The 121,866-nt window shown below is 38.5% G+C and overlaps 2 protein-coding genes across 3 annotated transcripts; one reads left to right on the plus strand and one right to left on the minus strand.

The window, feature by feature from the left end:
- Positions 1-23,062: 23,062 nt before the first annotated feature.
- Positions 23,063-94,146, minus strand: mRpS14 (mitochondrial ribosomal protein S14). Its single transcript, XM_083129779.1, has 3 exons — positions 94,026-94,146; positions 85,715-85,855; positions 23,063-23,948 (listed from the first exon to the last, which is right to left on the minus strand). Exons 1-3 carry the CDS (start codon positions 94,107-94,109, stop codon positions 23,766-23,768), a joined length of 408 nt encoding a protein of 135 aa, XP_082985905.1. The 5' UTR covers positions 94,110-94,146; the 3' UTR covers positions 23,063-23,765.
- Positions 94,147-94,358: 212 nt separating this feature from the next.
- On the plus strand, positions 94,359-104,280 carry LOC145993889 (elongation factor 1-alpha). Of its 2 annotated transcripts, none has more exons than XM_083129778.1 (9): positions 94,359-94,440; positions 97,211-97,390; positions 97,646-97,825; positions 98,273-98,440; positions 99,675-99,935; positions 101,102-101,377; positions 101,611-101,731; positions 102,409-102,575; positions 103,777-104,280. In XM_083129778.1, the coding sequence occupies exons 2-9, from the start codon at positions 97,247-97,249 to the stop codon at positions 103,846-103,848; spliced, it is 1,389 nt and encodes a 462-aa protein (XP_082985904.1). In that variant the 5' UTR covers positions 94,359-94,440; positions 97,211-97,246; the 3' UTR covers positions 103,849-104,280. The 2 variants fall into 2 exon arrangements, with proteins under 2 accessions (XP_082985904.1, XP_082985903.1); XM_083129777.1 differs by having other exon boundaries at positions 94,415-94,512.
- Positions 104,281-121,866: the final 17,586 nt, after the last annotated feature.

A 121,866-nucleotide genomic window follows, 5' to 3' on the forward strand; every position in this document is an offset into this window, starting at 1 on the left:
TTCCGAAAGTCTCAAATATTTGTCTGGCAATACACGTTCGCTCTTAAATGAACGCATCTCCTGTGGTGATGAAATGACACGTTTTCTGTGAGTTCTTTCTGCATATTTTTTTCTCCAATGGTATAACGTTGTCACCTTATAATGAAGAGTTTCTGGCTTCTGCTGCCCCCTCACCATGGGCGTCCGCAGGATTTTTTCCAGGGAGGGGCAAGGAAGGTATTTTTTTCCAAGGGGGGCCAACATGGCATATTTTCCCCAATAATAGTGTTCATCCTTCAAAAAACATTGCTTAAATTTGAATTTATCATGTTCGTGCAATAATTAACACACATTATTGTGGCTGAAATTAAATTATATGTGTGAAATATGTAATTTTTGGTTGACTTTCGTTTTCCAGGGGGGGGGGCACGCCCCCCCCCCTTGCCCCCCCTTCCGGACGCCCATGCCCCTCACCTGGTGGAAGCACAATGCACACTGGGTCGGACTCCACTTTAAACTGTAGGTTTAGTCCCGCTTAGCCTATCTGAGCATAAAAGTGGATTTAAAAACAAACCAAGTTTTCTAATGGATACTTCGTGACACCTTTTTTTTTTTACTTCGTCTGCATCCACAGATTCTGTTGACCTTTTCGGCTGAACCTCTGATGCTTCTAAAGTTTAAACCATGTGATTGATTAGTTCTCTGACGCCCTCAAAACAAAGCTTTCCTACCAACCCCTTTCTTCTTATAATTCTATGTAAGTTAATTACAAGAAAAATTGCATGATTACATAACTGATAGCCTATTATCAATTCAATAATTCTGTAGTTTCTTCCAAACCCACATAACTGTTACATCAAAATTTATACACCTCGGTATTGTGGTGATTATTGTGATTACTTCTTATTAGTATTTATTAGTTCGGTTTGGTTTGATTTGGTGTTTTAAGTCCACTTTGTGCACAGTAAGGCTAATCGGGACTGGACCTACAGTTCATACTGGGATCCGAACCACTATGTCCCTCCACCGGGTATCGAGTCCGGAACCCCTTGATTACAAGGCAACGACGCTACCACTGCGCCATCGGGGAGGCCCTAGTATTTATTAGTAGGACGAATACAAAAGTTGTTGTTTGTATACCACGTAGATATTTGAAGACGACATGTATGTAAAAATTGTAATGAAATAAAGAAAGAGACAGTTCTGGAATTTCAATGTAGACCTAATTAAAAAGTCGAAATAATTTATTGTGTTGCTGGAGAATATTGTTTATTTAGAGATTACATGCGCAGGCCGGGATTTACAAAGATCCCACCCCAATCCCCTCCACAGTTTCAGTTATAACTTTTCGCTAAGCTACATGAGGTGTTTAGTTATACGTGTTTCTACATTTTTCATCACATCCGAAGTACCTCCTTTTTTTTCGTTATGCAGTACTTTTCAAAGCAGTTTTCCCCAGTGCAAACCCAGAGCTGCTGCTGTCAAGGTCACCCTAAATCCTGATCTCATCTTGACCATATCCTGCATAATTTTGCACCTCCTAAGCCTACTAGCTGCTTCTAATCATAGAAGTGTTCCATTTATGACAGTTTATTTTGTTACAAGTTCTCCAGTAATTATTTTTGGTTTCTAATGACAAAGTTAAGACAGCTTTTTATGGGATGATGATATGGAAACATTTCTAGTATAGATAATATTCATGAGTAAAATATACATGTAATGAATACCAGAATACAATTATTTATTGAAACATTCACATATCCCCAAGTATATGTACTTTGAGCTTTTGATTGGGTGGGCAATCGGGTGGGCACAGGATTTTTTGGGTGGGTAAGTACCCACCCGTGCCCACCCCTGTCGCCGACGTTCACTTAATGACATTATAACCTTCAAAACATGTTGACGTTTAAGAAGACTCCAACCTTCCTGTGTTTCAAGCACATTTTCTCGACAAGTCGTGTAAAATATATGTTTTTGAGAACTGTTCGATATTATGCAAGCTATTGTAAATAAAATGTCGCATAAACTCCTCACAAATTTGCTTCATTGTGCACAAACTTGATGGCAATTTCATCCAGGTGGAGAAAATCTCTATTCAGTGTTTCAAACCCACCAAATTTCAAGTCGAGCAAGCAGAATCGTAAATATCCTTCAAGGTTATTTTTCCAATTTATTATCTCTGTTTGATTGTATATTATAATAGCGGTTTATAGTTTCTAAGCTCATGGAAAGTGTTAAATTGAAAACCTATCACCGCAGCGTTTTTCGTCTAGTGGAAGGACCTACTCAAAGTTGGCTACTCTCACCTGGAGCTGAAGTGCAATGTTGCTAAGTTTACGATTTCGGGACTTAGAATTCTCTCGGGGCGGTCAAATAAGATGTTGCGAAGTGTACATAGCTTGTTTGTGCGTGCTTTCGGGGGTGAGAACTTCGTTCCTTGCGCTGTACGTTGCGTTCGACTTATCCAGTGTTGCCAGTTGTATTAGAATTATGCTACACCAATTCTGGCTAGATTGTTCTCTTTTAAAAGTATTACTTGTGCGTGTTGTTCTTCTCTTCACTGTCATATAAAGAAGCCTTTAAAAGCTGTGTTCTCTTGCATCATTACATGCATATTATGTGTGCTTGTCAACGGTGATATATGGACATTTAATGAAATTTTTAACGCCGCTGATACATGGACGTCTTCTGATTTTTTCCAGGAAGGGACAAGCAAGGTATTTTCCAAGGGAGGGGGGACGATGACAATGAGGCAGAATTTCCCCAAAATAGTATTACTCCCTTTAAGAAAAATTCTATAGGCCTCCCCGATGGCGCAGTGGTAGCGTCCTCGCCTTGTAATTAAGGGGTCCCGGGTTCGATACCCGGTGGAGGCACATAGTGGTTCGGATCCCACTTTAAGCTGTAGGTCCAGCCCCAATTAGCCTTACTGTGCATAAAGTGGACTTAAAACACCAATCCAAGAAAAATTCTATAGTTTGAAGTTATCATGTTCCTGCAACGCTCTTGCAATAATTAACATATATTACTGTGACTGAAATGAAATTATATGCGTGAAATATGTACTTCTTGATTGACTTTCATTTCCGGGTGGCGTGGCCCCCTCCCTTCCGGACGTCCATGCGAATGGAGAAATCATTCCAACCAGTCTCGGTTAATGGAATTATAAGGTGACTAGATTTGTTAAATCAATATACAAGAACAACAAAGAAAAATCCGTAATTGTTAATTCTATGCATCATAAGCCACGAGAACCATGGAAGATCTATACTGTAATAATGAATTGAAGGAAATCATGCCGAGTTTTTATTTATATCTAGTCTACCTGTTCAAGTAGGAATGGAAAGGTGCACAAAAAGAATTACAAAAAATGTATGTAAAAGAAAACCAAGTATTTCGATCAAGTTATTTCTATAATTCTAATCAACAATGACAAATTGTCCTTTCAACTAAGTATAAGTTTCAATTTGTCTTTTCCGGACTATTACCTTTGCATTGCCTTTCATCGTATATTTCTCATGATCCGTAATTTTAAACAAATCCTAGATAAGTCGGTAAAAATATAGGACACCGAAACTATGGAAAAGAAATGTACTGTGATAGAGAAACAAACACAAAGAAAATACCAATGACATTAACGCGGGTCAAACCAACACCATTTGTCGTTGAGAGCTGAACTCACATCCACGAACTCGCAGAAATATTCCCATGGAATTCGTTATTCGTCTGATATTGAATACCCAATGATGCTTTCTGTTATGTAATAGACACTTATGAAGCGAATACATTATTAGGACTTTGCCAGATTTCAGAAACACACACACACACACACACACACACACACACACACACACACACACACACACACACACACACACACACACACACACACACACACACACACACATATACGTAAAATATATAAATAAGAGGTTGTTCATTTGGAAATGAATTTCCAAGTTGTATTTTTATGCTCTTGTGAATAGATGTAAAGGAAAGTGAAGTGTCTTATTGTAAACAGAATTACAAATTTATATTTGCTTAAGGATTAATTTATCACAATATACATTGCAATTATACATTCAATACATGTTGAAACAATGTCTTTTGTTATGGACTTTTGGTGGATTTAAGACTCAACAATACGCTATCGAGAATAGACTTACAGTTTAAATCCTACCTAAAGTGGGATTCGAACCACTATGTCCCTCCACCTGGTATCGACCCCAGTGCCCCTTCATTACAAGGCGACGTTGTTACCACTATGTTATCGGAGCACAGCACTCTACTTTTTTTTCAGTACACATTTATTAATTCTCTCATTATCATCGTTGCGATTAGCCAAAATTCAAAACTAAGAAACAAAAATCAAATCAAATGCAATCAGTGAGGAAGGCACGTATTGCTCGCAGTCCTGTTTTTCAAAATGAAACCATAAAATTCAGGACATGCCCCTATCCAAGTAGGTAATATTACATTTTGTGTTTATCACGGTTATGAAGGTTTAGCTATACATCTTGTTTCGACTTATCTGCTGTTCATTACTGAAAACTTACTTTCAGTTTGCTGTGTACAACGTACTCAATACAAAAAAAATATTAATTTTATACGTATACGTTTTCTGGCTTTCTAGACTCAGAAAGTTAAATATAGCAACATTCCATTCGTCGTTTTTCCAAATTTTTGCAATTTTCTTATAACCACCATGCCTATTTCCAGGTTACTGCTTACAAACTTGAAATGTTAAGATATGGCAACCAGACATTTCTGTCTTTTATGAGTTCCCTATTTTGTAATTTTTGCACTAGTATACGTATGTAACCATTAAATACCTATTTTAACTTCCTGCCTTTAAAATTGGGGAAAATAATCGATATGACAACCCTGTATTTCATACTATTTAAATTCCCCTGTTCGGCTGTATACAAACAGCATTCCGATTTTCGGCTTTATACCTTCATAAAATTAAACCAAATGTGGCAACTTACATTTTTGGTTAAGCCGGTTTTCAACTTTCTAGTGTCGGGATTTAAAAAAAGTTAGATATGACAACTCTGTATTTCAAATTAAAACGTTTCCTAATTGGCCGTGTTTACGGTAATATTAATAAGCATGATTCCGATATTCAACTTCATACATTCAAAAATCCAAAAGTTAAAATTAGCAACCTGAATTTCCAATTACTTTAAACTTTCCTCTTTCGCGACATTCAAAGTATCATACATAACCAGCGTAAAAGAAAGTTAGATATGACAATCATGCACCAGCGAGTGTTTTGCATGAACACCTGTGTGCCTTTTATCTTCCTCCGTACACTTTGCTTCGCCTTTCCTCTGCACGCTTCTGGCTTTTAGAAGGTCGAATGGATTCTCTGAAGTAGTTTCGCCAGTGTTACTCGAACCAATATTCCGGAATAACTCACTTCTCCCGCGGCGTGGACTGTAACGTCGGGCCGATATGCCGAAGTGCTTAGCCCGAACCAGAAGTTGAACCGAAATGAGTTTCAGTCGCGATCCCTGGTGGCAGGAAATGAGAGTCGTTCCATTCTCTCAACTTACAAAACGACAGGTGGCCCACCTGCTATTGAAATATATTTATTGTCCCCAGAAGTAGTAGTAGAGTAGTAAAAGTGATACTGAAAATAGTAATAATAATAATAATAATATCGCTCTCTTCACGAAAACAGTCCAGTGAAGATCGAAGCTTCCCCTTGCCTCCTCCACACCCCCGGGCCCTCCAGGTTTGCCACACTTCTTCTACGCTTCACAGTTGACACATTGCGCGTTGTATGCAGTGATGTGCCGTAGACTATAAGTTTACGTCTACGTGCGTTGTCTACACGTAATCTACGCGTAGATTACATTGGGTTGTAGTTTATATAGACTACGTAGACAATCTAAAGTGCATTAAAATTAATTTTCAAGGGTTTCATGAAAAGAAAGTGACATTTTCAACTATATTGGTTCCTAACGAACTGAAAAGAATCCTATTTACAACAAAATTTCTCTTCTCTTCTATTACCAACTAAGGAAGAAGATAAAGAGTATGCAAGAAAAACAACAGATGGCAGTCGTGAGGCAAGAGTGGTCTTTTCCCCATAAAGCACTAGAATATTTCCTATATTAGGTTTCTTCCTAGGTGAGAAATTGTTCGAATTTGAAGCAAAGAGTATGAAAAGTTCTCCTCACACATCAGCAACTGATACGCAGTATAATTTTCTTTTAATTCCACGGCGCCCTTTGCTAAGTTATAACCTTTCGCCATGTTGTTTACATGTTGTTAGATTACGTCATTTACGTGTATAAAATAGTCTACGTGTAGAATGTAGACTATCGTTGTTTACGCGTAGACGCACATCACTGGTTGTATGTATGCGGTTGATTGTGCCTTCCCTGGTGTATTGTGTAAGGATTATTCCTTGCTTATTGGCAACACTGTAGGTGAGTGACGTGATCTTGACTGGACTGTTTCCGTGGCGTTAACTTTAGTAATAATCAATTTTATAACAACAATAACGGGCGATGTTCAAATGCCGTACAAATTCCACAAACAAAATTACTAATGTACTCGGAACCTTTGATCGTTAGTTTTCTGTATACACTCGTATTATCCAAACTCGGAGCGCTCCGGAGCGGAGTGGGTAAGTTCTTAGAATATCGGTCCTCGCTCCGGAGCGGAGCGAGAAATTTTCCGACTTTCTCTGCTCCGATCCGGAGCGGAGCGGGCTAAGACATCGTTCCGCTCCGGAGCGGAGCGAACCATTTCTTAGAATCTCGCTCCTCGCTCCGGAACGTGGGCAACAGCCGGAGCGTTGATCCGCTCCGCTCCGAAACCCTGGATAGCTGAAATGGCTCCAATCATCGCAGCCTTTATTTGCCAGCATACCCCCACCCTTGTCTGTCCCCAAACAGCTTACAACAAAAACAGAAAATCTTATCTTGAATTATGATGCGAATAGGGCCCTTTTGAATGACTGAATCAAATTCGGAACTGTTTAAAACTGACGGCCACTCATTTGGATCTAAAAGCAACAATCTGTCACCTGGCTCAGAAGATGAACATGAAGCTTACCCCTCCTACATTTGACACCTGGTTCACAGACGAGCTACATTTAAGGTCACCGCTGCTACTGGTACACACGACTTAGACAGCATCACGAACACCCTTTCGCCATAACACCACCATCAACACCCGATAATCGCCATTCTACACACCCGCACACACACACTACTGATGTCAAACACGAATGACTTGAAATTCGACACTTCGGTATCGGATGGTTGTAAAATCTGGAGACGTTCCTTCCAGTGGCGTAGCGTTATAGTACGCCCGTACGCCCGGCGTTCCCAGATTTAATATTTAAAAAATGCGTAAATGCTGTAAATATAAAGTAAATCTTGACTAATTTCATATATGTCTGACCTTCATGGCATTATAATAGCTATTTCTCGCGATCCGCTTGCAACGCTCCACTAACAACACTCGTTCTAGCATTTCTTTTAAATGCCTTTCCTGGCCAGACGCCGAACAGGTTCGGCGTACAGGACCCTATATTCCTTACTGCCGTTCTGGAGGGAAAGCTTGAATCTCTAAAGCACGCGCCCAGATGCTCTCTCTTACGCCCGCGTATGGAGCAGAGGGCTACGTGATTGGTTCACGTGACCCTTCCTGCCTTCTGAAGCAGACCACAGCGGTAGAATTTCTACCCGGTTCTTCGCGCTCGTGCCACTCGTGCTATGTGTTGCTACAATACGCAATATTGACTGACGTAACTTTACCAAACTGAAATATAGCACTCCTTAATGGCCACTGCATTGTATAATTTATCGCACGAACAGCGATGTGCATTAAAAACTAAAAGATCAACACAGTTTTTGTCAAATAAGTTGCTGAAGTCCTCGTGGTAGAAGTTCAGCCTGTGGCTGCTCTACCACTTAATAATAATAAAAAAATAATAGTTTTGCGGGTTATTATTTTTTAGTTATTATGTAACTGCTTAATATTGTGTCAATGGAAATGTTTAGCATTCATTTGAAAACTCTTAACATCGAATGGTCTCTGGACAAAATTATTTTAAAATGTTTATCAACATTCTCAAGACGTAATAAACAGTGGTCTGAATTACTAATCGGCACTGTTATGTTAGTAGAGTGTACGATAGTTGGATCATCCGCCCACCTCCGTGTCAGAGTGTTTTGCACAGCGCGCCAAGACGACAGAGGCCCGTGATTCGAATCCCGGGGTGAGCACGGGTGTTCTTTGTGAGTGTCCCTTCATCAATATCATCATCACTCATATTCATATTCGCGATTAACCAAAAGTGGTAGAAAAGCGAAGTAAAATAAACCAAATCAATCATTAGTTGGATCATTCACAACAATGACGTCTACTGTTGTCCAGAGGCTTGTGATTCAGGCAGGTTTTATAATGATTTGTGTCATGCCGAAAGGTATAAAACACCAGAGTTCAAAACATTTGTTGCATAGTGAGGCATCTAATTTTCTAGCTAAAAACTGCATGGATGATGATGCTTTATTGCAAACCCAGCTGACTTCAGGCAAATAAACAACACCTGTGGCGACTAATTCCATAAGTAAATTATTAACCAAAAAAGGGCCGACCTTTCCTTCGAACTTGGCGTTCCCACCCGAAATGCCCATGCTACGCCACTGGTTCCTTCTCTAGGAGGGTTTGAGAGGCAACAACAATAAAGTACTCACATCTCTAGATCTTTACTTCTATTTAATCTGCGGGGGCAATATGCCGACTCAAGGTCCTTTTGAATGGAGCTGTAAAGTTTGACGTCAGAGGGAGGGAAGGCCGCGGAAGAAAACACAGTACACCCCTGATTAGAAAGTGAAATAATCTTGTGTAATTTTGTTGTTGAATTCGTGTGTCTTATGATTTATTTTTGTAGGATTCTCATTTCATATATGTTTGAGACAAATTCTGTCAAGTACAGTAAAATGCAATATATAAAAAAAACTGATATTGTTTTACATGTTTCCTTCCGACGAGAAGTTGCGAAAAATTACTGAGAAGACAAATTTGACATGACAAATTTTAAATTTGACCTTCATTTTTTTTACGAGAGTGCTATACAAGCGTGTTTGGAATATCACTAAATAAGGACTAAAGATTGACTCCAATCCTGTGTTGCGAATTGCTTGCCTAAAATATCGGGAAATTACTATTGTCACGAACACTAGGCATACATGCAGAAAAGCTCAAATGGAAACACAATGAAAATAAATTCTTGTAAACTGAGGTTCGTTTAAATGTTTCGGTCACATTTCAGTGCATAAAAGTGACAGGCAAATTATTGATTGTGCCATCAATGGGACTGTTCTCAAACTATATTTATCCCGACTTCTCTTATTTTACGTAACTTTTCTGCCTCTTTAGTATAATCGTAACGATAAGCATGAATGACGCTTATATAAGATTGAAGAAGGGACACTCACAAAGGAACATCCAAGCCCACGTCAGGATTCGAGCGAGTGCATTTTTTGAGAATTAGATATTTGAATAGTATGAATTTTAAAAAATGGGATGATAGAAGTGAAGCAAAAGAATTGAACTTTTCTATAATTTCGAAATTCTTCACAGTAATGCCAGGCCTCCCGCACTGGTGCAAAAATCCGAACAAGGTTAATTTCGGAATTCATTTGTTCGTGCATGAATTAACCAGCTACCAGACGGCACCACCATCGATGTTAAATCCATTTTTTCTCATTAAAAATTTAGTTTATGTATCTATTAATCAATGCTGATCACTTGTACGTGATTTTGTATTTTATTAAATGCCTTTCCCTTCTTAAACATGTATAAGAAAAATCGTATTTTTAAAGTCAATACTTCTACATGACGTAACATCGTTCCATATGATCTGTCATGGACGTACACTAACTATTTTAATAAGGATGTAGAAGAAGAAAAAGAAAAGCAATGGCTTATTGTGCAGATTTTTATTATAAAAACTGTCAGAAGTGGAATCCAGAGCTGTCTTTTTTTCGTGTTTCGTCAAATCCTGAAAGGTTAGTTATTTATGAATTATGCTCGCTCTTTATGTAAAAATCATTTACATGAAGTTAGTTTCCACCTATGATTTCCACGGAGAATAATTCCTAGCATGTCTTCGTATTCTGTATTTTGCTTCATTTAAATAAAAGGCCATGTGTTAAAAAAAACGTCTGAAAGGGTAAAGGTTCGATTTTGTAACTTAATGCTATTTATAAGTTACATAGGATGATAGGAAGCCAACGAGAATAGTGGGAATAACTTGAAGTTTGTTTGAGGTTCAGAAAAGCTCATTTGTGAATGTTATAATGCAGAAAGTTGCAAGTTATCGCGCTCCTATTTGCTACTGCATGAAGTTTATTTCTTCTAGCATATCAAACTTTGTCAACATGTACAGGAGATAAAAAAAAGCGTGTAAATATTAAAGCGATGAAACCTAAGGTAACGGTTCCTATCGTTCTATGATTTTTTATAAAATTCTCTAAGCAGGAAGACTAATTATCGTAGAATTTTAGCAATCATTGTCACACGAAATTTGAACCTTTTATATATATTTAAAATACCTAAAATATTTTACCAACATTTACACATGTGTTACTGTAAAGAACAATCCTTTCTCACTGGTGCCACGGAAGAAAGATTTTGTGTTTCAAATCACATTTTAATCTATGGGCTTTAGTCCAACACTACAGAATTATGGATGTTACTCCTATTATTAATAATAATATATTTTGTTGATGGAATCATCTAATTATACCTGTAGTTAATCTTCTTCAGAAATATGTTGTGTCATAACATTTTTCTTGGAAACACTCCCGGGAGTAGATTCCATGATCCATTCCATGACAAAAATTGCATTGTTAGCCAGTTGTAGGTTAGGCAGAAAGCTTCAGTGACTCTTTCTAAAAAAATAATGTGGTAAAACTTTGCTTCATATGTTAGGAAGTTTAGTGCAATATCTATAATATTTTTTTATTTGCATTACCACACACTGTATGGTGCCATAAGAAGTAGTTACAATGAGAAATAATGTGAAAATTGAGTAAAAATAAATCAATTGAATGGTGACAAGCTCATAAGGTTTTGCGCAATTGTTGAAGGAGCTATCATAGAATGGACCCTTATACATTTGACACTACTTTATTCACTACAGATAGTGATCTAATGCATATTCATTTTCAGTATCTTTTCATTGTGTTGACACGCTTTGACCTTAGCTCACAAACAACTCTTGCATCATGGAATTTATCTTTCTTGAGTGACATAAAATGCAGAATGCTTGGTCTTGCATAGTTATATGTTTCTAAAATATTTTTTCATCTTTTATTTTTCTTGTAGAGCTGAGATATGGTTGGAGAAAATATGGCGAAAGGACTTGAGGCACAAAACATACAAAAGTTACAGAGTTTGTAGAGACATTTTTTCAGAGAAAATGTTTATGAATTCTAATAGAAATAAGTTAGTGCATGATGTATACCCAGATGTAGAACCAAGTAAGTATATTGCATTTCTTATGGAATAACATTGTCATCAGTTATGGCTCATGCATAAGAAATGGTATTTTCCCTTTTCTTGATTAAAAAAATATATCCTTTAGAGATAAATTTTGCTTAAAGTACATAACACCTAAGAACACAATACATTGCTTGAGGATGTTAGAAACAAATGTATTTAATGTTTCACTAAATATTCCAAGCAGGGTGGATGAAAAAAGATGATATGATTTTCAGCTAAACAGTCCTGTAAAATATTTGAACAGTTTGATTAAAGGAAATAAAATGCACACATTTTTCTGTTTGAGACTACATATGTGAACCTACTATGGAAATGTTTGTTGAGTGTGTTAATGATGCTTCAATAATTTCAGTAACTTTTATTCCAGTGAAAGTCTGTAGGACCTCAATGAGATCATCATACCTTATGCAAAATATATTAATTACTAGTGATTCAATAAATATATGTATACCTAAATAACAATGTTTGTTTATTTTCCCTTACATTTGTTATTAGCAATAGAATATAATGTTTTACATTTCCACAGTATGAGTATTAAATCATTAAGAGTAATGTACTTACTCTGAAACTGTTCTCTTCTTCTGGAGTATTTCAACATGTAAATTCATTCTTGGTGAAGTATAACATGTCACCATAGTGAGTGTCCGACCAAGAAACCTATCAGTATGACACAATGGTTTGTCTAATGGAATTTCATTAACAATATTACGATAATATTCAATACAGTGGAAATTATTTGATGTAGGGTTTTAAGGATTTCTTATAGTCTTTTACTTTATATTCCATATGTTTAATGCTAACAATATGATTTATATATATAATTGGAAATGGGGCCTCCCCGATGGCGCAGTGGTAGCGTCTTCGCCTTGTAATCAAGGTGTCCCGGGTTCGATACCCGGTGGAGGCACAAGTGGTTCGGATCCCACTTTAAACTGTAGGTCTAGTCCCGATTAGCCTTACTGTGCATAAAGTGGACTTAAAACCACAAATCAATCAATCAAATCAATTTGTAATTGGAAGTAAGATGCTTGAAATGAATTTTGGGACTTTTAGGCATATGTGACCATATTGAGCCATTCAAGGTATGTGAGGAAGAATCCTCTTATCTAATAACCTTACTTGAGTTTGAACTGTTCTTTTAGGTCTACTTTATGCACAGAAAGGCTAATTGGGTTGAACCTACAGTTTAAAGTGGGATCCGAAACACTATGGGTCTCCACCAGGTATCGAACTCATACCCGAGTTAAAAAATTGGTGTGAAGAGTCCCTTGAGAAAAGTTGAACGTTATAAAGACTTGCAAAGGACATACACAAAACTACGAACTTCCTCAGAGACAGTATAAGAGCCCCGCTCTTCTCAAAAAGGTAATTACATTTGTTAAAGTGCTGTCATTATCTCCCAACCTGGTCAATAATTGGTAAGATCAAAAGTTTGAGGAAAGTATAATCTACACATTAGGTAGGAATAAGCCAATCACTTAACATTTAGACATGGCACATTGGATGGTCTAGCCCTTACAGCAAATGATCATGAGTGAGACACCTATGTTCGATACGAAGCCAAGTTAAATTTACTTCTTGATGGAAGGGATGGTATGAGAAACATCATGCACCAATGATCGACCTGATAGTGTGAAGCTTGAAAGAATGATTATCACTTTCTTTTAGTCTGGCTAGAAACATGTGTGACATTATTTAGAAGCTGATAATGAGTAGCAGGGATTTTGTCAATATGTCATCAACTATGGGTGAAACTTCGCTGTTCATTGATTCATCTCCAAGTGACATATGTCACATGTCACTTTGGTGTGAAATCTCTCTAAATTGCAAAAAATACCGATGGTTTAATTGTCATCAGCTGGAAATTTGCAAATTTCTTTTGTTTTTCAGTTAACTTTAAAATTCATGTGTAATATTTATTCTGAATGCACGGATTGTATCATCTTCAGTACTGTATTAAGTATATGAATATATAAAATACATGTCTGTGCAGGATAAGATCTTTCAGTGGCGTATTTATAATTCCATTGTGTGTGTGTTTAGGAGTGGGGGACTGGGAGTGTGCTTATCTAGCTTGATCCTACATACTCCATGACTGCTTTGTTTTGTATTTTAAGACATTCATATTTCGAGTCCAGATTTTTGTGTAACTATGAAATATGTAATGCCATATGATGAAATTGTAGTCAATATGTAGAGTGGTTGTATCGCTTGTATGATATATTCCTACTCCCATTCTAGATTAAAAATTAGGGATATTTGACAAATACTAAATGAATAAGAATGCAGTGATTAGTTAATAATATATCTTACAAACATCCACACGTTTATAGAAATGGGTTGAAATTACTCTCATGCAAACCAGAAAAGTGAAATTTTATACAACTTCGATTGATTGATTGATTGATTTGGTGTTTTAAGTCCACTTTATTCACAGTAAGGCCTATCGGGACTGAACCTACAGTTTAAAGTAGGATCCGAACCACCATGCGTCTCCATATACAACTTCGAGATGAGGTGGTTGCTATATAGGCATTCTAGGTTAAGTTGTGTAAGGTGTGACTCTATTTTCCCAAAACTATTCATTATCATCATCATAGTAGTTTTTACAGAGAAATAGACTGATAGAATTAAAACAATTACAATTTTATTCCAGAAAATATTCTGTTTGATAACTTCCCCAATGAGCTGTGTCACTCATAGCTATTATTTTATTCTATTCTCTCATGGCAGATGGCACTCAACTAGTTTCTATGTTGTATTTTCTAAAATATTATTTCATCTACAGAACACTGAATGTAAGTTATGATAGAAATTAACTGTAGTGTAAAATATTTACTTTCATGTTCAGCATAACATACAGAATCGTTTCTCAAGCTATAGGGTGCGACCCACGACTGGGTCCTGAGGGGACATTTGGTGGGTCGGGAAGTTGGGCTCGAAACTTTGTTAACTGGGTCTTAAAAACCTATTACATTAACTTACTTAGATATATTGTTTTAACAATTTAAATTCAGGCCGTGTTGTTGTAAAAGAGAAAATATATGATTATAAACTGGGTGCACACCCCTACAAAGTAATTCCGCTGGTTCCCATCTTATGGGTCCCATGAAGGTGGGTCCCCGACTGGAAAAGGTTGAGATCCACTGCTCTACAGCCCTGGAAGGGCCTTGGCCTATCAACTGACTGCCAGTCTGCCTCCCATATAGTGTTGCCCACGGGACGAGACGGGACAGGCTTTTAAAAATTCGAGACGAGAAGATTGATCATGTGTCCCGAGACAAACGAATATTTTCGAGACGAGACAGCATTTCACAGCATTTCCACGAGACGAGACAGGCCAAAGTCTCGTCTCGTGGGCAACACTACTCCCACAACCCTACCTAGAGGTGTGGAGATCTTCAACCAGTAATGGGGTGACGTGGGTTCAGCACATCGAACCCTCAGCTTTTATAGGAGATTTCCCAGACTGGGTTACGCTACTCACTTGTAGGTCCCCAATTTTCTTAGGATGGTGGTTAAGTTTGGAAAACAAGTACTGACTATATGTATATATCTTTTATTCCAGTATTTCATACCTACAAGCTGCCAGCCGATTTGTAATGGTTTCGTTAGATGAATAGCGCTAATGTTCCATCAGTAGTTTTTAATATACGTTTTATGATTTATTCTTATTTCCTGAGACAAAACCTTCGAATCCTGTCTTTTGTATCCCTGGCATTTTCAGCATCAAATCTCCCCCCTCTCAGGGTACTCCACTGATATCAATTGCAGAGAAAGTGGATGCATTTGTCTTTCGTTTTATGAAAGATGACAGATGAATGGAATTTTCTACGTTGGTAAATCAGAAGTGTCTACATCTTGCGATTGAATATGGTAGGCCTACACAAGAGAGAAAATTACAGTGACGGCACCAGAAACAGTTGCTGATATTAAGTGTGCTGTATCCTGCAGATTGTCACCCACGTTAAACTGTGCAGCAATTGTTATGAAGAGAAAGAGACAATTTGGTAAATGTTGCAACATGGCTCGAGCGCCCTTTAGAACACTTTGGGTAGCGCAATGATCCGCTCACCCCACCCTTCCATTCCTGCTTTTATTTTCTGCTAATAATTCGGGACATATCTCGTAAGGTCGAATTAATTATTTTATTTAAGTGCACATAAATGTTCTACAAGGATAAATACCATTGTTCAGTTAATGCAGGGGTCCTGGGTTCGAATCCCTGTTAGAGCTTTCTTTGTGTCATCAATTTTTCATAGCATCGTCGCGATTAGCCTAAAATTGGAAAAATGCGACGCTAAATAAACAACGACGAGGGAGGGGTAAAACGCATTGATCTACGAACAAAGTAATCGCCGTAGATAAAATCGCGATTTTCCCAAAATGTCGGAAAAGTAACGCATAATAGGGAGAATACGAAATAAGAATACTTATTACCACAGATAATACACGGACCATTTTTCATGCACAACGGAATGATTTACGTGTTGGAATTTCAGGAACTTGAAATTATTTTCCTATGTTGTGCTTCTGGGCTACTAATTCTGTATATCTCGTAACTTAGATGTAGAAATCATGCATACATAATATGTATTAACTGAACAATGGTATTTATCCTTGTAGAACATTTTTATGCACTTAAATAAAATAATTAATTCGACCTTATGAGATATGTCCCGAATTATTAACAGAAAATAAAAGCAGGAATGGAAGGGTGGGGTGAGCGGATCATTGCGCTGAGACGCATTCAACTGTCACTGCCAAGAGTAAGATATGATTGGCGGAGAGGTTGCTATGACAACGCTTTACGTTTCGAAACATCCGTAGGGTGGCTCCACATGTCCGGTTTGCTATACGCACAGATTACAAAGGAGAGATAGGAAGTAAGCGATCTTATTAATCTGTGGTAATGCTGCTACAAGCAACTCCGTGGCGCAAGAGCCGTCCTAGGGACACGGCCTGCCAATTAACTTTTCCTTGGGTGACCCGTGGTAAGCGCATCGAATCCCATCGCCGCTATTTTCTGGCTTACGAGACTGGAGCCCGCTACTGCTTCTTTTCAAGTAGCGCCTTTTATTTGCCTACTTCATTCAGAGTATTTTGCTGACTACAAATCCGCACCCCTATTCATTATTCTCCAAAACAAGTGTGTTACGTGCTTTGAACTAATGGAGTATCAGACACTCGGTAGACGGTTTCATCTTGCGGTTACAAACACGAGGGGTTGTAGTAAAGAGCCCAGCGGTCCTTCAAGGCTTTGATGCCGACTTTTGTTTTCGTCTCTTCGCGGAGCGGCACACCCTCAAATTTGCTGTCTCTCAGTTTCCAGACAAATAACCATATATGATGCCTGATTGCCTGTCCTCGGTCGAACATTAGGCAGGAAATCAGGGAAAGTTGGAGTCACAAATGGGTCGTTGTTCCTTGTTGGCGCATTTTCACTGGTGGCTTGATAAGAAAGGACAGAGTTGTCCGTTACTAGAATACAACTTTGTTATGATGCAATTTTTCTTTTTACAACAATTATGTTTTTCTTCCTTCTATTCGAGTGCAATCGCTCTTGCACAAAAAAATGAGCAAATAACTGATTTGGAAGTGCAAGGCCTTGTGCGGTGGCACGCGTCGCACACCCCTGACGGCTGCCCTGGTTGCACCTTTCGGACAGGGCCTAAGACACGCAATAGTTTAATTAGGTTAATGTTAACATTTGTTTCATATTGCACAATACCAACATTTAAATTTGACACGAGAGGCACAAACACATAAAGTCCGCGCGTTTATTATGTCCCCATCGGCAACCCTTCCATGAAACTTAACACCGGCAACAATAGCCAAACCGCTCCCGATAAGCGCGTGCACTTAGACGTTGCCACATTTTCTTTACATTTCTTGTAGTTGCAAGGCGCCTCTTGTTATTTTTATTTTTGCGCCATAACCACGTGCGGGGTTGATTTTTTTTAACTACTTAGTTGTGTTGTGTTATTTCTTTGTTGTGTTATGGTTCTATTTTGTTGCTTTGTTAGAGTGTTATGCTTTTAGTTTTTTTTCTTAGACTTTGCATAATGTAAGTTATCAACTTATCACTCACGGCTGCTAGTGAAAATCCCAAGTATGAACACAAAACTGCAGGATATTATTTCCTTCATGGAGAGCAGAGGTGCCCATCCCCCTCAAAGCCAATGGCGCATTCCCCCCCCCAAATCATGTCATGCGTCCCCCCAAAAATCATGTCATGCGTTCCTCCCCCCCAAAAAAACATCATTCGCGCCCTCAAACCATATCCTAATCCCCACAAAGTATTTAATTACGACAGCGTGTCTACGAAAAGTAACTATTTTCTTAGCTTTACAGAACACTATACTTGATCTGTCCCTCCTCTCCAAACAGGGGTGCCCATCATTCAAGACCACCCATAAAATCGTTTATCATAATCCCCCGAAAATAGTTTGGATGAATGTGTAATAGTTGATGTCTATTTGAATGATATACCATGTTACATTGTCCATATTTTTTTGATTGATCGATTTTCGAAAAAGCTTAAAGCTAGCACATTGATTGGTTAAATGTAGTAAATTAAACTATGTAAATATACATATAAACAGTATTTTTGAGTGGTTTTATAAAACTGAATTTGAGTATTTAACACAAATTGTTACACAACTTAAGATAAAGATAGAATAATTCAACCTTGGCAAACCAAATAATATGCTCCAGCCGAGCAGATTCAATTTGTTTCAGGAGACATTACAGAACCCTAGCTAGAAATTCTTAACCTCAGGGCGATAATATAACAGGGTTTCTCTTTCAAAGAACTCACTCCCACCCCCCGTTTTTCTGGGGTAAATATAATTATTTTAGTAACAAATCATAATTCATAACAATAATTACTAGGATTTTATCTTCGGTGCAAATTTAAAATTTTCCTGTGACAAGTTAGAAATGCGGATTAGATATATTTTTGTCCCAAATGATGTACCTGCTTTAAATTAAGCAGTATGCCAACACTAAGCATTATATTTTAAGAAGTGATGTTATTAATGAATATCGATATATTGCTTATGTCTTGTAATGCAGCTATAGTATAAAACTTCACATTCACCTCAGTAAAGCGCCAAACACGCATTCTAGGGAACACATGATTGCGAGTGAAGCGAGCAAGAAAATGTTTACATCCATTTCTTTGCAGGCTTTCAAGAATATTAATTTAATGGGGTGTCAATACTTTCTTAAGATCCCGAGATATTTAGTCTTTTCCAACTTCTCTTTTGGCACGTTTGGGGTCGAAAATGTGTAGATACATTATCGCTAAATACAGTCTCCAAAAATTTATAATGTTCGAACTCTCTCTCTCCAGTACAGAAATCTCTCGACAATCTAAGATTTAACACTTTATCAAGAGCTTCCTATTTCCTCCTTTAAATGTAATACTCAATCCTACCACCAAAAGTTCCATGCTAATTTTAGACAGCATTGCCTCCTCCCAAAAAATGTATTTTCAGTCTCTACACCAGCATTTCTGCAACAGTCGTAAGACAATAGTAATACACAAGAATTAGATAATCCCCCCCCTCAATTTAATGTTCAATCCCTCTCTAACTAAAATACCAGCCATAATGTAAGACCTAGAGTTGGATACTGACCCCCCCCCCACGTTTACTTCAGAATCCCCCCAGAACCCTCGTGTCAATTAAGGCCTAATATGTAAGAGTTGGATATTTCTCTCCCCCCCTTTCGATAATACCCTTAAACACTTCCTTTTTAATCTTTATCTGTATTTCTTTTCTCTTTCCATATTCTTTAATTTTGTTTCTCTGTGTGATTTCAGTTTGTTTTTATATTCTTTTATATATTTTTCACACTTCTATTGTTTATGCTGCATGATGTTTCATTTATAAAATAATACTCTGTAAATAATATACATACATATAATAATAATCATAAATATTGCAGTTTCTTACGAAGTTACACTTAAGCAATTTACAAATTCGACTTGCGTAAAGGTTAACGGAATGCATTACTTACGTAACTCGGGGGGGGGGGGGGATCCAATGACCAATATCTGCCGACTGCTGCATTATGTAAAATTATTTACCTAGTTGCACAATCTGGCAATACAAACCTCTAAACTCTCAACAGAAACTGCAAGTGAAATAGGTTAGGTCTGAAGAAAAAAGGCATGTTTCCCCCCTTTTGCAACACTAGTGGCTGCCTAAATTGTGACCTTCCCAGACATAGTGCCTCTTCCATTTATCATCATTCACCTTATGTCAGGGATAACATTTGCTTTGTCTTCTTCTTCTTCTTTTTTTTTTTTAAAAAAAAAATCACATTGCAATAATTTTTAACCCCAGATCGGGTGGGTGAAAAAAAAAAACAATGTAAGCGGACAGGTTGGGTGTCTCCGACTCAAAGTGAAAATATCTACCCTTTTGTGGTTTTGTCTTTAGGAACAAAATATGAACACCTCTTACTTCTGGACACACAACTGCTATGATTATCTGTAATTGCAACATCATGTTGTTCGCTAGTAGAAGCTGTTTCACTTGTATTGGAAGTTTTCTGACCTGTTTCCTGAAGTTCAAAGTCGTATCTGCTCATTTCACTTTCAGTGCCCGGGATGGGCATCAGAATCATTGAAGTCACTCTCAAAGAGTTTATCAATTTCTTGTCAAGTGACGTGCCATTGTGGAGAAAACTGGTCTCGTAAACACGGATTACAGCACACAATGTTCACAAAATACCACTCACACGACATACGAAACATAAGGGCTGAGAACAATGTCAATTTCGCACAAAAAAATAAAAAGAAAGTAACCTTACGCGAGTGGGGTATGTTGAAAACGTTATCGGAGATTCAGAGAAATATTACCACCTGGGTCTCTCAGACCCAGCCTGTACTTTCTAGGGTTAATGTGCAGTACATGTATATATCCAGATTATCCTAAATTAGTGTTGTTCCATCACATTAAGATTAATGCGGTTTTAGTGTAATTTTATTTCAATTTCATGAATTGCATTAATTACATAATAGGGGTCTGAAATTTGGAGGTAAGGTGTCCCATGTATCTTTGGTGCGAGTGGTCTCAGATTCAATTTCCAAAGGGAGTCCCAAAATTTCAGCAATGACCTGGCATGCATTGTGAGGACAACTGGGGAGATATTTCTCAAAAGCCATATAACAGTGGTGATGGAACTTGTGCTGACCATGCGTCACCTAATGAAAAAGCAGTTTGGCATGTCCTGGCCCCCCGAGGGCTGCTATGCCACAGTGTGTGTGATTTTTTTTTTTTAAAAAAAACACATACTTACTTACCTCTACCTGAAAATATCTCTGTGGATAACCTGTTCCATTTTGCTATTCCTCATTAGAGTTGGAAGTGGTCGGAAAAAACTAGCTTTTTTGGGAAAAAATGTTTTTTTTTCCCGCAGCTTTTTGGTTGAGCTTTTTTCACAAAAGTATCCCAAATGAATGAAAATGCAGGAGTTGGCAGTATTTTTCCTGTTCCATGGTTTTCGTTTATCTCCCTACTGTAAAATAGACACTAATTTCTAAATACAAAATACAATTTACAATATGAAATTCGTAGCTAGACAAAAACAGTGTTTTCAAGAAAGCTGGCTTTTTTAAATGTTATCTTCATATTTCGGTAGGTTTATTAAATATATTTATGTTGTTTAAACATATTCAAATAACTAGAGTAGTTTTGTATATGTTTTTAATAGAACCTAATAGTATGATATGATTTTCAATGCTTGAATTTGTTATACAAACACGTACATGAAGCAAAAAAGAAAATACTGCTCTACCTTTTGAAAATCTGTATCCAATCTCTTTACATTTAATTTTGTGTTCGGTAATATATATTTGTATTCTGGCTTTCCAGTACATCATGTATAATTTGGTTAAATGGCTGCTAAACCTGGTCACGGAGCAACTACCGATGTATTTTCCCTGCTTGTTGCAGTGATTCTCGACCTTCGTGAGACCACAGCACAGTAAATTTATTTCTTACAAGTCGATGCCCTGATCCCAACAATTTCACTCATAAATACATTTCTGATCTTTAAAGTTTACATGGAAATTAATATGCAACCTTAATTAATATTAATATATCAAGTATAATCATAGTTCCAATATGTATAGACTTGCGGTCAAATATAAAATTAGTTTTAAATTTGTCAACCCCTGGGTGCAACGGAAATATTGCAGCCCGTTGGTTGAAAAACACTGGCACTAAAACTGAAGTAGAAGCAAATAAGACTGGCTGCAAATGGCAAAAACTATAAAAGAAATCTGGAGTGGACCTACAGTTTGAAATGAGATCCGGAGCACTCTGCCTCGGACCCCTTTACAGCATTACTTTATTCTACTCCACAGGCCCATTCATGATTATAAAAGGAACATTCTATCAAAAAGCAGGCCTTTTCGATCAACAGTATTTGCAATTTGTTCTCTGTGATTAACAGGCTAAATGAAATCTTAATCTCTGATGAAGTAGCTAACAATCTTGTTAATTATAGATAATATTCCGACCATAACAACACATGGCAGTGTGGGGGCGAGGGGGTCACATTGAAGTGACAAGTGACATGGGCACCTTCAGTCTGTAAGAAAGCATCCACCACGCATGCACAAACAAGACGGAGGCGACATGATGCATGCCATTGAAGGGCCTTTCAGACCGAAGTCACAGATGACAAGCGGCACAGGCTTCTTCAGTATAAAGCAAAACATTCACCATGCATGTAAGAAAAACAGACCGATGCAACCGTGCACGATGCATGTCATTGAGAATAGTGAGAGCAACATGCAAGTGACATGTTTAGCTCATTTTCACACTTCAGTTCAAAAGGTTGAATGGATTACTGCTTCCAAGTGACACATGTCACTTGTTGTTTCGGTATGAAAGTTCCCTGAGAAAACGGTACAGGTCATGTGACAAGCGACACTTTCAGCTAATGTTGCTTCAGTTCGAAAGGTTGCATTTACTTCTAAGGGTTGGTTCCCAAGAGCCACGTGTCGCTACCATTTCAAAGCTCTGTTAAACAGGATACATACACATTCACGTAATACGTATACTTCTGCATGTGTGTTGTGAACAGTAAAGATTTTTAATTGTCCTGAAACATCGAATATTTTGTTGTTTCATATTTTATGAGATCAACATTTTAATTGAGACACAAACATGTCAAAGCCTGTTTTAAGTCAATTTCATGGTCATTAGGACTTCACATTTAGTTTTAACCCTAGCTTGCCTGTGCCGTAGTAGACACTTACATACCAGGTGGCGACTCCCAGGCCACACTTTGTCTTATCACTAAATTTCAAGAAACCATTTTATAATTGAATCACCGCTTCCTTTGCTGATTATATATGTGCAGTTATTTATTAATTATAATAATTACAAATATTACTATCATTAATAAAAAAAATAATAACCAATTATTTCATGAGTCTCTCACATATATTTTATCAGAAAATCCATAATAATTTTTATTAATGATTTTTAGTTTGCAGAAGTGCAGTTGTTTATTAAATATGATAATTACAATAATTGCCATTATAACCAACCAATTGTACACTGTCACTGACTGGCATCAGTGTCTCAAATAAGACACATTCAAAGATGGCGCCTGATATGTTCCCAAAGTTCATTTTGCCTCTTAATTACATAACATTTATGTTTTTATAAACAAAAGTAATAGAGAAATATTGGGAACATCCTAGGAAACGAATGTAATTTATTTTCAAACAGTTGTAAAACATACATAATAGAGGTTTTGGGCCTGGAAGGCCCTACACGGTAAGCTAGGGTTAAAATTGTATCTGAACCACTATGCAATATGTGTCCACTGGGATTGGCCAATATCTGTCTCTTGACTGCTACATCATTTAAATTTATTTTAGCTAGTTGTAAAATACGTCACTACAAACCTGTAAACTCATAATAGTAACTTCAAGTGAAATAGGTTAACTGTAATTGGTAAAAAGCCAAAATTTCAGTTTTTTCCCCCAAAAAGTCAGCTTTTTATCGAAAAAAAAAACCGCCTCTTCAAAAAAGCCGGCTTTTTATTGGAAAAAACCGCCCCTTCAAAAAAGCCGGCTTTTTTGCAACTCTGTTCCTCATTTACATGGAAGATGAGAAATCGGCACACAAATGTACAAAGACATTACTTTATTGTTTCCTTTTCACTACTTAAATAATAAACAAGAAAAGGCACAGGTCCAACACTATCACATATGTATTTCACCACATAGCCCTTTGCACTCCTGCTAGTTTATTATAGTCTGCTAAATGCCTGAACACAATCCTACTGAGTCTCCATCTGTGAACAACACCACGTGGTCTAGACGTCAAAGCACATCTCTTTGTTAGCCTCGACATGCAGGAGTCACGAGGAAAAGCTGCAATTTCCTGATCTGCTATTTCCTGCAATGAAAAGTTTATGTATCAGTCAAGAAACTCACGTTTTCACTGTATTCAAACATATGGAAAACTATTATCATTACAAATTAATGATGGCTTTGAAAGTAATTCTAGAACGTTACTATGTTTTTGTGGTACACTTTCACTAGACATTTGTAAATTGGACAACTCGAAATAACAACTCTTTTTTCTTAAATATTTAATTTACAAAAATAGGAAGACAGACAATTAGAATAATAATTTTTAGCCTATGTATGATAAAAGTTGCTCGCCAACTGAAAGTACTAGGGAGTTCACCACAACACATACACAGAAGTGGTGTGATAACATTCCTGCCATTAGGGTTCTAGGGTTAACTTTCTCTTTTGAAAAAGAGGCGATGGAGGTTCTTTGGTAGTTTGTTCTTGAGTGAACAGTGCGTAGTCACAAAATTTTCACAGGGTTGTATGCTAAGTTTTGTGAAATGATAAGTGGAGGTCATGTTTTCATAAACTTTGAATTATGTTTGCAATAAAATGGATGAAACCAAGTAACTTTACAAAAAAGTCAGTCATGTTAGAATACTGATGATCTACCCACAAAAGAGGCACACTACATAAGAGTAGGCATTTTTAAAAGAGAAAAAGACGTGAAACATATATTTTAATGATTGCCTTTAAATGTAAATGCTACAGTACAGGATGTTATTGTATTTCATTTTCTTGAAATTGCATTTGTGAATTATCAGTTTGAAAACTTAATAATAATGCCAATTACACAAAAAAATTAAAACTTGAAATGAGCTTATGTTACTCAAGACCGGAATACAAGGTTATGTTAAAATTAACTGCACACTTTTACAAAATTATTGCAGCACCCAAATGGGGATAGAATGCTGACGTGCATAATTTATTCACACCCTCTCCCCTTCTCAATATCATGTTCCCTGACCATGAGAAACAAAAAATATTTACCGTAATAAGCTCACAGAGGTAATGGCCAAATTACATAAATAAATACACTAATTATAAGCTTAACAAGAGGGTAATAACCTACAGTCTTGGGGATGAATGATGATTACATGAAAATGAAGGTCACATGCAAAGGAATACCCATGAAGGAAACTATTCGTGAATAGATTTTGAGCTACGAGCTATCACTGAAGTAGTGCTATGGCATGTTCTTTCACTTCATCTCACCTTACAATGAATGGAAAAGTATCAGACATTCTTTTTAATCATCAGAATGCATAAATAACAATAGTTCTGATGAAATGTTTGGACTTTTCATTATTTTTGGGGTCGCCCAAATACAACACTGTCTTTCAAATGAAACCACTACAGTAACTGACGTTTACGTGGGTGGTGATGAAACTGGTCTACTATCCAACCCTTTCCTGGAAACTGACAGAGCTGATTTCAAGTTACAAAAAAGCTGAAAGCTCGTTATTTTTACTGTTAATAACAGAAATAAATTTCAGTTAATATTTCAATACAATAACCAAAATTAAAACTTGATTCAAAGCACTGAGTATAAAATACAGAAAGCAGGTTATGTTTTTTCATGTTCTGCCATTCAATCCAAAGAATAAATGGTTCCACAGTTTTCAAAATTCCAAAAATAAGAAACTTTTTATAAGCTTTTTCTTGAACAAAGTGTGTAAAAGTTAACAAGAACAGTGGCACAGGAATGTACCCCCTTTCGATAATTTGAGAGACGCAACTTACACATTAAGAATTTTCTTGAAAATAGAGATGGTAATGAGACAAAAAAAGTCCCTGTTTCCTCAAATTCCGAGACGAGACTGAAATAAATATCTACAACATCAAAGCGAGACGATTTCGTTTGAAACTCTGGTATCATATTTGAAGAAATTGCTTAAAATACATTTATATTACTATATGACTTATCCAGACATACCAAGCGTATATCTTATTGATTTTTCAAGTAAATCGTATACAGGGTGATTCTAAAGGTATAGTACAAACGAAAACCACAGATACCTCCCATGAAATAGAGACGAAATTTCCTCTTCCACTTTGCCGAGAGATGCCTCCGTGAGAAGCTAGACAACGCCGAAAACGTGTGAAAATGAACTTCACACCTCTGTACAGCCAGTACCAGTGAAGATAGAAAGGCGGAACAAACGAAGTCAAAAGGAACACCAAAGTCGCCCATCCGAAAAACACTAGGCGGCAGCTGCGCAACGCATGCGCATGGGGTTCCACAAAGGAAATAGGAGTGTCCCGCAAGACAAGTGAAGGGAAAGGGTAGCGATCGACAACGGTAGGGAGAAAAGAAGCTATGAAGCATGAAGTAACAATTGCACAGCGGGAAACAAACACCATGACTGAAGCAGTGCAGTCGAGAAAAGTAGTGCGGGATTGCAGAACCACGGGAGGAGGACGTAGGATGTAAAAACACACCGAGAATGCAAGCAAAGTGGTCCGTGACACTCGACAGGCAACAGACGCGTACATGGTTTGGTGCAGAAATGGCGGCGCTGGCGGTGCAGCGCAAGGGGAGTCCCCAAAACACAGTGGGGAGACACCACAGCAAGAACAAAGCACGGTGCAACAAAAGAGAAAGAGGACCGGACGGGGAATGGTACCTGCCAAGGAGACAACAAATGCGGGACGAGGGATTCCCCGTAGCAGCGCCGAGGGGATGTCACACAGAGGTCGTGCGCCAGAAGGACAAACACAGAAACTACGGGCACAGGAGGTTATTGCTAATGAAAGGTGCACGTACAGATAGGACCACGTACCCCGTACTGACGTTGTAACAAACGTCGTGATGGGGCCCAATCAGCCTCTTAGAAATGAAGCCGGAGGCACATCGCTGGGTGGGAGCGGGCGAAAGGCTGCTGGAGTGTCGTACGGACCCCACCACTCCGTACGGTGGACGACACTAATGGACGAGGTCGGAATGTTTCCATCCCGATCACCAGGTCCACCGTTCCCAGACCTGACGCGGCTGCTTGCTTCCGAGCGCAACCCCAGCCGAACAACTCGAGTCCCTCCTCGGCCGCAGCCTTCCGCTCCGAAACCAAGCGTGGCCTCACACCACCGCAGCCGCACACTGCCGCGTGGGTGTGAGACCGGGCCGAGCAAGGCTGGACAGATAAACTGCGTGGGACAATCGTGTAATGAAGCTACGTGGGGGTATGCACGTCTGTTCAACTGCTGGGTTACCCCACATTGGTGTACACAAACACCACACGCTCGTACGTAGTGCTCCCCGTCGGCTCGAGCAAAACGGACGAAGTACGTGTTGTGGGTGAATGGGGCAAGAATGAAGGACGCTACATGTGTTCCACGATGACAAGGCCCCAGAGTACATGGCCCCACCTGACGGCAGTGGTCAGGTAGTGAAGAGCACAGGCACGGGTGGCTCAGGAACGTCAGCTGATTGTACCACAGCGCCGTGCGGACGTGTGGGCTGATTGGAAGTGTAGCGTCAGGGAGCGTGTCAGTGAAAGAGCCGGTGCGGTGGTGGTGTGCTTGACGTACGACAATTGAGTACGTTGTTTCGAAGCCGTTGTGACCAGTGTGTGTGTGTGTGACACCTGTGCACTGCAGTACAGTATTCCATAATTGGCACTATCCTCACCGTACCATGGAACGCTACACATTTGTAGAACTGAGGGACATGCATTTTGTCTACGGCCTTGCAGATGGCAATGGCCGAGCAGCTGCACGCCTTTATCGCGGACGGTATCCGGAGAGGCGACAACCCGACAGCAGGTTGTTTTCGAACGTGCACCGTACCCTTGGTGAATCGGGTGTGTTACGTGCAGGCCATCATGTCGGTCACCCAAGACATGTGCGCACCGCGGCGGTCGAGGAGGACGTACTTGCTCGCGTGGACGACACACCGTCCACTAGCACCCGTAGCATTGCACGTGCAGTGGGAGTATCACAGTCGACAGTGTGGCGTGTCCTTCATGATGATCTGCTGCATCCCTATCATCCACAGCGAGTCCACGCGTTGCAGGCTGGGGATTACCCACGACGTGTGGAATTCTGTCAACGACTGTTGCAGTTTTGTACCGACGATCCCCGTTTTTTGCGCCATGTGCTTTTCACGGACGAGGCAACATTCACCCGTGAGGGCATCTTCAATTGCCGAAACAGCCATGTGTGGGATTATGAAAATCCACATGCAGCAGTCGAGGTGCACCATCAGACCCAGTTTGCAGTGAATATCAGGGCAGGTATCATCGATGAACAGATTATCGGTCCATACCTGCTGCCACCACGTTTAAATGGCCGCCTCTATCGCACCTTTCTTGCATCAGTCCTTCCAGAGCTGCTAGAAGATGTACCCCTCAACGTGCGACATCGTATGTGGTTTCAATTGGATGGAGCGCCTGCACATTTTGATGGCACAGTGCGAACCCTTTTGCACCGTACCTACCCACAGCGCTGGATCGGCAGAGAGGGCCCCGTCCCCTGGCCCGCCCGTTCGCCTGACCTAACACCAATGGATTTCTTCTTGTGGGGCCATGTGAAAACACTCGTCTACGAGACCCCGGTGCCTGACAAGGAAACATTGGTAGCGCGGATACTTGCAGCATCGGCCGAGGTGCGTACCATGCCAGGGATTTTTGATAGGGTTCGCCAGAATTTCCTGCGACGCTGCAATGCCTGCATTGAATGTGGTGGTCGTCAATTTGAGCAACTTTTGTAACAACGTCAGTCCGGGGTACGACTACGTACTACGTACTATTCCTATCTGTAAGTGCACCTTTGCGTGGCAATAAACCTCCTGTGCCCGTAGTTGCTGTGTTTGTCCTGCTGGCGCACGACCTCTGTGTGACATCCCCTCGGTGCTGCTACGGGGAATCCCTCGTCCCGTATTTGTTGTCTCCTTGGCAGGTACCATTCCCCGTCCGGTCCTCTTTCTCTTTTGTTGAACCGTGCTTTGTTCTTGCTGCGGTGTCTCCCCACTGTGTTTGGGGACTCCCCACGCGCTGCATGTGTTTGTTTCCCGCTGTGCAATTGTTACTTCATGCTTCACTGCTTCTTTTGTCCCTACCGTTGTCGATCGCTACCCTTTCCCTTCACTTGTCTTGCGGGACACTCCTATTTCCTTTGTGGAACCCCATGCGCATGCGTTGCGCAGCTGCCGCCTAGTGTTTTTCGGATGGGCGACTTTGGTGTTCCTTTTGACTTCGTTTGTTCCGCCTTTCTATCTTCACTGGTACTGGCTGTACAGAGGTGTGAAGTTCATTTTCACACGTTTTCGGCGTTGTCTAGCTTCTCACGGAGGCATCTCTCGGCAAAGTGGAAGGGGAACTTTCGTCTCTATTTCATGGGAGGTATCTGTGGTTTTCGTTTGTACTATACCTTTAGAATCACCCTGTATATTGTTTACCGTAATTGCAAAGTGAATCCATTTGTGACAATTGCGAGCCTGTGATGCCCGGTTTCATCTATTCAGGATAAAATTCCATATTTCGACTTTCCGCAGCGTCGAAACAAGTTGTAAAGCAGAGAAACGTTATTAAGAAAAGTCTTTCCTTCAATGACATATATTGATGAGGGAGACTGAGCAAACGTTAAAATCCATGCTAATACGTTGTAAAACGCTGAGTGGTGACAACAATGTACGTGTTGCTTATACTAAACATTTCGTGGGTCAGGACGAAATATTTCGCCTTGTAATCAAGGTGTTTCACATACACAGTGCTTTGGATTCCACTTTAAACTGTAAATTCAGTATCGATTAGCCTATCTGACTTAAAGTGAATCCAGAATAAGCTTTAACAACGTCTGAGTGGAAACCGAAACAAAAATAAACACAAACAAGAACGAGAAGGACCTCACCAACCACACACAAGACGAGATGAGAATGTGACAATTCTCGACTCGTCGCATCGCGATATCATTCCTACGTGAAATGAAATGTTTCCTAGACATAAAAACAGGGTGCAATTTGCGATTTTATCAGAGGAGGGAGGATTTATTTTTACCTTGTATTAGGTATACTTACAATTGGACATTAATTGCTAAAAATTTAATTTTGATATCGAATGTAACACAAAAGCCATTTTAAGTTAAACTCTAAAGTCAAACTGTAAGAAAATTACATTAGTCAGATAAATACACAAGATAAATGAGACACACTGCAGATTCGCCGGTTTGCCAGTTGGCTTGTCATGGGCACTGTGATACTTAGGTTTGATCCAATTTCTTGCAAATTTTTCTGCATGAAAGCAATGCACTGGGGGTCTAAGGAAAGGAAAAGTAGGTACAAAACTTCTAAAGGATTTCTCTAATGATTTAAGACGATGTTTATGGCATTGAACCCGTTTTCATATTCAGCTGTAGATACTGGTAAATTTTGGGATTGGAATCACAAGGTCTTTGAGTGAGATGGGAATGTTTGAGTGATTGGTTTGGTTTATTTTACTTCACATTTCTTCCACTAATCGCGAAGATGATGATGAGTGATGATATTATGAAATTGATGAAAGGACACTCACAAATAACACCTACTCCCAGGCCGGGATTCTAACCCGGGACTTCTGGCGTCGTAGCACGATATCGTATCGTACCCAAGGTATTGGGTGAGATGTATAAAGTCTTAGCATAGCAGGTAGCAGAGATAGGAATGCTGAATAAGTAATCAGACAAAGGTTGGGTGATTGACTTGGAAGGCGTATGTGGCATGAGTGTTGGAATTGTCAGGAGGTGTGATCAGTGGGCGAGAATACGAGAGAGAGTAAGGTCTGCGGATTGTGAGAGAGAAGAAAAGTGGAGAACGATTATTGGACGATGGTGTGTGATTGAATCGATGTCTGACAGGGAGGTCAGACAAGTGACATTTGAGAGGACAAGTGTAGGAACAATCATCATCTATTTGTACGGCAAGTAATATCCTTTTCTAAACCAATCCATATCGGTTCAGTCATGGAGAGTATAAAACCCATATCTAACCTAAGTTAATTTCTATCGCCATTCCTTTAAATGTAACCTCTTGCATTTATCACATTTAGGTCAAGCGAGTGATAGCCATCTGAGAGATGAATGAGAAATAACTACATCACCCAATTCAATCTAGAGGTTCTTGGTTCGATCCCAAACGCAGCATGGGAGTTGCGTTACGATATGCTAACTACTCCGCCACGGAGGCCGGCGAAATGGGAATGTGTTTTGGATTTTCTTTGTAGATGTGATAAAGACTATTTCATTATTATTATTATTTAACTGTCACGCGCACATGCTTTTGCTTACTTTAAAGTTCACATTTTCACATAAACGAGAAACTGACATGTCACCTTAAAACACACGCAAGTATTTGCTTTTAATACCGCTACATATGAAAAGAAACCTTGACCGACTCTTCATATTGTCCAGCAAAGATGGAAAAGAATAAAACAACTTTCGAGAGTATGATTTTCCTTGCTTACTCCGACATCTGAAGGATTTTGAATTTGTATTTGTAATGATCGTACTTTCAGTGCTTGAAGAGCGTCATTAGGTACAGGTAATTATATAACAAACAAATGCTTTATCAAATGTTTTACAAATGTTCCAAAGTTTGACCTCTAACAAGTAGATCGGGGACCATCTCAACCCAGTTTTTTTTTCAATACAACGCCCTCTAGATATGTGAGTAAATATCGAATATAAGGCTTCTAAAAGGCATTGGATGTGGTATGTAGTATGGGACTTTAAAATTAATGAACTGGACTGAAGTGGAATTCTAAGTATATAAATATGATATATTCAATAATATGGTATGTATATCCAGTGGGTGACATGATCCTTGTTGGGATGGCCCAAGATAGAGGAGGGTGGAATCCTCCTTACCCCCTTTAATCTCACACTGTCGAACTACTGATTTTCCGTTCCATTAAATTCAAGATGGGCACAGGAGGAGGTCCAGAGCTTCGGAATTGTTATCTGGTCTTAAAATCTGTTTTCTAAATAAAGCAAACAAATAAAAATCATTTATGCAAATTTTGCATTTATAAAAAGGAAATACGTGTGAGCTGTTCTAAAATGGAATATTTCCCATGGCTTCACATTATACCTAGGTATAGGTAGGTTCATGTGGAGTACATACACCGTGTGAGGCACCTAAAAGTACCACCTGAAATAGCGAAGAAACCAGAAACAGTAGCGATGTGAGGTTTGCGGGAAACAATAATATCAAATGGGGCTCGTAAATCGGAGGTATGGGGTGGGTCGAAAAATATCGACAAATGGGGCATCTGGAGCAAAGTCATATTTTTTTAAATGGAACGATATACAATAACATGCATAATATAAAAGAGCACACGCAGAGAAACACAACGCCGTTGGTCTCATGCACCTACTGCACATAGGAACGAAGATATGGCCATGTGAAAATATGTAAACAAACAAACAAGTGGCCCACTTGACCGTCAGTACCACGGCATGTACAAGTATGAGATATCGGAAGCCATTGGACAAGATGAAGACAGAACGTGTTAAAGGAAGAAAAAATACAGTAGACATCGTCAGCACCATGTATTAGACAGTGTTACAGCATAATGAAAATGACCATGACAGTATGTCGAAGAACCACTGCGTAAGAAGCGAAAACCTGTCAAAGTGGTGGCCGTCAGCTGCGATACAGGCAACGAGGCGCCCACGCAAAGATCGTTGCACAGAATGTCGCATCTCGTAGGGAATGTCCCTACAGGCCGCAGTAATGCGGTGTTGCATATCCTCTGGAGTTGTTGGCACATCCTGGTAGACAATGTCCTTCAGCTTTCCCCACAGGAAAAAGTCTAACGGTGCTAAATCTGGGGAACGAGCCGGCCATTTGACAGGCCCTCCACGTCCAATTCAACGATTTGGAAATGTATTTTCCACACATGCTGTAGTGCGTCTTGCACTGTGAGCTGGGCACCCGTCATGTTGGTACCACATGTCCCTCCTTGTCTGAAGTGGTATGTCCTCCAATAGTACAGGCAGTTCATGTTGTAAAAACTGTATGTATCGGTCAGCATTCAGTGTCCCTTGTATAAAAAAAGGGCCAATGAGATGTTCACCCACTATACCACACCACACGTTCACACTCCATGGGCGCTGGCGTTCCACTTGGCGAAGCCAATGTGGATTTGTCACCGACCAACAGTGCATGTTCCTTAGGTTGACATTTCCATGATTGGTAAAAGTTGCCTCGTCAGTGAAGAGGATACGTGACAAATCGGGTGTGTCGTGTCGTAACAACCATGTGGAAAACCGAACACGGTCCACAAAATCATTCCCGTGAAGTTCCTGATGGAGGGAGATATGATATGGGTGAAACTTGTGTGTGTGTGCAGAATGCGCAATACACTTCGCTGACTCATCCCAGCATCCCTGGCAATTTCACGGGAGCTAACGTGCGGATTCACAGCAACAGCGGCGAGAACATTTGTTGCACCTGCCTCACCTGTAGTTGGCTTGTTCCGCACACGTGCTCGTGGTGTTACACTTCCGGTGTCTCTTAATTTAATAAATAACTTACCAAACAGACGTCGAGATGACTGTCGTCTGTCCGGATATCTCTCTGCGTACACACGGTAGGCTTCTGAGGCATTCTTTCGGCATTCCCCATAAATCAGGATCATGTCCGCTTTTTCTATGTTTGTGAACACCATAATCTTCGCTCTTACCACTACGACTGCTTGCTATGAACTAACACGATCTCGTGGACCTGCTATCAAAACTTGCTCTGCGTAAAGGCAGTTCTGTCAGGCACCTGAGAAGTCTTACATGCCGTGGTACTGACGGTCAAGTGGGCCACTTGTTTGTTTGTTTACATATTTTCACATGGCCATATCTTCGTTCCTATGTGCAGTAGATGCATGAGACCAACGGCGTTGTGTTTCTCTGCGTGTGCTCTTTTATATTATGCATGTTATTGTATATCGTTCCATTTAAAAAAAATATGACTTTGCTCCAGATGCCCCATTTGTCGATATTTTTCGACCCACCCCATACCTCCGATTTACGAGCCCCATTTGATATTATTGTTTCCCGCAAACCTCACATCGCTACTGTTTCTGGTTTCTTCGCTATTTCAGGTGGTACTTTTAGGTGCCTCACGCGGTATATATATGGGAGGATGAATTTTGTACCCCCCAAATAAAATACGTTCCTGTGCCACTGAACAAGAAACTAGAATAACTGTATTTCAGTATGCAAACTATGTAAGATGTGAAAAGATAATGAAAAATAATTGTGCTGAATATTCATTCATTTGGTGGATCGAGTAAAATTCTCCCAGAGCGAGGGTATAATAATACATTTGGAATAAAATTGCTTTACTTTTTATTAACTTATAGTAGTGATTGAACAATAATAATAATAATAACCATGATAATCATTATTGCTATTATTTCTACTATTAAGTTTTATAAATTGGCTGACACCCTACAAAATGTTCTGGTGACGCCCATGGAAGTGTGCATCAACGCTCACTTATCTCCAGTCCTGGACTTGAAAGTGGCAACTTTGGTGACAAGATTGAAGCCGACCGCTTCACACTTGACAACCAAAGCGACACAAACATTAAGTTTCCTTGTGCATGATATAATTTTTGCAGGTGCATAGGTTTATTATAATGTACTGAAAAATAATGCTAATTTTGAATTTGAATTTGAATTTGAATTTAAAATTTTGGGAGCGTCAGCACTTAGGCTATTTTGCTCCCGTCACATTATACGGGGTCCAGCCCCTTACCATTACAAATTACAACTCAAACGTTGCATAACTAAAACTTTAAAACCTTAAAATGTTCTGACTTGTTAAAAGCTGAGGCTGTAAACGCGCACTCAGCACACACATGGACATAAAACAGGACAACACACACAAAATTATACTGGCCATAGCGCCAGTCGCCAGAGCCTCGTTAGTCTCTTGTCCAGGGTGCACTACATGGAAGTGAGGTTGACTTTTGGGTGCACTACGTGGAAGCAGCACCCCTTACACCCCAATGCTAATTTTAGATGGCCACATTAGTGGAAAAAAAGAACGTCTCCTTACATGCATGCAACCATGGCCAGATAATCGAGTACTCACTACCATTGACGGATGTAATACTACATAATACATTTGTTGTATTCCAACAAACAAAAAATGTTCGATCAACACAGGGTACTAACAGAATCCTTCAGTGGATCTGTACAATACCATTTTCCAAATGGCTAAAGAATAAAATAAAGTTTAACACAAATTAAGCTAATCGGAACTGGATTTGCTGGAAACTGGAATCTGCGGCGCCGGAAATTGAATATTGGACGTCTCGATTACAAAACAATCACATAATATTACGTCAATGTAGGATAAAGTATGGAGAGAGAGATTACACGCAAACTTTCTTTAATGAAGATAAATCAAAAATATCTAGGTCACACACATATACAAGTTTTTCCGAAGTTTGTGACAGTTTTGTTCTTGAAAATAAATTCTCTACATTTATTTCCTTTTCAAATCGTTGCTAATAATCTTACAAGCACTGTACGTAGAACTGCGTGCGCGTTGCAAAAACTGCAAACGCTATCGGCTAGGAATCAAGAAGCCCCAGGCTCGATTTCCAGTGGAGGTAGCCTCTCCGATGTTATTGATGTTGTAACGTCATCGCCTTGAAATATGCAAGTCCAGTCTCGATTAGCTTATCGCAAAGCGGACATAAAACAAAAGTGGCTGCATTTAATATGTAGAAAATCTACACATTATACAGGGTGAGTCAAAAGTCTGACAACGTCTGCCATCTTGGTGACTGCCATCTTGGATCCAACTTCATTTCTTTAAATGGGAAGGGGGGTATGTGTGGTATCGTTTTGGGCTAAAATATCACCAGGAATTAAGTGGTGAAGTCAGATTTATGAAAACTTTAATGATAAGGAAGTTATAGGCAAATTAAAGTTACACAATGTGTTCAATATGTTGTCCTTCTTGTGCTATGCACATGTTGAGACGGTTCTCCCATGCTCTGTGGACACGGAGCAATAGCTCAGGTGTGATATGTGCACAGGTATCCAGTATCCGTTGCTCCAAGTGACCCACATCCCGAATCTTTTCGGCATACACGATTGACTTCACATGACCCCACAGGTAAAAATCAAGTGGGGCAAATCTGGTGATAGGGGAGGCCATTCCACTGGCCCACGTCGACCAGGGAACTGGAGGTGCAGATAGTGACGAACCTGTCGCCCATAATAAGGGGGTGCCCCATCCTTCTGTAAATATGAGGGGAAGCTGCCATCCTCCGTCGAAACTGACGAAAAAATGTGTTCTTCTAACAATTGCAAGTAGCCCTCTGCATTTAAATTGTCATGAATGAAGAATGGGCCAATGATTAATGTCCCCCCAGATCCCGGCCCGCACCATAACCTTCCCAGCACCAACCATATTGCTCGGATCTCTCCACAACGTGTACTCGGAGGACCAATACAGCATGTTCTGTTTATTCACTTCCCCATTCACATAAAAATCTGCTTCATCAAAATTCAGAATATGCAGTGCAAAGTGTGGGTCCTGGCGAATTTGCTCTACAGCCCATTCACAAAACTGCACTCTCCTACCACTGTAACGTGCGACACTGGGTTCCGTTCGTTGAAATCACGAGTTACAGAACGGGCACTTCTGCCCCCCACCTTGCATATGCCCATAACTTCATTATCATTAAGTTTTCATAAATCTGACTTCACCACTGACTTCCTGGTGAAATTCTAGCCCAAAACGATACCCCGAATGCATCCTTTCCCATTTAAAGAAATGAAGTTGGATCCAAGATGGCAGACGTTGTCATGACATGCACCAAAAAAGTTTTCCCCCTAGGCCTAACATTTTACTACCATGACCAATTGCTGTAATCTACATCCCCTTTCATTTTATAAGGGGTGGTCAGGGACTTTTGACTCACGCTGTATTTCCAATGTTACGTCCTATGATATACTTATTCTGGACTCATGCATATTCTGTGGCCCTCCCAGAAAATAATTCTGGATCCGCCTATGCCCACTACAAATGGGTACTCTATACACACATGAGACGGCAAAATTGTTTTATTGTTACTTGTTTTATCGCAATTTTTTTAAAACAAGAATATTATATGACATTCACCTAACGTTTCCTGCTTTCGAATGAGAAATAGCAACTCGAAATTTTGGACACTTATCAATAAATAATAACAATGATGTGTTGCTTACTACTAGATACTCTGTTTTGGGAGTCTTGCAGCTACCTGGATGAGAATTTTAGTAAGTATTCCATATTTTCTTTTTTTACAACATGGAATGCATTTGATTTGACTTTCGTTATTAGCGTGGCTTTTCTGCCATTTTGGCTCATCGCGACGATGAAGATGAGTGACATGAAATAGATGAGAAAGAACACCCACGTCGGGATTGGAACCCAGCACCTTGGCGTCGTAGCGGACTATGCTAGCCACTCCGTCACAGAGGTCGGCAACACGGCAATACATAAATATGTTTTAATTTCTTTACAATGGAAAATAAGATGTCGTTTATCTTAACATGTAAATGCGTTCAACTTCAGACAAGGATCAAGGAAAATTTGAACTGTTTGGAATATAAGTTTTCACCGGCAAGAAATGTTAAATATATTTTAAAAATAATATTATGTGAAGCCGGTGAGGGGAAGTCAACTTGGAAAGGTGCAATTCTACAAATCAACAACTTCTTCAGAAATAAGGAAAAAAATATGAAAGGGGCGGCGACATTTGAAATTTTGCCCTGCATGCAATAAGTGTATTTATTTTCTTGAGGAAAATAACAAATTGTAATTCAGGTACTTTTTTTTAAAAAAAAGTAACTTCGCAGGGTGGCTACTTTCGGACCACGATAAAATTCAAACCGGTTTTCAAGGCGAACTTTCCAAAAATTCAAGGGCACAGGGTCAACGAAGTTAGTAATAAGTTGTGTTTTATACAGCGTACATTGAAACACTTGTAGATTGAAATATACCTTCTGCAAATATGATGTATAAAGAAACAAACTGCCGGAGTACTAATTGAGGCGAGTGTACAAGCAGATGTTTTATTTATTTCAATCTCATGTATTACCGCTTCTCACCCCCTCCACACACACATAAACAACATAAAGAGTTTTGTGTGGTTCCAATGTATCCAAAAATCTAATTAAATTACACGGTATATATACACGGTATACCGGGTGAATCACCTAAAACTTGCACCCCAAATATTTCAGAAATGGAAGGTGCTATTGATGTGCTGTTTTCACAGAAATGAAGTGTAACGAAGGGCTCATAATTGTAGCTCATACACAGATTTTTATAATTATTAGAACGTGTATTTATTTTAGAAAGTTACATTTTATAAAATGGAACAATGCCTATTGACAGTAACAAAATAAAACTAGCGTAAATTAGAATGTCAATGGTGTTTCTTTCAGGATTCTAGTACAAGTAGTTTTCGAGCTATCGTAGTTTGAAAATTGTACAGACCGGCACTTGTCTGCTTCATTCAACTGCTTAGTTACGAGGCTCTGATGTTCGTATGTTTGTTTTCTATTGACAGCAAGTAAATTAGAATGTCAATGGTACTTCTTTCAGGATTCTTTGTACAAGTAGTTTTCGAGCAGATGGTTCACTATTCCACACCACACATTTAAATTCCATGGACGCTGACGTTCAACCTGACGAAGCCAATGGGGATTGTTTACGGACCAATAGTGCATGTTTCGGAGGTTTACTTGGCCATGATTTGTAAATGTTGCTTCATCACTAAAAGAAGATACATGATACATCTGGTGTATCTTGTCTTAAAGCCCATGTACAAGAGACATGATACGGATGGAACTTATGACGGTGGAGAACGCGTACACTTGCCCGACTCATGCCACTTCCTCGTGCGATTGCACGGGAACTAACGTGCGGATGTACAGCAACAGCAGCGAGAACATTAATTTCACCCTCTTCTCCAGTCACTCGTTTGTTTCTGTTACGTTTACTAGGTGTTACAATTCCAGTTTCACGTAATTGGTTGAAGAGGTTCACAAATAATTGTCGCGATGGGTGACGTCTATTGGGATATTGTTCCGCGTACAGAGCACAAGCAATAACAGCATTCCTCCTACGTTCTCCATACACCATTAAAATGGCGCCTTTTTCAGCATTGGTAAACACAATCTTCCACCACGTCCGACTTCTTGCACTATCACCAAGTAACTGACAAGGAAGTCGCAATGCAATGAGTGGAATGTAAAGGAAACAAACATACGAACATCACAGCCTCGTAACTAAGTAGTTGAATGGAGCAGACAACTGCCGGTCTGTACAATTTTCAAACTACGATAGCTCGAAAAATAGTTGTACTAGTATCCTCAAAGAAACACCATTGACATTCTAATTTACTCTAGTTTTATTTTGTTACTGTCAATAGACATTGTTTCATTTGAAAAAAATGTAACTTTCTAAAATAAATACACATTCTAATAATTATAAAAATCTGTGTATGGGCTACAATTATGAGCCCTTGGTTACACATCATTTCTGTGAAAACAACACATCAATAGCACCTTTCATTTCTGAAATATTTGGGGTGCAAGTTTTAGGTGATTCACCCGGTATATTTAAAATATTTCACATCCTCAGGCTCTTGGGCCTCCACGATGGCGCAGTGGTAGCGCGTTGGCCTTGTAATCAAGGGGTCCTGGGTTCGATACCCGGTGGAGGCACATAATGGTTCGGATCCCACTTCAAACTGTAGGTCCAGTCCCGATTAGCCTTACTGTGCATAAAGTGGTCTTAAAAGAACAACTTAAACCAAACACACTCAGGCTCGAAATACATCTACAAAACACAAGTCACTAATCTACGAAAAAATGTTAATTGTATAAGAATTTCAAACTCAAATTTAACAAATCAACTTCAAGATATCTTGCAATAACCTTTCGTCTGTCAGATAGATTGTTCTGCAAAGGACACTAACAAAGTAAACAGACAGAGATTTATGTTCTATTTCCCACGCAGCATTCTTTTCCTTCCTCGATAAAAATAAAAGCTAAACTGTGAACAACTTTCCTCGGGGCATGTATGCATAATTATAGCACCGTGACACGAAGGCACATTTAGGAGATGTAGGGGTAGAACCCCACATATTCTCGACCTTGGCCATTTTGGAGGTGATGTGATCAGCACCACGCTGTAGCATATAAACCCCAGGGTTGCCATCAGGTACCCATTGATTTGAGGCCGGGTGAGCCCCAGAGCAGCATTACGGGGGGACAAGATTGGAAATGGAACACGTCTCCCGCGTTGCAGTAAGACGCTCCACCGACTAGACCACCGCGGCTCTCCGGGGTATTATAAATACGTATAAATTCATTGGGATTTTGATTAATAAAAGTTGCCCTCAACCGCAATTTTTCACGTATATGGCGAAAAATTCACGCATAATTCCCAGAGCCAATAATCCCCGAAATTTCCGGTGAGTAGCCACCCTGCTTCCTAAAGACAACTGCGTTTGATATTACACAGGTAGCAAATCTGAAACCACGTAATAATAAAAATTCTTCTCTTGTAGCCTCAGTGGCGGATTAACGACGTTCTTCGGGAGAGGGTGGTTGCTCTCCCCCAGAATATCCAAACCTGTCATTTGGATATGTGTCGTAAAATGCTAGAATGTTTGCTGGTACACCACTGATTCTTTGGTGACACATGGGGCAGCATTCATGCCACCAATGTCCTTTGGAGAAGGCGGTCGCTTCCTCACAGCGGTGACTGATGCCTCTGGAGTTAGGCCCGCTTTAGACGAAAGCATTTTCCTCAACATTAATGCCATGACAAAAAGCTACCGTGTAAAGTGAGAAATGTTATGGCATTTCAGATGTTGAATATGCTGTAAGTATGTTTATTTGGGGACCTCTCAATTCCTTCTTTTCTTAAAAAAACATTTCTTGCCACTTTTATTGTTGCATCCGAAAGCTGCGCCCAGAGGCATAGCTCCTTATTTATTATCTACTCGCAGTGTCACTGAAATGTACGGATAGTATGAACCATAAACGAACATTCCACGCTCAAATCTCTACTTTCACCACTGTATCAGTTGTAACTGTGACACATCCCAAGATGGCGGTTTTACATCACCCCCTTCCCCTCACGGCTTCATTCCCCTCGGCCAGAAAACACGCTTGCGCTCTCTCTATTCCCTTCTATACTCTAAGACTCCACATTTATGAATCACCCTTACCATTTCGTAACAAGCTCAATTAGCTTGGAATGGTAGGGTTGCCAGATGCATAGAAATGTACACTTAAAAGTGCACATGATCAATATTGGTAGCAAATGACAAATTGACATGGCATCAGTTATCAGACGTCTAATTATAACCGTTTGATAATTTCTTATATCTTTTTCTCTCAAAAATGCATTTCTAGAAAAATTTAACTCTACCTTCGGCCACTTATTAATTTATCTGATTTTATGTGCGGAGTAAACTGATAATGTTAAGCACTATATAATACGCACTCACTTCAACTCCTCTTCAGTCTCATAATGGCAACAAGCAGTGATATCACGGTTGTCAGGGCAACCAACATAACACACCTACCTTTGTGTGCATAGTAGTGTTGGGCGATATATCGTCACGATATTTTGACGATATATCGTGGAGACAATATATCGCGATATGAAATTTCCGATATCGTCCATCCCTAATGCAAAGATATCGCAGAGTTCTGCACTTGGGATAGATCGGTGCAGCAATAGCTGCTGACAAGGGCAACCGCCGCGTAACAGACTACAATGCACAATTACTTTTTCTCTCTTTAATACTACGTGATCTGTACAGCCCGAAAGTTTGGCAAAATGCCTTTTATTCTGCTGCATTTACTGATATATTCTGTAGCTAATGTTTCAGAAAGTTTTTCATTTTGCCTATTTGGAACCCTACTGCCTATGTTTAATTATAATGCATTTTTTTCAATTTTCAATGAGATTTTCGAATGTGTTTTTAGAAAGCCTTTGAAGAATCGGTGCAGCTGCTGATTGATGACATACCTACCAGGAGGCAGACAAGTGCAAACGTGGGCTCGGAAAAATTGAAAAATAGGTGATATTGTTAAAGGTCGAGTTTCTTTTCTTGACGATATGAATCCTGTTACAATAGCCTGCTTCAGTATGGTCTAATTACTCGTACATTTGTCGAAGTAGAGAGATTGTTTTCTGTTATGAAAAAGCATTCTTTCTGATAGATCTATGAATATCGAAAAAAAAAACTTGTATCATGTTTAATCAAGGCAACAAAGGATAAAAATGTTATTTCCATGTAGATATTAACTTTTTGAATAAAATTGCAGATGTAAGTGACTTGGAATTTGCTACTTTTCTCGGTTTATTTTGCCTTTTTAATGCCCTTTTTCAAAATTATAATATCCTTATTGTCTGCCCATTTTAACTAAAATAATTGCCAAAAGTTCTGGGCTCTAGTGATACGGATAACTTAATAAAAACATTGTGTACATTAAAATGTGGTGAACTTCCACTGCCCACTTAACCTGAATATGCGCCCCTGTTACCTGACCCCTTTAATCACGCCTTTTTCATCAAACTAGTAAGGTTAGTCCTTCACCTAACACCTAAATTTCCCCTCCGCCTTTCAGCGCCCGTGGCACGTGTTCCCTGCTTCCTTCATTACGACCTTGTCACCTTGTGTCGTAAAATGTCCCAATATTTTTTTTTTTCATGCCAACTGTCCATTATCGGAAACTAGCATCCTTGGAAGGGAGGGTGCGCTCACACCTCCGCCACCTATGTATGTGTATTAAAATCACGGTTGTTAAAGGTCCAGTAACCCATAAATTCTAATGGGTTCTGCAACAGGACCCGAACCTTTTTTCCTCTCGCATAATTTAAATTCGGTCCACGTTAAATACGGAAATGGACCCTATTTAAACCGTTTCGGAAAAAAAGGTTCCTGGGCTGTATTTAAAATAATTATTTAAATTCATCAGTATGAAAGGTTCCTGGACCGAATTGAAATACTTTACAGATAAAAAGGTTCTTTAAGCTCCAGAATCTATTTACGCTTGCTGTTTTTCTTCCCTGGACCGGAATTGAATTAATTTAAAATTCCTAGACCTTTAGCAACCCTGCTTAAACTGCCACAATGTGTGTTGTATTTCATTCGAACTGTCCAAATTACTTATCAATATATGACATAAAAAATAAAGTTCTCGGTGGAAGTCGATCACGACGCCACCTCAGCCCCTTGTGTGGCCCACACGGATAAATAAATGCTAACCCTAAACAAATAGCACATGGTGATTGTTATGCTTGGTGGACAATATGATGCAATTCTGAAACAAGCCAACTGTAGAGGGCGATTCGGTCCCTGCACTTTCACTTTCCTAGTCATTATTTTACATTCTCAACCCCCCCCCGCCAATTGTTTTATGGCATTAAGGCTCGGAGCCTCAAGGTCATATCTGCACGAATGTACCTAGTCCTTGCTTATTCCATCCAGTCGCATGATCTGAAAGCCTCGACAACAGAACAGGAACTAGCCTATTGTTGGCTTATATATAAATAGGGTATCCAGTATAACCGACGTGCAAAGCGTGTCCCCGAATAAATTAGCGGTCATCGATTTTTTTCTCCTGCTTGACCCCTTCTTCTTGACGCTACGACCCTCCGGAAAAGGAACTTTATCCAGGCCCTCAGCCCCCTCCTTCCCTGGCACTGCCATCAGCCACTTGATATTAGGTAAAACTATTTTACATAATTTGTATAAATTCACAGGACATGAACAGCAGCTCTTACATTCGTTCATCTTGATTATGAGGTGAAGTCTAAGTAGAGACAAGTATTTAGAAGATTCTCTAGACTTTAGAAAGTTCTTTTATAGAAGAGCCTCTTTATCTGTACATCCGCTGCCTCCCACTTAAGACAGAAATGTGTGATTTCCACGTCTGCGTCAAAGGTCAACACATCCCTAGTTTTGCAAGGAAGGGGAGTTTTATTGCTACGGCAAGGGGTGGAATGTAGGGACTACTCTTGAATATTGTGCATTTTTTCTTGCATGATACACGCAAATATCTGAATCATCAAAAGTAGTATGGCGTATGTAGTAAGGGAGTCAATAAACAATTTAAGAGATGTTTTAGAAGATACAGAGAAACACTGTAGAATTTGTGATATTTCTAAATTTTATATTAACTTAATGAGCCCCCCCCCAAAACAGACACATACATAATTTACATTCATTTAATAGTGTTAAACTTTTGAAAAAAGGACTAGGTTTACACCCCCCCCTCTGATAATCCGTGATCCCACTGGAGATCAATTCTAGCTACGGGCCTGACTTTATCCTGAACATGTGCTACAACAACGTAGCAAAAGGTTCACAACTGTCACTATTAAGTAGTGTACACAAAATATCTGGCTTACATATCCGCCTGGTGTGTCTGAATAACTCGCATAGAAAAGCATATCTGACAGTTATAATTAAAAAAAAAATAATATAAAAGTCTCCATCGCCTTTGCCTTGTAATCAATCAATGAATGGGTCCCGGGTTCGATCCTCGGTCGAGGTACATAGTGGTTCGTATTACTAGCATACGCAGGGGGAGCTGATGAAGCTACATCCCTTCCTGAGATTATGAGAAAATCAAAATTTTCAAATGAAAGCAGTAAAGAACCCAGGTAAAAACCAGAATGATAAATTGCCACCTTTACAAGTCCAACCGCCTCTGAATACATTCTGTGTACGCTAGTGCTTCGGATCCCACTTTAAACTGTTGATTCAGTCCCGATTAGCCTAATTATGCATAAAGTAGACTTAAAAACGCTATTAAAAACCTATTTATATTCTGTCCCGGGAATCTCTGGACCCTGGAGTGAGCGAACGAAAGCAAAGCAAGACTCTGCGCACTTGAGAAGGCTCGATCAATGAACAAGTGAGAGGGAACGGGATATCGTTGAAGGGAAATACGACTGCAGTTACCAGCATTTGCATCAGCGTGTACTGTTTCGCTCCGCCCACTGGCTTTCTTCCCTACCGTTACGCGTGGCCTTGCTCCAGAGATTCCCGGGATAGATTGTAAATATTTTAATTTTTGAAAAACCTGGGCAAGCTAGGTTTTCTAGGGAACTAGAAGTGGGACACTTACGAGGAGAGTCCAAGGCGAATTAGAATACCGTATAAGGCGACCATAGAGACATGACATATTGGGATAGAATAATGTTAACACCGTTACATATTTACTCATTCTTTTATACTCTGGTATCACATTCCAGGTGGTTAGTTGCTGTGACTTTGGAAAGTGAGCCACGCGACTAAATCATTGGCGGAAAGGCAACTGAAGTATCGAGCAGTGCTGGCGTTTGTCATGATGCAAGGCAGTGAGTGGTTCCCAAAGGCGCCGTAGTAGGCGTGCATGGGTGCCGCGAAATGTTCCAATATTTTCACTGAAATTCAATCAATGAGATGATTGTTCCAAATATTTGCTTATTTAGTACTTTTTACATGTTAAATATTTCTGAACTTAAAATATATGTTTAACTTAAGACAAGCAACCTAACCCCACTAACAGAGCGGGCCTCCCCGATAGCGCAGTGGTTGCGTCGTCGCCTTGTAATTAAGGACTCCCGGGTTCGGAGGAGGTCCGGATCCCACTTCAAACTATAGGTCCAATCCCGATTAGCCTTTCTGTGCATAAAGTGGACCTAAAACAATCACACTAATTGAGCGTTCCAAGTGTTAGATAGGCCTACATTCTAACTTGGGCGCTCCGGAAAAATTTTGAAACACTGAAGGCGCCGTGAAACGAAAAAGTTTGGGAACCCTTGCTGTAAGGGCTAGCACCCAAGGACACTAGTTTCGTGTATGATTCTTCACCTCCCCTTTCCACCGCATACAATGGACATTTCCGCTAATTTTTTTTTTTTACAATTTTTAAAACTACACCATACAAAAAATACCCCTATGCCTTCTCGAGTGTTCAATATAAGGCAAAGCGACATATTCAAAGTCACAAGGCGCAGTGGTAGCGTCCTCGCCTTGTAATCAAGGCGTCCCGGGTTCGATACCCGGTGGAGGTCCATAGTGGTTCGGATCCCACTTTAAACTGTAGGTCCAGTCCCGATTAGCCTTACTATGCAAAACACCAAATCAATCAATCAATCAAAGTTACAAGGCCATCGGTCCGCTCAAAACACGACCTGCCGTCACTTGTTTGTGGCGTATTTGTCGTCCACTTTCGAGCGTCCGGTTGGTTTATTATGGATAGAGATAACGTGGGCGGCAGATTTACTATCAGTACAGATTGAAATAATGAAAGAAGGAGCAAAGTACAGACGACATAGAAAGAAATACTCACTTGCGGCACATGATGTAATTTGGAGTCAGCTTTACAAAGGATACACAATCCAATTTAATATAATTCATCTTATGTAATAAATTGTACCTCTCGTTTCAATTTAAATTAACGAAACGAATCAAGCTGTAAACCTGATTCTTAAAAATGCACTTTAGTGTATCGAGAGATGGGTTTCTGGTGCAGTTTTCCCTGTATACATTTAAAAATAAACCGGATATTTTCTGACCACATCTATTTTGGGTGTTTCCCTAAATTTGCTCGTATCATGGGCGTCGCCAGAAATTTTTGCAGGGGGGATTAGACCACTGATAAAACTTGCATAGTATAAGTAGTAATAATATTTATTTAAGTGATGAGTACGATTTGACAACCAGGTACATCACTATGCCAAAATTGGTCATACAAAATTACAGAATTGAATACATAATTATAAAATATTACAGTGGATCATACAATCTTATACATAATCATAATTTCAAATTCTAGGTTTCAACAAGTTCAGCTACTAAACCTCTGGCCTTATTTAGACATGTAAGAATTGAGATATACATCTGGCAATTTTATAAGATATACATACTCGCGCACTTTCGACTTGGCCTTTGCGCTCGCCGACGTGGTTCGCTTATTTGAAAAGTTTGGAACGTAACATTACGTGTGTATGGGCTCTAATATGGTACAAATAATCGAAATATTATTATCTGTTTTCTTAATAATAAGCTGGGTAACCAATATCTGTTTCAAGATAGTTACTTGGATGTTTTATATAAACGGATTCATTAGCCACACTAAATTAAATTGGAAAAGCAATATTTACATCTTTTGTCATTTTCATATTTTTAAACGTAATTGAAAAATAATTTGGTTTCGGCCATTCCCATCAAATTCCTACCTCTCCTCTGTAATAAATCCTGATGCTCATCTTTTGAAATTTGAAAAGTCTAGCATAATACACTTACAATAGTTTTCGAGATGAAAATAAACTTTCTTTAAGTTCCCTAAGCCAAGCGTCAGGTTAACCTTGCAGCAGGTTTTCGCATATGTAGATCCAAACGTGCGCGCAAGAATATAGTTCCACTGAGACGGGTTCTATTCCGACACAACTGCATACTTGCAAGAAAACAGTTATTTAATTTGTAAAATACAGACAAAATAATACATCCATTAGCAGGTGTGGACTTGATCGGTTGCAATCACTGTGCAGACGAACTTGGATCCGCAGATTCGCCAACTGGAGTTTGTATTGAGCTGAGGAATCCCTGAAGCCCAAGTGCGAGTCGAGCAAGACTGAATACGTTGCAGAGCGCGTGGAATCCGTGATACCAGTGTTGCACATCCCACTATTTTAACCCTATGTTTATTGTGATTAATAATCGTGCTATACAGCGGCGAGAATGGCTGAATCAAGCAAGGTCTCCTGTTCAGCGAGTGTTATTGTGGGCTTCATCCGAAGGGAAAAGCTCTTCAAATCAAGCAAGTTGTTTAAAATGCATAATCCTCCTTACGGAAACAAGATCAAAGTAAAACAGGGCGTGAGGTGATTTGCCGTCAATGGGCGCACGAACTGTATCCCTGGTGTTGAATGATTTGCGGTTTGAGTTTAGGAAGAGGAAACGATTGTTTGTTGTTTGACTACAAAAGAATGTCCCCGGTATTAAAAGATATCCCCGTGAGAAGAAACATGTTTATTATTTGGAGCAGACGTGCTTTAACTCTGGGAGGGGCGTGGGCGTTATATTGATTTTATATATATATATATATATATATATATATATATATATATATATCACCATGCAAAACCACCGCCAGGGCTGAAGAAACCGACGAGAAAGGGAGAGGGGAAGGGGGAGGCTTATTGTTTCACCCACTGACGGCAATGACGTCTTTGTTGAAGGCGCATATATTTACTGTTCCGTGCAAGGAAAGGGATGGATGATTAGCAAGAAATGGACAGACCAAGATTTGAATCCTGGTTTAGTGAAGTGATTCATAAATTGTAACCAGAATAATAGCAGCAGACAATGCACCTGATTGTATATATCCACAATAAAAAATCATACTTTTTTTTTTGCTGGTATAACTTGAAGTGCGTGTGTCTTACAGTAACAAAGGTTTTCATAAACGTATTTTTTATAAACCAAAAACAATAATTTGTCATTAAATTCAAGAGGGCCTGTCGTTGTTTACTTATATCTTTGTTTATTTTTATTTTTGCGTGCTCGAAATATACACACATGCTCATGGGCGTCCGGAAGGGGGGGGGGCAAGGGGGCCGTTCCCTCCCTGGAAAATGAAAGTCAACCAAAAATTATGTATTTCACACATATAATTTCATTTTAGCCACAATAATATGTGTTAATTATTGCATTAACACAATAAATTCAAATTTAAGCAAAGTTATTAGGGAACTACACTCTTTTGGGGGAAATGTGACTTGTTTGCCCCCCTGGGAAAAATACTCTCATGTTTCGAAGATATTTCGCATTTATATTAAGTAATGACACATTTTTTTAAATAATTTATGCGCCGAAAGTACTTCTAAAATGTTATGTTTCAGGAGACAAAAAGAAACACAAATATATTCCGCTTGACATGCATGCGGGTTTTGATGTGTTGTGCGGTTGGCAATACTGTGGATTTTCTCAGTGTCTGCGATGTAAGCAGCTCGGCGGTTGAGGCAAGACTGGCACGGAAGATCCCTTGCTCAGTTCCCGCGCGGATTGATACATAAAACCTGCTGCAAACTTAGCCTGACGCGCGGCTTAATAACGTCCGTTTCCATGGACAACAACAAGCACGGCAAGCTCTAAAGAATTGTTCGTTATTATAACTCTGAACATTTAGTTAAAACAAGCACGATGTATAAATTTTCGCATTGAGTACACCAATATCTAATTGTATCTGGACTGAATCATCTCCTTATTATGTAGATGTCTCCCTTGTTTGAAGTCCCTTTTCTAACCAGGAGTTGATTCACCTGTGTTACTGATCTGCGAGAAATAATGTAGCTTGACCATTAAGAATTGAAGGAAACAATGTGCACTGCAAGAAATGTCCGTGGCAACTGGTTACTAAGGACATGAAAAAGGGCGATTTTTTTTGCCTCCGGGGCTTTCTTCATGGAGAACATTTATGTCACTGAGTGGTGGGATTGGGGCTATATATATATTGGATTATTAAAAAATATTAACTTCTCTACAAAATTTATCCTTTTCATTCTTCTTCTTTCTTCTAAGGTAAACATATTCAACTGTGTTAACCATTCAGAGTATTTTTTTTTAAACTTTGTGCATAGTATATATATATACAGGCGTGACTTGGCGGGGGCAAGGGGGGCACTTGCCCCCCAAAATTTGTAGGTTTATTCAAATTTACAAGTTAGGGGACATGAGGAGCAAAGTAATAAAGATTTCTGATTTTGCAAACATCACAGTTATGCAAATAATCCTGGACGCTGTTTTTATGGGATGAAAAACTTTTCGAGTCTCTTCCCCCAAATTAATGCCTCAGGTTTGATTCTACTACCTCAAAATTAGGCCCCAAGTCTGATTCTGCCCCCTCAAAATTATTCCCAATTTAAATTTTGCCCCTCAAAATTAGGCCCCAAGTCTGATTCTGCCCCCCCCCCCAAATTAGGCCCCAAGTCTTCTGATTCTGCCCCCTCAAAATTAGTCCCAACTTTGATTCTGCCCCTCAAAATTAGGCCCAAATTCTGATTATTCCTTCTCGAAATTAGGCCCAACTTTGATTCTGACCCCTCAAAATTAGGCCCCAAGTCTTATTCTGCCTTCTCAAAATGAGGCCCAACTTTGATTCTGCCCCCTCAAAATTAGGTCCCAAGTTACGCCCATGACCTGATATAAAGTTTTTGAACTGATATGTGCTCATCAAATATGAGAGAGGAAATAAATATTCCTAAGTCTTTATGGCTGTCGCACACTTGGATTTTATTTTGATAAATATAATAGTTGGAGACTATGTACTGAACTTTCTTAGTACATCTTAAAACTTTACTACACTTTTTCAAGTTAATTTCCATTTTATTAATCTTGCACCAATATGTCATTCTATCGAGATCAGCTTGAAGTTCAGCGACATCATTATTTGTTAAAATACTCTTACATTTTTAATATCATCTGCATATACTAAACATGTGCTAGATTTAAAACATAATGTGATATCATTGATAGAAACAGCAAATAGAATTGGGTCAAGTGGCGACCCTTGAGGTACTCCATAAAATATTTCTTTTGTAGAGGAAATTCTTTCATCAATCTTAACAGAGAAAGTTCAATTTACTAGAAAGTTGGAAAACCATTTCAGAAATCGTGGTGATAATCCCACTTGGTCAGTCGAGTTTATAAATTAATAGTAATAATAATAATAATTCACAACAAATTAAAAACTAATAAATATAAACAATTTTTAATTCAAATTATTATTATTATATCCTTGGGGACACTTTACACCAGATTAGTGAATATCTATCACAACTATTTTTCGATGTCTTTTTTACATTCCAAACTGTTCTGAAATGCATAGTTATTCGGTTTTGTTATTGACTTTTACATATCTCGTTCAAAAGCTTTAAAAGTTAGGGGAAATTTTTAGTTAAAGTTTATGCTTTGTGACCTCTCACATGAAAAACTAATTGGATTTTTTTTATTTTGTTTGGATTAAATGGTACAAAATAAAAAAATATAACCTATTCATGTATTTTACACTCATTTTTTTCGATTTACTGTTCAAATACTAAGTGAATACTTCTGTTATTACGAGTAAAAAAGGCTTTATTTTTTTTTGTAACTTCCAATGAACGAGGCCAATTTCCAAGAGGGGCGGGGGTAGATGGACTGGTTCGACTATCGCCCCTTCCCGACGCCCACTCATTGTATATATGGCTTAAGTATCTTGCTTACACTTATGGAGGTCAGTGAACACTCCATGTGGTGCGAGGTTCTGTGCATGGTGTGCCTCAAGGCCAGTAAGGAGTACACCATGAGTGGAGGAGTCACTTGTGCTGAGACGTCCTCCTTTTCAAAGAATCACCTCCTGTTCATTTGCCAAGATTACAATGCCACAACGCACTGTCACCCATGAATCAGTTGACAGGAGGTTTCTCACTGTGTGAACGCGACCGACGAAGCCTCCTGCCTCGTTTTCCGCCCTTCTTACAACGCTACAGTATCGCTACTCGCGCTGCAGTCTACACGGGCATACGAGAGCGCTCTTACACAAATACGGCTCCTTACCCAGGCATGTCATGCTCATGAGTGAATTAAGGAGCATGGTGGTCGATTCCTTGTAATGTCTACTGTATTTGGCTAATCGCTACGACGAACTTCAATGATAATTCGATACCAACACCAACGATGAAAGAGCACACAAAGAACGCTCAGGTCGGGGCTCGAACCCGGAACCTATGTGATGAGAGCGCGCTCAGCTCAGCACACTCGACTATTGAGGTGGCATAGCCAGAGACGTTTGAAACTAACAATAAGTTACTTAATTAAAATAAGAGTAAATAGTGATGCAAGTATCAACACCTAAAATAATAATAATATTAAAAAATGAATAAATAAAGCAACAGCTGGGCTTCCCCGATGGCGTAGTGGTAACATCGTCGCGTTGTAATCAAGGGAGCCGGGGCTCGATACCCGGTAGAGGCAGAGTGGTTCGGATCCCAATTTAAACTGTAGGCCCAGTCCCGATTAGTCTTTCTGTGCATAAAATGGACTTTCAAACAACAAATCAACCAATCAATCAATCGAACGCATTGTCAAACAAGCAGCTTCGGGAAAAGGATGCCATAACTGAGACCAATGACTGATTCACACTAATATTCATTCCATTTCCAAATTTTCATTGAGGCCTTATTTATTGCTGAAACCATCTTTGACCTACTTGAAAACAACCTTTATTCGACTGAAAAACCCTTGACGTAAATACTCCAATATCCTGTTTAGAATTTTATCAGATAGGTACTGTACTATCAAATTCATACACTCCGAGATGATTATCACCAAGACAATAGATTATCACGTGCTTCTGCATGTTCCAACTTTTCTTTTTACGATGACCAGCTTTGTTATTATTCTTTCTTAGCTGACCTTGATCATGCAGCCAATTTAAAGAGACGCTCATTTACAGGGGGTTAAAAACATAGACGTGCCCTAGACTAAAAGTCTAATCTCTACGATAATATTGGCTTAAAAATTACACAGTTTACGTACACAACGTAGACTACAGGGTGACTACAACTCACGATCCGATATTGACATATTATTATTGTGAAACAAAATGCAGTAATTCAGGCTGAACAAGATACATTAAAGATGAAACAGGAAAAAGAATGCCTGTAAGATTAATGTCAGTGTAGCTCTCAGTGGTCAAACTAATAGAATTTGTATTTCTAACCACAGTATTGACATTAACTGACCTCTATCGGAAAACACAGCGTATGTGAGGTGGATAAACATTCCTCTCAACGTACAACAACTCTTTACGTCAATTTCAAGAATAATATGATCTGGCGCCATAAATACTGTGCGAATTAAGTTTTTTGCTTTGGAAGGGGGACACTCTGTGGCGTGCTTGTGATTTCATTTTGGGAGGTAGGTGTTTTTGTAGTATGCAAATTTGTATATGTTACCAGTCAGTAAACTAAAGTACTGCCTTGCGCTTCTAAGTACCCTAGAACACTGCGTCTAACCTGGGTCATTAAATCTTATGATAACATTTACACGTAATTTAGAATCAGTCTATTTACATTCTAAGAAAATCCACATTGGCCGGCCACCGTGCCGGAGTGGTTATACATCGCGCTACGATCCATGGGTCCCGGGTTCGAATCCCAGCCTGGGAATGGATGTTTGTGAGTGTCCATTCATCAATTTCATCATGTCATCACTCATTCCCATATTCGCAAATTACCCAAAAGTGGCACAAAAAGCGAAGTAAAATAAAGCAAATGAATCAATCATACTCGTACACCAAAAGATTTATCGAACTAGTAACACCGAAAACTTCCACCAAATTTTTATTGCCGAGTTCAAACTTAAAGTCCATCTAACTTACCTACACGTTTCTTGCGAACACCAATATATGTAAAATATCAGCACCATGCCATTAAAACATTTAAGTGGAAAAGAGCCTGTTGTTGGCTCTGTGAGGTTGTGTCTTGAAGATTGATGTCCTTTAATCCACATAGTTTTTGGCAGGGAAAACTTGATGACTGGACACGAGTTATTTTTCAATTGTGCTTGTTACATATTTAAGAAATTATAATTATACTATATGCTTTCAATTCCATTCTCTCCGACGGGGATAAAAACACCCCTGGAAGGGATAAAAATAATTTTATTTTGCCGGGAATCAATTATTTTGTGTGTGTGTGGGGGGGAGGGAAGGATCCTCGGCACCCCCCCCGTTAATTCGCACACTGACCATAAATAGTATTCGATTGTGACTTTGGTCAACGGAGTGCATTCAAAATGAATTTACAACACTGTTAGGAAAGAAAAGTGCTATTTTCCAGCTGTATTGGTTCATATCCAGGAACGGGCGGCGCTAAGAGTGGGACACAGCCACACCAGGCTCCTGTCAAAACCCAATAGAAAATTACGCGATAAAAATTTAAAAAGATAACAAATAATGAGTGCGCACACACCCACACGCATACATATACACAGTGATCAGAATACTACATTTAAAAATAGGTTTTCTACAAATACAGCTAGCTTCGCTACAATACTCTTGTACTCTACTCTCTACTAATAAGGAGCCGGCCGGCTCCCTTGGCGGAGTGGTTAGCACATCGCGCTACGACGCTAGGGGTCCCGGGTTCGAAACCCGACCTGGGCATGGATGTTTGTGAGTGTCCACTTATCAATTTCATCATATCATCACTCATCCCCATCTTTGCAAATTAGCCACAAAAAGCGAAATAAAATAAAGCAAATCACTAATAAGGAATGGGTTGAAATCTATCTGACTGGCGTTGCATTGTCGACGTCATTTTCTAGCTACCCATGTTGATTATCCTGATAAAGAGAAATTGGGATTTCCAGAATCTTACATCACTTGCGATCTGGTAAATGCATCCTTCTCAGTTCGTCATAAACAAGACACGGCCTTCTACAACGCAGTGAAAGCCAAAGTTGGAAAGAAACAAAAGGGGGGCAGGACTAACAAAAAATACCATAATAGGCATTTATAGACGCTACATGAAACGAATTTAAAACATTAACACCTATGTTTTACCACACGGCAACAAAATAGGCAAATAGATAAAAATCCACCCCCAGTAACGAGGTCTACTGTAGTTCGATTGTTGCTTTCTAGAGACTGATGAAATCCTTGGCGCAATACGATACGAATATCTTATTAGATATAACTGATAATTACTTCCTTTAAAAGTCGGTTGCTTGAAATCAATCTTCGTAAAAGAAAAGACAGTCAACAAAAATGAAAACACAATAAATATCTTGTCACGTCACCGATTGGAGCAAAAGGACACATGCGAACTCTGTCACGTCCCCTTACATATCTAGGTAAATATTCAGCCAGACTTTGAGCATATCATGTTGTTGGTGCCTGGAGTTATTTGCAGAGGCGGAAGGAGGGGCTTCAAATCACAGAGCGTATCTCCCCATATATGTACGCATCTCTACAAGATGCGTTGGAAGTCGAAGCGGCTGTCGTCTGCTTCACTATTAATTTGCCTAGGTTTAGACAGACGCTGGTCGCTGGTTTTCCGCCTCTCGGAGTAAATCGCGACATTGACGACAGATGCTAATTACATGGAACTGATGACCAAACACAAACGACGCATTCAATTTAGCAGACGAAATATCCCCCACTGCGAAATTTGATTCACTTGCTATGATGAATGTTTCCGTTGCATGAATTGTTAATGACGTTATTAAGAGAAGGGAGAGAAAGAAGAAAATACGAGTGAGTGATAGAAAGAATCGAAAAAGATAAAGAAACATTTCCGTCATGAGGGATGGGGGATCAAACAGATCAGTCAAAATCGGAATCGTTCATTCTAAATTACAAAAATTAACAAGCTTGTTATTTCTATTGTTAATAACGGATACAGGGTGACTACAAACAAGCAGAAATTTACATTCTCCCCTTATAATTATAAACTAAGTAAAATAAATTACTACTGATATTCATCCTTGTTTTATTTACGCCCAATCGGTAGGATCTTGATTTTTTGTTATTTTTTCAAAATTGGTGCCTCCCCCATTCACATTTTCATTTTAGTGCATTTCTGGGGAATATACCTAAATTTATACTTTCATGGCGTTTTTAAAGTACTGTTTCAAATTTTAGGTCTCATGGGCCATGCCTCTTGGTGAGAGTTTGATACCAGGTGGTTATAATTAAAGTGACGGTGTTCAGAGTGGTACAGCACAGGCTGTAATGAGAGTAGCAGTCTGAAACTTCGTAGATATGCTAATGAATCAATGCGCTCGCGAATTATGCAAAAGTTCCAATTCTCGCCACCAGGGTAAAAAATGGCGCTGTAAGCAGTCAAAACGTGGAATTTTCCGTAACTCTGACGTCAAAGTCGGTGACATTGCCTAACCATTGTGTGAGCTCCCTGGTTGTGGTTGGTGACGCTTGTTGGTTTTTCCTTTAGTAATGTTCATGTAATTCGAATAGTGAAATTGTAGCGATATGTTATTACAAAGAGTATTGTTTTCTGCGATTTATAGTATTTTTCCTTTAACTATACCAAGTTTTGACTGCTTACAGCGCCATTTTTTACCCTGGTGGCGAGAATTGGAACTATTTTTTGCATAATTCGCGAGCGCATTGATTCATTAGCATATCTAGGAAGTTTCAGACTGCTACTCTCATTACAGCCCGTGCTGTACCACTCTGAACACCGTCACTTTAATTATAACCACCTGGTACCTTGGAAGTTATTTTGGGAAAGTCATTTTCCATACCCCTTTTTAATTTTAAAGTAAGGTTTTAGATAAGGGGATTTTTCCCGATATATACTGAAGGGTGCATAATGGCCATACTTGGCGGCGCACCCACAAATTCTACATCAATCAATCAATCTCACATGACAGATACCGATATATTATGGCACCAAAAATTGGCATCATGTTATTATTTTTTTTTTTTTTTTTACTTTTTAGTGTTATATTTTCAAAAATTCGTGTTTATATTTTAGAACATTTTCCTGCCAAATATACCAAAACGTACACTTCCATTGTGCTTTTAAACTATCATTTTCAATTGTAGGTCACATTGTCTACGTATTTTCGTGACAGTTTGATATGTTCGAACCAATTTTTAAGGAAGTTATTTTCCATCATTTCTCGCTCTACAAATGCCGATGTTACGACTCACCTGTGGCGGTAGGTGAGCATTCAATCCCTGCCAAAATCACACCACTTAGCTCGGTAATTCAAAATAGTTCTCGCGCCACAAATACAGATGATGCGGCTCCCGTGCGACGGTAGATACGCACTCGATCTCCTGTCAGAACCCTGCCACTTTGCTCTGTGGTGCAAATTGTTCTGATAGAAGTTAAAAAATCGTGGGAAATATGCGATTTAATGTGTATATCGGAACTTTTCCATGTACAACATGCATTATAGTTTTCTCTTAGATGAAATGTTGGAAAACTTGCATGTTCTATACACACAAATATGGCACATTTTGTTTCTATAAGCATAAAAAAAGACAAGAATGCTAGATTTGATTTGAAGGTATTTTTTCGTTGTTTAAGTACAGTTTTTATAAATTGGCGAAAAATGCCAACAATTCACATGTTATGTCATATTCACGTTATTTCACTATTTTGAACGGGTGAAAAATGTGTCCAGACATCTCTGCACATTCATAAACGCTACTTCGCAGCAATTAACATTTTACACTGTTATCACGTTTGCAAAAAATCAAGGTTCCTGCTGATAGGAACTTACTTTCTGGATGCCCCTCGTATAAATCAGTGAAAATTTACCAGGGCTGGCAGAGAAACGTCAATTACTGAAGAAAGTGATATGCTTTTAGGACTGAATGATTTGTGTAATTATAATACCGGGTTTTCGTAAATGATTGTCGGGGTTTCCTCATTGTTGTAATCGATCTGGGTGAATGACACGGTGAACACAAATTCACGATATTGTTGAGAAACTCAACAAGTTTTGTTCCTTATTTGTTTCATAGACCCCTGTTTCCCAATTCTGCCGCTAGGCGGCAGTTTTCCAAATTGGCGGATATCACTATAGGTCTTTTCAGTTCTTACGGCGGGCACTCTACAAGCTGGCAAGGGAAGTGGGGAGCGGGGAATACGCCGCAGACCAACAGATATTCGACGTGGCGGGAATAAGTACTACTTATAAACCTCATTCTACAGGCTGCTGCGTTTCTTATCTCGCTGGATTGGTCCCTTCCCCGCTCCCCACTTCCCTTGCCAGCTTGTAGAGTGCCCGCCGTAAGAACTGAAGAGATCTATAGTGAGACGGCGTTCTGTGTCCTTGAATATCACGCAACGAGGTCCGTTACAGTTGTGCAACGACATTTTCGTGCGCGATATCGGAAAGATGCACCGTCAGACAATTCGATTAGAAGGTGGTATGCACAGTTTAAAGAAAAAGGTTGCATTTGCAAAGCAAAAGCAGTGGTCGACCATCAGTGTCGGAACATGATGTGGAGCGAGTTCGTGAAACCTATCTACGAACCCAAAGAAATAGATTCCTGCTGGATCCAAGGAACTAAACATTCCGAAGACAACATTATGGACGGCTCAACATGAAACCATACCGCCTAAGTCTGCATCAACAGCTAACACGTAACGACCGTCGTGTACGGGAAACGTTCGCCAGCGATATGCAAAATCTCATGGCTGACGATGACAATTTCATCGAGAATTTCGTTTCCACTGACGAGGCGACATTCCACCTAAGTGGAAAAGTAAACACACACAATGTGCGCATATGGGGAACGCAAAATCCTCATCAGTTTGTTGAGTTGGTTCGGGACTCGCCAAAGTGAATGTTTTTTGTGCTGTGTCACGAGAAAAGGTGTACAGTCCATTCTTCTTCATGGATAAAACAGTTATTACGGAATTGACATTCCTGGATATGTTGAATGAGTGGCTATTTCCTCAAGTGGAAGAAGATTCTAACACCTTAACTGCAATATTGGATGGAGCCGCACCTCACTTCCACTGTGAAGTGCGATCATTGCTCAACAGAAAATTACCACAACGTTGGATTGGGCGCGGGAGTGATGAGGATGAAAACCTTTTATCATGGCCGCCTCGTTCCCCTGACCTTTCTCCTTGCGATACGTAAAATATACCGTTTACTATCCTCCATTACCCACTACCATTGAGGAACTGAAAACACGCATAACGAATTCCATCAACAGTGTTACACGTGATATACTATCCAGAGTGTGGCAGGAAATCGACTATCGCTTAGATATCTGCAGGATATCGTGAGGCGAGCACATGGAACATTTGTGACATTGTGATAAAAACTTGGCGAGTTTTCTAACATTTTGCAACAAAATTGCATGTATCTATCTTTATTACGTAAAATACAGTGCTTCTTTGTAACCCCAACAATCGTTTACGAAAACCCTGTATTAAAATATTTACATATTTATTATTAGTATTTTATTTCATAACATTGCACATTAACTTGACTCAGTGACAGATTAATATCCATCTCTCACGAGTTTAAACAGACAGGACAGAAAGGGGGGGGGGGTGTTAATTGCAATAGGAATGTTGCAGAAAACTTGAGGTTGGGAGCATGTACTTGTCAAATTTTTATAACGTTTACCAATGAAGATTTCTGTTTCACCTTTTTGTGATACTATTCAACATATATATTTTGATTTGTTGAATTCCTCTCGATATCAAAGAATAGTTCAATGTCGTTGTAAACGCATCGTAACTTGTGCAAAACCAGTATTAAGCCAAGGAGAAGAAAGAAAGCCTTTGTAGGGATTGCTTCATTAAATAAGGTTAAGTGAGCCAGAAGAGTAATAAAATTCCAGCATCATATTTGCAGTGGTGCAGCAAACTAAGGCTCCGTTCATGCATGTCATTTTTGTTGGATGTTCATATGTGGGGCCCTACCCTAAACGTGCCTAAATAGCAAGGTGCTATGTACACGAATTTAGGTAAAAATGGCAACAGTAGAAATCATTCACTTGATTATGATGCTGTGAAAATAGCCAAGTGTCCTAATTTTGGACGGTATAAAAGAACATTGCATACAATATACTTGAAGGTAAGGTGGCGTACGCAAGGGTGGGGTTACGGGGTTTAAACCCCACCCTTGAGCTTGTAAAATATTATGAAAAATGCTGTGGAAAAAAAATTAATTGACCAATTTATCACAGTCAAATATTTGGGACAATACTATTACTACTTCTACTACTACTAATAATAAGAATAATTTGAAAATGTCTCACCTTGTTGACTAGACAATTATTCAAACGACAATGAGCTTAACTATTGTAAAATGTTTTGTTGGTAAGAACAGCAAGACAATCCAGATGTGAATTATCGGGAACATTTATGCGGGGAAGAAGCCGGAAAAATTCCAACCAATTTCGGGAATCGAATCCGGATCTTCCGCGTGATTATCAGACGCTCCACCGACCAGACCACCGCAGCTCCTTGGATGAGTTCCATACTTTGATTATTTCAATTTATTTTAATATATTTTCTTGTTTTTATGGATTTTCTTCACCCTTAAAATGTCTCACCTCGTTGACTAGACAATTATTTCGTAACAAAGAAACAAAAAAATGCTCCCAGGATTTGATACAAATCGAATGACTAGAAAGTAATTTCGCTCTATTGTTTTCATAAATACTATATTTATGTAGATCTCTACTACTTAATAGTAGTAGTGGTATTAGTAGTATTATTAGTAGTAATTCAGCTAATTAATTAATTAGAAGTATTATTAATTTATTGTGATTATTATTATTTAATTAAAGTATAATAAAACAATGGTAATGTGCATTTGGAGAAAGTTTTAGAAATAACACCCTTCATTAAATTATAGAAATTTTGTAATTATATTTTTTTCTGAACTGTACTGAACCCTCCAAATACCAATGTATATGGTTTATATGGAGTAATGCAATTCAAATTCAAATATCCTACAGAGTAAAGACTGTAGGTTATATTGTGGAAGCTAATCAGGTGCATCCAGCAAGAAAATGCAGCAGTAAAAGCAATCATGAGAGAGGACGACTGCCAAAGAAGAAAACTTGCCATTTTCACTTTTGATTTGATTTGATTTGATTTAGTTTATTTTACTTCGCGTTTTGTGCCTCTTGGCTAATTTGCGAAGATGGGGATGAGTGATGAAAATATGAAATTGATGAATGGACATTCACAAACAACCAAGCCCGACCGGGATTCGAACCCGGGACCCTTGGCGTCGCAGCGCGATGTGCTAACCAGGGTCGGGCTTTTGTCATTTTTACCGGACACAATGTACATAGGGAACTTTAACTTTACTTGTATATATTGTATTCGTTTCTGTACCCCTGAGTAAGTAAGTTTATTTTTTACATACGCGAACAACCCTCTACTATGTCAATGGCTGAGGACCCCCTAAAGGCTTAGTTGTCTCCGGGCACCCCCGCATTCAGGGTTTTGCGGCTTGTAGATCCGGCACTGGCATCAATTGAGTCTAGTTCATCTGATAAATGCTGTACCACGACATTCAACAAATTACAGGCTTGCATAGTGCCCTTATTTGATTCCATGTTCCTTCAGAATGTCCGACAAAATGCCGTCCGACAACTATCAGACGGTGCCAAAGTGGTATGCCCCCTCCATCCCCTCTCTTGTCGATAGTCCTGTCCCCTTACTACTCCCATACAGACAAGAAAAAATGATAATTCAATGCATTTTGCACGTAATATTTAGAGGCTTATCATGTTTTCTGCCCCTCCGGAAATCTATCTCTCTCTCCCTCCCCATCTTCCATCACTAGTTTCTGGCACTGTAATTGTGTTGTGCATAAAAAAGACCTACAAGTTGATGCTCAGACTTAGCAACAAGATTTCCTGTTCCCATGTAGTGCTTCATAACGACATCTTTCAAAGAAAATGCCTGGCACATTCATTCCATCGCATAAAAAAAGGTCAATCATGAAAAAATTCCCTGATTTTTTTTTGACCTCTTACATTCCCTGACTTTTCCCGGTTTTCCAGGTCTGTCGCCAGCCACCCTGCGGATTTAAAGCTCGGTTAGTTAATATCCGAACAAATAACGAAGTTAAAATGCGTTAATCGAAAAAATAATGTAAAATACAGGAACCAGTGAACGTTTTCATATTCTACCATTTAAACCAAAGAATACATAAGAATAAATAATTTAAAGTATTCAAAATTCCAAAACTTAAGTGTTGTGTGAACTCCTAACATTTAAAGCTTTCTCTTGAACGAGGTGTGTAAATGTTATTTATACTATACTATACGCTTTTAGAAGGAACATGAGTTCAGCCAATGCTGTTGCGCTGTTGCCAAACCAAAAGCTAGCGGAAGGAAAAAACAAGAGCATTCGTTGTGTCCAATATTCAACTTTTTATATGTATTGCATGCACGTGCTATTTGAGTACAATGAAATATATAGTGAAGAATTCTACACGGGATTATATCATATCACTGCAGTATATAAGAGAAACTAGTACCTGAGAGAAGTTTGTAGGAATTTATTATAGAGGAACTGCAAGGCCATCATCATCGCTCTCGTTTCTGTTTTCTGGCATGTTTCCCAGGACATTTGAATAGGGGTTCACCGATTTCTGTGGTAGATACTTTACCCTGTTTTGTAATACGCAACACAGTATGCACACATACATCACACGCATTACCCGTAAGTTCTCGACTATGAGAAAACACTTGTTTCAGCACGCACTTCTTCCGACGCCAATTCCTTGAAGTAAGAATACACTTTAAAAATAAGATTTCTGTCTTGTGAACTCATTATTTTACCCTTGGTGCCTGTACTACTGGTACTAAGTTTCGAGAGCGACATTATTAATTTGATTTGATTTGCTTTATTTTACTTCGCTTTTCTGTCACTTTTGGCTAATTGCGAAGATGGGAATGAGTGATGATATAATGAAAATGATGAATGGACATTCATAAGCATCCATGTGCAGGCCGGAATTCGAACCCGGGAACCCTGGCATCATAGCGTGATATGCTAACCACTCCACCATGCGAGCCGGCCCGACATTATTAAATAACACTCACGGAGCACACACTATTGCACAACTATCGAACATAAGGGCTGTATTGCACAGGGCGCTACGACGCTAGGGGTCCTGGGTTCGAATCCCGGCCCGGCCATAGGTGTTTGTAAGTGCCCCTTCATCAATATCATCATATCACCCATCCTCATCTCCGCGATTAGCCATAAGTAACAGAAAAGCGAAGTAAAATAAATCAAATCAATCAATCAATCAATAAGGGCTGTACTGAATCCTCTCACAACTGTTCTTCGTAGCGTACGAGTAAAATTATCTTACACCGCACTTGTTACGAAAACGCTGAACTCAAATTGACTTAACTGACTCGCAATGTTCGTGGACGCCCACGACAATGAAGGGTCATTGTGCATATTCAGCCGAATTTAACACCCATAGCTTTACCAAGACACAACTCAGCGGGGTCAACACGGTGGCAACGAAAAAAACAGAACGAAAACGAAAGGGCCATTGTGTGTGTGTGTAGAGACGTGTTGATTCCCGTGTTTCTTCGAGAAACGATAACTCCGGCTGTAGGCGAGGGAAATTCATGGGACTTGGGCAGTCAGGTTCAAAATGTCTTGCCCCATCTTATGATGAACCTTAAAGTGGCGAGTTTTATGCGTTTAACTTGCGCGCCGCAGTTCCTTAACTGTACAACGTTGCACTCCTGCCATTGGCTGGTCGCCAAGGTCACGCTCATCGTAGCTCCGACCGATATCGCTTCTAAAACCGTGCGTCGTATAATAAAGGATAACTATGCATTTCAGTACATTAACAGTATGATTTGTTTAAAAAAAATAAAAAAAACAACTTGCGCTGGGTATTCACTTATGTTGTGGTTTGATTGATTGATTTGCTTTATTTTACTTCGCTTCTTGTGTCACTTTTGGCTAATTTGCGAAGATGGGGATGAGTGATGATATGATGAAATTGATAAATGGACACTCACAAACATCCATGCCCAGGCAAGGATTCGAACCCGGGACCCCTGGCGTCGTGGCGCGATGTGCTTACCACTCCGCCACAGAGGCCGGCACTTATCTTGTGGATCCAGTAGAAAAGTCTCCCCATGAATGTAATAATAAATTTGGAATACATTTATTTTATTTTAAAATTATAGTGGTTAAAATTTTATAACAATAATAATAAGCACAATTATTATTGTATTATTTCTACATCCAACCCCACTACGAATTCTTTTGGCGAGGCCCATGGCAAATATATGAAAAAGTCAGAGAAAAACAGTAAAGATAGAGAGAAAGAAAAGTAAAGAGAAAATAAAAATGCAGATTTGAGAAAAAGAGATGAAGAGGAAGAGACGAAAGAAACGGGAAAAAAGAAAGAAAAACTGACAGAAAACGAAACACAAATGAGAGAGGAAGAAAAATTCACAAAAAAGAATAAGAGAGAATAAAAGACATTTATGTCAATCAAATTGGAAGAAAAATGTTACATGATATTCCGTGCCGCCTCGGCTACCAGGCCTTGTCGATAAAACACAACTGCAAAAGTATGCTCACGAAAGAAGTTTCAACCTTTTCGTTCTTCAGCCAAGTTCCATTCATCAATGGAAAGTGACTCTATAAATAGCAGCACCCATGTCTGGCTAGAGTCTCGCCTCCCGCTCCACGTCTCTTTACCTTGCCTGAGGTCGTCCAAGGTGCCAGTGCTTTCCCCCGGGGCGTTCGCGCTCAAGGTCTTTCCAAGAAGCACCCATGTGAATCAATGCACGCGGAATGGAAATGAGTCAGTCGTTCGTCACACTCCTGCGACCGACTCTACATGCTCATACCACACAGTGTTGACAACCGAATTGACATTACACTACCTTTAGGTATTTGTAACCACTTTGATACAGGGACGGATACCAAGTAAAAGACATGATTTAAATTTGCAATGTTTGGAAAGTTACTGATCCACAGTCATATTTGACTTACAGCAGGGTGCGAAATCATTGAAGACTGATGGTCTTCTTAATTCACACACAGACACGCACATAATCTTCTCTCACTTACACACCCACCCCATATATATATATATTCATCTGTTACCTTTATGTATGTCAAATATGTATAAAGTGGCAAACTAATTCTTTTACCAACTGGTTAAAAATGTCAATAAATTGCAAAATAGTTGAGATTATTTTATTATGTTTAAGTTTTCGCTTAATTTTTTGCTATTTATTAATATAAATCAATTAGAGGTGTCCGGTAAAAATGGCAAACTGAAAATGGAAAAATGGCGAAAGTAGAAATCGCAAACAGAAAGTAAATGCAAATTATAAATAATTGATATGTAAATTGTAAAGAAGAAAAATATTGATGCTGTGTTTAACCAAATCAATATATTCACCTTTGATATCGTCACTTTACATGCATTGCAACTTTAGGTTATGTACTACCCCACGTAAGAAATCCTGCATTGGTCTTTTGTTATATAGCACTGTCGGTATAAATTATCCTTTGGCAGTTGTCAAGTACTTGTATATAGTATGAAATGTTCTCTTATACCGTCCAAAATCGAATCTGGCGTTTTAGGTTCACTTGGATTGCACGGATGTTGATTTCGAATATTCATATCATTGGGACACTTGGCTATCATTGCAGCATCGTAATCAGGTGGATGATTATGGTCGTAAGAACGCACATGATTTTGTTTCAATAAATTCAATAAAAAGTAAACAAGTTCCTCTCTGAGATAAATCAGCGACACAAATTAGTGCGAGGGTAGAGAAGTCCTGTTAGTAACAAGCACGTGTGATTGGCCAGCAGGTGTGCGCAAGGCGTAAACGTGTTTTCAGTCAAGATGAAAACCCATGCTATGCTGCACCCCCCTTAAGTTTCATGAAACGCACATGCTTCAAATTATTTACAAAGGTTACCTTTTATTAACATGTGATTCTATAGCGTCAGGAACTTCTGTCAGAATAAATAAAGAAATAACCGACATTATAATTATTTTTGGAAACATCAAATAAAATGTATCAATTCAAAGAGAAATTAGTGATAATGACACCAAAATTATATTAAATTTCAAACTGTGAAATGCAAGACACATAATTTCTCAATTTTCATGTAAAATCATAATTTATTGTATTTGCCATTTTTACCGTTGCCATTTTTACCTAAATTCCAATTAGATTATGCTTGTGTTACTTTCACTGTGCATATTTTGTTACTGGTGATTTGTTAATGGTTTCGAGAGAGAGGGAGAGAACGCGAAATTCACGAACACACACAGAGACAGGCATTATCCTTCGTACTTTCTATGTGTTTTTGATTATTTCTTATTAAAGTACATTTGAAGTTAAAACTAATTGTCTACCCTTGTTTTTATAACAAAAACTCTTCTCCCCTAAAAATTTTCGATGACGAATTTTTTAGGACAAGAGCTTCCGTCCCCCCAGAATTCCGCACTTTGACCTACAGTTGGACTTTGCAAACAGCACAGTTACAGTTGGTTTCTTCAAAATATAACTAAGTCATTTTTACAGTTACTTTTCTACACAGAGTGACGCAACACTTCGGTTACATAGGAAAGCGAATATCTACATACAAACATGCACTGGTATACGGTCGTTGCCTTGTAATGAAGGGGTCCCGGGTTCGATACGCGGTGGAGGCCCATAGTGGTTCGGATCTCACTTTAAACTGTAGGTTTAGTCCCGGTGAGTGTCCCTTCATCAATTTCATTCTATCATCAGTTATACTCATCCTCGCGATTAGCCAAAAGTGGCAGGAAAGTTAAACCACAGTTAAATAAACCACGGCAGTAAATCATTCAACACTAATGATATGTAATGGTTACAAGTCAGAGTACATGTTCAATATGTATGCTCACCATCTGCTTGAATGTATACTTTAATTCGACGCTCGCAGTTGTAAGATGTTAGCCAGTATAGTTGGAAATAGCACATGCCACCCTCTCTTTGTGGTCCAGGCACTTATTTTTTTATTTTTGGCACAGTGGGATCCATGAGTATTACCGTGCAAATTGTCCATGACTATTTTCATTAATTTTTCTCTTACATCCTATGTGTTTTTAAGCGATGGATTTTTATGTATGCTGGTGCAGAAGTTGTCAAAAACTTGTTTTAATTTTTCTCTTAATTCTTGAAGCTCTTATTGGGTCAAATAAAGTGCACGAACATGGTGGTGGGCAATTTGCACGGTAATACTCATGGATCCCATTGTACGTGTCCCCACAAGTAATTATCCAGGGGTGTTAGGTCTGTCGACCGTGGTGGATATTCACTTGACCTGACTTTTGCCTCACCCTGTAGATAAATTATAGCTCTAATTACTCCACGTAGGTTATTTCACAAATGACACTCTTTCGGACACGCCGCTGTCTGTCCATCCGGATATGCGACGAAGGAAGACAAATTTATTAATTTCAGCCAATCAAAATTCATCCTCATCGTTGCGATGAGCCAAAATGGAAGAAAAGTGACGTAAAATTTGAAAAAAAATTAGGAAATCGTCAAGAGTAAGGAAATGATTGAAATATGGTTTGCAACACTGACGCGCATACCAGGGCAGGGAGACACGATATCGCCACGTGCAGATAACCGGCAGATTGCAGGAACTGTCACCATCATATTGCACAATGTGAGTGATCTACATTTATTTAAAGTAAAAATCACCAGGGCAATGGCACTTCCATGTTGTACAGTGTGCTTCGCCAAGTGGCGCAACCCAAACCAAACTTCATCGATAACAACTTAATAACCGTAAGCGATATTTACACAGTGTGTAAACACACTTGTGTGTTGAAGCCCTGACATATTTTATAATACTTTACAATGTCAACCTATTCTATAATGGAAGCTCCAGAAATTATTTAACGAGGGAAGGCGGATTCCCCCACTCCTTAATACTAATTTTGGGGGAGAGAGATGAACTTTTTTCGCGGGGTCATATTTCGTGACTATTGGTATGCTTATCTGTGGTTTTGCAACGTCTGATGGGTTGAGAATAGCTATTTATTGTGGGCGTATGGACGTCCGGAAAGGGGGGTGGGCATGGTCCCTTGCCCCCCTGGAAAATGTAAGTCAACCAAAAATTATATATTTCACACACACAATTTTATTTCAGCCACAATAATATGTGTTAATTATTGCACGAACATGAAAAATTCATATTGAAGCAATATTTTTGGAGGACGCAACACCATCATGGGGAAAAATGTCTTGTTTGCCCCTTGGAAAAAAATACCTTGCTTACCCCTCCGTAGAAAAAATCCTGCGGACGTTCATGTGTGGGCGAAATGAAAAACAAATGCATGTAATGTTAGTTAGCAACACTGGCAGTCCAGAATTTTGTTATAGCCGACGTAGGCAACACACCATACAACCGGATGGAAAATAATAGATAACAATTTTATGTAGACATTTCAGGTAAAATGCAGCTGGAATAGAGCGTAGGAAAGGGCAGGATAGTCAGGTGCAACCAAGTATTCTCTCAAAAGTAACATTTCAGGGTAGATTTGTGCTGGGTAGAGCGACCCAGTAGCGTAACTAACACACTCTGCCCCCCCCCCCCCAACTTTCAGTTGTGCGCCCCTACTGTTCTTTTTTATATAAATAAGCTATCCTTTCTAAAATATTAATTCACGCCCACATTTATATGAAAAATACATACATGTAATTTCAACCAATGTAAAAACCTGGTACGGAAGGTTAAGACAACAGACGAACTGTAAAAAAATTACATATTATAATTATATATGAGTTTTAGAAAGCGGCTCATACCTCGCTAACAAGTCTATGATGTCGATGTCCCCTAAGAGACAAATTACAGGTGGATAATGTTATTATTACATCTAAAATTATTTTAATGATTTCGCGCTACTTATTCAAATCTTGTTGTTTGTTGCAACATTGTTTGAATATCTTTATGATTTTCTCAGGCACTATACAGGGTGTCGCAAAACTCTTTCAACAACGCTTGGGTGCTGGTAGATATCATAAAAACAAGTAACTTTTCCCTATAACATTTACCTCGAAAGCGCTTAGTTTCTGCGCTATAAGCGCTTAAAATCTATCCTGTACGTATGCAACCCAACACAGCAAACACTTGCTCTGACATAACTACCAGGGGCGCGTGACAGGGTTGCCACTAGCGTTCCTCGTTACGAGAGACGACTTGAAAACAACAACTTGGGAGTCTTGCCTGAGCAAAATCCAAAACATTAATGATACTTGCGATGTTGTAAGAAGCATTAACAGGATTTATAAACTGACCAAGACAAATAAGGGCAGACTGAAATTCAAGATTATTTACTCATTCTAAAATATCTCCATAATTGATCGATTGATTTGATTTATTTTAATTTGCTTTTCTGCCACCTTTGGCTAATCGCGAAGATGAGGATGATATGATGAAATAAGAAATGACACCAATGTCTAGGCCAGGATTTAAACCCGAGACACCTGGCGCCTTAGCGATCTTTGCTAACAACATCACCATGGAGTGTTTCGTGTATCATGCAATATCAACAATTGCGAGGGACACGTGAGAGGGGGGAAATCCACGAACGAATAAATGTAAACATGATGTGTTTGCTGCCTCGTTTCGAACACGCAGACTGTAATGTTATTACAATTTATTTGAAAATTTTTCCTATCTGTGAAAACGTTATTGCTAATTGTGTTCGTCTCATTAGGCCTCCCCGATGACGCAGTGGTAGCGTCGTCCCCTTGTAATCAAGGGGTCCCGGGTTCGATATCCGGTGGAGGCACATAGTGATTCGGATCCCACTTTAAACTGTAGGTCCAGTCCCAATTAGCCTTACTGTGCATAAAGTGGACTGAAAACACCCAATCAATCAATCATAAGGAAATAATTGCAAGGCTCTTTTGATTTAGTGATTGATTTATTGATTGATTGATTTGCTTTATTTTACTTCACTTTTTGTGCCACTTTTGGCCAAGTTGCGAAGATGGGGATGAGTGATGATATGATGAAATTGATGAATGGACACTCACAAACATTCATACGCAAGCCGGGATTCGAATTCAAGACCCCTGGCATCGTAGCGCGATGTTCTAACCACTCCGCCACGGGGGCCGACTTTCAATTTAATGAAAAATGTCGTTTAGACATGAATATATTCACACATTAAAACTAGTGCTTATTAAGAACCAAAACTCTTAGTGCACATTTGCGCATTATTTACATTCGTTCGTTCGTGGATTTCCCCTATCTCACGTGTCCCTCGCAATTGTTGATATTGCATGATACACGAAACACTCCATGGTGATGTTGTTAGCAAAGATCGCTAAGGCGCCAGGTGTCTCGGGTTTAAATCCTGGCCTAGACATTGGTGTCATTTCTTATTTCATCATATCATCCTCATCTTCGCGATTAGCCAAAGGTGGCAGAAAAGCAAATTAAAATAAATCAAATCAATCGATCAATTATGGAGATATTTTAGAATGAGTAAATAATCTTGAATTTCAGTCTGCCCTTATTTGTCTTGGTCAGTTTATAAATCCTGTTAATGCTTCTTACAACATCGCAAGTATCATTAATGTTTTGGATTTTGCTCAGGCAAGACTCCCAAGTTGTTGTTTTCAAGTCGTCTCTCGTAACGAGGAACGCTAGTGGCAACCCTGTCACGCGCCCCTGGTAGTTATGTCAGAGCAAGTGTTTGCTGTGTTGGGTTGCATACGTACAGGATAGATTTTAAGCGCTTATAGCGCAGAAACTAAGTGCTTTCGAGGTAAATGTTACAGGGAAAAGTTACTTGTTTTTATGATATCTACCAGCACCCAAGCGTTGTTGAAAGAGTTTTGCGACACCCTGTATAGTACCATACATGCATTCAAGTGAATTCAGTACATTTCGTGTTATTTTACTTTCTTTACTTAAATCTTTCCAATATTTAATTTTCCATTTATACCATGCGGCATTAAAGTGTTTGTCGAACCTATTGGCAAACAACCAGCACGGTTCACAATAAACAGTGTCTAAAATACATGAGTAGCATAATCAAAATATCTCTATTTTCTGTCCGGTTTTAGTGCTAGCGTAGGTTGAAATATTCAGCTAATTAAGGTTTTCTTCTAATCTGGTAATTCGATTTCTACTTTTCTAGTGATTAACATTTTCTGTTTGCAGTTGTGGGGCATAAAAATATATGTTTGGTTGAAAATATATTTTAACGCCGAAAATAAAACTTTTGTGAACTATCGGTCTTTCATAATCTATCATTCTTAATGCGCACCCACCCCGCACGGCAGGGGTGCTATTTACGCCACTGGAACGACTACAAACAAAATAACCTTTGGCCACACTCCTTCGCGCATCTTTCCCTTCATCCGTTCAACTCGGGCCATAAGACATAGTGGTAGTGTCGTCGCCTGGTAATCAAGGGGTCCAGGGTTCGATACCCGGTGGAGACACACAGTGGTTCGGATCCCACTTAAACTGTGTAGGTCCAGTCCAGCCTTAGTGTGCATAAAGTGGACACCAAATCCAGCCATATGGAAGCATGCTCCATCCTCCTCTCCCCTCCATGCGGGAGTTCGGTTCAGGGAAGTCACGGGTCTGCGCAGGTTCATTTGAGCGTGGTCTTGACTGCTATGTCGTCAACCAAGATAAAATGTCACTTTTTTCACGTCGCCCATGAAATCAAGTTCCTCCCCTCTTACAACGCTATAATACCGCTGCTCGCTCTAGGTCAACATGCAAGAGGGCTTACACAAATATGGTGGATGGACTTGGCCTGCTCTAAATTCACAGTTTCACTGGCTAGGTTGGCCCATGTTGAGAAGCAATGACAACAACAACAAAGTACGAGGCCTCTACGATAGCGTAGTGGATAGTGATGTTGCCTTGTAATAATCAACTCTTTTTGGGAACGATTACGGTGAACGCTCATTGAACGATGTTTCGTATTTCTCTCTGCAATTTGCCTACATGAGCAGAAAGTGGACTTAAATAGAATACTAGTAACTTATTTTTTCTATTTTACGTAGCTTTTCTGCCTTTTTAGGCTAATCGTGAGGATGAGAATGAAATACGATTAGAATGCACGAATGAATTGTTACTTTTACATAGCTTTTCTGCCATTTTTGGCTAATAGCGATATGATGAAATGTATAAAGGGACAATCATAAACACTTCCTACAAAGGATTATCATGGTTACAGGCCCAGGCGCCAGAGCCTCGATAGTCTGCAAAAGGCACACCAGGGAGTACGTGGAAGAGGGATTGACATTTGGGTGCCTTCAAACGCATAAAATAGGGAGTGCAACATGATATCACAGATTAAACGTATTACAGATATACGTTTATCTGGGGTGATACAGCCTACACGATTTAAGGGTTAAACGCAGACACTTCACTTTGCCGGTGTCTGTGCTGGCATGGTGCTGTCTCCGAAGCATATTATTCTTTTTAGTACGTTATGAGCAGACCTCGGATTTTTAGGTTCTAAAAACCCTAAAATAGGTTACAAAAATCCTAAAATAGGTCCTAAACATCTAAAGTTAGGCTCGAAAAATTCTGAAGTAGGTTCCAAATTCCTGAAAAATACTGATTAGGTATAGTCACCGGCAATGAAAATGGAACATCTTAATATTCTGAAATACTCACTGTCTTGCATAACGTTATGTGCATTGCCTAACCCTATGCGGATGGCAGAACGTACCATTGGAAATTTGCTATTAAAATCCACTCTTCGCCGTATAGTTAGGCAACAATCGTCTTTCATGTTATCGACAGTTAAACTCCGCAATTTTGTCTGTGAGGACCATCTTATATGCTGAAAATAATCTTTCAACAAAAACATACAAAAACATAGTCAGTGGTGCAAACTTCAATGTTCAAATGATAGTTTGTAAGGCGTGAATGCCACAAAGCACGGAAGTGACGCGAAACTGAGCAAGACCCCACGGATCAGACCACTTTGGATTGTACAGGCATGGGCGTCCGGAAGGGGGGGGCCGTGCCCCCCCCCTGGAAAATGAAAGTCAACCAAAAAATATGTATTTCACACATATAATTTCATTTTAGCCACAATAATATGTGTTAATTATTGCATGAACACCATAAATTCAAATTTAAGCAATGTTTTTTAGGGAACAACACTATTTTTGGGGAAAATTTGCCTTCGTTTCCCCCCCCCGGGAAAAAATACCTTCCTTGCCCCTCCCTGGAAAAAATCCTGCGGACGTCCATGTGTACAGGTAACAGTGGCACCAGACATTTTGCTTTGTTTAGAGCTTTGAAAAATCACCATGCACTTAGAGGAAGGGAAATCGACAGAGAGTACGTTTCAAACACGTTCGTGACCAAACAAAGCAAATGCGTATTTTAACGAAACGCTGACGTAACTTATTATTTCTTACATACCCGTAAAGGAAAAAAAATAGGTTATAAACCTATTTATGAGACATAAATAGTGGCAACCATGAAACTATAGTGCATACATATAGGCTATGAAATGCCTTTTTTGAGGTCTCGTGGCTTTGGAACGAGGACTTCAGGAGTGAAGGATGCCATGAAAACTGGTTCGCCTTTGTGTCATCTACAATGCTGTGACACCCCTGTGTGTAATTAATTTGCATAATATGCCTATGCTTCAAGAGAATTTACTGGAATTTTCTCTACTGGAAGTCGCATGATGATGGCGACAATATTCCTATTATTCAAGAACCTGCGTACAGTCACAGACACTTATGGGTTGTAACAGCCCATTGACTTTCAGGGGTATCGTTACAACTCAGAAATGCTCGTGACTGTACAACTAAACATCGTAATAATAATTGTACTGCAATACTTTAAAATGTTTAACATCGAGCTGCCTGCTCAATCTTTCCCGAATAATTTTGCAAATAAATCGTACATTAGTAACCAACAAGAACGAATTTCCAGTCCTGTTAGAATTACAGACTATTGCGGCAAAGTCGGGTCCACCTTCCGCCAAGCTGTATTGATTTCAACAATGAGTTACGGCAGGATGCTGTACCGCTCTAGTTTAGCGAGAGATGTTTTTGTTTTCTTACGTCGCCTCCTGGTTTTATACAGAATTCTTGTTCGGTATTGGGGGAGCGGAAGGAGGATGACTTGTTTTAGGGCAGGGAAATTAAATGCCAAATTTCTTTCTTCCTCGGTTATTTTACGTTGCTTTATAAATGATGAACTTATAAATTGTATTGTATTTTTATTATTTAGTGTTACTTTTCTTCCGATTTTGGCTAATCGCGACGATGAGGTAAGGATATGATGGATTTGATGAAGGGGAAATCAGAAATAATAATCTTGCCCAGGTTAGGACTCGAATCCGGGAAATTGGGAGGTGAAATGAAAAGATGACTATTTAACGCACTCGGGCACCGACCAGGAGAACTAATAAAATGTTTCGTGGGAAGAACATAACGATACATCCAAGGTTTGAACCTGGGATCTGTAGTTTCACAGCACGTTATGTTGTCCACTCCGCCAGTTGTGTGGCAGAAATACAAGAAAAAAGGCTTTAGGAAATTTACTAGGTGGTTGTCTTGGTAGGAACTGAAACCAGTTTTTCCACTTTTTACGTTAATCGCGACGCTGAGGATAATTACCCACAAGAAGAAAGAACTTATGGCATGGAACCATTGCCATGACCAGGTTTCTTTTAGGGGATGGGGGATTCGTAAATCTGGAACAAAGAGAAAATCCGAAATGCTGCTCGGGTATTAGACACCAACACTATGGTAGTATTGCAGCTACTCATACGATTATCGAGTTGCAATATTATGCTCCACAGTAACAGCAAAAAATATTTGACTTGTTTATAAGTCGACTTTATGCACAGAAAGGATACTCGGGACTGGACCTGTAGTTTAAAGTGAGATCCGAACCACTATGTACCTCTACTGGGTACAGAAAAAAATGAACTCGCCGATATACCCCCACTCTACCGCCACGACAAACACAAACAATCTGAAACACAGTCTCTTACATAAAAAGGCTGTCACGCGGTGCTTACTGTTCATATTCAATTCTCAGAAGTATTCGAATAGTACTGGATTCTGAAAATTAAAAATGTTTCCAAATCTTCTCTAATTTTCTTTTACCAGTACCACTGAATAGCCATAATTCTATGTTTAGAAAATAATATATTTATAAATTCAATCATATATATTAATGTGTGTTAACAAAAAGAAGGGCATTTTTTGCATCATGACAGCAGTTCAGAAAAGTCTGGACAGGGATTAAAAAGAATGGACTGTCCTCCCTCCCAAAATGGGGATGTCTGGTATCCTGCCTCTCTATATTGGATTTGTTGTTTTAAGTCCACTTTATGCACAGTATGGCTAATCGGGACTGGACCTACAGTTTAAAGTGGGATCCGAACCACTATGTGCCTCCACCTGGAATTGAACCCGGGACCCCTTGATTACAAGGTGCCAACGCTACCACTGCGCCATCGGGGAGGTTCCTGCCTCTCTATAAAACAACCTGTTAATTTATGCTAGGACAAAATCGAAATTATTACAAAATCTGATAAATCATCAGTTAATTTTGTAGGATTTTATAGCTTCATACTAAAACATTTCATAATTTGAGGGGAGGCCATGGTTCCCTTGGGTACGCGCCTGCATGGAACAACCCTACCCATGCCAAAACTCGAACCCAGAAGGTTAGTTGCAAAATAGTTTTTACTACTTATTTGGTGTCATTTTTCTGTCTCTAGGCTAATAGTGTCGATAAGGATGAATGACGATCACATGAAATAGGTGAAGACATACCTACAAAGACATATTACCTCACATAAGTATTAAGGACATTATTAGATGGCTTTCCATCTTTGGGATGCATGGCTTTAAAATTATTGGGTGCGTGTATCTAAAATCCACGAGTCAAGGTAAAAAAGAAAAAAAACTGTCAATTGGAGTTGAAAGTGAAGGGTGTACGATAACTTGCACGGAAAGAACAAATAGCACATTCAAAATCTATAAAAATACTAAAACATAACCAGTCATGTAGCAGTGGTCAAAATGGTCGACCATCCGGGATCTCATGCAGGTAGGGGCCTCGTGTCCCAGTGCTTTGGCAAAGTTTCTTCAACTTGGGAATTCTACACTAGCTTCCAGTGTTTTCTGCACCCTGTACTAAAAAAAGGTAAAGTGCTCCCCTGTGCTTAGCACCACTCCATGAAGGCGTATAGGGGGTGTGGGGGTAACGCCCCACACTTTCTTGATCCGGTCGTGAGTGGGGGTGATGTAATCAGCATCACACCCCTGACCGCCTTTACCCCCCAGGGTTTCCTCCAGGTACCCATGTTATTCGACGCTAGGTGGGCGCCGGTGCCGCTTCCAACGTTAGAAAAGTTCCTGGATTTGAATCGGCCGGGGATAGAACCCAGAACCTTTAGCATGGTAGTCAAACGTGTTACCGACTGAGCCACTGCGGTTTTGGTTTTATTAATTGTAAATGTAGCCACAACCAACCATTCAAAGTAAATACTTAAATTTCTTGGAAGAATCTGACTGTACATGGGGAACCGAAATTTGTTCCTTGTGTGCAGGCACTTGACGATTTTGTAACGCCATTGCGCAAAATATTTAACAATATTACAAGAACATTTCAGACATATAGAACAACATGAGATTCACAATTATCATATAAGTCCTGAAATTCAAAATTAACTGGTACAAAGTCAACATGGCTACATTGAAAAAAAAAAGAGGTCAAATTAGCTGTATACCAAGTGATTGTACTAAAGATTCCACACATGTGGAGCAAATGACTATCGTTTTAAGATTTGTTGACATTGAAACCGATTGTGTGGAAGAGCTAGTTGCTAGGTATTTGGGCACCCTAGGTAAGATTGGGGTTTAGCACCCCCTGCCCCCACTCTACCAAGCACTGATATTTCATGTATGAGTCATTCCATGCCAAATCAACACAGATATGTGCAATTTCCAACCTGACCATCTCAGATTTTCATGAAATTTGGGGAGTTGAAACTATGAATGGAACTTAGTAACTATGAAAATTTTTAGTTTCGTGCATTTTGTAATTGTTAAATTATTCAAGGTCAAAGTTAGCAGAAATTGCCCTTTTTGAGCCTGCTTAGCTATACTAAATCTGATGTACCTACGCCCCTATTTTGCCTAGGAAGCTCAAATAAAGCTTATTGTACAGGGAATTGAACAAGCTTTCCAGTGACATATAACAAGACTACCTTTGGATAAAAATGTAATTTTGTCACGTGACCTTGACCTTTGACCTTGAATATCTCAAAACATGTCATCACCAAAAATCGTTAAAAAAATATATTTGGTCCCTCATACCATACTCTAAAACATATCAAAAAATCATTCTGGGACTGCAATGGGATCAGAAGATACAAAATAATATGTGTAACTATGTGACTGATAAAAGCCCCTTTATATGAACTATGACGAGTCAAATGTCCCTTAACACCCCCTACAAAGTGTAAAGGAGTTATCCTGTATATAATTGGTTATGAAAGAATTAGGTTAGGCAAAGGGAGATCTCTAGCCGTGTGTGTCAAGCGCAAATCCGGCATATTGTTGACCGCCATACTGAATTCAACGCAAACATTTCAAAGGAAAAGGGGTGATGTGATATATCAAATCAGGCTAGAATTTCACGAGAAATGAAGTGACGAAGGTATTTCCAACGTATCTGTAGCCAGCAAAAAGGTTATACGCATATCTTTCACTTACAATATATGCACATTATAATGTTGTCAATGTTCCTGTGAGCACACTCGTTGACGTCTCTCACACTCACATAGAACTTTTGGCAATGTAGCAGGTGCAACAACATCGCAAGCAGCAACTATGCCTTCTCTCAGATGGTCAATATCATGGACTTTTAGTGCATGCACCATTCTCTTCAAATGTTTCTGAAGGTAAACGTCCTCCTAAGATGTTAGATTTGTGGAATGTGCAGGCCTTTTAATAGACCCCTGTCTGCCCATCAATCTACCTAGAACTTTATCATGAAGAAATTGCCACAATATCCACATAGTGTGATCACACTCTGTCCTGTATCAAAACTCTGGAAAAGTGCCATATCCCGTAAGCATGTATGAAAAACCTGTTTACTTAACAAATCCAAGAAGCGATCGCCATTTAAGGTTGCGTTGTTGAATATGGACCAACCATTCCAGTTCTCCATACACTATGCCACATCATTAGCTTACCAGCAACAACCATTCGGCTGGGCAAATCACATGTATTGCATATTATTTTTATTAACTTTACCGTGAACATAAAAATTAGCCTCGCACTGAAGAATTTTTCATTCCAAAGGAAGTTTCACGTAATTGTTTGAGATACTTTTCCAATATTCTTCACAATTCAACTATTTGGTGAATGTCGCTGATTAAAATCATATGCAATGGTGCGTATACTTTCTTTCTCTCCCAAGATGTCAGCATGATCTCGATGAGTTCCTAACATGTTGTTAGGAGCATTCCAATGCTTTGTTTTTAACATCTCGAAAAGGAGAAAATGGTTACAAGAATGCAGTAATAACTTTTTGCTGGTTAAATATATGTTGGATAAACCTTCGTCACTTCATTTCTCGTGAAATTCTAGCCTGATTTGATGTATCACATCACCCCTTTTCCTTTGAAATTTTTGCGTTGAATTCAATATGGCGGTCAACAATATGCCGGACCTGCGCTTGACACACACGGCTAGAGATCTCCCTTTGCCTAACCTAATTCTTTCATAACCAATTATATACAGGATAACTCCTTTACACTTTGTAGGGGCTTTTATCAGTCACATAGTTACACATATTATTTTGTATCTTCTGATCCCATTGCAGTCCCAGAATGATTTTTTGATATGTTTTATAGTATGGAATGAGGGACCAAATATATTTTTTTCACGACTTTTGGTGATGACATGTTTTGAGATATTCAAGGTCAAAAGTCAAGGTCACGTGACAAAATTATATTTTTATCCAAAGGTAGGCTTGTTATATATCACTGGAAAGCTTGTTCAATTCCGTGTACAATAAGCTTTATTTGAGCTTCCTAGGCAAAATAGGGGCGTATGTACATCAGATTTAGTATAGCTAAGCGGGCTCAAAAAGGGCAATTTCTGCTAACTTTGACCTTGAATAATTTAACAATTACAAGACGCACGAAACTAAAAATTTTCATAGTTACTAAGTTCCATTCATAGTTTCAACTCCCCCAATTTCATGAAAATCGGAGATGGTCAGGTTGTGGGCTGTGTTGATTTCATATGGAATGACTCGTATGTCCTTCGATATTTTCTTCTTATGCCATGGTTTGTGATATTTACAAATTTTGAAATGAGGAAGCAAAAAGAAAAACTCTTTAAAAATAATGCACGCATTTTTAATGATTCATAGTTTGCATTTGTGATATTTTAAATTTTTTTTTAGCATATTTAAGGATAGTTCAGTTATGTCTTAGTGACTGAAGAACATCTTTAAAAACATAGCTACTATTACTACTACTTTAGTTAAGAAAATTCCAGCAGTGTGTTACAAGAATTTTCCTCTGCCAAGTATAAATGTCTCTGTCGCATATTATTAAATAACATTCTCGCCAGTAATTTATTATAATTATTATTAACATTTAAATATGAAGATATCCCCTTGAAGATTTTCTATTGATTCACATTGAGATTTCAAATTTAGAGAATGGATGGGGGCTTCGCATTCTAATCTCGCACAGGGCCTCATGATATGTTGCTACGCCACTGAACATAACATCAGAGGCTCTATAAAACCCCATACTCCTGAAAATCTAGTCCCAGGTTTGATACCTGGTGAAGGCATATGGCACAGTGGTTTGGATCACACTTTAAACTGTTGGCCAAGTCCCAATTAGCCTTACTGTGCATAAAGTGGACTTACAACACCAATTCAAACAACCAATCCTGAAAATCTAAAAATGTAAACTATTTGTTTGTAAATGTTAAAAAATGTTGAGTAGCAACATTCATATCAACTATTGTGAAAATTATGTTATGTGCGGGGTTCGAAAAATCCAGGTCACCATGGTGACTGAAAATTTCAGCCTGGCGACTATGATGTTTTGCTGTTATATTGGCGATTTTTTTAAATAAATGTTGATCTAACCTACGACTAAAGTGGCTTAAATTTGATCCCAGTGTTGGTGTTGCAAGATGTGAAGCATGTGCTTCATTTCCCGCCATATCAGACGGAAATTCAAAAGACGTGAAAGGGTCTACTGGTCTAATTCAAGTTGTAAACTTTCAAAAAACATGAAAAATCTTTTCTTCATAAAAAGTGCCTTGCTGCAAACAGGGCAGTAACTTCGCCCCTTTGGCAGCATATGTGAAGAAAATGGACGAAAAGATGTTTGCACACCTCAAAAGTGATTTTGTAGCCTACTATGTACAATAATAATAATAATAATAAGCCATTCTCTGATTTTCAGTTTCTCTATTTTGTCGTGGTTACTTCTGTACACTGCAGTGGTATTATCTCTGTGTAAGCCACGTGTTAACGTACAAACAAAATTGTCTTCTTTTTATAAATAGACTGTGACAAGTGTTTCGAGTGACCAGCATTATACGTACTAACACAGCATAGTGATAAGGCAAGCAATTTGGAGGCATGGGAATCCAACATTTTCACTGCTTCATTAGACAATGACCATCCATGTGTCCCATGCCTGCCACCAATGTGCTACGCCATCATTTCTCAACCTATGGATCCTAAGGGGGCATTTGGTGGGTCGCAAAGTCAGGTTCGAAAATGTATTTGATGTGTCTTAAAAACATATTATATTTAAATTACTAAAATATGTTGTTTTAAGCATTTTATTTCAACCTGTGTTGTACGTAGTCTAAACTTACATTTCTATTATTCACCGGGATGCATTGGCTGCTAAATTATGCTGAATGGTTTCAAAACTGTTTTCAACCTTGGGTTTAAAATCGTAAACTTTATAAAAGCTCGTCCGTTGCATTCAAGACTTTTTCTGTGCTGTAAGATGAAATGGGCAGTGAACATAAGCAGCTTCTGCTTCTGAGACTTAACATGCACAGAGATTTACGACTAAGTTAACCACCATTGAAACCAACATACTCCAGCTTATTCGGAAAAGGCAGCCCCAACCGTCACATTAGTTCGGGATTTCAAAAAATGTTTTCAATTTCAGCATGCGTGTTTAGTTAGATGTTAGACTAGAGTGAATTAGTATTTTAAATTACATATTTACTTTTCTAGAATGAAGTATGTGTAATTTGTCTAAGCAAGCTTAAAAGAGGGATTCTTAAAGTGTTGGATGGTAGCAAAAATATGATTATAAACTGGGAGCACACCACTACAAGTAATTCTGTCAGCACCTATGCTTACGAAGTGTAATATCCTTCAAGGTGGGTCCTGGACTGAAAAAGGTTGAGAACTACTGTGCTAAGTGAGTCAAGGCACTGTATTCATTTTCAATGGCGTGTCTCAATTTTCACCTTGCATTCGGCATTCTTCCGTTTGGAATTTATGGCAATTAAACATGTGTTACAATTATTTTAAAATGTATAGCAAAGAGTATTGAAAAAAATATGTAAAGAGTTGCTTTCCTTTTCTAATCTCACTTTCTTGAATGTATTGAAAGTAAGGGTGGAGCCGGAAAAAAAATTGACACACATCTATGACAAGAATTCCATGAAATTTCAGACTGGCTTTGCTAGTCTGAGGTAGTGAATATTTTTTTTACTATTGGACATCATTATTATTCTACATTTAAAAAAAAAAAAAAAACAGTGTGTGGAATTATCAAGGGTATGCAGATTTGACAGTGAAAAAAAAGTGAGTCTGAAGTAAATCTTTCCAGTTTCTTTAAATTGAACAGAGCTATTGCCACTCCAACAAGAACTAATGTTCCTTTAGATACACAAGGGAAAAAGAAAAAAACAGCTAAATATTGAAGGGGTTCAGCAAAACAAGAACTGCCATTCCAAGACAATGAGGAAAATGCATAAATAAGGACAATTATATGGAATTCCTTATTCAGGGCAGTCACCTAGGACCAAAATTAAGAGTATAATTCCCGGTTTTAAAGGCGAACTTTCCAATAATTCAAGCAGATGTTTTCTCTATTTCAACCTTACATATTAATGTCTCTCAACATCCCCACACAAATATCTTCATAATATAAAGGGTCTATGTGATTCCAACATCCAAAAATTCTGATTCAATTAAACGGTATACGTAATATAATTAAAATATTTAATTTAAGGTGCTGAGTTTCTTATTTACAATCAGACATGCAACAACGAATTTTTGTCTGGGCAGGCAGGGAGAAAGTGCCAGGATAAACGTACAAATAATAATAGTGTTAATAATAATGTTATTATTATTGATTTGTTTTATTCTACTTAGCTTCTTGGGGCACGTTTGGCTAATTTGCGAAGATGGGGATGAGTGATATTGTGAAGTTGATGAATGGACACTCACAAACATCCATGCCGGGATTGGAACTGAAATCAATATTGATTTAATAGGGGGCAAATAATTATAACTTTTGTGCCTCCCCGATGGTGTAGTGGTAACATCGTCGCCTTGTGATAAAGGGGTCACAGGTTTAATACCTGGTGGAGGCACATGGCACACTGGATAGGATCCCACTTTAAACTGTAGGTCCAGTCCCGATTAGCCTTTCTGTGTGTAAAGTGGACTTAAAACCACAAATCAATCAATCAATTTTACAACTTCTTTCCATTGAGATAGTTCGGTGCCCAAGGCAGACTCCCACTGCCCCTAGCTATGGTTATAAACGTGATTAAGACGAAGAAAAGAAGGAATTGCGAGCAAGAAAATTTTACGAAAATAATTTTTATTTGCATAAAATGTGAATAGGAATTGGATTAATAAAAGTTGTAACTTTTCACGTCTACGGAGAAAAATTCAAGTAGAATTCACGCATAATTCCCGGAATTCCCAGTGAGTAGCCACCCTGTTATTTCAAGTGTCAGATTTGCTTCCCCAAAATAACATTTATTGACTGTCACTTTTTTGAGGTACCTCAGCAGGAATTCAAAATGATTTAATGTTTAGGTAATTCAATTCTTCTCTAAATATTTCTGAATTTACAAGTATATTGGTTGGAGAAAATCTGAAACTTGTTCACAGAAAAGAGAGAGGAGGGGGTTAACACTTTCCATCTTTGCCAACGCCATAAGTTCAGGAAATGCCACTGGCACATTGTGTTCTTAAGATAACCCCACAATAATTTAGAAATGATTTAGTTTGCAAAAAAAAAAAAAAAAACAACTCTCAAAGCATAACTATAGTGGTTCTAACAAAGTGGCAAGCTGTACTGTCTTGCTGGAACTAAAATGCACACCCACTTCTTCCAGTAGGAATACAGAGTAATCAGTGTAATGTGCTGCAAAGCTAGAATTCCCAGGTTCAAATCCTGGGTAAGACATGAATGTATCATTCATCGGTTCTTCTTGCATCCCTATTGTAACTAATTCAAGGAGGAGGAAAGCAATGAAAAATAACTAACATAGAAAGAGAGAGAGTAGGGATACGAACTGCGTGCATATGCATCCAGAGTACCTTCAATAAACTGTAGCCCAATTTCCAGCACACCTTCCCTGCCTCTACATTTTGTGGGGGCAGATGGATTTCGATAAATGACCAAGTTTTTAGCATGCCAAAAGATAGGGCCATCCAGACTATGACCTGCAGCCGACTCCTAGTCTTCCATGGCTATTTATGTGGCCCACTTAGTATACAAAAAGCCGCTACAATTATTTTGAGGCATTAACTTTCGTGTCAATATGAGACCAAGTAGTTAGTTACTGGTCCTGCACAGAAAAATGTTTGGACATCACTTCTATAAATGGTAATCATTGGATTGTTATGACCTGGAATATCCTTGGTGGTGCATATATTGACATTTCATACCAGACATCATCCTGATATAATGTTCCATAATAATCATGCATTGCCTTATACTAAAATGAATCACAAACATCTTCTTCGGACATAAATGCACGCAGTAGTGACAACTGTTTATGCCACCCATTCCGTGCTTACCTACTGTAGAAGGTATAATTATTTGAAACATTCATAGTCTGCTAAGAACAATTCTTGCCACCTGTTGACATTACCCATAAGTATACCACCACCAATAATTGTAAACTAATAATTTTCAAATATTTACAACTTGGTTGATGCTATAATTTTAGGCTGATCATTGCCCTGGTCATATGACGGAGCAGGGGGTGGAAGAAGTGCATGAACTTTATAGGGTAGAATGCCTTTGTTGTATTTAAACCATAGCTGCAGATGACGGTACAGTAGTGTGTAGCCCCCAAGGCCGTGGATGCAACACCCCCAAACACGTTCATCATAGCCCCCCGCCCCCAATACAAACACGAATATAGTTTGCATACACACGCAGTTATTGGTTTTTGTTTGAATGTGGACAATTTGATTTCATTTTTTTAAAATTTAATTTTAAAACTGACATAATTTTACAATTATCCAGTCAGTAGTAGCGCATGAACGCATACAAGCTAAACTAATCGTGCCTGAAATCATCCAACATTAAAACTGAAAGAAAATACCAGGCATGTTTACCACTGGCCGAGATGCCAACAATTGAAAGGCATATAACATTCGGAACCTTTCATTGCATTTGAAATTAAAAGACTAAAGAAAGGAAAAGCACGGCTCACTTTCACGTTTGCTACTGGAAATAGTGTTCTTGTATTGTGGAAGTTGTTAAATCATGAAGTAAATGCTGAACGTCTAATAACCATAACTAAGAATCAATAAGAAGTCAATGAAACGAAATGATTCCCCATTTTCATTTTCGTGTGAAGATATGTAGAATTGGTAGGTAAATTATGAAATTTTGTCCCCCCCAAAAATTCCCAAGAAGCACTGTGGGCACTCCTGTTTTAGCATATGTTTTTGGCTTTTTGAGCAGGCCTTTTACACTGTTTCTGAGGGCATTTTTAGACTTTACTTAAATTCTTTAATGTGTTGTGTTTCTTGCGCAGGTCCCTTTACAACCTTGCACTTTTAACATTTCGCAAGGGGCTCTTTACAACCATGTTTTAATCTCAAGATTAGGGGATTTTTCCTTGTATACTTAGAAGGGTGTAAGATAGTCATACGTGTCGAAGCATCCAAGAAATGCTCATTCAATCATCAATCAATGAATCTAGGAGAAACACCTCATGAAAATCCTAGCCATGTTGGCATCATGCCAGAGCTTTCATCTGTGAAGGACCAGATGACACTATTGGATTGGCAACAGGGTTCAAGTGACATATCACTCAGTGGTGGCAAAGCACAGTTGTGCCTAATAACATGTAAACGTACAGTGACTGTATTATGGTCACTACCATGAAGAATGAACTTTTGTAGGTCTAAAAAGAAAATTTAGAAAAACTTCTAACATTGTCTACAAGGCTCCATAATTTTTTTTTCGTTAAAAAAAGAGTATTTCTTGAAAACACTTATTCTGCAAATGGACAAAATGAGGCATGATTTATAATTATAGTATTAGTTTCGGAGATATTAAATTTCATTCACAACAGTAGTCAATTTCAAATTCCATACTGAAAACAGTCCCAGCATTGAGGTGAAAACTTGAAAATGTAATGCAACACCATACTTCAAAGATTTTATTTTACATTGTGTCCTGCTTAGGTCTCCTAGCAAGGGTAGATACTACAGCGATCCATCCTATTACTCTAACCAACTCTATTCCATTCCTTTACCTGTTTACTGTGTAAACATATAAATTTCCCAATTGTCCCTATCCTGGGAAAGATCAATTCAATCATGACAATTCACGCCAATTTCTATCAGGTCAATCTCATCATTGTCATTCTTTGTCTCAACTTTTCTTTAGTTACTCTGCCATCAATTTTTTTTTTCAAGCAGTATTCTTTAAACAATCCCTTGTGTGGAATACGGCCTACTCACCAAAGTTTTCTTGATTTAATTATGTTTAATAACATCATGAAGTGAATGCAGGGTGTAAATAGAAATTATTAATATGAATATAGAATGAGCACAACCATCAATTATACCATCAGAGGTCCAGAGCTCAAAGAGGGTGTTCCTTTCTGTTTGTGACTACATCACTTTCACTTTCAGCATTCATCCTCACTGTCACAAAGGGGGTGTATACATGATATACAATAAGAATGAGAGAAAATATGCTAATATGAAAAAGGGGTTACTTACCCTAATTTCTGCTGGAAGTATGTCATTTTTACGAATAGAATTCACTCTCAGTCTTTCCATTGCATACTCTTTCACAGCTTTCCGTCTTTTCACATCTTTCACCATTCGCCAATCTGCATATTTTGTACGAACTTGTTGCACCTTTATAAAGAAAGACAAATGAAGCATGGAGTTCAACTCAATAGGATTTTTCATGAACAACAAATTAAGGTTAGAAGTGTGTAGTGGACAAACAACTTTTCTTCGTAACCTTTTGCTAGTTCAGACTTTGTTTTGACACTACCAGTCCTTGAAAAACATAATATTTTATCCTGTGTGTATGTAGTCATGCACTATGGATTCATTGTTCCCATTGACATATTTTTCCTGCCAGGATACATACTAAAGATGTCAGAACTGTATGCAAATGGGCGCATGATGGCAGAGAAGCCAACAGGATGACAACTCTGAAATTAACCCTTTCGCTCAATTCATGCATTGTTACTTATCGTTAGGGATCGGAAGCTGATGACAAGTCATCTTTTTTTCTGAGCCTTGAAAACAATGCTAAACTAAATATCAGTCTGTTTCCCTTTAGTTAGAACCAGGAAACATAATTTTCATTTTTAAGTATTTTTTGCTTTTTTAGGCTTTCTTCTTCTCCCTTGTGAATTTTAAAATGCACATGCTAGCATAACTTATACATTTAATACTGACATGGTCATTTTAGCAAGTTCGGCACTAATAAAAATATGGTCAGTGGAAAAGTACAATATTATTTTAACTGAAATGTTTGGCAATGCATTAAATAATTAATTGTAGTAAGTTATTTTGTGTGAAGCCTAATTTGAGGTTCCCTTGGTGGCCTCTATTATCGATTTAATCTGTGGTTTTAAAGTAAAATTAGTGACAATATTTCTTAACAAATATAATCTGATGAACACAAATCATAACCATATTTACAGATGCTGGCCGACTACTGTATTCTGGTAGATACACTCTGAAAGAAGATGAATGACTCATACAGAAAAACCTTGCAGCATATTTTATGTAACCTTGGAGGGGGGGGGGGAGGCATTAGCAATTAATTGCTTTTATCCCTTTGCTTCAGTAGTTTAAACTACCAAACAAAGAGTTTTATCAGATTAGTTTCATTTCCAGAGGGAAGTTCTTTTAGGTCATTCTTAAAGAATTTTAAGATCATTCTGTAGGTCATCAACTTCCGAGCCCTACTTATTGTATTAGATATTTGGCAGTGACATGCGGTGACGTCGACACTTGGTGTAGCAGTCAGTGGCGTGCTCAAGGGGGTGGGGTTGGTGTGGATCACACCCCTATTCCTAAAAAGAAGAATGTCAATAACAGGAAAAGATTGCAAAATGATGAACGAGAACTAAAAAAAGGTACACGCCATGGGTTTTCTTTGTGTGCGTCCCTTCATCAATTTTATTGAATCATCTTTGCGATTAGCCAAAAGTGGCGGGAAAGCGAAGTAAAATAAACCAAATGAAACAATCAATCAATGATTTGATCTCATTTTTGTTACTTAGCGTCGCTTTTTTGTCACATTTGGTTAATTGCGAAGATGATACAATAAAATTAATGAAGGGACAAACACAAAGAACACCATGCCCAGGTAGGGGTTCAAACTCTGAACTCCTGGTATCGTAGCACGCTGTGATAACCACTCCCCCACGGTTGGTTGATTTGGTGTTTTAAGTACATTTTATGCACAGAAACAAAACAGGTAACAAAACACACTTTTTTGTAGTTCCTTCAATAATATTCATTTGGCTTTTTGAGTTCTGAGATACATTTTTCATTCCAAATTATTTCAATATTCACTGTAGAGTACAACACATAGGACAAGAATGCGCACTCATCACGGGTTCGAATCCTGGCCTGGATTGTTCATATAAGGTCCCTTCATCAATTTCATCATATCATCACTCATCCTGATTTTCCCGATAACCAAATGTGGCAGAAAAGTGAAATAAAATAAACCAAACCAACAACAGTATACACAAATAAATACATCCGTATTTATGACTGTTAGACTCCAAGAGTAGTATATTTAAATAAAACACTACTAAAACAGAAGCGAGAGAGATCCCGAGCACATATTTGTAATTTAATCATTATATATTCCATACTTGAAAAAATAAAAAATAAAGCATAATATTATTGTCTGCACATAACACGTTCCCATTTCATAAATAATAAAACTACATCCCATATTATACATACATATTGTACAACGTGTAAAAGGTTGTGTAAATACAGAGAACATAAGTACTGCAGAAAATTTTGCCCTGAGTTCTTTAGAGGATTTACAAAAAAAAATCTATGAGAAACCAATCCCCTATCTGTCCTATAGGAGATAGACTAGGGGACTTGAAAGCCTGGGCTTTCAACCATTGCAGCGGGGGGGGGGGGGGGGGGCGAGGAGACAAGGGAGGTAGAGATAAAAATCTTCATTTTTCCTTCGGGTGGACGTTTCTACCTGGAAACTGGTCAGGCGGAAGAAGAGCGAGTTAGGGTATCCAGCCAGCTTTGCCCGCGGATCACACCGATGGACGAGAAGCGCTTGGAAAAGAAAGTGTTGCATATGAACTGTGGCTTTTACAAGACAATAAATATTATGATTTGAATATAATTCGAAATGTGATATTGATTGATCTATCTCTGCTAGACTAGCTGCTACTCAGTGCACGTCACTGATATTTGGTAACAGTTCGATCTCGGCCAAACACATTTCCTCATTTTTACAGAAGAAACTACTTACGGAAATGAGTTTCTGTAGCATTTTGAAAGTTCGTGGAGGTATTTTCTTTCATCGTGGAATCTATTTCACCGGGAACTCATGTATTTTTTAAGAAAAATATCTCTCAATTTCAGCACGAACCCTTTTTTTTAACTCTAACCTATGTTAATGTAACTAACATAACCTAACGTAACCCGAGCATGGAACCCTTTTTTTAACTATGTTAACCTAATGTAACCTAACCTAACGGAAAAAATACAAAATCAGTAACACGAAAGTAGGTATTTCTCGGTTAAGAAGATTGGAAACACTGCATACCCACTGATGATCCACAACGCTACTCAAGCTGTGCCCGCCATATTGTGTGTTACGCAAGCAAAAAAAGGAGGAACAATAATTACTCTTAATGTGAAAAATTGAAATTATTTTCATGACAAAAGCAAAATCCCACCTTAAACAATCTTTCGCAATGCAGAATAGGTAAGTACGAATGTTAAAAATGACGAAATAAATGAGTGAGAGGCGTTTGGCTGAGATCGAAGAAGTAATAGATATTTATTTCATTAATGACTTGTAAAGTCATTTATGTGTAAAGTAATCCTTTCTTGTCTGTCTGTAGAACACTGAATACTTTGTCGTTTTCTGACATATAAAATGATAGTGGCAACCATGAATGTGATGCATGGCTGCAAGCATACAGGATAAACATGTGTTTTTTTTTTTGGCTCATTTAATTAAATTGAAATGAAACCTCAATGAACAAAATGTCAAGAAAACTTGTTCACCTTGATACCATCTACATGCTGTGAAAATTTGTCAGTGATTCACAGCAACATCCTGTGTATGTGCATATCCATATGTGTTTATCAATGTGGGCCTCCATGGTGGCACTGTGGTAATGTCGTGTAATTGTAATTAAGGAGTCCCAGGTTTGATACGCAGTGAGGTGCATGGTGGTTCGAATCACACATCAAGCTGTAAGTTCAGTCTCGATTAGCCTATCTATGCATAAAGTGAACCTAACTTGAGAAAGTACATAAATGTATTGGTGTATGACACTTAAAAATCTTAACACAATGGTATTATGAAAGTATGAAGAGTTCAGATGGTATGGTATGACAGAGGGAAATTCTTTTGGAGAACATACGTATACAATAATAAAAACACTGTCTACCATAAAAGTTACCATTGATGAAAAAATTACATCTCGTGTTTTGCACAGCCAAGTCCTGTCATAGAAGGGTAAATATCTGTTATATCGGAGACACATTTCTTCATTTTTACAGAAGAAACTACTTACGGAAATGAGTTTCTGTAACATTTTGAAAGTTCATGGAGGTATTTTCTCACCGCAGAATGCTGCCCATCAAGAAATAAGCACTCTTGATATAATGAACTTGCATTTTGTGCAAAGCGACCACATTATGCCATTGTTTCCATTATGTATCTGCAGCTGGCACGAGCGTCGAAAGTCACGCGGTCTCGCCAGTGTTTCCGAACGTGTCTTTTTTTTTATGAGAATTTTTTTTTAACTATGCTTACCTAACCTAACTTTGCCGGAAATGGTCCGTGGGGCTATCCGTCAATGGTTTGTGATGACAAAATGAACACAAAAGTGTAGGTATTTTTTGACTAAGAAGGTTGAAACACTGCATACCCACTCCAAATCGACAAAACATAAGCATGACGTGCGATGATCCACAGCTGTGCGCACCATATTGTATGTTCCACAATGGAAGAAAGGACCGAAATGAATTACTCGTAATGTGAAAAAGTAACAAGCATAACGGCACCTTCAACTATGTTCTGCAATACACAAGTGGGGCACAATTGGCAAGTACGAACCATTTGAAACTGAAAATATCCAATAGAAATGTGTCTCCGATATAACAGACATTTACCCAAAGAAGTTTATTTTTGGTGCTACATCACTTTCAATTGATAGTGCTGAAAGTGAAGTGAGTTTTTTTTTAGAGATGTTAGTTCTCAAATTTGTCTTTAGTAATTTCAAACAAGAGAATCCATCAACACTTGGGACTGTTAGCCAATTATTTAAATGTAAACTGCGAATATAATACTTGGATGGAAACTGCACTCACTAGTGTTTCAAACGGTAATTACTTGTTGGCTTGTACATTGGCATAATGACAAAATCTGTCGAAACCCGAAAACATATCTCCTCTGGGAAGGGTTTGAGTAGTAAAAGTAATAGCTAGTACCTACAGAACATTAAATTTCAGCTGTGGATTAATTTTAACACAAAATGGAATATGCCAACCAGGACAAGTTTCCCTGCCATGGTCAATGGTATGGAATCTTGTAAAGTGTAACTAGTGCTGTGTGCCTATAGGAGTAAATACACTTTGTAAAATATAAATCATTCCTCTGTAATTACGTATGGAGATTGGATTCCCGATATTCAATCTTCATTCGTATATCGGACATAATGATATCAGATTTCTTGGATAAATGACAAAACCTATACAAGAATGCAATTTCATTCCCACAAATGAACACTTTGTATTCATTGTAATTGTGAATTTTTGGAAATTTAGATACAATTTACTTAACTGCAGCTAAGTACATACAGGGGCTAGACTCTACTTTACATCCTTATTGGCTTTTGGTGGTAACCAATGGGAGTTAACTACAATGCAGGCTCATCCTTGTGTCTGCATAGTGAATGTGTGTGCTTTGCTCGTTTGCGTTCTGATTGTTTCTTTGCATTCTCGGTGCGTTGTGCGTGTGTATGGTGCATGAAAAAGAACAGGTTCCAAAAACTTGTAGATAGTGTAAAATAAGTTTATCCCCAGAAATAATTTAGTGCGTTCAAAACCGTGCTTGCTTCAGGTAAGTACCTTTTTCTTTTTACACTTTCTGTTCACGATAGCCCCACAAACCATTCACCTTAGCTCCAAAAACCATGCACGGGTAGCCCCACGAACCATTCACGGGGACGAGGTATGCCTACGAGGTTAGGTTATAGCTCATTTCACACCTAAATATGTGCTTCATCATCATCCAAAAAATTTCCTCAGGACGTTCAATTACGCATATCCAGACAACATCGGTTTTTATCGATTTCCTCCTCCAGGTAATTTTTCCTCACTTTGGGATTTACGTTGTTGAATTGCTGGTAAATATGCGATATCGCCCGAATGGATTTCTTCAAATGTACAGGAGAAACTACGGAGCGAATTTACAATATAAAGAAAGTCTCCAATTTTGTTAATTTTCAGTATACTAACTAATTTTGACCTCCTAATCACGAATCTGTTGAAAAAAACCGGGGGTCATGTCTGAAAATTTGAAAAAAGCCGATTGAATTTTCTTTATATATAGGTGTATATGTGTAGTTTTACGAACAAAAATGTAATCTCCTGTCATTGTGTCCAACCACGCCGTTGTTTTACAAGAAAATGATTTATGATGTTCAATTCTAGTACGATCCCTATTTTTTTCGATGAATTTAGGGGTGAAATAAGTGCTAATGGAACCTAACCTAACAGGCCTAACCTAACCTCGTGTGAATGGTTCGTGGGGCTACCCGTGGATGGTTTTTGGGGCTAACGTCAATGGTTTGTGGGGCTACCCATGGATGGTTTTTGGGGCTAACGTCAATGGTTTGTGGGGCTACCCACGGATGGCTTTTGGCGCTAACGAACAATTTTTGTACAATTTCCAGACGTGACCCCCGGTTTTTTACAACAGATTCATGATTAGGAGGCCAAAATTAGTTAGTATACCGAAAATTAACGAAATTGGAGACTTTCTCTATATTGTAAATTCTTACCGAAACTACTTACTGAAATCAGTTTCTGTAGAATTGTCGAAGTTCTTGAAGGTATTTTCTTTTGCGGAAACTGAAAACTTCACCATAGAATGCTGTAGAAGAAGAAATAACCACTTTTTATGTAAGGAACTTGCATTTTCTGTAAAGCGACATTATGCCATTGTTTTTCTCTATGTACGTGCAGATGGCGCGAGCATCGAATGTCACACGGTCTCGCTATTGTTTCCAAACGTGCCTTTTTTTTAACTATGCTTACCTAACCTAACCTTGCCGGAAATGGTCCGTGGGGCTATTGTGAATGGTTTTTGGGGCTATCCGTCAATGGTTTGTGGGGCTATCGTGAATTGTTTTTTGGGGCTATCCGTCCATGGTTTGTGATGACATAATGAACACGAAAGTAGGTATTTTTCGGTGAAGAAGGTTGAAACACTGCATACCCACTCCAAATCGACAAAACACAAGCACGATCGCGATTATCCATGATGAGTGCACACCATATTGTCTGTTACCCAAGCAGAACAAGGAAGACGAATAATGACTCGTAATATGGAAAGTTGACACTATTTTATGGAAAAAGACATAACTTCACCTTAAAGAATCTTACGCAATGAAGAATAGGTAAGTAAGGTAAAGTGTTCCCCTGTGCTTAGAACCACGCCATGAAGGCGTATAGGGGATGTGGGGGTAACGCCCCACACTTTCTTGATCCGGTCGTGAGTAGGGGTGATGTGATCAGCACCACGCCCCTGACCGCCTTTACCCCCCAGGGTTTCCCCCAGGTACCCATGTTGTTCGACGCTGGGTGGGCGCCGGGGCCGCTTCCAACGTTAGAAAAGTTCCCGGATTTGAACCGGCCGGGGATCGAACCCGGGACAGAATAGGTAAGTATCAATGCTAAAATTAACAAAATAAACGAGTGAGAGGTGTTCGGGTGATATCGCATAATTACTGAATTCCTTATACAATAAGCTTTTCAACGATATATGACACGTATTCCTTACGAAAAGGACGTAAAGTAGAGTCTTACCCATACAGGCCCACACACAATTTACTCCTTACGATGATTCTATGCCACAAATATCTGTTCTGAGGTCAATATTTATTATTAACAGTCATGTGGTCCAAATTCGATTCCTGGCAGAGGCTCATTACACAGTGCTGAATACTCAATTCATACTAAAGGTCCCGTATCCTAAGTTTTGAAAATCAGGACTTTCTTTCGAATAGGACTTTTTAGGAAATAAATGGGTACCAATAAATTAAATAAAACATAAATCACATTGTTGCTTGTTGATAACGTAGGTCATAGAGTTGTAAACTTGTTTACATTTTATGATTTACTTTCGCCATTATTTTTCCTACTTGTTGGCTTAATCCCGACGATGATGATCAATGATTACCTATGAAATGAATGAAGGGACAATGATAGATCCATGTCCATGATCCACAGCTCCCGTATTCGAACACGGGAGCTGTGGATTCGAGGCAAGAGATTGAAAAGTTCGGACTGAAAACACGTCGGTCTTTCCTCTTCAAGAAAAGCCACGAGCGTAAAAAGGTTTGACAGTACAAAGCTTGTGAGTAATGTTAACAGATGATTTTAACATAGTGATTTCAGCAACAAAAATTTAACTAACTTTTATTATTTACCATTCACAGCAGACGACCTTTTTACTATTTGAAAGCAAGTGATTTTACTGGAATTAAACACTGACGACGTATCCTGAAACTCACATCACCTATATTTAGTTTTCTTTTGATGCATAAAAAATTACCTGAATAGGCACGAAACCTCCAAAATTGAAAATCTTTAACATAGTAGAGGCGATATAATTACTCCGCCCACAAATTACATCCATCGTTCTTTCGTTACATTCACATGGCTGTTACCTTTGAAGCATTTCCCCACCTCAAAGATTTGGGAGTAAATAAAATAATAAAAATACATCATTCATGTAATTTCATTTTCAACACAATAACACATATGAAAATTAATTTAATATATACTTCTAATACTGTAAGGTAGAAATCTCCAATTTTACGAGAAGTGTAAAGATTGTTGATTTTTTCCTCGGGGGGTGAAGATCACTCTACAGAGTTCCGGTCCGCAATTCCAAGACCCCTCTAGTAAACCCCGTAGGACGCATGTCATTTGGCGTTGACGTTCTCTTTCTGCCGTGGCATCGTGAGGTGAGTAGAACTTGTTGTGTGGTTCTGGAAATCCAGTGGATATCCGATTTGTTTTGAACCATCGGTTTTAAGGTATTGTATTTCTAACTCCAATATATAATGAGAATCATGTGTGATCGAGTATATATTTTTTTAGATCTTATTATACCAGAAAATTTTGATAGAACTTGCAATATCTTGTCACCGGCTGCTGGACCGCATGGTCAATTGTATCTTATTTCTGCATAAGGAAGGGTAGAAAGTAAAATAAAGAGGTAGTATTGTGATTACTATTTAACTTGAAGGTGAGCTTTGTTTTTGTTTCTTGTTTTGAATTGTAAGGAAAGTAAGGAAAATAATTTTAATGTTTTCCATGTAACTGACCATCGTTCGCCATATCTTGTAGAGCGGCCATTACAGTTGGGAAAATCGAATTTGTCTCAACACGTTCAGTGATGTGTGTTCGTAGAGATTTTAGATTTCTATTTTTCATATTGTAAACCACTAATTTGCAGACAATTTGTCTTGTACGAAAGAAGTCGAACCATTTCGTGTTGGATTGGTCTACGTGGCAGTGAACAGGAGAACTGGGCAGGTCACGCGTATGGTAAAATATTGTAATTTGTAATCCTTGGTTCTGTACTAGAATGGGCTGTTCATTAGTTTTTATATACATTCTACAATTTTCTGGTAAGGGAAGGTCTGTGTACAGGAGAAAACATTGCTGAGGTAACCTCGTGATTTCCATCGCGCATGCCGCTTTGTTGGCAAGAAGTTCAGTATGCATTTGGCAGGGTTGTGGTCAGCCTGTGGTGTATTGAGAATTTTTGGGAAGTTGGTTTGTAGCAGACTAGTTTTCAAAAATGGGTATAACCAAAAATGTTCCCCTTTTTTTTTTATTGCCGCATGGACTTGAATGAAGTGATGCAATATTTCGCAATGTCTCTTGTATTGCACTATTGGATGTTATTCAGAAAGTGTTCGGGAATGTCCCGTCTCTACAGCGAAGTGATTATTCATTCATCTGCCGTATGTTTGAAAATTGCTCCCCTCCATGGGATCATGTATTGATCTTTGTATTTTCAATTTTCACACTTCATTTTGTTTGTGCCTTGTTTGCAAGAGTTTTAAAAAAGCTGCTGCAAAGTCTAACAAAGGGATGATTTCTTCGAGACCGCTTTAGATGCAGTGCGAGAACATGTGCATCTCGGCACTATTAGTGTTGCGAATGGACCTTCCAGCTGGTATACTTAAGGCTGGGGAGGGTGGTTTCATGGAATCCATTAGTCTTTAAACTCCTACCAGAATCCTCGCCAATATATAAAAAACCCTTTTTATTTCAATACTCACTAGTTGGCCTTCCACCACTATTAGGATTTCTACAAAAATCGATAGTGATTATTCAAATAACAAATTTGAAGCAATTAATAACTACTATCTTAATTAGTATATCACTACAAACCTTATATTACTATTATCATTCACAGCAATATTAATAGACCACGAAACTAATATGAATTATTAATAAGCCACTAATTTTAAAAGAACAAATCCTGTCTGTAATTACAATGGTCATATCAATTTCTAGAAAAAAATAATGCATTTTCAATTTTTCATTGCTGCATTATTGTATTGAAATTGCCCGTAAGCATGCAGTGTTTTTAAGCCAGTATACCCTTGCTGGTACTAGTATGGATTCTAGTGCCACATGTAGGGTCCTTGGTTTGATAACCTGGTGGATGGACATTGGTTCGTAGTAAAATTGAACCAGTCCAGATTGTTCTTGCTGCATAAAATGTATTTAACAATTTTGATTCAAATGTGGTGTCTGTTCTACACATGTAGAACAATAGCCTGATATATTTTTTGTGAGATACTCTTGTTGAGCACAAGTCCTAAGTTTACCATCACTCCACCCTTTGGAGAGCCAGCTAAGATCAAATAATTAAGAAAATTGTAAATGTTTCCATTCTATCCAGTGGGAAGGTTTCTATCTTGTGCAATAGACTATTTGTACCAAAACTAGTTTGGTTTGACCATGCCCGGAGAATCTGTTAAAACAAGATCCTATCATCTGCCGTAATTGGGTCAGTGGTTAGCCTAAATGATACCTTGAGTTGATTTATTATCTTACCCTTTGGTTTTGCTTAGTATTTGTTGTGTGCAATGATGTGGTGCAATCTGTACATTGTTTGAAACAGTTGTCACAATGGAGTATAGAGTACATGCACTCTGGGATATGGTTTGTCAAAAGCAATTTTTCAAAAAATACCCTCAGTTGGGGGGGGTGGTCAAGGGGAACACTCCCCAAAATGTCACTTGGGAACCTCCAAAATGTTATTGTAGGAAACATGCTGGGCTGTGTTATATATACTCTTTGGTTTGAACCTTCGTTATACACTTATAGCTATATTACTTCCATCAGTTATTGTTTGTAGCAAAGAAAGTATTATAATAGAAATACTCGCATGAGTGTTCACCCTGGATTCTAGTGCCACATAGACTGATTTGCACTTCACACACACACACCAGGCTGGTGCATTTTTTGAAATTGCATTTACACCTGCTCAAAGGTGGGTTGTCTTAATGAACAAGCAAGTCTGAACATTCAGGTATCCTAAATGTGAGTGGGGATGTTTTCATTTGTGCTAAAGAGGTGTGATTTGATTTTTTTTTTTGGAATGGATAATGTAATGTATTCATTGACATTCTTGTGCAGTAGGTAACTTAAATACATGAACCTATGTAACTGTTAGTGCACTTCATATTTGAAATGTTTTTTCAATTTCAGCTCCTAAAGGCAAAGTCTGTAAATCACTAAACCAAAATGGGAAAGGAAAAGGTTCATATCAACATTGTAGTCATTGGACACGTAGACTCTGGCAAGTCAACCACGACTGGTCATTTGATTTACAAATGTGGTGGTATTGACAAGAGAACCATTGAAAAGTTTGAGAAGGAAGCTCAGGAGGTAAGTTAGTTAATAATTAATTGTAGGTTTTTTTTTTGATATCTTTTAATATCAAATTGATGGGAGTTATTTCTCCTTTATTTTCCAAACTTTATGAAGAGTAGTACTTGAGACCATATGGAAAACAAAAGTAATAGTCCACTGAAATTGAATTTACTCATTGTGCATGAATGGAAAATAATTTATTTGGAATAAACTGATGCAGCACCTAAGTGAAGAAAGTGTAGTTATTTAATTTGTTGATTTGTATTTCAGATGGGCAAGGGTTCCTTCAAGTATGCTTGGGTGCTGGACAAACTTAAGGCTGAACGTGAACGTGGTATCACTATTGATATTGCCCTGTGGAAGTTTGAAACCAACAAGTATTACATTACGATCATTGATGCTCCTGGACATCGTGATTTTATCAAGAACATGATTACAGGAACATCTCAGGCAAGTTCTGGCTCATATTTTATAGGTTTGTATTGAGTTTGAATACTGCTTGAAATCCACTTAATCTCTATTGCCACTGCTTGCAATCGCATCAAAGGCCGGCTGGCCTTTAGCATACATTTATATTGAAGTGTTTGATGTGAAGAGAATTGTTATGCTTATTCATTTTGTGATTTAGAAATGTAGGGTTGGTATTAAGTTAATGTTGGCAAATAATTATCAAACGAATTGAGTTAACTGTGGCAAATAATTATCAAACTAATTCAATGATACCTATGTTAGTGTTAAGTAATGTAACATGCTATACATTGTAGTGGAGAAATTCCACTTGTCAACCATCTTGATTAATCTGGTACAATTGAGAACTTTGGTTTTCATATTCATTTAATATAAATTATAAATGTCATGGATATTTGTTTCGGTGTATTTATTGTAATGTTGTTTCAGGCTGACTGTGCAGTGTTGATTGTTGCTGCTGGTACTGGTGAATTTGAAGCTGGTATTTCTAAGAATGGACAGACTCGTGAGCATGCTCTTCTAGCTTTCACCCTTGGTGTGAAGCAGCTGATTGTGGGAGTGAACAAGATGGATTCCACTGAACCACCCTACAGCGAGGTAAGTTTTGCAATAGGACCCATTTCAGATTTTATGGACTTGTTATGAACATACAATTGTACAGTAAGTGTTGTAATTTTGGTTCCACTTGTACTTGAGTTTTGTTTCTACTGGGTGGTCCAAAAGTCCCGAAATGGCCACATCGTGAGAAATACACATCGAACCTGAAAACTAAAAAATAAGTGTTAAGTGAAAAGCTATTTAATGGTATCACGCTTTATTCCCTGCCCCGTGCAGTTGGGCAACTGAAATTTTAAATGACTAATTTTGTATTGTAGAATCTGAAAGAGGACTTCATTCAGTCCGAGCTATCAACCATCCTCCTAACTCAATTAGGAATGGAGATATGGCGATTTTAAATTTTTGCAAAAAATTTCGTAAAACCCCAAATCAGAAGTTCTGCCCCTAATTGAGGTAGTGAGAGATTGCAGATTCAGAATCTGCACTTCAATAGAGAATATGGTTGACCCCCCTTCCATATACTCTATTGAAGGGTCTTGACATGCAGATTCTGAATCTGCAATCACTTTCACTGTAGCTCAATTAGGGGAAGTGTGTCCCTTTGAATTTTTTTGGAGTTTTATGAAATTTTCACTTCATGGTTGTAATTCAGATTTAATCTAATACTGTAATTGTGAAAGAAGTCTATTAAGGATAGGTTATAAATAGGGCTCGCAAAACAATGCTAAACCTGATTCCCATAAGTTAGAATCGGAAAACTTTGTTCTTAAATAAATGGAATTTTTCAATGTTTTTTTTGCTTATAGGCCATTTTCCTGTACTCTGCAGTCTTCATTGCATTTTTCTTTATTTTTGAGGTTTTTCTAATCCCTTTGTTTCGTAAATTTTAACCCAACTGTGCAGTGGATTAAATAGTTAATTGTGGTACATTTATTTTTCCTCCATTTAATATACTTTTTGTGGTTCCCTTGCTGGCCACAATTGCTTTATTTTATTGGGTTTGTCGCTATGAAAAATATAATCGATCTTATGATGTACATGAAACTGTATTTTAAGATGCGGAGACTTGTATTGTGCAAGAGACACTGGAATGAGGTGAAGGACTTTTCTTAACAGTAAAATCCTGAAGTAAAAATAAATGACTACAGTACCACTTGCTTTTCCCTTTGCATCAGTATCATGGGTTTTGTCTTATGATCTTTGAGCCCCTCCCCCTCTCCAGTTGAGCGATGCATAAAGAATCCTCTAATAACATTCCTTTTTCTACTTTCAGGCCAGATATGAGGAAATCAAGAAGGAAGTAGGAAACTACATCAAAAAGATCGGCTACAATCCTGCTGCTGTGGCTTTTGTGCCAATCTCCGGATGGCATGGAGACAACATGCTGGAGGCCTCAGACAAGATGCCGTGGTTCAAGGGGTGGAAGGTTGAGCGCAAGGAAGGAGGTGCTGAGGGCAGGTGCCTCATTGAAGCTCTGGATGCTATTCTTCCACCTTCTCGCCCAACCGACAAGCCTTTGAGACTTCCTCTTCAGGTTGGTTCAGGGTGTCTTTCTATTGGTTTCCCTTAATCCTTGAACTGTTAGTCATGGCCTTATTGCACTAAAATATTGTAAGGACTTGAAGTATTTCAGTCCTTTGGATTGTGTAGTACTAAACTTAGTTTGGCCCTTGTATAAAGATCTGTATTGTGTACTGTGGTGTAACCAGGTGTAGAAAAACAATGGTGCCTGGATATTTTCATTGGTACGGTTCTTTAAATATTAGAAGTTTGCCTATCAAAATTTCCAATAAAAAAAGTTTAATATGAATGTCCTTTCTGTATCGTTAAATGAGATTAATAAGTCTTAAATTTGTGCACTCTTGCTATCCGAATTTTAAAATTGCAAGCTGTTATCAGTTACCTTTTAGGAAGGTCACTAAAGGACAAGAATTATTTTAATCCAATCTTGTATTGATAGATTCAATGAAGATCAAATTTCATAGCTTAGTTTGATTCCTGGCTTAGCCCATATGAACAATGAAAATAATTTAATGTTGGCACTTGAATTATTTTTAGTTTTTTAGTTTTATCTATCATTAACATTAATAGAATGATTTTTTTACTATATTGGCAGGATCTTGTTCTTATATTGGTTGGTGAATACTTCTGAAACTCCCTTTTTTGTAGTGCTAAATAATGAATTTGTGTGAAGTCTCAAATGTAGACATGTGGTAGTAAGTTTTTGTGGTAATGATTTGTGATTTCTCTGGTTGGTAATGAAATGTTTTTAAGTTTACCTACAATTGCAGTTAGTCCAATTTCTGGTTGAATATTTAAATACATGAAAAAGCATAAAATGTTTAGTAAAATACAAAAAATTGATAGTAAAATTTTGAACTTATTGTATGTAAATTGGTGCAAGGATGCTTATTGCTTCTAAATATCAAGAGTATCCCAATCTTCCAACTCAGTGCTTTTAAATTGCTGCTGATTGTCAGCCAGCCCTTAGAGTGCAAATTGTTTTCTTCCTTGAAGCCTGAATTTTTGAGCGTATGTACGCGAGTAGTATGAAAATAAGATCAATGTTGCAATGTAGGGTGGCACTTGACTGATAATTTTGCTGAATAAGGAGGTGGATATATTTTGGCCACCCTGTAGTTTGTGCTTTAGACATTCACTTTTAGGAAGTTTGTATTTTACCATATTTTATCTCCACAGGATGTTTACAAGATTGGTGGTATTGGAACAGTGCCTGTTGGTAGAGTGGAAACTGGTATCCTGAAGCCTGGCACTGTGGTGACTTTCGCTCCAGTGAACCTGACTACTGAAGTAAAATCTGTGGAGATGCACCATGAAGCTCTGACTGAGGCTGTCCCAGGAGACAATGTTGGTTTCAACGTGAAGAATGTTTCGGTCAAGGAACTGCGAAGAGGTTTCGTGTGTGGAGACAGTAAGAACAACCCACCAAAGGGTGCTGCTGACTTCACTGCTCAGGTGAGAAATTCTGTTGTACAGCTGAATAAATTAATTCTATACAGTAATGTTAAGACTAATATGAAGTATATTACTTGGAGAGAAAATATTTAAGCTTGATAACCATTCACAAAAATTATGAAATGCAATAATTTTACAATGATTTGTTCTGTGAATGTTTCCTGTTATTGCCATTATTAATACATGAGAATTCGGTAGTTGTTATATCCACTGAATCTAAATTCCTTTTGTAGGTGATTGTGCTGAACCACCCTGGCCAGATTGCCAATGGGTACACTCCAGTGCTGGACTGTCATACTGCTCACATTGCTTGCAAGTTTGCAGAAATCAAGGAGAAGTGTGACCGTCGTACAGGTTAGTAATTTACGTTAGTGCATTTTACCTTGTAATCAATGGGTCCTGGCCTCAATACTATCTGAAGGTGGTTATTTTGAATCTGAAGGTGGTTATTTTGAATCAGAAATGAAATTTTTATAGATAATTTGGTTATTGGCGTGGACTAAGATTGTAGTCTTGATTTTCAATTTTTAAATGAGAACCTAATCTTGGTCAATTTTATGTAAACTGGGAAGAATTTAGGAAACCTTAAATGCAGCTAAGGTTGCATGTATAGTGTGGGAAATTGTTATTCCACTATTTCTGTGTTAATGCTTAGTTCTAAACTTTTAAAATTTCAAGGGATGGACTTGATTTGGAAAGGTAACCTTTTCGAGTAATCGCTGACACTTGTTTGTAACAACTCCAATAACTTACAATGGAATCATTACAATCCAGAAGTCAGCATGAAACACTCAAGTTTTTGATTTGACTAGTGTGAATTCTTGATTTTTAATGAATCACTAATAGTTAAAATTGCAGAATGTAGAGATTTAAATAAAATAACATTAGTGACATTTCATTGTCGTAAGCAATATAATACTGTAATGAAAGCTTAGTTTTGAGTGCCATCAGCATTCTTTTTTCACTGCAAAGAAGAGTGCAATTGTAGTACATGACTGAATTGTGTTTATATATATCACTATTGATTTCAGGTAAGACTGTGGAAGAAGCACCGAAATCTATTAAATCCGGAGATGCAGCCATAATTACATTGATACCCAGTAAGCCCATGTGTGTGGAGTCTTTCCAGGAGTTCCCCCCACTGGGAAGATTTGCAGTGCGTGACATGAGACAGACTGTTGCTGTGGGTGTCATCAAGGTAAGCATTGCAACATTCTAGATGTATTAACCAGGTTGAATTTTTAAATTTGATAATTGTTATAAAGTTGCACACATTGCATGTATATGAATAGCTGGTGCAATTAGCCTATTAATATTTTCTAGTTGTAATTTTTACAAATTACATCAGGTTTAATTTGTTCATATTTTCTTGCTTTGAACATTTGTAGTTTGAATTTATTACTAAGGTGTCTTTTGTGTGGTCATCGGAATTTTTTTGCAAATTCGGTTAACTTGCCTAGGCAACTTGCAGCTTTCTAAATGGAGTAATATACTAGTACTGCAATTCAATCCATAACAGTAAATGGTATTCATACTATGGGAATGAGACACGCAGTAATAAATGGTGGCAGTGGTTGCCGAAATTAATAGAAAGTAATGTAAATCAGCATCGTGGAACATGTGGGTACCTTAAATAAATGGTAGTAACGAACATTGAAGAAATGGCTTACACACAAAATGAATTTCTATCCTTAGGAAATTAGAGCAAAGTTGATTCAGCTACTTTTGGGAATACATACTTATAAATGCCCTGAGCAAAGTTTTTCAGTTGGAGCAATATATTAGACTGAAGTTTTTTTGCAAGATATGATACCTTGAAGTTTATTAGTTAAATTTGAGTTTTAAGTCATACAATTTTTCGTAGATTTGTATATCCTGTAACATTTGAGACTTGTATTTGTAAAGGTATTTAGAGCCTGAATATGCCAAATGTTAACTATGTACCTTAAATTAAATATGTATTTATACCATTTAATTGAAGTAGAAGTTTTGGACACATACTTTATATTAATATATTGTGTGGTAGGGGAGGGGTGAAAGGTGGTAATGAGTAAGGCTGATATGAAAATGTCTTGTAGTCTTGAATTTTTGGAAAGTTTCTCTTAAACTGGGAATTATACTTAAATTTTATCATGGTCCTAGAGTGGTCATCTCTTCCTGATCTGGAAATTTTTTAATATTAGGCAGTGACTTAGCCATCGTTCATTTTTCAGTTTAACCTAAGGACTATAACTGTAGCGATGGGAAAATATTTGGAGCTTGTTCATAAATTACCATGTGAGATTAAATTTATGTACAGTTCATCTAGTCCTAGTGACAGTTGGTAATTTTGCCTTGTTTGGTTAGTGCAAACTGCCCCAGTGGGGACTTATCTTAATGTGTGCTGCTTCTTTTTCCAGAGCGTCACCCACAAGGATGTCTCCAGTGGAAAGGTAACAAAGGCTGCCGAGAAGGCCCAGAAGAAGAAATAACTAGCTGTGGTTCTTGGTCCTACAAAATGCCTCTCTCCAAGTCATCAAAGCTTCATAAATTTCCAGCCCTCTAATCTACAGGCAGTCGGAGAGTTGGCGAGCTACAGAACTGGGGAGGTCCCAAAGGGTTTATATCGACTATTGCTTTTATTTCTTTCAAAGTGGTTACTAAAGCATTGTTGTCATCGTAAAGAGTTTAGAAGGAAAGGCAGGCTTTTTCTTAGCCTGACTGTTTTTAATTTTATTCTGTTTAAATGTGGATAAAGGACAGTTTGTTTGAAAGGAAAAAAACCAAGGAAGGACAAACATTATTTTTTTAATTTCATTCCTTTTTTTCATGTGGCATAATTGTTATGTTCAGTTCTGAAGCAAAGTGGCTTCTGTACATACACGTCATGGTTTAAAGGGCCAATAAAAGCTTATTCCACGAAATTTTTCTTTCCTTAGTTTCCTTATTCTGAACATGTGTGGTATGAAACTGTTTTGAGAGCTTTGATTACCTGATCACAACATGCTGTTAACAGCCAAGAAACTGATGCAAGGGATTTATACACTTGTTTTCATAGGATTTACATAATTTATAGTTGGTGAATAACTCTTCATTATGCAGAATGTTACAAGGTTGTAAAAGTGTGAAAATGGAGAAAATTTAGATTTTCTCTAAGTTAACATTTTTGTATTTTATAAGTTAAATTCTAGCAGAAACCCTTATTTTTAATATAAAATTTTTAATTGCTAGTCAATAAGTATCGCACATGAGCTCCTCTCTATCCAAGGTGAATTATTGTAGGTTTTCTAATTATGTAATGCATATTACAACACTTGGTTCAAGTTGAGACTAAAATATTTTTTAAACATGTTTACGTACGCAGCCCTAATGAGTTGGTCTGGATATCCAGGAAAAGTCTGGTAATATTGTTTCTACAAAATTTTAGACTACCTGGTGCTTAAAATTTAACTGAAATTTTAAGTTGTCAAAACGTATTTAATAAGTATGAGCCTCAGTAGCTAATCATTGGGGTGTCTGATTGCCATGTGAGAGACCTTGGTTTTTTCACCTGTTGAAGTGGATCCGGTGTCATATAGAGTGGGTACCTGGAGGAAACTGGTGTAAAGGTAGCCAGGGCATGGGTGCTGATCACATCACCCCCTACCTTAGGCCATGGTCGAGAAAGTGTGGGTCCCTAACTCGACACCCCTATGTGCCTTCATGGTGTGGAGCACTTTACTTTTTTGTTAAATTTGAAGTCAAAACATTATCAGAGAATTCATGAGTTATACTTTTGAGTCTGCTTTCCTTTAATGAGTTTGGCTCATACTTTGAAGTTTTGGAAGCAATTTCGCTGTCTTTCATTGCACGATTTCCTCCTGTTCTTTATTTTAATAGTATTCATTTACCAAGATTTTGCCTTGCCAAAGTGATTCTCAAACTGGTACTTATACAGCTAGGGGTACATGAACCACTTGAAGGGGGTGTGGTTTTTCATCCATAGTGTACCTACAAATATGATGTCTATTTAGGGATTTAGAGTAATTTCAGTGTGTTCTCCGCAAATGCATGTGAAGAGTTTTGTTTTCATATCACCTGATCATGAGCAGTAGTTGAATGCAAATTCCAAAACTAGAGATTACTGTTGGGAATATAAAAACTAATCTGTGGTGTCTAAAGGTAGTGGGTTGTTATTCAGGTGCAGCTTTCTAGCTACTGTCGCCACGAGTGAGTGGTACTAGTACTTGCAAATGCTTACCCCTTAGGGATTCCACATATTCTCCCCCCAGGAACTATTTTAAATACTACATATATGTATGTGGTAGAAATTTCTAATACTGAAGGAGTGAAGAGTGCTCATTCATCAGTGAAGGGAAAACTATAATGCACTTAATTCTAATGCCAAAGATATTAATTTTAGGGATTGAATAATTTCTGGAGGTTCTCAAAATGCATTTGAAGAGTTGTTTTGTGTTCACATTTTCCTCAAATGTAGTTCTAACATTGTAGTAATCTTGTTTTTTTGTATTTTTCTAAATTTGCTTAGCTTTTATGCCACTTTTATAATTAATTGCAAAGTAGGATGGATAATTAATTTATTGAACACTGAGCCACATCCAGACCAGGACTCTTTTTGGGAAGACCAGCAATAACACTTGGCTATGAACTGGTTTATAATTATTTGTAATTGCTAAGGGGTATTTTTGTTATACATGCGGTGATCATGGCAATTGATATGAAAGTTTCATCATAGTTTTGAATAATTTTTTTGGCTACCTGATTGGTGGGCATTTTTGATGTTGGAAGCTGATATCTGCAATTGAGCAAAATGACATTTAGGCTGTTTGTGGAATGATGGGAAACAAACATTAGAATCAAGTTTTATTTTATTGGGTATTAGGAAATTTACAATAATCTGATTAGTTACAAAATGCAGAAATGTGAAACAACAAAAATAAGTTTTTAAACAAAGTCAAGCACAATTTTGGAATTGTTATAAATCCTGAGAAGGATGTTACTGCTTAGCCTGACAAGTTTCTTGATGTCTGGTTGTGCACTTGGTTTTGAAGCAGATTTGCCTCCAAATGTAGTCTATTTCGGTACTTGTTTTTTTTAGGTACACTATGGATGAAAAACCACACCCCCTTAAAGTGGTTCATATACCCCTAGGTGCATGCGTACCACAGTTTGAGAATCGCTGATCTATAAAGAAGGCAAAATCTTGGCTGATTTACATGTATCACAATGACTAATCTATACTGAATGCAGTATAAGGAATGTGTTTTTGTGAAAATTGCCGACTTGCGAGGCATAATGGTTAGCACAGTGCTGACTGGGTCCTGGGTTAGAATCCTAGCCTGGCCATTGATGTTTGTGTTACTTCATCATATTGTTCATCAAACTGAAAGTTTGGCAATGGATTAAATAATTAATTTTGGTAATTTATTTTTCCCCTAGCACTTAAAATACTTTGTTGTGAAGCCTACTATGTGGTTCCCTTGTAGGCCACTATCACCACTTTAATTTTGGGCTTAAGTGATGAATAGTGTTCGGGTGAATGTCAGTTGGGATTGTAGGTATTGATAGGATGCTTTGGATGTTATGCGATAGTGTGAGGGGGATAAAGACATACATCCATATTTTCCAGATCAGATTTTAACCCCAGATATTTGATTTACATTAGCCACACACTCATGGGAGTTGGCTTTTCTGTTTGTTCATTATATTTGTCATTCAACCGTATTTTTGTGAATATCCTCATCATGTTGCAAAGTGACGTAAAATATAACGAAGTAACTAAATCGCACACTAGCCTTTGTGAACACAAACCTTCCATCTGTCCCTATTCTGGGCAAGATGATTCCAATCTGTTCCATCCGTACCGATTTCCTTTAGGTCCATCTCAACGTTATCCCTCCATCTTCGTCTTGGCTTTCTACAGGTCTCTTACCATCAGGTTTGAGAACTAAATAACTAAAACCGAAAATGTCATATTTACTCAATATCTTATGTCATCACTCATCCTCAACATCCTGATAAGCCACAGGTGGCAGAGAAGAGACATAAAGTAAAAAGAAGAAAAAAAATATCAATCAAACCTAGTAATTTCATACAAATCCACACACAATGTTGCTCTGGCATTCGTTTTGCATAGTGGTGTGCACGATCCTGATTTTTTGAGATTCAGACCATTTTAAAAAGCAGTTAATTCTTGACTTTTTCTGCATTGTAAGTTTCTGGAACTTAACGGAAATTGTTAGATTTTATTCCATAAATGCAAGCACAATAACTTGAGGTGAAAATGACATGTAGAATTTGAGATTTCCAAAGCTTAGGGAAATTTTCCACATCCGTAGATTTGTAGAATGACCCGGGAGTCCAAAGATCGACCATTTCCTGGTTGAACTTGAGGTTATTCAGGTGTCTTATCAAAGCTGCCCTTGAGCATGCAGGGTTTCTAACCCACCTCTGCAGATCTGTTGTCATTTCTACCGATTACTTTGCTGTTGCTTGTACAGCCAATGGCAAAGTTAATAGAAGGGAAATTGTCCATAACTAATTTCATTCTTTTCATGTTCCGCTTCCTGTTGATTTAAAATGTGAAATTCTGTTGAGAGCAGATGTTGCCCTCATCTTATTGAGTCTTATTTCAATTCTTGATCGTCACATTGTGGAATACAGACTGGATGAAAGTGGTGGACAATTCACATACTATTTCTTTTGCTGTTGGGTGTACCTGAGCACATTGAAAGTCTGACACATTTGTCTCGTGAAGATTTTCTGTTCAAATCTTGACCAGGTCATGGGGGTCCATTTGTGTGTCTTCTTTTATCTATTCATTTTCATTTACGATAAAATCAAATCATAAAGTAGAGATGGACAATACAGTGTGATAGAAAAGTCCCCGAACCCAAACAGCTGGGTTCTGTCCCCTCATCAGAAGGTCCCGTAGCTGTCACAGCTTGATTTATTGCCTCTTTCCCAGGCAGAAACCAAGAAAGCAGGAAGGCCATGAGTTTGTGTATGTTTGAGTGTAGAGAAGCAGAACATATTTACCGTGAATTGGAACCAGTGACAGTAACTTTGTATCGATCCCTACTGCGAAGGACGTATTAAGGGGGTCCAGGAGTCCCAACCTCCCCCCGAAAGACTTACCAAGTACAAAAATTAAATAATGAGATCATAAAATAACTTCAATTAAGTAATGAAAATAAGGTTGTTGTTTAATCGCAATTTGTTTATTTCCGCAAAAATATTGAAAAGCAATACGACTTTGAATGACAGTACCAAAGAAGATTTATGCAAGAATTATTACTACTTATTATAACATGCAAAATATTACCAGGCATTTTACTTTCGTCAACTGGATCTAACATCATTTTTTCATACTCAATAAATATTATATTCTTTATCTATTTGACATTAATTTCCTTGCCAGGGCAGTTTCTATTTATTTACAAATTTTGCCGACCTTAACTACACGTAAGCTAGATAATGAATACGTGATGTTATACTGTATCACTGTTGTTATATCGCCTTCTTCTTCTTAATGTAATAAAAATATATTAATTTAATATAATTATAATTATTTTAATTTAACATTATTAATATTATTATTTTGAGACATTACGTAAGGACGCCCCTCCGAAATATATATCTAGATACGTGCCTGGTGTTCGATTTGAATAAAATGTAGAAAAGGCAGGGAGGGTGCTAGCGCTTCCTCTTTTTACTTTTCGATAGTTTTACCTCACATGTAGTACTTTGAGAGTCAACGGTGCAGATAGGAAATACGTGTGTGTGTGTGTGTGTGTACGTACACACACACACACAAAATTGATGATTCGCAAGGGAACTTCGTTTACTTTTTTGTGTTTTTTTCGCTCACAAATCACATCCTCTCCAAATTACAATAGATTACTATCGTTGTTGCTTATATACATATATATATATATATATATATATAATATATATGTGTGTGGTTTCTAGAACTTCACTACCATAAACTTGATGTGACTCTTACAAAACTGTTTCTTTGCAAATCTTCAATTAATCTCAAATTTAGTATAAAACATAATTTTGGCTGACTTGCTAACTTGAGATTTAAAGACAAATTATTAATTTGAATTCTTCATTAACAATAACAAAAGTGACATAAAATGTAGAAGGACAAGACTCCTGGCTTGGTTGAGAATTACATTAGAGAAGTACAGGTTAGGAAAGGGGAGGGAGAATTCAGTCTTCTTCCTCTTCAGCGCGAACCCTGCCTCCTACATTCTACATGTCCATTCAAAATGTCTTCTTAGTTTCAGATTTTTGCCTGCCCTAAAGCGTAATGGTAAAGATGACCCTCGTAATGTCAAAAGGTCCCGAGTTTGGTACCTGGTGGATGCCTGGGGGATTACCAATTGAAAGTAACAGGTGGGATAGACATTTGAAAGTAATGGGGAGGTGCGTATTATCAATTGAAATTAATGGGGAGGTGGGTATAATCAATTGAAAGTAATGGGGAGGTGGGTATTATCAATTGATAGTAATGGAGAGGTGGGTATTATCAATTGATAGTAATGGAGAGGTGGGTATTATCAATTGAAAGTAATGGGGAGGTGGGTATTATCAATTGAAAGTAATGGTAGGGTGGGTATTATCAATTGAAAGTAATGGTAGGGTGGGTATTATCAATTGAAAGTAATGGTAGGGTGGGTATTATCAATTGAAAGTAATGGGGAGGTGCGCATTATCAATTGAAAGTAATGGGGAGGTGCATATTATCAATTGAAAGTAATGGGGAAGTGGGTATTATGAATTGAAAGTAATGGGGAGGTGGGTATTATCAATTGATAGTAATGGAGAGGTGGGTATTATCAATTGATAGTAATGGAGAGGTGGGTATTATCAATTGATAGTAATGGGAGAGGTGGGTATTATCAATTGAAAGTAATGGGGAGGTGGGTATTATCAATTGAAAGTAATGGGGAGGTGCGCATTATCAATTGAAAGTAATGGGGAGGTGCATATTATCAATTGAAAGTAATAGGGAAGTGGGTATTATCAATTGAAAGTAATGGGGAGGTGGGTATTATCAATTGATAGTAATGGAGAGGTGGGTATTATCAATTGATAGTAATGGAGAGGTGGGTATTATCAATTAAAAGTAATGGGGAGGTGGGTATTATCAATCGAAAGAAATGGGGGAGGTGCATATTATCAATTGAAAGTAATGGTAGGGTGGGTATTATCAATTGAAAGTAATGGTAGGGTGGGTATTATCAATTGAAATTAATGGGGAGGTGGGTATTATCAATTGAAAGTAATGGGGAGGTGCGCATTATCAATTGAAAGTAATGGGGAGGTGCATATTATCAATTGAAAGTAATAGGGAAGTGGGTATTATCAATTGAAATAATGGGGAGGTGCGTATTATCAATTGAAAGTAATGGTAGGGTGGGAATTATCAATTGAAAGTAATGGGGAGGTGGGGATTATCAATTGAAAGTAATGATAGGGTGGGGATTATCAATTGAAAGTAATGGGGAGGTGCGTATTATCAATTGAAATAATGGGGAGGTGGGTATTATCAATTGAAAGTAATGGTAGGGTGCGTATTATCAATTGAAAGTAATGGGGAGGTGCGTATTATCAATTGAAAGTCATCCGTAAGACTGCCATTGTGACCGTAATACTTGTAGTTATTTCGGAGCAAGATGACCAGATATGATACGTGACTTATCCTGAGGGATGCGAAAGCCAAAGCTAAAAACTAAACACAGTCCATAATTACCATAGCATCAGGTCTTACAAGATATATACATACAGGTGAGTCACTATTCTGTGACATCATCAGTAATAGGTCTTAATATTAAATAACACAACAATCAAGAAGCAAATTAAAGGTATTACGAATAACATTAAAAATATTTCTAGAACTGGAAAGAGCAATAAACATTTGTGCAACGAGAAAGGAAATTAACAACAATACATATTAGTTTGAGGGGAAACACGTGTCATAATGATACAAAATGATAACATGTAGAAAGTTTCAAATACATTTGAGCTTTTTTTAAGATGGGTAATACATAAAGTGTAAGTTCAATGTTTACCTATTCGTTACCTTACATCATTGCTATTACTGTAGTTGTACATTTTGTTTCATTGGTTTGTCTTTCGCGTCTTCTGATTATCCCTAGGTCATTCCACATATCAGAGATTTTTCCTTTAAATTCGAAATAGTCTTGCTCTCGTCCATCTCGAATTATTATCAGCACTGTTAGATACAAATTTTGTATCAACACGAAACCCCCAACAAAAAAAAAAAAATGGCGACTAGTATGCCTCTGCCAGTTTCCGCCCACATCACAGCACCAGCACAGTGCTCATTAAAGTGGTGGATGATGTAAGGTCAGCGATGGATAAGAGATATTTGACAATGCTACTTCTGCTCGATTACAGCAAAGCCTTCCAAACCATAGACCACGATATCCTACTGGCGAAATTGTCATCTTATTTCAACTTTTCCCAACATGCTGTTGACTGGGCTCGCTCATATTTAGCAGCCAGACAGCAATGCACATTCGTTTCTGACAATAAGTCGTCGTGGCTGCCGACGAATTGCGGTGTACCCTAAGGTAGCATCCTGTCTCCGCTGTTGTTCTCCATGTACGTAAATGATATATCTGGAAACTTTCAATCGACAAATTACCATCTGTACGCTGATCACGTCCAATGTTATTTGTCGTTCCCTAAAACAAGCATCAATATGGCCATCAAAGCCCTAAACGATGATATTATGAACGTCTGCAAGTAGTCTCAGGCAAACGGTCTGCGAGTAAATGCTGAGAAAACTAAATGTATTTTAATTGGCTCACGTCAGCTCATTTCCACAACAGAGAAGTCCTCCATCCCTGACATTCTTGTCGAAGGAAACCCCATTTCGTTGTCACTTTCGGTCAAAGACCTGGGAGTCGTTGTGGACGAAAACCTCACTTGGAGTGACCATGTGAAGGCCATATGCAAAAAATCCTACGCAGCATTACACTCGCTGTACCGCCTTAAAAATATTTTACCACAAGAAGTAAAAAAAAACACTTGAGGAGTCGTTAGTTCTGTCTCAAATAGACTACTGTGACTTGACATATATTGACCTCAACGGTGAACTAGCAAGACGTGTACAGCGAATACAAAATGCATGTGTGCGCTACATTTATACTTGGTGCGTACTGAAAGTCGTGATCAACTTTTTATTTCAGACGTAAATGTTCACGTAGAGCGATGCGCTGTATAAGACAGTTAGAACCATCTATTGTGACAACATACACTTGACAGTGGGGTGATCGGCTCAGTATGTATGCGCATTAGCGAGTAATGGCTCCGTTTGACACGTCGTTTCACCAGCGTGCAGTAATTGAATTTCTGTTGAAGGAAGGTGCATCGGCATCAGATATCCACGGCCGATTGCAGGAAGTGTATGGTGATCAGTGTATGACTGCCAGTAGCATCAGGCGATGGATAAACCATTTTAGAGGTGGAAACACAGACATCAGTAATCTCCCTCGCACAGGCCGCCCAAGAACTGCCTCGAACAACAGGAACGTGGCTCGCATCCAGGAAATCATCCAGGGGAACAGGCGTGTTTCGGTTAGGGAACTTTCACACATTGTTGGAGTAGGGCACAGTGCTATTCGTGAAAAACGTCCTGGCAGGGATAGTGTTATCCTCCAACACGACAATGCCAAGCCGCACACAGCACAGCTAATGAGGGATGAAGATGCCAGATTTGGGTGGGAACTCCGACTTTCTCCCTACAGTCCAGATCTGGCTCCTTCTGACTTTCACTTGTTTTCTTTTCTGAAAGAACACATGCGGGAAAACAGATATGACACCAACAAGGAAGTGGAACTTGCCGTTAGGAGAATACTCAGACGTGCCCGAACGGAGTTCTACAACAGAGGAATTTTCAAACTTCCAGAACGTTGGCAAAAATGTGTCGATTTAGATGGTGATTATGTTGAAGACTAATAAAGGTATGTACTTTAACAGGCATATATTAGATTCTTTTTTGTACAGTTTACTTCCTTCTTGTAACATGTTGATCACGATTTTCAGTACGCACGATAATATCAAATATTTTGAACACCTGACCCCAGCTTTCAAGGACTTAGGCTGGTTCGACCTTTCCACTCGCCGCCGCTTCCACGCTGCTCTTACAGAGCTCTACAAAATAGTAAACTCACGAGAGCCGTTCTACCTACTTTCTCAATTTCAACCCCTAAGTTCAGCACACACCTTTGCCACCCATTCGAGAGACAACTCTCTGCTGGCCATCCCCTCTCACAAGACAACGTTTTATGGAAATTCCTTAACGGTCACTGCTACCAGAGCGTGGAATGACCTTCCCAACGACATAAGAAACTCTTCTTCTCTCGGCCAATTCAAATCAAAATTAATAAATCATCTTCTGGAGTCAACTTACCAGAAATGAAAACAGGGAAATAAAATCTAACCTTCGTGTAAACTGGTAGGACCAACACCCACCGACTTCTTCTGTAATTTGACTATGTTGCGTGTGTGTTTATGTTTTTCGTGTATTTTTTTTTACTTAGTGTGTATGTATTTTTGTCTTTATTTTTTATGTTTTTTGCATCTTTCTCTTTTATTTTTTCTTGCGTTTTTCTTTTTTTGGTATCGTAATGTTCTTAGTTTTTATAGATTTCATTTCTTGGTATCTTAATGTTTTTAGTTTTTATATATTTAACATACAGTTAGCTATAAAAATCAATTTATAAAATGTAATGTAGAGATGGTTAAGTGGAAGAAAAGGCTTGTGCCTTAACTTCGCCATCCAAAACAAGGAATAAATAAATAAATACCCTGAAAACCAACATTGCCCAGTGCATTACTGCAATTAATGTGCCTATTCTGCATCGCGTAGCACGAAACATGTGCCGTCGCATACGTTTATGCATGCTGCAGCATGGGGGTCACTTTCAGCATCTCTTGTGATGTGCCTACATCCACTCAGATATCCAATGAGAAAGATCTACACGATCACGCAGGTAAGGTCCACTTGTTCCTTGCTTTCACAGTTTAGGTTAACTGTTGGTTTGGTTTACCTGATTATTTTGTTACCAGCACTGCTCGTAGTTCATTTCCTCGCCACGACTGCTAGCGCCACTCCCCAGCGCCATCTCTTGTGTCATGTACAGCCAAGACCCTCGCAAACCAGCTTCCACAGAAATTTTGACATTATCATAATAACGACCGGCGAAAAAAAAATTGATGTTTGGGTTCGGGGACTTTTCGATCACCCTTTAGGATACTGATCTATTGGTATAAAATTATAAACTTTCCTTGAACAATATGAAAGGTTTATTACCCACTTTAATTTATGCATGTAACCAGTCAATTTGAATTGGTTTTGCCTTTGAAAAAGAAACTGCATATTTACAAAGTTTTTTTTTTGGTTATAGGAATTAAATCCATAAACATAATTATGAAATGGCAGAATTGTATACTAAAAGACAGGCTGTTTATAGAGGTATGACATTGTCGCACAATTATGCTAAATCTTACTTTAGAGATAAAAGCATTGGAATATTCAAGGTCCTGGAAAAAATAAAAGGTTTTTCATTTGGATGTCATCATCGGTAAAATATGTAGTCATGGACAGTTCTGGGTGGCAACCTCCATCAACTTTCAATGGGATCATTGGTCACTGTCAGTAGAGTGGGATGCATAAATATTACCAAGCATATTATCCATCACAATGTTTATCGTCTTTGTTTTCCGCAACAAGAGCTTCAGTGACTACCTACTTATGACCTTTTATTAGATTCCTATGCTAAATACATGACCTATCCACTAAAAGTAATCAGAAACTGCACTAGGAGCCAGTCATTCCATGTGAAAGTGGACAAACAAGTTTAATTTATTTTTATTGAAAACTAGCTGATTGCCCGGCGTTGCCCAGGTATTTATTTATCCAAATTGCCCGGCGTTGCCCAGGTATTTATTTATCCAAATCTTCTATCCCCTGCTATAAGACAAGAAAATAATTAATTCTAACTATAGTGTAAAATGAACTTAAGGTTGAACGGCATTGGGCATGTCACTATTCATCTTGGCGACCGCGAAAACTACGGATTCCACACTTAGTCGTTTTATATGTCACCCTCTTCTCACCTCCACCCCTAGGGGTGTCTTGGAGTTGAAAGGCATTGGGAGTGTCACTATTCATCTTAGCTACCCCGAAAACTATGGATTCCACACAAATATCGGTCGTTTTCGATTATTCTTACATGTCACCCCCTTCCCACCCTTAGGGGTGTCTTGGAGTTGAATGGCATTGCGAGTGTCACTATTCATCTTAGCGATCCCAAAAACTATGGATTTCACACTAACATTGGTCGTTTCACAATGTCACCCCCTTCCCAACCCCACCCATAGGGGTGCCAACGTAACTAATTTTATTTACAGGTAAATGTCATCGTGAATGTCACCAATTAGCTTAGCGACTCCGAAAACTATGGATTCGACACTAATGTAGGTTATTTTGGACTTTTATTTTTCACCCCCTCTAACCCCCCATCCTGATAGGTGATGAACTTGGAGTTGATTGGCATTGGGAGTGTCACTATTGATCTTAGAGACCCCGAAAACTATGGATTCAACACTAATATCGGTAGTTTTCGATTATTTTTACATGTCACCCCTTCCCACCCCCAGGGGTGTCTTACGCCCACAGTTTCATTTCCTGGTTGCAAGTGATCCTTGTACCAAGTTTGGTTGAAATCGCTCCAGGCGTTCGAGAGTTATGCCAGAACAAACATACATACACACACACCCACATCCATTTTTATATATTAGAAAGAAAAGATATCACTTATTATACAGGGTAAGTCAAAATGACCCAATTACAGAAATTTATTCTGTGAAATCTAATAATCACGTTATTGTGAGACATGCGCATCGAAAGGTTAACTTTCAAAGTTTAGCTTCCACACAGTGTTTCCACTTTCTACCGCTAGGAGTCAGCAGCGAGCAGGAAAATGGCGTTGACTGGAGAACAGAGATCTCTCTGTGTGCTTGATTATCATGTGAACAAGTCTGTGATTAGTGTGCAACGGCATTTCCGTACCAAATATCGGAGAGAACCACCTACGGGGAAGGCCAGTTGTAAGTGGTATGAACATTTCAGAGTCAGAGATTCGGGCTGCATCTGTAAACGAAAATCGACTGGGGAAGAGACAGTGGAATGAGTGAGCAGAAGTCCCGCTACCGGGCAGCGAGAGAACTTCAACTTCCACAGAAAATTGTCTTGCGGGTTCTGCGGAAACGTTTACAAATGAAACGCTACCGCTTGCAACTAGTTCAAGCCTTAAAAGAGACTAATTATGCTTTGCACGCGTCCTTCTGTGCTGATTTCCTCACATTAATGGAAGCGGATGGGTTCTCGGAGAGGTTAATTTACAGTGATGAAGCAACTTTTCACCTTTCAGGGAAAGTGAATAGATGCAACGTAAGGATTTGTGAAACTGCTAACCCCCATGAATTTGTGGAACACGAACACGATTCTCCCAAAGTGAATGCCGTTTGTGCCATTTCCCATGAAAAGATTTATGGGCCCTTTTTCTTCCATGAACGTACTGTGACAGGATATGGTGCAACTATGGCTCCTTCCACAGATTGCAGAGGATAGCGCAGATTTCATTATCCAATAGGATGGTGTCCTGCACATTACCGGCAGCGTTCGGGACCATCTCAATGGGACAATTGGAACAACGTTCGAAAGGCCGTGCACCTCCAGAGGATCGACCTCTCCTTCATTGGCCACCTCGTTCCCCCGACTTGACCCCATGTTATTTCTTCACGTGGGGTTTTGTCAAGGATCATGTTTACGTAAGACCACTTCCAACAACATTGGATGACCTGCATGCCCGCATCACAGCAGCCATTGCTGATATTGACCGCAACATGCTACACAAGGTTTGGCAGGAGATAGACTATTGGCTTGATGCATGCAGTGTTACGCGAGGTGCTCACATAGAACACTTGTGATTTGTTTGAAAAAAAACTTTGACAGTTTACCTTTCTTAGCACATGTCACACAATAACATTTGTTTATTATATTTCACAGAATAAATGTCTGAAATCGGATCCATCATTTTGACTTACCCTGTATGTGAAAAAAGGGACAATTGGAATTATTAATACAAATGTTAAGTTTTTATGGCTTTTAAGTAACTTAATTTCACACATTACTTTTTATAGTAGACGTGGGACTTTATGTGTGGAGTTTCCACTTAATTCAGTTTCATTATGATACAGTATTTTACCATAAGAAAATGAATTAATTCTAATTTTGTTCTAATTGTCTCATTTATTATTTCTACATCTATCCTACTTCATATCTGAAACAAACTCTAGTTTCAAGATTCTATTTATGATAATTTTCATACCTTTTGCATTGTTCCATTATCCAGTGTTCCCACGTAAACTCTAACTGCATTTTCCCTGAGTTTTCCAGAATCAGCACATTTTTCCCGAAGTACTCAATACCCAGTACACTACTATTCTAAATATATTTTACAATGGCCTATGGTGCATCTGTTTTATCAGTAGTATTACTGATCTGATACTATATTTATAAGCAATCTGTAATTTAGTGCAATATTCTGACATCTTATTTATTTTATGAATAAGAACATGTAATTAATGTTATTGTTTTGCAAAGTAAATGTCTAAAGAGGTAGTTCCTTTTCAAAGGCAAAACCCACCACAATCACCAGTTATGTACATTAATTGAGGAGGTGAATGAACCATTCAAAGAGCACTTGCAATTTTATATCAGATCAGTAGACCCATTAGTAAATTTTGTGTAGTACTTTATCAGTTTCAGCCAATAACAAAACAAATGAAATAATAAAATTATATCTTTATGCACTTAAGGAGTAAGGTTTTTTTTGGGGAATTTTCACTTCTTTTCACAAAATAACAAAATAAATTTGAAACACAGTCACAAAGTCTGTGAGATGGCTCATCATGTGGTGTCCAGTCATTGCTAATTGACCTACAGAACTGATAGAACATTTTGTCTTTAGCTTTCATAATGGAATGGGCGTTACAAAAACCATGTGGCTGTTTAGCAGCCTGTAAAATAGATAAGTCAGCTGGATCGTACAGTCCAGCATTTAAGTGACACTGGAAAAATCAGTGATGGTCTGTGAACCAGTGACGTGCGGTGATGTCGACACTTGGGGTAGCAATCAGTGGCATGCTCAAGGGTGGGTTGGTGTGGGTCATAACCCTCCCCTAGTAGGGTCCAGTATTCCTAAAAAAAAGTACATGTAACCCCCACTGCCATTTGAAAATAAAAAAAAGATTTTATTTGACTACTAAGCCAGAGATTCTGGGTTCGAATCTCGGCTTGCCCATGGGTATTTTTTGTGTGTGTTCCTTCATCAATTTTATCGCATCATCTTCGGGATTAGCCAAAAGTGGCGGAAAAGCTAAGTAAAATAAACCAGGGGGCAAGGGAGGTAGAGGCAGAAATCTTCTCTTTTCCTTCAGGCAGTTGTTTCTACCTGGAAATGGTGAGGCAGAGGAAGAGGGAGCTTGGCCAGCTTTGCCCGTGGATCGCACCAAGAGACGAGAAGCGCATGAAAAAAAAAAGTGTTGCATATGAACTGTGGCTTTAAGAAGACAATAAATATTGTGATTTGAAAATAATTAGAGATATGAGATTGATTGATCTATCTCTGCTAGACTAGCTACTCCTCAGTGCACGTCACTGCTGTGAATTGACCAGTTCTAAAATGTCCATGTCTTGTATGTTGCAAAGTGACCTAGGACTGAATGCTTGCAAACAACATACAGAGAGAGCACTTTCTAGACTCGGAAAATAATAAAGGCAAAGTGCCTACTGGATCATTAAGCATAAATTGGCACAGAAGAATTATCTTGGAGGCAGCTTTCAACTTGCAGAATGATAGGTTGTATGACACAAGAAGTTAGTAGGGGCCACATTCTGCTTCAATCATGGTGTGGTGGGAAATGGGGTATTATGATAGCATCACTGAGCCTTTCTGCAAGAAAAGGATAAAAACATCAGCCCGAGTGTACCAGGAGACAATGGTCAAGGATCTAAGCACTATTATTCCATTGCCAGGAGTAGAGTTTTCAGCAGGATTGTGTACCAGCTCATACAACCCAGCAGTGGCTTGAGACAAATGTGCTCAACTTTATTTCCACTTCAGATAGATCATCTGGCAATGCAGACCTCAGCTCTATGGACTAGAAATTGTGATCTGTACTTCAAGACATGATTTGCAAGAAGATATAATGAAGTATTGTCACTTTGAACCACTATCTTGTGCAGGCAGTGGAAGATTTCCCCCTCAATACAGCATTATGCAATTGATGAGTGGCCACAGAGACTTAGGTCCTCTGTGCAGGTCAAATGTGGTAATTTTGTGCTTCGTGTACACAATATATCCACGTAACACATATCCATAGGATATAATATCTTAAAAATATGTTCTGTTATTTCATTCAGAGCTTTGACATATTTATACGGTAAGACTGGGTGTGTACGAGGGGGTATCAAACGGTTGTGATCATCACCATGAAATAACCTGAGAAACTTGATGTTATGTTGTGCTAATAAAGACTTCTCTACGTAGTCACCTTCCAAATTCACACATTTCTGAACCCTCCGTAGGCCTTCATTGTAGAAGTCCACAGATTGCATGGAAAACCACTGTTCGACCTCGTGAATGAAGTTAGCATTAAATCACCGACCTCGCAGTGGCTTTGTCATTTCTAGAAACAAGAAAAGTCACTTGGTGCGAGATCTGGAGAATAAGGTGGATGTGGCAATAATTCAAAGCCACAGTGCTCTGCTTACACAACAGTGGCTTGAGATGAGTGAACAGGTGCATTATCAGCGAAGAGAGTGGTACCTTTGGAGAGCATACCGAGGATTTTATACTTCAGAGCATCTCGCAATTTCTTCAGAAGTGAGCAGTAATATGTGCTGTTAATAGTCTGGCCTTCTCGAAGGTAGTCTGTCAGGATGGCTCCCCGACAATCCCAGAATACCGACATGACCTTCCCTGCAGACTTTTGCACCTTGGCCTTTTTGGAAGGGGGGAATAAGAGTGCTTCCACTCTTTGGTCTCCGGATCATAGAGGTAGATCCAACATTCGTCCATAGTTACCAAACGACTAAAAATTCTTCGTAGTGCTGCAACAGAGTTAGCATATGCCTTGACTGATCGCATCGTGTGTGTCTGTTTAGTGGAGTTAGCAGGTAGGGTACTTCTACCACCACCTGCAAAAACAATACATGAAATATTAACACGGTATTTGCACTATGATGTACATAGACTTCAATGATTATACGGGCAAAAATTCGTTCACGTACATTTAATAATTTTACCTAATGATCACTACTTTTTGATACCCCTCGTATATGTAGAATACTTTCGGCAAACAGAAGATTATACCAAAATAAGAAATATTTTTTACTTTTTCTTTACCTATCTTTCCTTTTTCTTCATTCTTAACATTTATTTAATCGCCCCCTACTTAGGTATAGTTGGATTGATTGATATGGTTTTATAAGTCCACTTTATGCACAGTAAGGCTAATTGGGACTGGACCTACAGTTTAAAGTGGAATCCGAACCACTTTGTGCCTCCACCGGGCATCGAACCTGGGACCCCTTGATTACAAGGCAACGATGCCATCGGGGAGGCAAGGTATAGTTGGAAATTAAGAAAATAGATATTTTTATTCAATAAAAAACTCCTGCCCCAAGGCCAGATACGATGAAAGCTGAAGCTGAAAGAAGAGATTTAGACTAGCTTTAATTATTAATGCATGCAAAATATTATTCTTAAGAAATAAAGTGCACAAAAATCTTAACCACAACTCAATACAATTTTAGATTTCCAAATATTCTACGTATTTTCTGTACAGGTATATAACAATGTAAGTTCACAAAACTGTAAAAAATAGCAAAAGTTCTTGACTTCCTTGACCTATCCACTTATTTCTTGACTTTCTTGACTGGTAGACACCCTGCTATAATATCAATTAATCTGTGATGCAAAATAAACACATATCTAAAGCCTAAATCTTCAAAATAGTTCATATAAAGCATGTTAGTGAAGTTGGAATTATTAGCACAAGAACAAGCATATTTTAGTCCTTCGTTGGGACTCCAATGTTGAATTAGATGATTTTCCCTGAGTTTTTACTTTTCTTCAAATTCCCCAAGAATTCCAGGTTTTCCAGGTGTGTGGGAACCCTGATAATCCTAGATGTGCATGATGTCGGACTCGTCAGAGGCAAAAAATGTTTACAAAAAAGTGTAGTAATATTTTTAGAAACTAAGAGCATCTAAATGTCCAGTAAAGTCTAAAGTGTCTCCACTGGGCATTGAACCTGGGACCCCTTTAAGGGTGGCCACTCTAGGACCAGGATAAAATTCAAGCACAATTCCCAGTTTTTAAGGTGAATTTTCCAAA

This window comes from Lepisma saccharinum, chromosome 10, assembly GCF_977018435.1.
Source record: "Lepisma saccharinum chromosome 10, izLepSacc3.1, whole genome shotgun sequence".
In the NCBI taxonomy this organism is placed as follows: Eukaryota; Metazoa; Arthropoda; class Insecta; order Zygentoma; family Lepismatidae; genus Lepisma; species Lepisma saccharinum.

Coding starts and splice junctions, on each gene's coding strand:
- mRpS14 (XM_083129779.1), bottom strand. CDS start 94,109: ATGGATGTAATTTGTGGGCGGAGTAATTATATCGCCTCTACTATGTTA. Junction 85,856..94,025: donor GAGGTTTCGTGCCTATTCAG/GTAATTTTTTAT, acceptor TTCTTTATAAAG/GTGCAACAAGTTCGTACAAA. Junction 23,949..85,714: donor TACTTCCAGCAGAAATTAGG/GTAAGTAACCCC, acceptor TTTTCATTGCAG/GAAATAGCAGATCAGGAAAT.
- LOC145993889 (XM_083129778.1), top strand. CDS start 97,247: ATGGGAAAGGAAAAGGTTCATATCAACATTGTAGTCATTGGACACGTA. Junction 97,826..98,272: donor TGATTACAGGAACATCTCAG/GCAAGTTCTGGC, acceptor ATGTTGTTTCAG/GCTGACTGTGCAGTGTTGAT. Junction 98,441..99,674: donor CTGAACCACCCTACAGCGAG/GTAAGTTTTGCA, acceptor TTCTACTTTCAG/GCCAGATATGAGGAAATCAA.